General features: G+C 43.9%; 4 protein-coding genes across 16 annotated transcripts; 2 read left to right on the forward strand and 2 right to left on the reverse strand.

The window, feature by feature from the left end:
- Positions 1-244: 244 nt before the first annotated feature.
- Positions 245-68,618, reverse strand: LOC105010767 (unconventional myosin-XVIIIa). 8 transcript variants are annotated; one of them, XM_020048263.3, is made up of 47 exons: positions 51,429-51,517; positions 48,683-48,896; positions 48,407-48,430; positions 46,948-47,757; positions 46,192-46,275; positions 44,730-44,795; positions 43,607-43,694; positions 43,365-43,471; positions 43,074-43,250; positions 42,697-42,907; positions 42,334-42,577; positions 42,096-42,159; positions 41,819-41,963; positions 40,733-40,753; positions 39,986-39,997; positions 39,100-39,270; positions 38,206-38,296; positions 37,829-38,021; positions 36,295-36,381; positions 34,338-34,476; positions 30,163-30,322; positions 29,890-30,076; positions 28,953-29,160; positions 28,031-28,140; positions 26,804-26,869; positions 24,360-24,488; positions 20,714-20,857; positions 20,349-20,438; positions 19,943-20,062; positions 19,648-19,759; positions 18,414-18,541; positions 17,152-17,306; positions 15,106-15,229; positions 14,750-14,950; positions 14,547-14,657; positions 13,893-13,997; positions 13,563-13,709; positions 13,288-13,401; positions 10,455-10,571; positions 9,622-9,705; positions 8,615-8,752; positions 8,103-8,288; positions 7,871-8,013; positions 7,191-7,235; positions 3,488-3,610; positions 1,318-2,772; positions 245-333 (listed from the first exon to the last, which is right to left on the reverse strand). In XM_020048263.3, exons 2-46 carry the CDS (start codon positions 48,878-48,880, stop codon positions 1,329-1,331), a joined length of 7,623 nt encoding a protein of 2,540 aa, XP_019903822.3. In that variant the 5' UTR covers positions 48,881-48,896; positions 51,429-51,517; the 3' UTR covers positions 245-333; positions 1,318-1,328. The 8 variants fall into 8 exon arrangements, with proteins under 8 accessions (XP_019903822.3, XP_019903820.3, XP_019903826.3 ...); XM_020048260.3 differs by lacking the exons at positions 48,683-48,896; positions 51,429-51,517 and adding exons at positions 65,535-66,701; positions 68,521-68,618 and having other exon boundaries at positions 248-333; positions 1,314-2,772; XM_020048261.3 differs by lacking the exons at positions 39,986-39,997; positions 48,683-48,896; positions 51,429-51,517 and adding exons at positions 65,535-66,701; positions 68,521-68,618.
- A 1,731-nt stretch (positions 68,619-70,349) lies between these two features.
- Positions 70,350-72,322, reverse strand: LOC105010786 (gap junction gamma-2 protein). The gene is made up of 3 exons (XM_013134401.3): positions 72,281-72,322; positions 71,220-71,470; positions 70,350-70,898 (listed from the first exon to the last, which is right to left on the reverse strand). The coding sequence occupies exons 2-3, from the start codon at positions 71,460-71,462 to the stop codon at positions 70,350-70,352; spliced, it is 792 nt and encodes a 263-aa protein (XP_012989855.1). The 5' UTR covers positions 71,463-71,470; positions 72,281-72,322.
- A 1,826-nt stretch (positions 72,323-74,148) lies between these two features.
- LOC105010766 (vascular endothelial zinc finger 1-like) lies at positions 74,149-90,889 on the forward strand. 2 transcript variants are annotated; one of them, XM_010870337.5, is made up of 6 exons: positions 74,149-74,247; positions 82,312-83,063; positions 85,037-85,106; positions 85,512-85,674; positions 87,455-87,490; positions 88,263-90,889. In XM_010870337.5, exons 1-6 carry the CDS (start codon positions 74,215-74,217, stop codon positions 88,610-88,612), a joined length of 1,404 nt encoding a protein of 467 aa, XP_010868639.1. In that variant the 5' UTR covers positions 74,149-74,214; the 3' UTR covers positions 88,613-90,889. The 2 variants fall into 2 exon arrangements, with proteins under 2 accessions (XP_010868639.1, XP_010868640.1); XM_010870338.5 differs by lacking the exon at positions 87,455-87,490.
- A 1,052-nt stretch (positions 90,890-91,941) lies between these two features.
- On the forward strand, positions 91,942-119,833 carry LOC105010765 (CUE domain-containing protein 1). 5 transcript variants are annotated; one of them, XM_029120709.2, is made up of 11 exons: positions 91,943-92,499; positions 106,087-106,781; positions 108,773-108,909; positions 110,714-110,876; positions 111,130-111,394; positions 111,973-112,044; positions 112,954-113,043; positions 118,070-118,163; positions 119,129-119,190; positions 119,348-119,411; positions 119,520-119,833. In XM_029120709.2, coding segments are annotated over exons 2-11 (1,266 nt in total). In that variant the 5' UTR covers positions 91,943-92,499; positions 106,087-106,463; the 3' UTR covers positions 119,521-119,833. The 5 variants fall into 5 exon arrangements, with proteins under 5 accessions (XP_028976545.2, XP_028976542.2, XP_034148926.1 ...); XM_034293035.1 differs by having other exon boundaries at positions 106,090-106,781; XM_029120710.2 differs by having other exon boundaries at positions 91,943-92,430.
- Positions 119,834-121,073: the final 1,240 nt, after the last annotated feature.

Here is a 121,073-nt window from a genome sequence, read left to right on the forward strand (position 1 = left end):
ACAGCACATTCTGTTTAGGCAGAACCATGGTGAGTTCTAAAGTGCCCTCTGACCTTCCCCTGCCCTTGCCTCTGGTGCCAGCTACTTGCTCACTGATGTTCAGATGAGGATGGAGGAGGATGATGAGGGGTATGATTAGTGGCTAAAACATGATGTATCTGGCCCAGGGGTGCTTGTGTAGGATGGTGCTGCTGGTGAGAGATGAGCATTAGTCTTTGCTATGCTATGGATTCCGCCAGTTTGCCATCACTGTCATCTTCCTTTAGGGAGTGTCCTTTGGAACCCCTATCCTGCACGTCCTCTTCACTGAGGTGTCTCCGATACAGAGGAGGGCTGTGGGAAGAGAGGGGAGTGGATGAGAAGAAAATAATAAGAGGTTGTATATTGGAGAAATACTGATGAACTGAAAACTGTGCTTTTGAGCTCTGCAACTGACTCCTCCAGCACTCTCCACTGGTCAGGACCCAGGCTAGCGGTATGGTCTGCTTTAATAGGAGCGCAGCACAGTGAACACTATCGATCAGTACTGGACCAAAGTGCATGCAGGGTTACCAAAGGCCTAATAAACCAAAACAGTACACAATCCACAAAAAGTTTTTTTGCGGTCAGAACACGGTCTGTTTTTTATTATTATTATTTTATTAAATTTTTAGTTCAAGTTTATGTTATGTTCAATTTATTTAGTTTGGGCTTTCATAACCCTGCTTCCGGGCAAAAGTAGATTTTGGTAGATGATTTTTAACAACATGATGAAACAAAGACAAAGCCATGGTCCAGTGATTCTGTAGGAAAGCTGGATGCTACATGGAGGCTACATTCTAATGAAGCAGTCTGTTCATGTTCAAGTAGGTCTACAGTTCCTTTATGTCTAGTCAGGCCTGGAGGAAGCAGAGTGACGGATGGATAGATGTGTACCAGGGCATTTGCTAAAGCCGCAGGCTATGGCGCGCATCTAGCTCTCTGTTAGTGCGTACGCCAACATGCGGTTAGCTTCCTTAGCATCGCCACACGTCACGTTCCAAGAAGAAATCTCAATTAACAAACAGAGACAATTACATGTCGTGTTTCATATGCTCAGAGACAGGGAGCCTTACACCACAAAGCATGTGGAATCAACACTACTCTTCACAAAGAAAATGTGTTAGTTAGAGGTATTTCACATCAGCCAGGCTGCGCACCTATGGCAGGAGCTTGTTATGTCAAATTAATACATTCATAATCAAAGAAAATTAAAGTTAGAGACATTAATTCAAGCCAAGGCTCCACGTGGCTTAAAGGAACACCATGCTATGCACTCCAGTCTCAGACATCACCTACAGATGTTGGCTTTAGTCAATATCGGGCTTGTAGAGATACTTCATCACTGTGCTGTCCATCCTCTTCTTTTTCTTCTTCTCCTCCTTCTTACTGGCAGGTCTCGGTTCAGAGCCCTCTTCATCCGATCTGGGATGGGCTGGACCTCTCTTCACGCTGTTGGAACTACGGTAGGAGACGGTAGAAGCTGAGCTGGACGATGAGGAGGACTCCGAAGAGGAAGAGGAGGATTCAGACTCAATCTCCTTCTTCTTGGAGCTCTTCCGGGACTTTTTCTCCTTCTTCTTGGAGCTCTTCCGGCTCCGGTGGCTGTCTGAGCTGGAGGAGCTGTCCGAGGAGCTCTTCTTTTTGCCTCGGTGGGAACTGGAGCAGCTGGAGGACCTAGTGCTGTAGGCCACTGCTGAGCTAGACGCAGAACGACGTGCACTGGAAGTACTACGGCCCAGACCTCCATCATCCACCCTAACGCTGCGCACACTGTTCCTGTCACCCTGCTCGTCCTTCTCCTCCTCTTCCTCCTCCGACTCGTCAAGTTTGCTGCGTTTGAACTTGATGGGCTTGAAGCTGAGGACCTCATTGATGGCCTTCTCCAGATCGGGGTCCAGGTAGTTGCGGTGGGTAACAGCCTTGACTTCAGAGTTGTCCGGGTCAACGTCTTCAGAGGAGCGGGTCGGGGTGGAGAAGCTGCGGCCCAGAGAGCGGGGGCTACAGGAAGTGGTTCCCCGGCTGAAGGCCATGCTCAGGGCGTCTTCGTCGTCCACGCGCAGGCCAAACTCACTGAGCCTACTGCTGCGGGCAACAGATATCCGGGAATCAGCCTTGCTCACACCGCCCGGGCTGCGTCCCCCCGAGCGCCCGCTCGAGTTGGGGCTGACCGGGCTCCCAAATGAGTCGCCACACCCGTCGTCCTTCCAGGAGGCACTGCGTCGCAGTCCACGGGGACTGGTGCGACTCACACTCGTGATGCTGCTGATGGTGGACATGTTGTCGTCGTCCATGTTGGGCATGGCTCTCCGGGTGGATCGGCCGGGGGCCAGGGACGACACCATGGACTCCTTGTCTGGGTCCGGGCTGCGTGGGGCCCAGCGGCGCTCCAGACCTCGCCGTGCCCTGCTGGTGGCCTCAGAGTAGGCCTGCGAGATGACCGAGCCACGCTCATCGTCATCCTGGGAATTCTTCCAAGAGCTGACCGACAGGCCGTCGTCCTGCTCAGTGGACTTGGCCTTGGCCTTGCGTAGGGACGAGCGGTCTGTGGTGTCGGACTGTTCTTTCAGCGTACTGAACAGGGAGCTCTCATCCCCCTGGCCTCCGATGGAGTCCTTTAGTTTGGAGCGCTTCCTGTAGCTAAGGGAACTCATCACAGACACTGATCTGCTGTCTAGTTCTTTGCCCTCTTTGCTACCTTCTTTAATCTCCTTACCCTCTTTCCCTTCCTTGGCATCTACATTCACAGCATATCTGGGTGGTCGTGGGAGGAGAAACAATCAACAGACACATGAGGGAAACAGAAAGAAGAAGGGAGACTTGAAAATGTACAATTCAACTAGAAATGAACATTTTAAAATACATGTGTTTGAATCCCTGAAGACTATAAAGAGGAATGGCCAGGCTTTTAGAACACTAGAGGTTCGTCAAAAATTCCCCCAAACTTTCCAGCAGCAGCTATCGGACATTTCTGATGACACTTTGTCCTCTGAAGAGAGTCTAATAAGGAAAGTTAAGTTGTGAGTTCATCTTCTAAAGCTCATCAATGAGACACAGTATATTTGGGGTTAACTGTGTGATCTCTGCTAGGGGAGAGGAGACGCATTCATCTCAGGCACAGTAGAGAGCGGGCCATTTAGCCGGAATGCCAGCTGGCAACGGGCCACTTCAATAAATCTGACAGGCAGCGCAGTATTCGCTTTCCTCTATGGTGCCGCCTGCTGTCATTAGAGGGATGACAGGGAAGTAGAAAGAGATGACACCTAATCTCATGAAATACTCACCCTTCCATTCCACCCTGCCTCAGGTAATCCTGGGCCTTTTAGCTCTCAGCAGGGTAAACTCAAACAAGGATGGGACGGCCAGGGAATGAGGAGGCCCTGCTCTATCTGAGCTCAGCCAGAAGGAAGAGAGTGATATCATAATGAACAGTCTGAGGAGGCTGACAGCCAGACAGACAGAAACTGACCTGGAGCTCTTCAGACTGCCCTCATCTGACAGGGTCTTGGTGGAGCCCTTATTCTTAGACAGCCAAGACTTGACCCCGTCCACACGGTCCTCCACCTCGGAGTCTGTGTCCGCCTCGTCTCCGCTGTGAGGAAGAGACAGAAGGAGAGCAGACAGACAGTGTTGTTGTGTGGCTGCCTGACGGGAGGCATTGCATTTGATGACCAGAGTCAGCTGGGAGAATTAGTTATGATCCACCACAGACGACAACGGTTGGATTGGAAACATACACAGAAACATACCAATCAAATGTTTTGATTGTCACAAAAACTAGAGCTTTCTGATGCAGTTAGTAAGACAGCAGCTGTATTCTATTCATCCTGTGTGTAACCCTGGGTGACAGATCCATTATCCCCCAGTCGCAAACTCATCCAGTCGTACTATACTGCTACTTCCTGGATATTAATCAAAATACCAGACATGAAGCTGAAGTTGGGCCAAAATATGTTGGATGAAAACCCACATAGCTCAGTTTAAAGAAAAACAGCTATTAGATAATTGTACTTAAATATAAATGCATATGGTACCTGAGTGCTTTTCCGTCTCATATTAAGTGCATAATCACCTGCGACTAGGTTGGCCGAGGGAAACCAGCCATGGTGCCTCTAAGCGGAGCAGAATGTAAATGAATGACGCTTATAAAGGAGTAATTAACTCTGTGGGCGTAGCTATGCTGTTAACGCCTGTGTGGCACATTGCTGAGCTTGGCCTGTTGATGTAGATTGTTATTTGGGCTGAGCCGATGGGACGGCCCTCTAACCCTGGCCTTCACAATAACAAGCAGCAAACAGAGACCAGAGGGAATCCAAGGAGAAACCAGATTAGATCACGGCTCGGAAAGGTCTGCCTGCACATTTCAATTCTAATTCATGTGTTCCTCAATCCCAGAGGTGAAGCATCTCGGCCTCTACATTATGCATCTGTTTGTCTGAGAGAGGTTGATTGACATCAGTCTAAATGGCACTATTAAAGACACGTGATAAATACCCAAAAGCAAGAGGCAGATCCTTGAATGAACAGCTCATCTGGTGAGGCTGGGGGCAGAATACAAAGTGCTTCTCATGAGCCAACATAGTTATCCATTATGTCCTCAGTTGGGAGTTTTGATGGCATCTCAGTAGCAAACAATTATATTTTTGTCAATATATTTTTGTTGGTAACAGTGAGTAGTATTCACTCTGGTGTTTCTGAGACACGACTTTGCAGAATGACAGGTTAACACTCCTTTGCAAGTTTTAGTTAGGTAACTGACTAATGTTTTGCTAGAAAAATGCATGTGGAATAGCTTTTTATTTTTGCTGCCAGTTCCTAATATTTAGAGTGAGGGGAATGGGACAATAGAAGAATACAGCACTGCTGAGGAAGAGGCATCAAAGTGAGGACCGGCAGCTTCTCCAAACATTTGTTTTTCTATCCTTGAGGGAACCAGAAAAACAGAAATCTGTGTTCTCTATCCTCTTGCCCTGACCTTAACCTAACCTCAACTATAACTTTTGCCCTATACGTCACCACCTGTGCGTGGATATTTTCCCATTGCCTGACCGGTCCTGATAAATTGCTCCTTAGTTTCTTAGCTCTTGAAACACATTAAGATTCTATGAAAAGCTCTATAGAAGTTCAATGCAGTATGATTGATATTGATATCATTGTTATTCTGAACTTTGTGTTGCGAGTCTTCTGGTGCCCAGAGCTATAGATGCATTCCCTATGTGTGGGTGCCAAGTCACCCTGCAGCTGTAAGGCTCTACAAGATCATCAACAACCTCTACCATTCTCTGATCACCTCTCTCCACTGGGGCCACGATCTACATAAAAATGTATGGAGACACAGTCTTAAGAAATGGAAATGGAGAACCAACACTTGTCATTGTGCCTGTCCGTCAGCATTGCTATTAGCTAACTTATTAGACTCTGTCACTCAAGGACTTTTTCCTGTTAAATGGATCAAACAGAACAGTCTGGGAAAGACAATTCAAGGACGCACTTCCACATAGTTTACAAGGCAAAACAACCCCCCCCCACCAGGAACACAAACACCTGCACTGGAGCAGCTGTGTGACCGAGGCGCCTTGTATTCAACTGCTTTGCAAAAGGTGTCACACACAATTTACGTCCTTGGCCTCACACCACTGGCTAAGCAGCACCGAGGCGCCAGGGGGAAAACAAGCACAGGGAATTTTCAGCCAGACATTAATTGTATCTGACAATCGGTTTCCGCTTGTGATCTCCGTTACACATACAGTATAAATCATCATAAAGCTCCTATAGATATTTTCTGTGCACAGTATATCATCATAAAGCTCCTATAAAGAGTTTCTCTCTACAGTATATCATCACAAAGCTCTTACGGACAGTACCGACCTACAGTTTTCAAACTATTCATCCTCGCGGTCGCAGCATCTATGTCATGATCTCACTTCACTTCTGTCATTTGAGCAGTGTGTTGCAAAAAGCAGTGAACACACCCTTTAAGGCCAACTGTTTAGAAGATGTTTACAGAGATCCTTCTTTGACCAGGACAGAATGCAATGGGCAAAGATGACACCCTTCCCTCTTGACATTTTGAAAAGAGCTTCTTGAAAACTTGGAAAAAGGTGTCCAAAGGTTGCCGACCAATTCATTATTGTGTATTCCCTTCACAATCCGTTCATGTCACATTTTTATTGGTTCAATTTCTCCAAATCAAGGTCAAATAGCAGCATTCTTCCCTTCACAATACACTGGCAAATCAATTATTCCATTACCATTTACCTCACTGCTATTACATACAAATCGAAGAGAGAACATATGTGCTCCTAAGTAACCATGGTGACTGTCATTCCTTTCTCCTAAATAAGGAACCTACAGGCGTGATGTCGACGTACTGACAGAACGCACTGTACTGACTCACATGAGGTCCCGGCCTGTCAGATGGCAAACTAACAATGAGATTTTTTTATTATTGAATTGACTACAGTGATGTGTTCTGAAACAGGCAATTAGAGGTTAATACTGACACAAATAATACACGCTGAGGAACTTAACTGCTAAACCAACTACACTCTACACTGCAAAATAGTGACGTATGCTTGCATTCTTCTACCAAAACATGATGGGCTTCAATGAAATTGGAAAGCTCATTTAAATTAATGGGGCTTCAGAATAAATGCTTTCTTTTGTTGAACTTCAAAGCATGAAAGACATCCCATTGTGCAAATGAGGTCCCACTGAACAAGCAGACCTCTAGGTTCCTTCACGGAGAGATGTAAAGAAAGACTTGAATCTTGTGTTATCAATTGACCAACGCACTGGAAAGAAATCTGACGACGCTTTTCAACAGAATATAATTAGTGACGGGTTGGTTACGGAAGTTCTCAAATGCATGCAGCTAGAATGGCATGTCACAGACGCAGGATGCAGGATGGAGGCCAAAGCAAGCTGTTTGAAATGGGCCAATGGTTAAATGATCATTCAAGGGAGATTGATGCAGTATCTTCAGGTATTTCGTGCTTTCTAAAATCCTCCACGGTGCTGAGCATCTCTCAAACAGTAGATTAGTAATCAATGTTAATCAATGTAATTTAAAACATGTTCCTTTTGCTCTCAATGTAATCATACAGCATACAGGGATTGTAAAACCTGGAAACCAAACACCAGTGGGATAAAGACAGGATGCTTGGCCTCACGTTTTGTTCTTTCGTTTCTGATACTTTGTCACCATGTCTTGTAAACTGGACGATGAGTGGGAGAGAAAACAAACAAGATGGGGAAAAAGAGAGAAAGAGAAAATGAGAAGCACAGCCAACAAATTGTGAAAAACCAAACCGGGACGCAGCGTGCCTCGGGATGGCTACATTGTGAAAAGAGAAAAATAAGGCAAAAAAAATAAACAAGGGCTGCAGAAAATGTGATGAACATCTTCCATACTGCGCGGTTTTGGGCAGTGATTCAGAATAACAAATCGCTTGTCCTCTCTCCGACCCCCTTGTTTAAAAGGGAAGAGGGAGAGTAAACTCCCTCTCAAAGGCCATGTATGGCTGAAGTATTCGCTTCGCAGAGGCTCGGCAGTTGCTTGACCCTGAACCTGCTCATGAAGAGACACCGGGGCCAGGCAGCTAAACAAGAGCACATCATTAAATAAAAGACAGAGTTTGAAAGCACAGGGAGAGGATTCTAAAAGGACCACCATACCTGAGAGAAGAGAGAGGGAAAGGTAGACAGTAAAGGAGAAGAGAAAAGGAGGAAAGGAGGAGAAAGAGAGAAGGGAAAGAGAAACAGATGGGACAGACAAGACTGGACCACGACGAGACGGATGGGAGCATAGATTTAAAGCAGCGTTCTATTATCTATGGATAGGAGGACCCACTTGTTTATGAGGTCATCGTCGCCGTCGCTGTCGACCATCTCGTCCTCAATGGCGGCCTGCAGGTCTCCAATCCTCTTGAAGGCCAGCTTGAGGTCTGCCTGCAGACTCTGATTGGCCGCCTCCAGGCTCTCAATGTCCATTTCCTGAAGGATAATGTGTAAGTGACCGTTACTCCAAACCCGAGAGGACAGTCCAAACTATAGCACAGAGGCCCGTGGGCCCTGTCTCTTACCAGCTCATGCTTTTTGCGGCTGGCCTCTGACTCCTTCTTGGACAGCTCAGCCATCTCCTCTTTGATGTCCCTGATCTGTCTCTGCATACGCTTGTTCTGCTCCTTCTCCCTGTTCTCTCCATTCAACACATGGTCTCTCTCCTCCGTCATCTTCTCCAGGTTCTCCTTCAGACGCCCCGTCAGGCTCTGGGAACGGGGTGAAGAGAACGTGTCAGAATCCCACTGAACACACAGCTCAGATGTCCAGCAGTGAGCATGTTCCGTGTCCAGTCTGTGGTTAATGCAGTTGAACGAAGGCCCAATTCAGGCCACTAAGAATTTCTATGGAGCTCAGGTGTGCAGAAGTCACAGATGGTTCAGGAGAGATTGTAGAGTACAGTTGTCATCAAATGCATTTCCCTCACAGTATCCTATGAGCCTCCCTGCTTGCCCTTTATCTCTCACACATACAAGCCCTTCTGTCTCCCCCTCACTCCCACCCCATCACACTCCCTCTTTCACTCTCGTCTCACCTCGAGGCGTTTGATCTGGGTCCTCTCGTACTCCAGCTTGGTCTCCAATTCGCGGATCTTGGCCTCCTGCCTGCTGACCAGGGACTTCTCCACCATGGACTGCTCCTGGAACTCCAGCTGGCTCTGCAGGGACTGCAGCTGGAGGGGGGCAACACACACACACACAGGAAGCAGCAGTGATTCCATAGATCACCTCCACACTGCCTGACCCATCCTACCTCAATCTAACTCTACACTAATCAATACTACGCCTGCATGCTCTCACAACAGATACAAAGATAAACATTCACCTCCTTCCCTTCATGTCCACTGTGAACAACCTCCACCCGGGCAGACATTTTGGGAATGGAGCCAGCGCTCCTGCTGCCTTTCATGCCAGGAGTATCTGCTGTGAATAGTCAATAAGCAGTGGATGACCTGGTAGCCTCTAATGGCCAGAAGGAGAGGTTGAGAATCGGGCCTGAATAACGATCCCAGATCCCACTATACATCTGCTGGGGGAGGCCAAAAAAGATCAATGCTTTACAAACGTGTTCTGTCTTAGGAATTCTCTCCTGCCTGATAAGAGAATGATAAACACGGACAACATAAAAGTCCCCAAAATGCACCATGGCTCCTAATGAGGAGCTTAGCATCTGAGAGACAGAGGACTTGGATCTGGCCTTTTGTGTCATTAAAGAACACAATGTTCCTCTCGTAGCGGTTAATCAGTACAGGGCTCCGAGGTCAAGTGAGCCATCTATCTCTTCCTATCGATCTCTCTGTCTCAATCTCTCCCTCTCTCTCTATCTGGGGGCAGATCTTCAACCTTACGACCAACACAGAACAGCACTTCTCGGATCTCCAGGTCAAGGTCAAGGTAACGGTGTAGGACAGCATGGATGTCTTTACCGAGAGCATGCCATCCTCTGAGCGGCTGATGAATGTGGGAGAAGTTTGGAAAGGGTGAGGGCCAGGCAGGGGGATGGAGGCTCCCCGGGCAGGCAGCCATGGCAGCGTGTGGTTACCTTGTCCTGGATCTCCTGCTTCTCCTTCATGGCCTCTTCCAGCTGGGCCTGCAAGTCACTGATCTGGGCCAGGTCTCTGGCAGACTGACGGGTCACAAAAACAGGAAGAGTCAAAGTATATTATGTAGAGTGCTTCCATGAAACTTCAGTTGCTGGATCGTTATGCTTGCAGGGTTGGGAGATCAATCCCCGGTGGGGCCAACGTGAAATGCATGCACTTTGAGTTGCTCTGGATAAGAGTGTCTGCAAAATGACTTGCATTTCTTCTTAGGATGTTAATTCATACCCAAAAGCGAGATATATAGTGACAGTCTTATTCTAATTAACATAACCTCCTGTGGAACAGATTGAATCTCATAATGATTAAGTTAGAATGTAATGCCATTTCTAGTATTCATTTCAACACCATTCCGCCTACACAAAAATCAAAACAGGAACCAGGGCAGGTTGATAGAAAAGAGTCTATAGAATAGTAAGGTCCATGATTAACGGCCCCTTTCATAAAGATGAACAAAATAACTGCATGAAAGATTGAATACCAACACTGTGCTTTGGTGTGTAGTTTCACATAGGTTTACAGTTTTAATTGCATTGCAAGGCTCCGGGCGTGGTATATGGTTGATGGGCTAAGGCCTGAAAAATATGTTACACCCACCCTGAATTGTCTCGCAAGCACAAATTGAATTGAAGATGTAGTAAGTCCAATTTCATTTTTATGCTCATCTTTATCGAGGGGCCAGTCATTTTGGACCCAACTGTCTCTTATTAGATGTGAGGTGAACCAGGCTGCTGAACAGCCCCATGGGACAGAGTCCATGTAGGGGCCGGGTTACCTGGGACACGGCCGCCTTGTGTTTCTTCATCAGCTCATTCATGTCCTCCTGGTCCTCCTCCATACGAGACTGTAGGTCATTCTTCTCCCTCTGGAGACGAGACACCTGCTCCTCAAGCTGGCAGAGAGTAAGAGAGATGGAAGTGTTCGGGGGCAGGAAGAGTAAGAAAGAGAGAGATAGACACAGAGAGAGAGGCACACTTCACCACCTAATTGCAAGCCGTTTTCCAGAGCCAGCGAAATTAATCAATGGTCATCAGCTTGCCAGTCCCAAGCAGTGCTGAATGGATATCTAATGGATACAAACCAGTGGCATGGCCCTGGTGGTGGATTAGTGTGATTTGCTATAATCAGACCTGATTGGATCATTGAGGCCTCCAGACAAACCTGTGTGGCCAATGAACCGTGTATTGGCTTGGCTCTAGTGTCCTAAGACAGATGATCAGATTGAAATCTACTCCGGAGGGAAAGACACCTGGCCTTTTTTTGAGCTCTCTGAAACTGTGGATATTTGAAGTATTGTGCAGAACCACTAACACAACAATGAGCTGACTACAGGGCCGCACCCTCCCCCCGCACCCTGCCCCCCGTATTCAGACCCGTTTCTCCATCCCCTATCTCCATACATTTCTCTGTCCTCCCTCTTATCCCTGTCTCCTTTCTCTCTGTCCTCTCTTGCTTTGTCGTCTCTTTCCATCCCTGTCTCTTTATCCCATCCCCTCTTTCTTCTGACAATTTCCTTCAAAACATGGAAAGTGCTCTCCTGGGGGAGACAATTATGGAACGCTAAAATATCAACACAGCTAATTATTCCATTAGCACATAACCCAGGAATGAAAAAAACACATCATTTACATTTTGCAGGTCCGTTTATATTTATGGTTGTATTTCAATACCCACACTAAAATTATCTGCTGTGTGTGTAATGGAGAGTAAAAGATGACACCACTGTTTTTAATAACACTGTGGTGGTTCTGTTGTGTGGTATAATGCTGTAATTACACGTGGTAATTCAATGTGTGGCGAACCTGCACTTTGTGTCTCCACACAGTGAAAGGCAGTGAGAGTGCAGTAGGAGGAACACTACTGAAAGCCACCGATTGAAGTGTTTGTGCATGGTTGTGCAATAATAGTATTAATAACGGTAGTGACGGCAGTAGTAATATTAGTATTAGTAACGGTAGTGACGGCAGTAGTAATATTAGTATTAGTAACGGTAGTGACGGCAGTAGTAATATTAGTATTAGTAATGGTAGTGACGGCAGTAGTCATATTATTAGTAACGGTAGCAACGGCAGTAGTAATAGTATTAGTAACGGTAGCGACGGCAGTAGTAATAGTATTAGTAACTGTAGTGACAGCAGTAGTCATATTAGTATTAGTAACCGTAATGACAGCAGTAGTAATATTAGTATTAGTAACAGTAGTGACGGCAATAGTAAATGTTTTAGTAGTGGTAGTGACGGCAGTAGTAATACTATTAGTAACGGTAGTGACGGCAGTAGTAATAGTATTAGTAATGGTAGTGATGGCAATAGTAATCATTTTAGTAGTGGTAGTGACAGCAGTAGTAATAGTATTAGTAGTGGTAGTGACGGCAGTACTAATGGTATTAGTACACATGCTAGTAGCATGCAGTACTAGTAAATTCAGCACTAGATCCTCAAAAGCCATATACAGTAGAGTCTTTCAATTTGAACATTCAAATGTTTTGTGGCAGTGATTTCAGTGTATGAAGTTAAAATTAATGGAGATTGAACAAGCATTATCATTAATGAAGAAGGAACGGTAGCAAAAATCTGTGTTGAAGCCATTTCAATTTCAGTCAGTCAGGCTACACACGTCAACATTAGGGTGGTTTTTGTAGCTGAAACAGTTAAAGAACAAAGGCCCTATCAAAAAGCTTTCCTCTGAAGCTTATAGAGAACAGATGTTCAATTTATTGCATGGAGGGCTGTTTTTCTCCTTTCATTTGGTGTCTAACTCGACCAGGTGAGGGAAGATCCTAACTAATTAGTGACCTAATTGATCAATCAACTACAAGATGAGCAAAAACCGGCAGATGCTCAGCCCTCCAAGCAACTTGTTTGGCACCCGTGCTTTCACATACATTTAAAAGTTTATAGTTAAAAAGAATAGAAATGGTACAAATGTGTAAAAGAAAATATGCTAGCACATTATTCCAGACAAGTCTGCAAACTCTGTATGGCATTTTTAGCGGTTGAAGCCTAGTTTCTACCTTTTTCTACTGAAATCTATTGAAATGCTTTGAGATTTTTGTAAATATGTTTTTAGTGTGAAAAGCAGACTAGCAGTAAAAAAATTCAAAGCAGCCTGTTTACAATCAGCCTACACATATTCAAGTTGTTCATGTTCTGATATCGGTTATGCCGGTAGATTGTACAGGGATAAAAAGCACGAAATAAACAAAAAGCACCAGATAAACTTATTTAAATACCAACTTCTTCTGAATGCAAAAGAAATTGACATCTGCTACAAAAGAGTTGGATAGACTGTAAAATTGTTTTATTGTTCTCAGTCTAAAATTGAAGGCCGGCCTAGTGGAATGTGTTGGCAGAAGACTATTATTTACAATTTGCCTCATTATTTAATTCCAGACATTATTATAACAATCTTATATAGAATGCTGTGGTAATGAAGGACTCCTCTCATGGTGGCAGCTATAATGGAAAGGACTCCTCTCATAGTGGCAGCTATAATGGAAAGGACTCCTCTCATAGTGGCAGCTATAATGGAAAGGACTCCTCTCATAGTGGCAGCTATAATGGAAAGGAGTCATAACGGGTAAGTCATCAGAGAGAAGTCTCACTCACCGACATCTTGACTTTGACCACGTCTTCCATCTGGATGTGTAGGTCCTCTATCTCTAGCTCCATGCCCTTACGAGACTTGACTGCAGAAGCACACGTGAACTCGGACTCTTCCAACTGTAAAGGCAGAGAGGAAGAGGAGGGGAGAAGGGAGAGAGAAGTTCAATCTTCAGAAATCCCCTTGATTAGGTGATGGGTAGGATTACTGGTATTAGTAGGGCTGAATTTCCTTACTGGCATGATGATGATGAGATACAGTGTAAAGTAGGGTGGTGTACCTGGTTCTTGAGCTGGGCGATCTCTCTCTTGCTGGGGGCGTTATTCTTCAGGTGGTCCAACATGATCTGGGCATCGGCCAGCAGTACCTTGGTGCGTTTCAGATCCTTCCTCAGCCTCTTCTCCGTCTCCACATCCCTGCAGCTCACCTAGAGGGGAACACAGTGACTCCAATGCATCTTATGTCCGACCAGACACTCCCACACCGCAGCCAGCATTCTGAAGCCATTCTAAGAACTAGATGTAGCTCTCGTTATGATGGCATTGGTTGTGTATAGATCACACAGAAACAAGCTGACACACACACACACAGACACAGTGTAATTAAGTACCTGGTCCTGAGCAGACAGTAATTTGGCCTCCAACTCTCTTCTCTCACGCAAGACCTTCTGCTTGTCTTCATATTCCTCCTCTAGCTGGACCTCCATCTGCTTCAACTAGAAGACAGACAGAAAAGAGCGACAAGCCAGAGGCAGGTCAGTTGACTCAGGACACAAACTTTCCAGTCATTGGGACAGGCTGACAGATGACCAGCACTGCAGTGTCATTAACCTCTACATGTCACGCCACATCATCCTCATAGGTCTACAGTTAGAGGCCCAAAGTTGTACTGTATCTTGGACAGCCTGACTGTAATATTACAATGCATAAGAGTTTCCTTGCAAAAAAAAATATTTAGAGAAGCATGTAATCAAAACATTCCAGAGAACAACAAATCATGTCAGAAATCATTCCCCGAGCTGGTTGCCATGACGCGTTGCTATCGGAAAAATCAAGGCAGCCAAGAAAGGAATTTGGAGGGCAATATCATCTGACAAACGATTGCCTGCACTGTGATTGTGTTTTTTCCTTCAAGTGTCTGTCAGAGTTGTTGGTGCCGTATCCTCGACATGGTTTGACAAGCTGTTACTCTGAATCGGGGAGGTAATGGGTCAGAAAAGCACAAGCAGGATTGCAATGGGAAAGACATCAGCGGTGAGCGGTACCTTCTTACTGCACGACAGCCTGATCTCCTCCACCTCCTCATCCTTGCCCTCCATGTCTTTGGAGTGGGACTGCCGTAGACTCACCATCTCCATCTCCAGACGCAGTTTGGCCTGGAGCAGAAACATGCGCAGGCGTACCATTAGGCTGGGATGTCCTCTACGGTCTCCGCATTCACCTCCTCCACATCCCTCTCCTCCTTTACCTGTTCCAGCATCTGTATAGTCCCCGCCTGCTCGTCCAGCTCCTCCTCCTGGTCTTTGACCTTGGCCTCTAGGTCGCGGAGGATCTTCTTGGTCTTGGACAGTGACGCCTCGTCCTTGGACTCCTGGGAGGAGAGATCCTGTAGCTCTGCCTCCAGCTGCTCCACCTTCAGCTGGACCGCACACAGCTCCATGTCCTTGTCCTGCATGCAGACAGACAAGTGAGCAAACAGACAGGCAGGGGGCAACACGGTCCTCCCGGACTAGGCCGGATGCACAGAGGACATGGAGGACACGACCCCCCCACCTCCCAGGGGGGAAACAAAACACTGATCCATCATCTGTGTCCAGGTTTTACCTGCAGCTGCTGGCGCAGACTGAACAACTCGCCGGTCATCATGTCTCTCTCCCTGCTCAGCTTCTCTCTCAGGTTCTTCTCTCGCTGCACCTCGTCCTGGGCCTGGCTCAGCTCCAAGTCAAACCTGACACAAGCAAAACTGATGTTATACTGACAGGCCATTAAACTGTCTCAAGACCTCTCCTTCACTCTCCACTGACTTTAGTCTTACAGACAAACCCCCAAAATCATAAATGTTATAGACAATTTTTATCCAATGTTGTTGGATGTTATGAAGCCAAATGAAGCAGAAAATGTGCAACAACACTTTCATGAAATATTTAACTAGGCCCATTTGTCGAGTTATTTGTTGAGTTAAATCACTTAATTCATTGCAATAAGATAAGCCATTTTACTCCTCTCGGCTCACTGAGGACTATTACTAACTGTATATCCTCCATTTTAACTACACTCACCTTTAAATGCTAACAGTTGGCTGTTCATTTACAATAACATTCGGACTATTAGCATAATGTTATGTTCAATTGTGTGGGGTAGGCACACTTAGGAGTGTTGGGCTGAATTGTGAAGTGTTCTGAACTGTCAGTTTGCTTAATTCTCTTTTTCTTCACTAAGAGGAGCTGTCCCCGGCTTTGCACAGCTGAAAATGAATGCTCCCACAGTGCATCTTCAATTAGCCCCGGGGGAGAGATCACATTCTGCCACTGCCTCTCAAGTGCTAAAAGTCTGACTCATTTCATTGGCTAATGCAATTCCACATATTACAGCCTGTCTCCATTCTCTGCTCAAATGAAGAAACTTTTAGTTGTCTGCTAGATAGGTCAACAAGTGTATAAGTGCATCTCAGAAGACAAAAGTGAATAATCACAACCCACTCTCTGGATGGTTAAGCAAATATGGCTATAACCCAGGGGTTCCCAACTGCTTCCCAAAATATCTTATTCTGTGATATAAATGCATTTTTTGGAAATTGAAAACATTTGAAAACTTAAAATCACTCAGATATTTTTCAGAGCCTAATAACACAGAATCCTTGTAGCAGCCCTGTAAATAATCACAGAATTGCTGTTTGCTTTAAGACAACAATATTGTCTCTCTGCTGTGAAGATGAAAATGTCAAATGTTAGACAATTTAATAAATAAATAAAACTGCATTATTCCAAATAACTACATTTCTACAGCCCTTTTCGTAACCCTTAAGTTATTTTAGGGTCAAACTAACTTGTTATGACTAAGATTTGTCAGAAATACCATTTAGTTTTTTTGGAACTGACATTTTCTTGCGGGAAAGGCTTTGTTGTGTAGTTATTATTGGAACTGAACTTTTCTCGCATGAAAGGCTTGGTTGTGTAGTGTGTGTGAGGAGCCAGGAAGTTCTGTTCATAACATTCCCAAGGTGATATTACCTATAGGGCTTGCTAAGGACCCTGTCCATATTTCACTTTGCAGAAACCAAATCCAAAAATGAATCAGTGTGGGATACAAAGACAGGGATGTTCTGTGCAGCCATGTCACAAACTACTCTGGTGAACATTCTCCAGAGTAGTTTGCTTCGATTACTTTGACACAAGACCAGCAGGTCGTGTGAGGGCCTTCCCAGAAACCTAGCCTCTGAGAACACTGTCATGGCTTATTCTCCATCTGATTCCCTAACTATCAATTTGTGTGTAACATGTTTTGTCCCAAAACATAGAATTTGTCACAATGATCAGATTTTCTAGACATATTATTAAGCAGAACTTTGTCTAGGACATACAAATATATAAAATAGTGAGTACTGGGTAGTGATTTAACCCCCCCCAGGCCAATTTGATGCCCTAAAATAATGCGTAACCAAAATGTTAACAGAACACAAGGGTGAAAACTGGCCACAAGTAGCCCTATTCAAATTTACATTCAAGTTGGAAGAAGGTATAATTAATTGTTTTGGTTTTACTTACTGTTTAGTAGGTATACAATCCAGATTAAAACATGCTTGGTCATGTGTGTGTTTGTGTGTGTGTGGGGGGGGTGGGTGTGTGACTGCCAGTGTGAGTGTCCACATACTTTCTCTGTTTCTTCTCCAGGTCGTGGTTGCGGCTCTGCTGCCCCTCCAGGTGCAGCTTGGTGTCCTGCAGCTCAGCGGTCATCCTGGCACACTTCTTCTTCAACTGCTGTACTGAGCGCTGCACCTCATCACTGTCCGCCTGAAGGTCAGTCAGCTATACACACAGGCAGAAGGACAAGCCTGAGAACACCTTACTCTGTTTGCAAACAACTCCTCTCATAGACTAACAGCACAAGGTACATTTACTAATTTTAGATCCTACTTTTGAATATCCTACTAAGAAAAATCAACTTTACGATACTTAAAATGTCCTACACACGTGATATCTCCCCTGGAAGAATGAATTATGTTTCATTCAAACAGATATTGCACTAGTCCTCCCCATAATATATTGGAGACTTGCCTGCTTGACTTTTTACATTACACCTGTTTAAAAAAGCATTTATCTAAATATTTCCGGTAATTGAAAATACTTTTATTGTAAAATGATTCCCTAAGAACTTAATGCATTGAAATACCGGTCCATTATTACTGCAGAGATATTATGGATATTTCTGAAATTACAATGCACAGAAAATCCCACATGTAACACCTTTGTCATACAAAACATTTTATTTGTTTAGATGTTCTTCGAGCGGACGGCAATTTTCTGCATCCGTAAGTCACATGAACCCATGAGGGTTGTCAGTGTGTGGTGAAATGAAAAGGACATTATGAGGTACCACTACAGCACACTGGCATTCAGCATGACGGGGCTGTAACCTATGAGGTCACACTACAGTACACTGGCATTCAGCATGACGTTGCTGTAACCTATGAGGTCACAGTACACTGGCATTCAGCATGACAGTGCTGTAACCTATGAGGTCACACTACAGTACACTGGCATTCAGCATGACGGTACTGCACCCTATGAGGTCACACTACAGTACACTGGCATTCAGCATGACAGTGCTGTAACCTATGAGGTCATGGTACACTGGCATTCAGCATGATGGTGTTGTAACCTATGAGGTCACACTACAGTACACTGTCATTCAGCATGATGGTGCTGTAACCTATGAGGTCACACTACAGTACACTGGTATTCAGCATGATGGTGCTGTAACCTATGAGGTCACACTACAGTACACTGTCATTCAGCATGATGGTGCTGTAACCTATGAGGTCACACTACAGTACACTGTCATTCAGCATGATGGTGCTGTAACCTATGAGGTCACACTACAGTACACTGGCATTCAGCATGATGGTGCTGTACCCTTCTCTCCAGCTGTCTTCTGCTCTGCTGCTCCGTCTCCAGCTGGTCTTCAAACTCCTGCCGAAGTCTCTTCTTGGTAAACTCTGTCTCCCGGATAGCTCTGTCGTATTTCAGGCGCCACTCTCCTCCTATGGGACGGGCCGATGACAGAACACAGGGTCAAAAAGTGACTGAGACAGATATGAGACATCTGGAGTGACTGATCCTTTAATGCTAAATTGTCTGACTGAACCAGGCTGGAGGCTCAGAGTGACTGAGCCAGTAGATGCTGTGGGGAATCATTACGATGAAATATTCACTGTCTCACGTGTAAGTGATGCCAACAACAGACGATGAAACGGCTTTTCTACAAAACTTTTAGTCACAACTCGACAAAAGAAGGGAAAACCTTCAAGAAACTTGAGGGAACCAGAATATTCTTCACTTTATCATCTCAAATACAAGCAGATTCATTATAAAAAAAAACAGGACTTGACACTGTTGAAACACAGGGTATAGAGCTGATGAGGGTTTATAGTGGTAGGGCCGAACCTAATATGGTAAAGAGCTTTAACTGGGCTGAGAGCGGAGGCGGTCAGACAGTATCTACACCAGTGAAGACTAGAGGCGGGTCCAGGTTCATTTCACAAACGTATCATTTGAGAGCCTGTCGATTTCCCCTCCACACAGGAACTCTGAGGCTTTCCATTAAGAAGAGACATTTGCATATATATAGCATAATGACAGCTTCCAGGGGCCACTGGCTCGGATCCGCAAGATAATTTTCTCATTTATCTGAAACCTCCACACTGGCTTTATTCCTGGGGATGTGGAGGCCGGGTACTTGAGCGCCTTGACTCAGAGACTCAAGGACAATACAGTCACAGCAGGCCACCTCGGTCAGCGCAACAAGACCAGGCGAGAAAGACAGGACTGGGCCCTGACAGTAACCATATTAATTCCACACATGGATCTCCCAGCAAGACGTGCCAATTCATAATGATCCTACTGTATGTAGTCTAAAATATGGTCATATAACACATATCAGCAGATTGGAACTAAATACCAAGGTCCACTTTCTAACATGGGTCTGTTTTGCCTCTGAAAACAGATGACGATAATGCCATTTACAACTTGCCGATTAGTATGCAATGTATGTCTCTAACAGCGGTCAAATGCCTTTCTTTTTGTCAAAGAACTGTGGCCGGCGCACGGTCGGTTTGTGGGAGTGTCTGAATACAACAGCAGGACTGACCGTCATCATCCTCCTCCATGTCCCCGTTGAGCTCTGCCGTCCGGATGAGACGAGCCTCCATCACCTCCATTTCCATGGATTCCATCTGTTTCTTCATGGACTCAAACTTAGCCTGAGAAACAGATCATATTGAAGAGCAGCAGCATGTTATGCTCAGACTCCATCTTCCCCATCTCAGAGAGCCATGGATGAGTCAGCGATAGTGTCAGTTGTGACTGGTGTCTTTGTGCGCGCGGGCGTGTGTGTCTGACTGTACCAGTAGTGTGAGTTAGACGGTATATGTTTGTGTGTGTACCTGTAGGTCCTTCATGTCCTTCTCCAGTCTCAGTCTCTCAGAGGTCTCTGTCTCCAACAGCTGAGAAGCTGACTCTGCAGTGTTCCTCTCGTCTGCCAGCTCCACTGACAACTCTGAGATCTGAGGAACACACGAACACACACACACACACACACACACAATTCAGTGTGTACGGCCAAGTCACACCCCAGCACACAACATCCAACGGCTGCCTCCAGTGTGAAGTCAGAGACTGATATCCTCAGGCTCATTTTCCTATCGCAGACTAGTCAAACACCAAACACACGAGGGGACTGTTTGATAACCCGACACAGCTTCTGATGAATGAACTACTGCCTACCACTTGCATGGAAAACACTATCTCCCAGCATGCAGTTCACAGAAGATGGTGCCCTGGGTGACTCACCCTGCTCTCCAGTCGATCAGTGTTCAGTCTCAGCTCGTTCCTCTCCTTCTCCGTCTTCTCCAGCTTCCCCTTCAGATTCTGGATCTCCTCCTGGAACAGAGCATACAGGAGGAGAAAAACGATGAGACCCAGGAGGACAACAGCTAGAGCTGAGCTAGCCATGTTGGCATCCTGAGCTATGCGCCTCAGCCCTCCCACCTGGCTTCAGCTGAGCGGACCTGACTCATTTCTGTGGGTGTGCAGCCATTTCAAGCATGCAGACGCTGGCTTCAGTAATGTGGAACACAGTTGCGGCTGGGTGTGAGGTCGGATGGCTGAACAGGCTGAACAGGTCGGCACACGGATTACGAAATACACATTCTTACGTCTTTTTCTCGGATCTGCTCCTCCGTGAGCTGCACCTCGATGAGTGGCCGTACGGTGGTGAACAGCTTCCACCAGGGCCAGCCCTTCACTCCCTTGTTCTTCTGGATGTTCTTCTGTATGCAGCGGATGGCCAGGTCCTGAATCTGCACAGCACACACACGGATGGAGTGAACAGTACGCTACTGGACTCTACTGTTTGGATGGAGTGGACAGTACGCTACTGGACTCTACTGTTTGGATGGAGTGGACAGTACTGTTTGGGCTTGGACGGAGAGGATGGTTCAGTGCACGGAGACAGCTACCTCTGCTCCAGATATAGGCCCGCTCAACAGGGGAACAAATCCCGCATTCCTGTGCTGCAGCACTGACTAACCAGCCAGACGTCGGCAGACAGCTTTCTTTGAAGGGAGCATGTTCGCAGGCCGGAAGCCCTTTTGATTAATTAAATCAAACATCAACCCATCTTGGAAGCCTGTGCCAAGTGTTACAGGATTTCCACACGTCTGGAGATGCATGAGCATCTCCAGTAGCAGTAGCGGCAGATTATTGCAAAACCCAATTAGAGCAACAATATTATCAGCATCAAGTAGATTCCGCCCTGAAGGCAGCCTCTATGGCCAATTAGGATTTGTCACACCATGAAAGCCGTTACACACTGCTACATTCAGAACATTTCAAACAGGCATATTGAACGGGACTCATTCGTGAGGTTTAGCCCATTATGAATAAGGCAAACAGAAGATTAGAGCACTTGCAAGATGAGAATAAACAAAAGGCTATTCATATGTAGAGGGCCTGTCTCTACGGTACTTGTAAGTCAGTCTGTTGAGAGGATGTGAATCGTGGGCCAACATTCAGACATAATCATCTACGAGCTTGGAGTGGATGTCATTTCCTGGGTAAGAGCTTTGGTTAGGTGTCTTCCCTTGCCCGAGGGGTGTGAGCGCCTTCTCTTAAGTCTGTGTGTGTGTGTGGTTAAGACGGTGTGTGTGTGGTTAAGACGGTGTGCTACTCGACAGCCGGAGAGGCCTCCGCCCACGCCACCTGCTTCCACTCAGCACCGCGCTCCCTGACTTAAAACAAGGGCTTAATTAGGAAGCCCATTGGCTGCTCCGTTCAATCGCCTTGGGCTCCCAGAGGTACACGTCAGGGAAGACAGCACGGCGGAACACTTGGCTGTGACACAAAAGAAAACATCCTGTCTTCCACATGCCCCCTCCTCCACAGTACAAGAAGGAGGGTTGTGGAGAGGAAGGCAGGCATACACCTTCAAAGGGAAACTGGAGCTTCTCGAAAAAGAATCGCTGTGATGAAGTCATGCTGGACCAATCGACCATCATGTCTGAGGATGCGTTTCCCAGCCTGACATTTCTGGCTGAAGTGTACGGGTTCAGGCGTGACTTCATTGTACTCATCGGAGTTGTTGCTGCTCTAGAACATGTTCCTAACACCTTAGCCGTGTTTTCCTATCTGTCCAGGGCACAGCCCATTCAGAACGGATATGTTGTACAGTGATAGCGTGGAAGCCTAATCAAATTTCATGAACAGGAAGGAGATTGAGAGCCTAGTAGGTTTCATCACACAATCATTATTATAAGACAGGCCTTTGGATAGACACACTCAGTTAATCTTCTTTCTGGAGAGGGAGGGAGAGACGGAGGAAAGGAGGGAGGGACAGTGGGAGGAAGGAAAGGCTTGACTACCAGTTATATGCCACTTCACTGCATTCCTCCAATTACACTGGTCTAGGGCTAGTGCTCTTGGAATAACTACTTTTGAAACCTACTGCATATGTTTGCCTTTCAGGTGATTTTCAGGGCAGATAGACCAGGCCATGTGCATTTCTCTATCAACATTATGACACTAACAATAAACCAAGCAGACTTAAGATTTCAATACAGGTAATCTAGGTCTATGACTAAATGTTATGCTACGGAAAAACTGTACATAATCTTCTTAGCATTGTTTAGAACGTAAAACCTGATAATTCCAGAAAACTATGAATGATCAAACAAATAAAGACTCTATAGACAAACACATTACTTATTTGTCGACTGGATAAAAAATAACGGTTTACATACAATGATATGAACCAACGTCTCCCGACCAGATAAAAATCACAGAACCTTAGCCCTCATCCATAATTGAGTACTACATCTTACCATACAAAAACCTGAACTTTAGTTGAAAGGCAACAATTTTACACAAAAAAATAATACACTGAATCTTATCTCTCTCTTAAAAATAAATTTACGGAGGAGAAAGCATTCAGGGCGACCTGACTTAATGGATTTAGTACTGGTACAGCCTCCACACAGTTCCTCAGTGCTGATTTTCCTGCCCTTTCCTGTGGATTAAAAAGAGCTCCTCTCCCTCAGTCTGCCTCACTCTCTGAAGGATGCCCTTTGAACTTGGCCTTTCCCAGATTCCTATTTCCACCACATGCCCATTACTCAAAAGCTGCTTATGTTGTCATGAGGGCAAAACAAGAATCATAACACTTTAATAGAAGCTCTGATAACAAAAATGGCTAAATGCTAAAAACATCAGCTTTTAGCACACCTAGCTAAAAAACAAATCCCCTGGATCATTGTTGGAACATATTGCAGCGAATGTGACTTTCCCTTAAAGACACATGGCTGCTTCCTAGAAACATAGAGTACAGTACATATCCATGGCTGAAATACAGGTAGAGTGGAGTATATGAGGATCTAAAGGATGGCTCTAGCCAGTGACTGTCCTGTGGTTGGATGTTCAGGGCTATCCAGGACAGATGAAGTTTGCCCGCTCACTCAGACAAGGTGGGCTGGACTCCTTCCATACATCAGCTGCAGAGATGCTATCAAGGCCAGAGAGATGGCCCCATCTCATGGAGGGAGATAAATTGGGGAGAAGTGGAGATAGAACACAGTAGAAGGAGACGCCGGCACACACTGTATGGCTGCGGTTTGAAACAGCTGATTGACAACCGTATGACTGAGGGGGACGTGTCATCCCCCCGTCCCTGGTGCATCGGGCAGGTGGGATGGCTGAATGATTTAGTGCTGTGGTGAATAGTTTGGGATTTACAGCAGAGCAAACAGCTTCTGAAGTTCGACCCGCAACAGACGACCTTCACTCCACTCCTCAGAACATTCTGTTTTAAATCCCATCTAAAATATGGTGTCAAGCTTTAACTCTGGACTTCTATATAGAATTATTTGAAATAACTGAAAATAATTCCTGACTTGATAATATTTCCAAACTATGATACAGACTTAACTTATATTAAACAAAAAATGCAGTAAAACACCAATGCCTGATACTTTAGAACTTTTGGAATGGGCCTTTCTGCAGTTGACAGGGTCCTGCCCACCTTCCTCTGATTGACAGGGTCCTGCCCACCTTCCTCTGATTGACAGGGTCCTGCCCACCTTCCTCTGATTGACAGGGTCCTGCCCACCTTCCTCTGATTGACAGGGTCCTGCCTACCTTCCTCTGATTGACAGGGTCCTGCCTACCTTCCTCTGATTGACAGGGTCCTGCCTACCTTCCGCTGATTGATAGGGTCCTGCCTACCTTCCTCTGATTGACAGGGTCCCGCCTACCTTCCTCTGATTGATAGGGTCCCGCCTACCTTCCTCTGATTGACTGGGTTCTGCCTACCTTCCTCTTCTTGAAGGCCTGTCTGGCCAGGTATCCACTGCAGGCTGCTTGGAACAGGGTGATGTTGCGTCTGGTCTGCTCATCCCTTTGCTCCTCCAGTTTAGCTAAGGTCCCTGCTCTGAAGAACAACTGTGGAGGAAAGCACACACCTTTAGTTAATTATAAAACAGGAGACGTATACAGCAGTCATGTACATAAATTACATGAAAAAACAGGCTGTATTCATTTTCTCAGACTGTGTCCTATTGACTGGGTTAAATGGCCAGTCGAAGTGCTGTCACAGTAAAGTCTCCTGTATTACACGCACACACACACTTTTTCTATCCTTTTGGGCCCCAGAAACATAACCAAATACAGAAATTCATGTTACCTATTGCCCTAGCCCTAATCCTTAATCTCAATAACCTAATCCTAAATCTCAATAACCTAATCCTAAATCTCAATAACCTAATCTCATTCCCACAAACTTTCATCGAAATTCACAAAAAATCTGCTGGATCCGTAGCCTATAAGAACGCTGCCAGAATTCTGCAGCTTGACATTGGCTCAATCTGCAAATTTAAACAACTACTCCCTACACACTCACTCGTATGTGTATACAGTCTGGAAAAAATGAAGAGACCACTGCACCTTTTTCTTTCCTTTCCAAAAAAGTCAAAAAGTAAGGTTTTGAGTGAGGAACAGAAGTGTTAAAATTAAGAGACCACTGCAAATTGAACGCTTCTGTTCCTCACTCAAAACTTCCCCTTTCAACTTTTTTGGAAAGGAAAGAAAAAGGTGCAGTGGTCTCTTAATTTTTTCCGGAGCTGTATATTCCCTGTGTAAGGCTGTTGTATTTACTATAAAAATATATAATTTCAGAAAATGTTTGTGATGCAGTATATAGTGTAATATCTTTTTGAAAAAGCTTGTCTCCTGATTCTTGGATTGCACCTCTGTAACTTGGCCTCTGCACTGTCTTTAAACAGTTTAGTCTAAATTAAATTAGGGCTTGGAAATAAGATGACATTGCTAAAGTGGGTAAAACAACATTGACTTCATCATGTCATCACAATTAGTTAGACACATTTTTGTTAGCTAACGAAATGAAAGTTAGCTTCCTCAAATTTGATGGAAACCCCCGCAATCTTACTTTTCTAGCTATAACCTGTACATTATTTTCATTTAGAGATGAAATCATCTTTTCAAGCCTCGGAATTGCACTTTGCACCAAATCAGCTACAATGAATTCTAATTCGGTTTTGGACATCTCACAAAATGTTCAATATGAAACCCATGAAGAGACGTGCTTGGTCTCTTCAAGAACTTTGCAAAAAAAATCTAGTCTATTAGGCAGGCCAAAAAGTTGCCCACATTTTCTGAAAACAACAAAGAACAACTGAGAATGAAAGGTGCTCAAGACTCATGTGTGCAACATATTTGGGGACAATAACCTTACATTTATCACTAAATTTAACCAAGCCCTGAACCCCAACATCCCACTAAACCTAACCAGTAATGCCTAAACCTAACAGTAACCCCAATTCTAACATCAATTTGTAAGTTGTCTACAGTAGGCAACAAGTTTGAATGTGGCCAAAACTTAAGACAGGTGTTTTTTGTTTTGCCAGTCTGGAAACTGACAACAAAAGTTATGTTTGTGACATGCTGCAACCACATCTGAAAAGCATGTGAGGAGAGCAAGTGACAAGATCTCTGGTTGTCTACGTATTTTTATTATCAGAATGGGCAAGCCAAAGGTGACATGTGATTTCCTGTTGTGGCTGTGCCACAGTGACAGTTGTGTTATTGGACCTCATGTTATAAAAAGATTTGGTACTGCTGTTAATTAGCATTCAGCTGAGGCCACTGCTGTTGCTAGGATGCGTTTGGAATGTTCTGTGAACCACCATCTTGGTGCTAATCTACTCCCAGTTCTAACTCCAAACCCCAAAGGCAACTACATCTGTCTCCAAAATAATTATCATCTCTCCCATGTTCCAATATGGTCCAGTAAATTAGCAGCATCTGGGAGAACAGGATCCATTGTCTCTCTCTCTATCCTTTCTCCTGATTTTCTTTTTGGCGGTGAGCCAGATGGAGCTGATGGGATTAAACAGCAGTGTGCCAGGGAGTGTTTACAGTGATTAGTCTACAAGTGCCAGGGCGAAAGACAACAGTGAAGCCCATCACCTGCCAGAAGTGACTCCATAACAAAGGCCATGTGATTGTTTCACAGTGCGCCATCCATCTAAGACCAATCCTCCCCAGGACAGGCGACACCCAGCGACCAACTTAAAAAACTCAAGAAAGAACGCCCGGGAGTGGGATTTAATAGCGACAACTCTAGGTATACAAAAGGACCCCGGTTTTCATTGTCATTTTTCTTTCACTTAAGATTTTTTTTTAACCAGTCACTAATTCGTGGAGGTGTTTTACTGCGTTGTGGTATTAGTGGTTCTCACCCTGCTCAGGCCCATGTGATAGCTGCTCTTCTCCAGGTCCAGGGACTCCAGCAGCTCCTCCGCTGCCTGAAAACACACATACAGATCAGTCTCTACCCTTCTACACCAGACATTCCCTGTACAGCAGTCCGCTAGAGAAGCCGACTGTCACAAACAGATGCACACACTTCTACCTCACACCGCCAGTGCCCATCCCCACTCTTTCCTATTCTCAGGGACACATAGTGTGTGCAGGGAGAAAGACAAAATGTGGAACTGACCAGACAGCTCGTCCTCCAGAATCCACCTGCCCCAGCCTTACTTCTCCTGGCCCCGTGGTGGTCCTGTCCCCATAGAAGCCTTGAACACATAAAACCTCTGCAGAGGGGATACCCCGTCTGTAGCCTCTCCCTCCCCGTTTCTGTCTTCCTCTACGTTTCTCTCCTTTCTCCCTGTCCCCGGGCGCTGTGGACAGGTCCACTTGAGCCCCCAGCCTGAAAGGCCCCATCTAGATTACACAGAGAGGGGCTGCAGACTCGAGCACTGAGGAGCTTTTGTCTGAGACCGTTTCCACAGAAACACCGCTCAGAGACGCTGACGCAGGGGAAATGTGCTGTCGCACCCCCCCCACCACCACCACCTCACTCACACGCCTGTAAAGAGTTGCTTTTGTGTTTTCACCCCCCACCGTTTCACTTCATGTGGGCTACTCTTGCAGTCCAATACACAATTGACCCTCAGTGATAGTTAACCTCGAACTGAAGTATTCATAAGCAATCCTCCCTCCGCAGCTTGGGTTACACCAAGACACTTAAACTATTAGGCCATCTCAGTATTCACATTTGACATAAACGAATGCAGAGGGGAGCTTCCAAATCATTAGGGCAAAAGTGCCGGCCAGGCAGCCTCCAGGGTGGCCAATATATTTCACAAAGTTGACAAGTGCAGGAGCAGGTTTGGGGTATTTTGTTCCATTCCATACTTCATTGCAATTACAAGACCTTTGCTTTCTGTCTCTGTTTCTTATTGATTAGACTTGATAGTGAGTGGGAGGGAGCTGGCGCTAAGTTGATTAGGTCATCACAATGGCCGTGACGGATAGAGGTTTATTTCTCAGTTATTGGACTACAGGCAGCCAGGGAGAACATGGCTTCTTCAGCTCATTAATCTAACACCACTCACCTCCACTGTTGGCCCGAGTCATGTTATTTTCTCCAAACACACACACACACAAAGAAGAAGTCTCACCCTTTTCTCATCCTTCACGATGTAGTTGCGGCCAAGTTTCTTTGTCAGGTGTGGTGCCAGCACGTCGAAGCGGCGGCGGAACTCGGAGAAGACCATGTGATCAGGATACCCTGGAAAGACGACGACAAACAGTAGGGTGAGGCATTACTGAAATATTTCTTCAAACCACACAGTCATAGCGCACAGGTGGTTGTCTAGGGAGAGCTCTTCATTACGGTTCTCTCTCAACAGGTACGGGCCGAGTGCTTAATTAATCGCCAATTAGGTAAGACTTAATTGTGTGTTAACAATAATAAGAGCCTTCAGGATCTACCTAGTCCAGGGGAGGGCCAACTTTTTGACTCGGGGGCCACATCTGGATTTTGAAATTAAATGGAGGGCTATGTATGTTTTTCAGTTTTATAATCATAAATGATTTGCAGGCCAGAAAAGGGCAATAATAAACGTTTACACAGTAGGTCCATTCTAATGTTTAAATCATTTAAATTCTGATTCAGGTGTACAAGAGTGGGCTGGTGAGTTATGTTTTACTTCCACTCAAAACTATTTATTACCTACTGCAGGCCGGATGGAATTGCCTCACGGGCATTTTGCCCACCCCTGACCTAGTCCAACAACCTTGATGCTCTGGTCATCGGCCTTCAGGACCTAACTAGTCTAACATCCTATCTAGTCCTAACATCTGGTCATCGGCCTTCAGGACCTAACTAGTCTAACATCCTATCTAGTCCTAACATCTGGTCATCGGCCTTCAGGACCTAACTAGTCTAACATCCTATCTAGTCCTAACATCTGGTCATCGGCCTTCAGGACCTAACTAGTCTAACATCCTATCTAGTCCTAACATCTGGTCATCGGCCTTCAGGACCTAATTAGTCTAACATCCTATCTAGTCCTAACATCTGGTCATCTGCCATCTCACCTTGTCTGTAGATCCTGAGGGCGTCCAGCAACTTAGAGCCGCGGAGCTGGGCCCGGAGCAGGGCCACATCCAGCTGCATCAGGCCAGAGTCTCCACTCTCCCCCTGAGCCTCAGCCTCCCCTCTGCCTGCCCGCAGGGCATCAGCACTAGGCAGCAAGCAGTGGACAAAATGCACCCTGGATCTCCTCACCGTGTCCAGCAGAGCATCCTGCAGGAGAGAATGATCAGCTGGGACACAGAGGGCTCGAAAGCGTAGCCTGGCCTAATCAGATACCAAACCTACTTAATCATATGCATAGGATTTCCACACTGGCTCTCACTAATGCATGTAATGGCACATTTCATAAATTAAGCAATTTAATCAAATAATCAGCCTGGGTTTTAAATGGTATAGTTAAGGAAAGTACTCTTAGGAGCAGGAAATTGAGTGCCTGGGCCCTGCACAGGGACAGCTCCCAGCTCCTACCCTTTAAAGCTGTAATAACACAGTGAAAACGCAGGGAGATGGATGATCTCCCAAACGCTATGTGAACACCTCTCCCTGGGGAAGGCATACTATATTAGGCGATTCTAATTAAAAGACTCCCATTACGGAATCAGCCTGTGTGTAAGATTCAAATGAGGGACCCCGTGGCCCAACATGACTTCACTGGATATGCCCATACTGAACATGAATCGGAGTGCACCAGGGGCGCCAGTTAGCATAGCGGTTAGAGCATGTGACTTAAAGGTTGCTAGCCTGCAAGGTTAAACATTGGCCATTCTGTCCCTGAGCAAGACAGCCAATTGCTCCCCGGGTCGTTGCGAGTGAATTACAGTTGGTTGTCAGTCAACTTACCTGGCAAAATAAAGGTCCAAAATGTTTTTAAAAGAGAAATCATTGAGAAGTTCTCTCTTCATCAGATCATCCCATTGTAAACAACTTCCAGTGACTTACCACTTGAAGTTTGATTTGGATGCAGAGGGACTTCTTCTTGACAGCAGCCACACCGGTTGTGAAGGTTTTCCTCATGCTTGAGGCGCGCCTCATGGCCAGCTGGGAAACGCCCTCCAGGCCAGCGATGGAGCCTGACAGAATGGTAGCCCCGCCCCCACGGCTCATAAACAGACCACTTATATTCTTCCTAGATGAGAAAGTCCAATCAGGCATGGTCAAAAAATTTCTGTTGTAGGCTTGGTCAATCAAGCTAGAACATCATATGAGTCTTACTTTTGGGAGTCCTGAAGGAGACTCCCGGCATTGGTTGAGGCAGGGTTTTGTTTAGCATAGCTCAGCCAACCACGGGCATCATATTCTACCCAGTCTGTGCCATGACTGTGGCCCAGCAGGAAGTGATGAGGCCTCTCACTCTTTAACAGCAAGGTGTGACCTGGACCAAGATAGAGGACAAAGGAGATTAATAATATGTTTTAATGAACGCCAATGTCTGTATGTGAACTCATGCTTTAAAGTAAGTAACAACAAACTCTGGAAAGTTTTTTTTACATATTTGGACATACCGATATGTCATCTTCACAACACTATTGGAAGATAAAGGTTACCTAATTTAACAAATAACTCTGAAAGATTATACTTTGCAATCATTTATTCATCATACATTTGTGCTAAACTAAATAATACATCACTTTGCTGCAATAGCTGTTGTTACCCACATTGTTACAAGAAATATCTACATTAAGGTAATTCATTCAGTCTTTTCAGTCTCTTACATTGCCTTAGAGGAATTTTTGACCACTCTTTACAGTACTGCTTCATTACTGTATCATGTTCAATGGGTTTCTTGCATGCACTGCCCGCTTCAAGTACCACCAAAGAATTGAGAGAGGATTGAGATTTGGGCCTCGACTCTGCCATTCCATAGCCCTCCATTTCTTCTTTTTGAACCATTCTGTAGTAGCTCTACTTGTGTCTTTTGGATGATTGTCCTACTGCAGGTTCCATGTTCTGTTCAGCTTTTTGGCCTTAAGTTCTCCTCAGGAATTCTCTTGCACAATATAGAATTCATGGTTGAATGATGGCAGGTTGGCCATGTTCCGGAGGCAGCAAAGTGGCCCCAAACCATAATGCCACACCCTCTGGCTTTAAAGTTGGAGTGAAGTTCGTCAAACATGGCATCTGGTTTTGTAGCCAACTCAACCTTTGACTTATCTGTCCAGAACACATTGTTCCAGTTGTTTTGGTCTTTACCCAAATGTTGTCTGGCACTGGTCGGGTCTCAATTCTGTTATTTTTGAGAAAATAGTCTTATTCCTGCCCAACCTCCCATGTCGGCCAAGTTTGGGCATTTTCTTTCTGACAGTTGACTCATGCATTTTGACATTGACTGTGGCTAGAGAGGCCTGTAAACACCCTGATGTTACCCTGGGGTTCTCACAGTCTTCTATGAACATATTTCAGTCAGCACTTGGCCAGAAATTGGTATGACGACCTGTCCTATGTAGATTACCAGTGGTCTGGAATTCTCTCCATTTATAGATGTTCTGCCTGAAAGTGGAATGACGTACTTTGAATTGCTTGGAAAAGGCTTTGTTACCCTCCCAGTATAAAAGGCAACAATAATCTTTCTTCTGAGGGCCTTAGATAGGTCTTTAGGTTTTGGCACAATGTGTTATTGCACATCCATATGGTTAAGACCAAACCAGACCTAGTTTCTAATCTTTATTACTCCCTGATTTTTTTTTTTACTCATTAGCACTGTTTTGGTGTACCTCATAAAATGTTTTGCCATTTTATGTAATTGTAAAAGTAAGGGTGTACAAAAATGTTCTGCATGAAGAAAAAGCATTTGTTTATTATATTACATAAATGTTTTATGTGATTTGATAAGTTGGTTTATTTTTTATCATTTTTAACAATGGATGTTGGAATTTCACCCAAATATCCAAATATGTAAAAAGACAATTTCAGGGGGTGTACTTATGTGAATTCCGAGTAGGTCAGGGATCTAAGGCACTGCATTATGATGCTTAGCTATCCACCAAATTCTAGGTTCAAACCTTGGTTTTGTCACTTGCCACAATGGTTTAGCTTAACAATCACCATCAAATTCAAGGCAAAAGCACAAACATGTAGGTACCAATGATTATTTGGAAATAATTATTGTTGGCAACAAACTCAAAACTACAACCCCATTTCCAAAAAAGTTGGGATGCTGTGTAAAATGCAAATAAAAACAGAATGCAATGATGTGCATATAATTTATCACTATTGAAAATACTGTAGTAAAAAGACAACATATCAAAAGTTGAAACTGATAAATGATTGTTATTGTTTTTGGAAAAAAAACATGGCCATTTTGAATTTGATGCCAACAACATGTTGGGACAGGGGCATGTTTACCACTGTGTTGCATCACATCTTCTTTTAACAATACTCTGTAAGCATTTGTGAACTGAGGAGACCAATTGCTGAAGTTTAGAAAGTGAAATGTATTCCCATTGTTGCTTGATACAGGATTTCAGCTGCTCAACCGTTTGGGGCCAACCTTTGTTGTATTTTTCATTTCATTATGCGCCAAATGTTTTCAATGGGTGACAGGTCTAGACTGCAGGCAGGCCAGTTTAGCATGTGGTCTCTTTAACTACAGAGCCATCCTGTTGTAATGTGCAGAATATGGTTTGGCATTGTCTTGCTGAAATAATCAAGTGCTGAAAAAGACGTTGTCTGGACGGCAGACAACGTCTGCTCCAAAACCTGTACATATTGTTCAGCATTAATGGTGCCTTCACAGATGTGTAAGTCACCCATGCCACATGCACTTAATATACCCCCATATCATCACAGATGCTGGCTTTTGAACTGTGCGCTGATAAGAAGCCGGATGGTCCCTCTCCTCTTTAGTCAGAAGGACACAGCGTCCATGATTCCCAAAAATAATTTCTTATTTTTATAACTTCTAATTTGTCAGACAACAGGACAGTTTTGCACTTCACCTCAGTCTATCTTAAATGAGCTCAGACCTAGAAAAGGCGGCGGTGGTTCTGGATCTTGTTTATAAATGGTTTCTTCTTTGCATGGTAGAGTTTGAACTTGCGTTTGTGGATGCAGTGACACACTGTGTTCAACAGACAATGGTTTTCAGAAGTGTTCCTGAGCCCACGCAGTGATGTCCACTACAGAATCGTGTCTGTTTTTTATGCAGTGCTGCCTGAGGGCCCGAAGATGACGGCCATCCAATATTGGTTTTCAGCCTTTTCCCTTGCATACAGAGATTTCCCAGGATTATCTTTTAATAATATTATGTACCGTAGATGATGAGATCCCCAAACCTTGCAATTTTACACTGAGAAACATTCTTCTTAAAATGTTTCACAGAGTGGTGAACCCTCCCCATCCTCACTTCTGACAGACCCATCCTCTCTGGAATGATCTTTTAATACCCAATCATGTTACTAACCTGTTGCCAATTGACCTAATTAGATGTGTGATATTCCACCAGGTTTCGATTTTTAGCATTACACAACTTTTCTAGTCTTTTGTTGCCACTGTCATTTTTGAAATGGGTTGCTGGCATCAAATTCAAAGTACACAAATATTTTTCAAGAAAGAATGTCTCAGTTTTAACATTTGATATGTTGTCTTTGTGCTATTGCCTATTCAAGATCATTCTGTTTTCATTTACATTTTACGCAGCGTCTCAACTTTTATGGAAACAGGGTTGTAGATGTTTTATTGTTTATTCAATCCAATATGATCCATACTTCCAAAATGTGCTTCTACCCCTGGGAAATGAAACAGTCTGTACAATGGTTGGCACAGAGATATCTGTACTAACCTGTCATCATCATCATCAACATCCTTGATAACAATGACCAGTATTTAATAATAGGTTATAATTTGGGTAACATCGTCATTGTAGAATGCATTTATGCATGTGTGAATCTACGCCAAGCCCACATCTCTCAGACATCTGGTATTGTGAGTTTAACTGGAAGTACAGGAAGACATGGTTCCTTAGCATCACCAGCGTCCACTACCACACCCAGAAAGACAGGGGAAACACAGACAGTTCCACAAGCAAATGGAGGTGAAGCGAAAGGTTGAGTTCTAAAGGAAAGTAAGGAGTGAGATCTACAATCAGTGTGTTTTCTGATGGACAGAAACCCTGGGTTTTCAGAGCAGCCTGCCCATCTGGTAAGTCATTTTTCATTTAAAGATTTTTTTTTCGAGGGGGGGGGGGGTAATGGTTTATTTCATAGACAGTGGTGAAAGATGGTGAAGGGTCTTTTTCTGAATTATATGGGGCCAGATTAGATCTCATGGTACCGCAGCTCAAGACTCAAACCACTGGGCCATCTCAGGTCACATATTTAATAAGTTCAACACTTAGTATGGAGGAGTGTGTGTGTGTGTGTGTGTGTGTGTGTGTGTGTGTTTGTTCATACCTTTGCTCTGGCCTTCAGCAGGACCATAGTAGCTGAACAGACGTCCCAGTAAAGTGTCCTCAGAACCACCAGGTTGCAGAGCCTCTTCCTCCATCAGCCACAATAGACCCCGGGCCTCATCAGTCCTCAGAGTCCGTACCTACAACAAACACACACACACACACACACACACACACACACACAATCATGATGCCTTCCCACACACTGGGTACATAACACATGCTTTGCTAGATTGTCCTTCTTTCTGATAGTTATACAATCAACCGTCTCACCGAAATAGAAACTGACATAGAAAATGGTTTGCTTTAAACCCTACACGTACTGACTCACTTTAGCGAAGACACTAAGCCAGCCCCCTCCTACTCGCTCTCCAAGTCCTGAGGTAAAGCCAGCTCTAATAATCTAACCATCTACTTTGTAGAAATCATTCTGTAGCCTGAGGAAACGTTGGCAAACCTTGTTGTAGTTACACTTTCACCTGGAATAACACAGCACATTTCCCAACTTGCCTAGCTAAGAGAATTACACAACAATGGCGACAAAGTCAGTCGAGAAGATTTACAGCCAAAAAAAATTGATTTACTGGCCACATATGACAATGTAGATATACTGCTTTCACATTCATGAATATATTGAATGAAAGCTTCTCATAAAGCAATTGCAGTTTGTTTTTGTGAATTGCGGACTGCAGGGATACAGGGCTTAGCCATGACTCTCAGTAATATCAGAGTAGCAGCTCAGTTTTTGAAGCACAGGACACTTCAGCAATTAGCACTGGAAATAGCACTACAATGGTACCCACAATGAGCTTTTTGTTACAATTGAACTTTAACCCTGCTTTGTTGAAAAGTATTTTTCTGAACTAAAGCACACCTACCCACTTGGCAGGCACACACTCAGCACACGCCTCTTACTGGACCACTCCAAAAGACTTCATGGCAAAACAACAGAGCCCGTTGAACTCATGGGTACTGAGGTTTTTAATGTCAGGGGATAACATTCGAAGAGCATCTCTGCAAATGTCCCTGTCAGCTTCAATGCTTATTGTCTTGGACCAACAGTGCTCTAATAGCATGGGCTGTGCCATTCTGTTGTTTCTGTCAGCCTCCACTGGTTACAGTGGCTTTGATGGCTGCCCAGGCAGGGCCAGGACCCTTACAAAGCAGACCACTCAAAGCAACCAAACAGCATTTATTACACCGCCGGCCCTGACATTGTCAACACTATGTTCTGTTTCCATGGCACACCTCACAAACCGAAAGAGAAGCAAGCCCTGATCATTTTTATTCTACCAGAGTGGGGTTTTGTTTGCTGGATGAAATATCTTCTCCTACCCCCCTATCCCTGGCGATTCCTCCATGGAGGCATTTCATTATGCTCACTTTTCTCAGGTAAAGAAAAAAAAAAAGTGAACATTAAACAGTAAATCCCCAAACAAGCAGAATGCCTGCCGTCCTGCTCGACTGAGTCACTGTGAATCACAAAGGAATGTAATTATGTGTGCATAAACGTGCACAGTGACACTGTGTGGGCAGTGGGAGGTAGGATGCCATGACTACAGAGATCTGGCAGAACAAGTGCCAAGACTTTTGATTATGTTGCTCTGTGTCAGTAGTCAAATAAATGTAGGTATTAAAGTGAATATATTGCAGGAATTAAAGTGAATATACTGAAGTTACTACAGTGAATATTGTGAAGGTATTAAAGTGAATATAGTGTAAATATTAAAGTAAATAGTGTAGGTACTAAAGTGAATATAGCATGGGTACTAAAATATACATAATATAGTATAGGTATTAAAGTGAAAAGAGTGCATATATCAAAGTGATTATGGTGTAGGTACTACAGTGAATTTAGGTAAGGTACTAATGTGAAAATAATGTAGATATTCAAGAGAATATACTGCGGGACCTACAGTAAAGTGAATATAGTTTAGGTATTAAAGGGGTATCCTTACCAGTGCCTGACTTGAAGCTTGGTCCACAGCATCAACAGACAGAGATGTGCTGGGCTCCATGTCATCTAATGCAAGCTCTATGTTCTCCTACAGGGGTAACCAATGACAACAACATGTATCTGAATAAAGGGTGACATGTTTTTAGTGGTCAGTAAGAATTAGTTAATTATCTTATTCATTATCAGCTACAGTGCATAAATAATGGCATAAAACTTAGTAAAATTACTAAGCTGAACCTCCAAATGACGAACACTCCATAGTGTGGAAATATTCAAAACATTTTTAAATTATTAATACAAATTGAAAAATGATTTTCTAGCGCATGCAAACGGTAACCAGGCGGATTGGGCAGCTAGCACTCCGTAATAACCAGGGGACAAATAACAGACTGCTGGTGAATTATTGTTGTGTTAGCCATTTTGTGAATTTTTGTAGTGTTAGCTATTTTGCTCACCACAAGAACTAGGATTTATTTTCTAATTTGACAAAAGCCATGGACCGTGTACACAATGAAAATGTTAGTTGCCCCCCTCTCCAAACGATTTGTTTGGCTCTCCCCGAATCCATTGGGACTTGTTACATTCATAAATGTTTTGCCGTTGAGCTGACACCTCATCCAGAGCGACTTATAGTAGTGAATGTATACAATTCCAACAGGTTCCCCCATAGAAATCAAACCCAAAACCTCAGAGGTTGCAAGCACAAAGCTCTGCCAACCGAACACGATTAGACAGCACCAAAGATTCTCACACTTACATAGAGCACAGTTAGGGTGGACATCCAACTGTCTTGATACGACAAGGAGAGATCACAAATGTGTGTTTTCTAAATTGAAGCAACCTTTTTTCGACTGGCTATGTGAGTTTCGATCAGGTGCATTCTGACTTGAGAAATTAGGAATAATTGGTAAGTACAGGTTGGTGGAAAATATCCTGATTACGGCGATACAGGCTCATACCCTCTCATATGCTTCTGATGTGGCGCTGAGGTGGAGATTACTTGGCTGGCTACGAAAGTGAAAGAACTGTTCCGTATAATACGCATGATTTGAAGACATCAGGTAGAACACAGAGGTTTGGCCTTACGCTGATCGGTGAATAAACCAGCATTAGATATGAGGTTTGCCGTGACGAGAGAGAGGGCATTCACCAAAAAAAAATAAAAAGGAGGGCGTTAGTCTTCATCAGTCCACTGCTGCGCAACTCAGCCCACTTGACACAGCCGGGGACAGTGTAATCGCTTTCTGCCCAACGGGGGAGGAGAGACGGCAATCATGCAGCCATTTTAAAGTAAATGTGTGACTGACACTCCTGATGAGAGGGTGGGAACCATAAGCCATGTAAAGTGACTCTGGGTCTGTAAAAATGCCATGGATTTATTATTATTATTCTGATATGACTTTATGTAACTCCATGACTTAGAGGCATGAGTAGTGCATCATCCACCCTGAGGTGTTGGATTGTATCCATTGATATTTGAATCCCCGTTTAAAAGCATTTGTCTTAGAGTATGTGCACTGTGTATAATAATGTACCTCTTTGTATCTCTCCAGCTCCTGTACAAAGGTGCGCTGATAAAACAGTGTCTGGAGGCGCTCCTGGGTGTAGTTGTGGCAGAGCTCTTCAAAGGTGGCGCCGCGCTCCCTCTTGGCCAGCCGCGGGTTCTGGAAGCCGGGAGTGTCCACGATGAGCAGTGAGCACAACGAATGCTGGCTGGACTTCAGAGCCCTGAAGCAGCATTCACGCAAGCCCGCACGCGCACACACACACACACACCAGTCAGTCAGAGACACAAACAGGAAGAATTAAAAAACAAACCAGAAGTGCCAGGCAGCTGAGCCCAAAGCGGGGAGCCAGCTGTAGAGGTTCGTGTGTGTCATTTCCCTCAATCTCTGGTGTTGTGGTGACTAACCGGTTGATGAGTGAGATGAGGAGGGTGAAGAGCTCAGAGTACAGTCCAGATGCCATGGCTTCTAAACACTCCATCGCAGAGGCCTTGGAGCCTGGGGGGACAACAGGGGAAAAGAGGAACCGTTTGGATGGGGATCAGACCACCCGGCATACAAGGCAACCGTGCGATTGGACATGATTTCATCGCAGGGAATCAGATAAACCCAGAACTCCGACCACTGAATCTCAGGGGTGATGTGAGAGGGAGACAGGTCACCCAGAACCATGACTACAGCGTCAGTGTCAGTGGGTCCTTCTGGATCGTGGGTCTTACGTACTGGCTTGTGGGTCTTACTGGCAGAGAAATGTCAGACTCAGAACATTCACATGACATTGAGCCTCTTGCCATCGGCCCCTAGCATCCCTTTGCTTAGCATCCCACGCATTGTCTGGTTTCACCTAAGAACGTTTGAGTCCCAACACAAAGCACAGTGTAATTCAGGAAGGTTGTGAGCCAGTGCGATACAATATAATGCACCACATCCAGGAATAAAGCTGCCTAGTACGACGTGGACAAAGGGGGAAATAGCTGTTTGTTTGGAGAGGGAGTTTTACGTACTGTATACAGTACACTATGTCCTTGGAGCTGTGTGTCAACCTCAGATAAAACTCTCAGAGGTCCTGTACATGCAGAAAAATCAATGGAATGCAATTATAATTTCAAGGGCAATGCATAAAGAGGACTTCTAAAACCGTCCTGGTATATTTGTTACACCTACCTATCAACAACTCCTCTCGTTCTGTGGTTTCCATTACGCAGATAAGCGTTAACTTTCAGAGAAGCATGTCATTTACTCCGGGTGATGAGCGGAGGTTAGTGTGTGTGTGTGTGTGTGTGTTTGGGGGGGTGGTGTACCTGAGGCGTCTCCTGGCGTATCATCTGTCCCCTGGCGTATGGAGCTGCCTCTGGGCAGGGAGCCCTTTGCCTGGTGCTTAAAGATGGAGGATGAGAGCTCCTCCAGGGTGCAGCCCAGCAGGTAAGCAGCCTTCTGCGCCCACTCATGACGAGCAAACTGTTTCCTACCAGCTGAGACAGACAGAAATACCAGCATTATCTCCTCGGCCGACATCCATGTGTATGCATAGTCCATTCCCCACTGGAGATGATATTTGCTGACTCAGTGGAAGTGTGCGTGCAGGTCACTTGGACCTGGTCGGGGCTAACACTGCTGTGATAGTTAACGGTCACCTGTCTCATTAGGACAGTGAAAAGTAGCCCACAAAGGACATTATCCGTACTACGCATCCAAACAGCACAATGGAATAAAGATCACATTTGCCCACAGTCCCAGTTCTGTGACTATTTGATGTAGTTCTGAAAGATCTTATATTTTTTCTCAACTTTATTTTTCCTCAACACCACACTTTCTTCACAGTTTCAAAATACACTGTCATTCTCACTTTGCCAAATCACAAGCCTCGTTTAGCCAAACAAACTTTAATCTTGATGATGGGGTTGTAGATGAGGGCGAGAGAGTTTTTTTTTCAGTGTGGTGTGACACACAAACCCTCCTCAGACACTTCAGCGACTGACTGGGGAACATTAAACAGTCAGGCTTCTCACTGAGGCATGCTGGGATCTCCCCATGTGTGTCACGTGGGCGCTTGTGTTTTGACAAGCAAGAGGGTTGTGAGGACGATCAAAGAAGAAGACTGAGGACTTCATTAAAATGCTAATGACACGATTTCTGCTCACAGCGATAAAAGCACGGAGGCGGAGCTCAACACAAAAGGGTTTTTACCTTTATCTGTGTCTGCAGCGTGAGGGCAGCAGCATGCAACATGCAAGAACAGGTGGTTAAAACAAAACAACACAGTTAGAGCAACAGTAGCAATTGATACATTGGATGTACTGACAAAGTTTGATCTGATATGCTTTCTAATAAGTATTCTCTCTCACACACACAGACACACACACACACGGACACACACACGGACACACACACGGACACGGACACACTAGGAAGTTGAGCATGCATTAACAGGGTATGACAAGCTGCATTCAGGAGATTCATTGAAAAACATATATTAGAGTTGAGGAGTGAAAACAGTCCACACTCAGCCCCCAGCCATCCTCCATTCACTGTTAGATCCACTGATAGGTGTTGGTGGATACAGCAGTGCCTTTTAAATCAACACTTCAATTCTTTATTGAAAACAGGTCTTTGCTGCCCTCTGGTGTTGCCTGGTCTAGCTGAACCGCTTATCATTAGGGTGTTCAATCAAATCTCCAATCAAATCTCCAAATTAATTCTGCAATTTGTAAATGCTCCAAAATGCCCTGATATAAGAAGTGGCCAGTATTGTGGTAACTGATTTACACCAAATGGCAACCAAATGATTAGTTTTTGTCATTAATCTGACAGAATGTAACCATGAAATATTTTGATTGGAGTTTATAAATTAACACTCCAGAAGAAGAGGAAGGAAAAGAAGGCCAACAGAGGAGAAGACAGATGACTAGAACGGTGTTGGTTTGGGTTAATTACCGATGTCCTCTATGACCGACACTGCAAAGGAAGTAATGTTAGACAATGTGAATAACAAATTCAACTGTACACACACATTTCAACAGCATAAACACTCAGTCTTGTCCTCGGCTCTCAGGCATATTGCAGTCAAACATACTGGGTGATTCTCTGCTGAGGTATAGCAGCAGGCAGACACTGGGAGTTTCCAATGACAAGGAAAGGAATTCAGTCAGCTTAAGGCTGAATTTGGATTGGGACTTTGTCGCCTCGTGAGCTGAACACTTAAAACTCTTCAGTTGTCGAGTGACTGTCTCAAACTGACACCAGCACTCCTGGTTGTGTATTTCGCTTGGCTGAATATTAAAGAAGGCTGTTAACATCTCCCCTGCAAGATGACTGACAGTTCTTCTACACTTAAAACAACAACTTTGCTTGTGACACTCCTTGAAACAACCAAAGGCCCAGGACAGATAGATACATTTATATTTTTGTCATATAGCTGACTCTCTTATTCAGAGTTACATACATTTAATACATAACGTACTATACAACTGAATGTATAAAACAACTGTCAGGGAAAAGGAGGGGGTGAATGACAAGGGGGGGATTTTTAGCTAACCATAAGAATCTGAAGACCAGATACGCAGACAGGGGTTAATACTACTACTCCTACGATAAGCGCAATTTGACCACAAAGAGTCAGGACACCCGTTTCAAGTCCCATATGAAAGGCCACCCTCTACACAGGGCTACGTCATCTTCACGGCCCTGGGAGATTGGAATGTGTTCTTAAAACCAGAGGGAAGAGTGCTCGCTACAGACTATCCAACACCACTTCATGCCTCCCATCCAGGGACCAACCAGAGTCAACCCAGCATTGGGGTGCAGGGCGCTATATGGGACAACAGCTGAGGCACTACGTATGTTGTTCTTTTGGATCTCAGTTTGGCTTTACTCTTTCAATCCCAGTGTTTAACAGAGGGAATCTGCATCTGTCGTTGTTCTTAGTGTTGTTGTTGTTTAAATAAAGAATGCAGTTTAATTTACACTATTAAGCCTCTGACGTGATCATCTGATGAGGTGTCATTCTCCTGGTGGTCTTACCCTTGGTGGCCCCTGCAGCTCCAAGGTGATAAATGGCCCCCAAGATCAGCCAAAAGGCCCTCTGCTCCTCCCCACTGATCCCCAGGACCCTCATGGCTGCCTGCAGCTTGGTGAACAGCTGGGAGGCCCGCTGCTTATCCTCAGACTGGACAAGCATGAGTGGAGAAATGACAGGTGTTACTGTAGTGTTTTACTATAATTTAAAGCATACGTCTATGCACTTAAAACATAATTAATTTGTTCTGACACAGGTCCTTGGGGCCTTGGCCAGAGGTACCTTTTGCTGAGGAACAATTCCAAAAGCGCTGTTTTCAGCAAAGTGGTTGAAGTGTAGCTCCGTCCTGAGAAGTCAAGGAGAGACAAGTTGTCAGTTACAGGGAAAACAAAACCTGACAAAACTACTCCGTTTTCAGACCTTCAACACTCAGACACATTTAGAAGCAAATAAAAGAATGCAGGGCAAGTGATAGGAGAGAAGGAACAGGAGAATGTGAACAGGTCTGAGGACAACATACTTCAGAGAGCTGTCGGCTCCAGCCATGATGTAGTAGAAGACGTTGAAGGTGGATTCCCCTTCTGGTCGCTTGCTCACTCGGAGCTTCTCCAGCAGCAGGGTCTGGATGGAGGCCGACGCCACCTGGCCAGCCTGGTCAAAGTCCAGGGAGACGATGTGGGAGAAGTGACTGGCGTTCCCGTTCATGGAGGTGGAGCTGTTCCCGAAGGCCTCCAGGATGGTGTAGACAGCCTGCCACTTCTCCGCTGGGACACGCACGGAGACACAGACCAGATCATTAGCATGCAGACAGAAAATATCAGACCAACAGCCTACCATCAAATAAATACTGAAAGGAAATTAATATGTTCCCTAAACAACTTACCAGAGAAGGTCTTGTTGGTGCTGCCAGCGATGGTAACCAGGTACTGGATCAGGTGCTGACAGTTGGTGGTCTTTCCGCTCCCACTCTTTCCCAACAGCACAATGGACTGGTCCTGGCGGGTGGTCAGCAGGTTCCTATAGGCCGACTGGGCCAAGCCGTAGATGTGAGGGGCTGTGTCCTCCCTCCTGCACCCCTTAAACATGTGCATCACCTGAATGGGGAGGCAACAGAGAGAGGGAGTCCAAGACACAGAGAGACAGAGAATAACATCTCAAAACCTCATCACATCTAGTCTCTGCCTCTCTTTCCATTTGTTCCCCTTCTACGAGATTTCTTGTCTCCCATCCTGCCCGCCCCAGCGCCACCCAGACCATTACCTTCTCTGAGTACATGGAGGGGGTGCTGATGGGGTTAATGACCACCATGTTGGGCCCAGCGTGCGTGTGGATCAGGTTGCCCCCGTAGCGCTGGCGCAGAGAATGCATCACACTGGACTCGTTGAGGTACTGCAGCGAGGACAGGTCCTCCACGCGGTCAGATGATGGAGGGTTGGCCTACACCAAGAGGACAGGGTTCAGTGAGATCACATAACACAGACATTTCATATAATGCAGACACAAACGCCACACAAGAAACATTTCTGGTATGGCACAGCATGTCTGGCTCACCTTCTCCACATCATCCTCATCCACATCCAGTAGTGAGCCATCACTCTCCAATCGGATCTTCACTTTCCCCTCTGGCAAACTGCCTGGCTCAGTCTTCAACAGGGTCGCTGTGGTGACAGAACAAAGTCAATTTGATCTGCACCCTCTAAAAGTGAATTAACATCTTGCATTTATACTGGAAAAGTAAATAAAATGTTTCAATATGTGGTTAAAAGCGGAGTATTCTCAGAGTAAGTACTAACCCAAGGAAAATCCATCCTTGTGAACCAGCCAAACTTTCTCAGTGCCGTACCAGGCTTTCTCAGCAGCTATCTGCTCTTCAGTCTTCACCTAAGATTGAGAATGAAGGAAGAGGCGCACAGAAACAGAATTTACTAAACTCAAAAACAAGAGAAGAAGCACATACTAAGATGAACAACACCAGATAATTAACTGTAATTCTCAGGAACCTGACATTTTTTAACAGTAGGACAGAACCATTACGGGCCTGTTATTGCCCACTAGACATTTGCCCTGGGTAAAATTATTTATCATCAGTTTACGTTCTGTAAAGCCAGCTGACAGTACTGAGAGCCCACTATCACTGACAGTAACAGGATAGGAAGGGCATCCAGAATGAAGCTTGCTACATAATGTAAGATCATTAGACACCACAACCCTAACCACAACACTAACTCCACGTCAGTCCCACAACACAGCTAACACCACATCAGTACCACAACACAGCTAACTTCACATCTGTACCACAACAAAGCCAACTCCACATGAGTACCAAAACAAAACCAACTCCACATCAGTACCACAACCCAAGTTAGCTAAACATCAGTAGCAAAACACAGTGCTGTGGCAGTACACCACACTTTCCCAGTCTGACACCTGACTAGGTTTAGACCGGATTGTAATCAATTCTAAAGGGCACACACTAAGTTTGCAACAATGCAGAAAATAGACAAGGCACATTTATTATTTTACATTTCTAGCTTATTCATTAGCTTTAATAAAATAGTCCAATAATTTACCACACAACATCGATGGGTTGGAACAGAACTAGAAAATAAGCAACATAAACACACCATGCTAGTTCAGTTACAGTACTAGGTTTTCTGCAAAGAGGACCTGAAAAGTCACACTGAAATGCCAGCCACATCATTAGCAAAGATCACTGAAAACCTACTTGTTGATAGCATACTTAAGAATGCAGCATAATGTTCACTCAGTCATGCATTTTCTGAGTTTCAATATTGTACTAATCCTATTTATCAGAGGCAGATATCCCAGCTGAGGTTTTTGTTTCAGGGACAGACACACACACACAACCCACACACAAACATGGGTTATTGCAGTCAGGCACAGCAGTAGCCAGACCTTGGGATGAGAGGCGGCCGTATGGGCCGCCTGCAGGAGGGCCACTGTGTCCTGGTCCACCTGTTTCTGGATCAGGGCAGGAAGAGATAGGTTTATTCGAGGTCAGAGGTCAACTTTGAAGGGCATACTGCAGGCTCAAAGATACAAACAGGTTGGAATGCTCTGGGTAAGAGGTAGCATACTTAACAGATGCTGACGAAGAAAATACCTGACACCCACATTGTAAGAGAACAAAAAAAACTGGTAATGCGGTCTACTGAAAGATGTTTATCCCTTTAGGTTTGCCAGTCTAAGTTACAAAGTCCAGCAGAGCCTGTTTCTATAAGAGAGCAAGATTACTGGGACATCCAGCTCTGTTGCCCAGAGACAGAAATAATTTTGGTCTATAAAAAAAGTGAGGAAGAAATTAGTATGGGGTGCAAGCAGGTCTTCAGGTGTGTGAGACAGGGGGAGGGGACAACAAGGTCAGATAATGTGAGCAGGTTTACACACCAACATGAAACATGAGCACAAACTCCAGCTAGGGAGGTGGGTGAGGAGCCAGCATGGGGAGAGGGATGACATGGTACCTGAGAAGGAGGCTGGATAGACACAAACACACACACGCACACAGCAGTGAGGAGAGTAGCAAACAGAGGCTCCCCACAGAGACAGAGAAGGGTACTGTTTTTAGTTTTGATATGACACCAGATTAAAAAAAACAATACTTAATGTGGATAAAAAACAGACTTTCAGGAAAACAAACGCTCATGTCATAAAGGGAATACCAAAGGACAGAATACATGAAAAATACAATCTTGTAATATGCCATGACGCTACTTTACATTTACTCTGAGTTCGACAACCCTGCTGTGAAGCCCAAACGAAGCCCCTCCTCCCAGGAAGACGGATAGTGCCACCCAGTGCCCACCATGACCCACAGGTGACCTCCATTTCCATTCGTATGACTAAGGAAAACTCCTTGGCCGTGACAGGAAGCCCTGGACTGTAACCACGGTAGGCTCTAGCTGAAAGGAAACATGGAGGCTGCCAGTCAGTTCTAATCACACTCCACGGGACACCCCCCCAATTCCAACCCCTCCGCCAGTGGCCAAGCCCAGCCTGAGGCCACATGAGACTGCACCTGTCCCCATGCTGAAGCAGAGCAGGGTGGTAAAGCCCAAGGCTTGTTCAGACTGTCTGACAGCACATTACAGCAGGCAGACACACCAGCTAAAGGGAGGACATGTAGGAGCTCCAGGGAGGATCTTCCTGCTGTTCTGCAGACACCAGCTCAGAAACCTAGGAGGTCACAGCAACACAGGTGAGGCTATCGATGCCACAGTCCTTTTAAAGGTTTGTTACGCTATCCGCTTGTCTTTGCCCCCGGGACAGTGTTGTATCATGACATACGATCCATCACTGATCCATCTGTCTGACAAATGTCAGCCAGTCAGATAGATGCCAGCCGCAGGACACACACCTGTTCTTTAGAGCCATGGCAACCCTGAGGCTGAGCACTCCCGGAAGAAAGCTTCCCAGCAGAGGACCCAGATGCCTTCTTCACCTTGATATAACAACAAACAGATCAGTGACGTCTAATTTAAGTTGTTCCACACAACATGCTCCTGAAATGGACAGCACAATCACATAATTTGCACCCAGTTCATTGCTAGGACGAAGCTTACATCCTAACTGAAGTCACCAAATTGAAGTTAAAGTTTACAATGGTTAAGTTGAGTGTTAAAGTTAGGTGTATGTTTAGGGAACAGGTAGCAGATAGGGCTTAGGGTAGAGACAAGAGCTAACACTGTTTTCTGAGAATGTTACATTTAAAATGTAAACTCTTCCCTTTTAGGTAAACACATCACATAATTCCAGCCTCCAGAACAAGATTCATAAAGAAAACCATTCAACATGGGCAGAAGTTCGTACTACTTAAAAACAAACACTTATCTCACAGACTAGGTTTTTAATTATATTAGCCAGTTAATTTTGCTAGACTATGCTGAAACGGGACAATAAACAGTAGTTTAATTTCTGCCACAAGACAAATCCTGTGGACACACTCATGTATCATATCCACTCAGCACATTCTGTGAAGTCATGTCCATGAGTCATGTGTTAATTTCAAACCTAAAATGGGTTAATGTGTGTTCAGTGTAGTGCACGTCAGAACTGCATGCACTAAGTGATGTAACTCGTTTTCAGGCAGGCATTTTGAAGGCACACACTGTACCTCGGGTTTGTTCACCGACGATGAGCGAGGGGCAGGGATGAACCCTGGAGGGGGGGCAAGGGGGTCGGATTTCGGGGCGGGGATGAAACCTGGGGGTCGGGCAATAGGATTTTGTCTTGGTGCGGGAATGAAGCCTGGAGGAGGGGCAAAAAGGTTGTTTTTTGGGACAGGGGCCGGGATGAAACCTGGAGGGGGGGCGAGAGGGTTGGCTTTGGGTTTGGGTGCAGGGATGAAGCCTGGAGGAGGGGCAAAGGGATTGGCTTTGGGTGCGGGTATGAACCCTGCTGGAGGGGTGAGTGGGTTTGGTTTGGGAGGGGCTGGAGAGAAAGCAGAGGTGGAAAGGTTCTCTTCTACTTTAACCTCTGTTGGCTCCTTGATCTCTTCTTCCTTTTCTTCCTCCTTCTCCTCCTCCTCCTCTTTGTCTTCCTTGCGGTCTTGGGTGCGGTTGCGAGGCCGGTGCTCCTTGGTCCTCCCTCGGCCCATCAGGCTGGCCAGGCCCACGGAAATGTCATCCTTCTCATCTTTCTTGCCGGAAAGTGGAGCGGTCTTGGGTACAGATGTGGCCATGGGGGCAGCTTTTGGAGGCTCAGTGCCGCGGCCCTGAAGAGGCTCCCCCACCCCGGGCCCTTCCTTCCTCACCACCCTCCGAACCACCTTCACCCCCTTCTTCTGGGAGGGCCCCTGGTCTTCAGCAGCCTCCTGTCTGGAGGGTGAGGCTGCTGTGGGGTCACTCCTGTTTGTTTCCCTGGTCGATGTGACCCCTGGCTGTGCTTCACCACTTACTTCAGCTACAACTTCCTCGCCGTCGGACTGAACACACACACACACACACACGTACAGTAAGGACAAGGATCTAACGGCAGACATAAAAAAATAACGGATCTTTAGAGCGGTGATTGATTCACTAAGCATCATCCATTGTTCACCGGCCAAGTAACTGTCGACAATAGAGAACGGACAACTTTGTCAAAACATCTGCCAAAACGCAAAGTACAGAAAGTCATTTAAAGGCAGAAATGTTTCTCCTTTTCCATCTTGAAAATATTGCATTTGGCTACACACAAATTCCTCAAATCATAACTCAAGGAAACTGGAAGGATGGCTTACAGAGTAAACCGATTAAGTGTGGTTTATGTTGGCTTCTAGAGGTCCCCCATTATAGAGACCTCTCAGATATAATGGATGGCTGGCTCCTTGTCTGCCTATTACCACTCCAGCGTTTATGAATCTACATCAAGACCTCTGGAACAGAGGTAACAATGTGGTGTAAGCTTGCTCCACGGTTCAATTTAAACTGCAGATGGGGTCATCCAAGACATGTTATTTGCCCTCGCCGAGAGTCAAAAACACAGGTGAGGAAAAAGAGCCACATTGCTGAGAAGAAAATGGGCCCTCCTAGCTTCAATGGATCTACATCTAGATTGTTAAACGCAAAAGCACACAGTGAGGTTAAACTTACATTTGATGCTGGCTTGGTTTCAACCTACAAGAGAGAAAGGTGAAGAGGAGCAGATCAAACCCAGAACTTAAGCTTTGTCTCCATACAGGAACACCATGCATTTATCTCTACCACTAAAATCCTTCCCTTGTCCGCAGAGCACAAGCGCATGCTCTCCTTCAGCATGAAACTCACCTAACAGCAGAATTTTTCCTTTTAGACTGAACCTCAGCTGACAACAGTAAACAGTCACAAAATCTACAGTATCGGTGAACACAAAGGCAAAACAAGACTTCCCTTTTGTCGCCAGAATGAAAAACGCGAACTGTAAGCCATTGCAGTTGACCAGAGTTCATGGAATGAGCCAGGTTGGTGCAGGGGAAGGAGATAGAGAGTTACGAGGAGGACAGGGTATGAGGATGAATCAGTGACAGGGAGTGGGTTTAGGGATGTACGGGCACTGCTGTCTTCACCCCACCAGGGCAAGAGGACCATGCAGTCTGACGCAGCACTGAGACATGAAGACATGAACAACAGGATGAAATGGAGACATAGGTTAAAGGACAGTCTCACTTACAGTGGATATAAAAAGTGTACACACCCCTGTTAAAATGCCAGGTTCTTGTGATGTACAAGGATGAGACAAAGATAAATCATGCCAGAACTTTTTCCGTCTTTAATGTGACCTAATGTAACGTGAACATTTCAATTTAAAAAATAAACTGAAATCTTTTATAAAAAAATTTAAAAATAAAAGAATCACAATAACCTGGTTGCATAAGTGTGCACACCCTTAAACTAATACTTGGTTGAAGCACCTTTTGATTTTATTACAGCACTATTTTTGGGTAGGAGTCTATTAGCATGGCACATCTTGGCGTGCCAATATTTGCCCGCTCTTCTTTGCAAAAGCGCTCCAAATCTGTCAGATCGCAGGGACATCTCCTGTGCACAGCCCTCTTCAGATCACCCCACAAATGTTCAATTGGATTCAGGTCTGGGCTCTGGCTGGGCCATTCCAAAACGTTTATCTTCTTCTGGTGGAGCCATGCTTTTGTGGATTTGGATGTGGACTTTGGGTCGTTGTTGTGCTAAAATGTGAACTTCCTCATCATCTTCAGCTTTCTAACAGATGCCTGAAGGTTCTGTGCCAAAATTGCCTGGTATTTGGAACTGTTCATAATTCCCTCCACCCTGACTAAAGCCCAGCTAAAGAAAAACAGCCCCAAAGCATAATGCTGTCACCAACATGCTTCACTGTGGGTATGGTGTTCTTTGGGTGATGTGCAGTGTTGTTTTTAACATACCTTTTGGAATAGTGGCCAAAAAGTTAAACCTTGGTTTCATCAGACCATAACACATTTTCCCACATGCTTTTGGGCTTGGATGTTTTTCTTTGTAAGAAAAGGCTTCTATCTTGCCACCCTACCCCATAGCCCATTTATATGAAGAATACGGGAATTTGTTGTCACATGTAGCACATAGCCAGTACTTTTTCCTGCAGTTCCTTTAATGTTGCTGTAGACCTCTTGGAAGCTTTCCTGACCAGTTTTCTTCTCGTCTTTTCATCAATTTTGGAGGGATGTCCAGTTCTTGTTAATGTCTCTGTTGTGCCATATTTTCTCCACTTAATGATGAGTCTTCACTGTGTTCCATGGTATATCTAATGCTTTGGAAATTATTTTGTACCCTTCTTCTGACTGACATCTTTCAACAATGAGATTCCTCTGATGCTTTGGAAGCTCTCTGCGGACCATGGCAGAACAACTGAACTTTATTTGTGATTAATCAGAGTCACTTAAAAATGTTGGCAGGTGTGTAATGACTTCTATTTAACATGAGTTTGAATGAGATTGGTGAATTCTGAACACAGCCACATCCCCAGTTATAAGAGGGTGTGCCCACTTATGTAACCAGGTAAGGTTTTCATTTTTAATGTTTCCCCCTCAAAGATTTCAGTTGGTTTTTCAACTGAATTGTTCACATTATAGGTCACATTAAAAGTGGAAAAGGTTCTGACATGATATATCTTTGTTAACACTATAGAAATAGGTCACTCATTTTTGTCAAACTATTATTTCAATTCACAAAACAACAGCCGTAGTTACTATAATCTGTTAAAATATTCTCCCCTACAATGGATTCAGAATGTCATTTATTCGAGGCAAACACTTGGCAGTATTGACCTAATGTGGAGTGCGCAGCATTGGTCTGTTATAACAGTGTAAATGTCTGACATACCAGGGGTTTAATCTGCAGCATAACAGTGTCACTGACATGATCACAGCCCTCTCAGGGTCAGTGTAATGGGCTCATTGCCTTAGGTGACAGTGTGGTTACACTATGCTGTTAGGAGTGGAAGGTGGCCACAGGAGAATACCCTCATCACCAGACTTTAGGTTTCGGTGTCAGTGTAACATCCCCGAATGTAAGGAACTAATATTAAAATGTGAAGTTCCATTTTGAATAAAATAAACATGACGTTAAAGGACAAATTAGAACAGAGCAAATCAGTCATACACACATAAAGTCATGGATCAGTGTCATACTGATGACATCCCAAGAAGCAAACAGTCAGCCAATGAATGATAACGTGAGAGCGTAAACTCTAAACCTGCACAGAATGACAGCCCTGGCTGTTCTCTAGAAACACCAGAACAACCTCCAAAGGCCTTCGTTTGAGCATGACACACTCTCCAATAGTGCCTCCTATATCTCTAATATTGTTTTATTCAGATGTGCCCTTCAGTTACAGCCACGTTCACTGCCACGTCAGCTGAAACCAGCCCAAAACTAGGGTACAAGAAATTTGGTGAACCAAGCAGAAGAATTGGGCACCCTGGGCATTCTCCAAGCAGCAGAGTGAAGCAGCACAGCAACATGTTTCACCATCATGCCCTAGCTTTCAACAGACATCTTTCACTCCTATTAATAGTTCCCAGCAGCAGAGGAGGCCATTCTGAGACATTACCAGACCCCTAACGGACACAGCACAGCAGATTCTGAGAACAACACACTCCTGGGCCCATAAAAAGCCTGTTACCTTGCGTTGTCCTGAGCCCTGATCAGTGTTCACTCCCCTCACCAGATTAGAAGGTTTGGATGTGGCTTGGAGGAGAAATGTGCCTGCTAGTCCTGGCAGGAACTTAAGTCCAACTACAGGAGTTAAAAACTCTACAGTCCAAACTGTGGGCAAGGCAGGATCAGAGCTCTGCCTGTCTGTAGATCACAGGGGGGACGTAATGCGATAGGACCCTGCATGGAACTCTGGGAGGGGGACAGCTGCTGGGATACATGGGGGCTATTAATAGCAGCCCACAAGAGGCACCATGCCACTACCATGTCCCCCTGCCCCTCTCATTCTTGCCCAGCAGAAGGAAAATGACAGGTCCTCCCTGCTCCAGGAAGCCACGAGGCCTCGCCCAAGCCTCTCCTGAGCTAGTCTTAGCATTAACCTCGAGGCCTAAGGAGGTGAGCTGGAGAGCTTGAAAAGGCATGGCCAGGTCTAATCCCTCGGTCCTCTGAGCCAAATAGAAAAGAAGTAAAGACTGAGGGATAAAGACAAAGAAGTACATTCAAGATATCTGGGAACAAGATTAGTGTCAAACCAACCAAAAACATTCATTAAGGCTTATAAAAACACAAACCATTACAACTGACTGAACAAATAAACAGGTCATCTATATTCAGAATCACTGTGTTTTTTTAAACTAATATTGTATTTCGGCACATAAAAACAACATCAGAAAATAATGCCTGGAATATTTATTAAGATCAGTAGACTTCAGCACAGGCCATCATTAGACAGTCATCTTCTCTCTTCATTCAGAGATTCATTTTGCTTCCTACACCACAAGAGGGCGGTATAAGCCAAAACACATTTTGGACTGCTGCTTCAATTTGCTGAAAGTATTGTTTAATTCCTCAACAGACCTATTCATATGAAGTCTTTCTACCACAAATGTAGTTGAAAAATGCAATAAAATACAAAAACGTATGTATAAAAGTACGTATTTAGCCAGTAGCTGAAAAGAAAAACTACTCCACAAAACAATGCATTGTGGGAAAAAGGGTGTAACATAACACGAGGTCAGGGCCAGGGAGGAGAACAGAGTGTTCAGCTGCTGATTGGGTGTGGTGAGTAGGGGGAGTGGCTGCAGGAGGACAACACAGACCTGCAGACGGTGCAGCCAGGCTGGTGGAATCCAATGTGTTTGCTCTATCGAACACAGCCCACTAACCCTCCACCCTCACACCCCAGTGTGTGCGTTTCTAACTATGTAACAGGGACAACAAGGTCCACAAACACTGGTTAAATCAGGAAAAATATGACTAACGGGGCCCATTTTGAAAAAGGCAACTTTGGCCCTAAAATTGGGTAAGAATTACAATTGGGATTAGGTTTAGGCATTGGGGCTAGGTTAAGTTTATGCATTCATTTCAATCCCCATTAGGTAGCTAAGCAAACATTTGAGTGAACACGTGTGTGGGTGTGGGTCTGTGCGTGTGTGTGTGGTGGTGAGTCTGTCTACACTGTTTAACACTGATCAAAGATAAGCAGTCGGTAACTCCACACAGCTCAGATTCTGACCCAGTTCAAACTCTGGCTGGACACAGAGGATTTATGAGGCAAACATGACCCAGATCATCGAAAATCACAGGCAATCCACCAAGCACAGACCTGATTTCAACTCTGTATCCTACGAACCACCTGGCTGATAGATATAGGCTGACAAATTATTAAAGAGCAAGTGATTACCAAGCTCAGTAATCAGGGTGAAAAAAGAGCCTTTAAAAGGAAGTTACAACAATGACTAGGCAAAATGTTTAGGTACTGATCCGTTTAAATTACAACATTGTTCAACAGGAAGTGAAAAGTCCCTTGTACATATGGTCTCTGCTTCATCATTAGGGAGAGTGAAGTGTGACATCAGGTCTACGGAAGTCGACATGGACAGTCAGACAGTGGTCTCAGACAGTGGGGACCAGGAGGACACCACAATCAGTTGGTCTCAAAATACTGCTTATACTGTATATTCATTTTTGAATAGATTTTACAGAAACAAATCACCTTACGAATCAATTTTTGTGCGGATGTGATGTACTTTTCAGGAAATATTGGATGTCAGACATGTTGTAGCTAGAAGAGTGGAGAGAATGCTCCATTGCCTATATTCCAATTTGACAGTAAATTCAATCGATTAAATACACTTCTGTCTGAACATTCTCAGCCTCTGAACGCTTGAATGTGAAAGGTCAACTGACTGGTGCTGACATTAGTGAATATTATTGGACCTTTTATTATCACTGTGATTATTATCAGACCCTCCATAATGTCATTGAATATTATTGGACCTTCTATTATCACTGTGATTATTATCAGACCCTCTATAATGTCATTGAATATTATTGGACCTTCTATCATCACTGTGATTATTATCAGACCCTCTATACTGTCATTGAATATTATTGGACCTTCTATTATCACTGTGATTATTATCAGACCCTCTATAATGTCATTGAATATTATTGGACCTTCTATCATCACTGTGATTATTATCAGACCCTCTATACTGTCATTGAATATTATTGGACCTTCTATTATCACTGTGATTATTATCAGACCCTCTATAATGTCATTGAATATTATTGGACCTTTTATTATCACTGTGATTATTATCAGACCCTCTATAATGTCATTGAATATTATTGGACCTTCTATCATCACTGTGATTATTATCAGACCCTCTATAATGTCATTGAATATTATTGGACCTTCTATCATCACTGTGATTATTATCAGACCCTCTATAATGTCATTGAATATTATTGGACCTACTATCATCACTGTGATTATTATCAGACCCTCTATACTGTCATTGAATATTATTGGACCTTCTATCATCACTGTGATTATTATCAGACCCTCTATAATGTCATTGAATATTATTGGACCTTCTATTATCACTGTGATTATTATCAGACCCTCTATAATGTCATTGAATATTATTGGACCTTCTATTATCACTGTATTATCAGACTCTCTATAATGCCATTGAATATTATTGGACCTTCTATTATCACTGTATTATCAGACTCTCTATAATGCCATTGAATATTATTGGAGTCTTTATTACTATTGATTATGATCAGGCCCTGCTTGTCATCTAAGCTCAATCTGGCCTTAATGGTCACGTAGTCTCCACAGAAAACAGCCAGAAGAGGACCGGCCACCTCTCTGAGCCTGGTAACTCCCAGTATACCTTCCTGCCTTGTTAGAGTGTTTCCAAATCACTATTCTTCTACATTTGCATTGCTTGCTTGTCAGCATATTTGCTGACAAGCAAATAGGATTTATAAGCTGTAGGATTTATAAACTGAATGATTGAAAATAGCAAAAACAAACACAAACCTCTAAAATGAATAATTCACTATGATAAAGTTCCATCTATTTATTTCATGTTAAAATGAATTAGTTCAGAGTTTGTAAATTCCATGAGGAAAGACCCACACACAAGGAGACAGGAAGCAGAAGCAATCCATCCCAGTGTGGACTCTGGGTGTGGGCCAGGGTGATAAAGTCAATCACAACGCCACATCACACTCGCTCTCCACTGATGTCAATGCCATGATAGCAGGTTACAGAAGGTTTAGATCATTCCGGACAAGCAGCCATAATGAAGAGCAAAAGCAACAGGAGAGAAAGGACACATACAGCGTCCAGGACGAATACAAAACAGAAAGGTTCGCAGGATTCAGTGGGACTACTGAGTCTATACCCGCTGGCTCTAGCCTTTAAACCTACAGCCCCTGACCTATGTTAATAAAAACAACAACACTATCCATGATAATGTCCTCACTGTGAGGCAGAGTCCGGAGGAATGGAAGAAACTGGTCCCTGTAGTCCCACCCACTGTAAACCTGACAGCTCTATTATTAAGCACAGTAGCCCCGCCCCTCTAATCCCTGTGGTCTCTGCTGTGTTCACGGTGACATCATCGTCTTAAAACCTCCCTGGGACTGGAGACCACGTCACTGAACTGTGCTGCGGCTTGGCTATGTGATTAAGACCATTACCAATTTCCTAATGACAAGCGTGTCGATCTGCTACCAGACAGGAAATATGAGGTACAGGATGGAGGGTTATCAAGCTACTTATTTGATGCTACTGACAGCCACTGGCCAATTACCCTGGGATAAACAGCCGGGAAGCTGCGCCGAGAGCAATGGGGAAAAGTCAGGCAACAATGGCAGAGTAATGGACTGCCTGTTAAGGACTCCATTACTTGCTAATGAAGACCAGGTGGAACAACTGACTCTGCACAGAGAACATCAGGGGATCATTTGAGAGGAAATGGCACTTGAAAGAACGAGACAACTCTGTTTGCCCCCACAGTCATTCAGATGCAATGCTTGGTCCGTAGTACATTGTGTTGGCAGGTTAGACAAGGGTTTTACTGGACTGAGCATCTCAGCGAACCCAGATGATATACAGGAAGTGAAGACTGGTTCCCTTTTCAGTCAATTACCAGTCAAGCAAAGAAATCTTAAAGTAAACTGGAATCTGACCTTTGCACACAGAAATTCATGTCAACAACCATTCAGGATAACGCCACGTCTCTGTGCGGAGTTAGTAATCAGTGAGTCAGAAAGTTGTCCTGATCTACGTCCTGAACGTACCTACACAAGTACATGCAGAAAAAAGCCAGGTGTGTCTTTGTGTGTCCGTGGGATAGGAATGCGTGTCTGATAAGCACAGACTTGGGTCCTGGTGGTACACACTGGAGGCATGCAGGCCTCGTCTTGTCAAAGGGGGTTGTCGGTTCCATTTCATAATCACCACGCGTTCCCATAGTCTCATAAAACCACACAACACATAAGAGCAATGTTTCCCAATCCTGGTCCTCGGGACCCAAAGGGATGCACATTTTTTATTTTTTCACACACCTGATTCAAATTAAAGACTTGATGATAGGTTGATTACATTAACATTTGAATCATGTGTGTGAGTGCTAGGGCAAAATCATGCACCCCTTTGGGTCTCGAGGACCAGGATTGGGAAACACTGCATAAGAGGACTGACTGCTTGATTCTGTGAATTACATTTGACGTTTTAGTAGTTTAGCAGACATGTTCAGCCAAAGGGGTGTACTGGTAGAGCATGCATGTTAAGATGGTTGGAAGAACCACACAACCCAGTGATAATTCAGAAATACTGGTAGCATAGCTTCAGAAAAGGTAAGGGTCGATGGAGGATCAAGGCATAAAGATAAGCTTTTAAAAAAAAGACAGTGTTTCAAAGGTTTTCGGAAAATGGGCAGGGACTCCGCTGTCCTAGCTTCAAGGGGAAGCGGGTTCCACCATTGGAGGGCCAGAATCGAGTTTAGGCCAAGCCTGGCGGGACATGCCCTCCCATAGGGGTGGCACAGGTAAGACAGCAGTACCTCCATGTCAGCAGTGTATGCATAAACTGTGATACTATCAAGTGGACAAAACATTACACAGTAAACCTTTGACTACTGCCTGAGTTTAGTTTCTGTTCCACTAAGAGGAAATGAAAGGGGAAGCTTATGTAAAACAGGTCTGGACTGAAGATCTCCACCGAAATGCTACGTACCTTGGCCCAATTCTCCATGTACGTTCTACCATGGAACACTGAGTACTCTTTAGCCCTGATATTAAGACAAACATGCCGGAGTTCCTTATTTTTATACAGCCGATGATTAGTTCACATTATAGTTTTTTTTGACTATTCAGTTAAAGTTTAACAAATGTAAATCAGTTTTCGGGTCACTGTTTCTCTTTCTACAGCTGTGTGGTTGATAAGGTAACAGGTCTAGGTGAGGTAAATTCCTAAGTTGATCTGGAAAATGATGACGTGAATAAACTAGGTGTAACATACAGTAACCCCCATTAGGCAATATCCAGAGTGTACACAAATCTGTCTAATGCACGCTAGCTATGCCTGCCATTAGGAAACAAATCAGCTTTCTTTGTGCAATCCTTCCACAACTTACTCAGCAATAAGCTCCAATGCTTGCATCAGATCTTTGATAAAGAGCATTGTTCCAGTACTACAACCATATGTTCAATTTAAATCTACAAGGCTGAGATCTACCACCCAACCATCATTTGTTGGGTGGGTTTGTCTTAGTGTGAGTACCGTTAAAGAAGACTGATGACAAAAACAGACATCTTACTCAAGACACTGTAGGGGCAGAAAAATCACATTGAACAGTCTTTACTCTTACATTCCTACAAATCCAGTATAGGTGCCAAGAACCTGGTGAGGTCATAGCGGACTGTGACATTCAGTACATGTACAATAGTCTATTTAAGCACAACCCCCACTGTCCAAAAGAGCTCTTCTTGACCCATTGTCTTGACACTGACAAAGTTACAAGGAAGCCTCCTGCCAGTGTCCACAGAGCACCTTTGTAGGCCTGTAGGCTGGCTAGAGTGGCTTCCTGCTCAGCATGGAGAGAGGAGGAGATCAACATCCACAGCCAGGGATAGACAGCCTTCCAGCAGGCCAGGAAACACGCTGACAGCTCTGGGGAAGAGGAACACAGAACGTCTGTGCAGAGGAACAGAGCTCATGGCCTCCTATAGTGCAGACAGTGGCTGAAGTCCAACCAACAGACCCTTGGTTCCATGGCCTGAGCAGCTGGTCTTGGGCCATGATTATCCATTACATAATTTAGTACAAACACATATTGACTACTCTGTACAAAAACAAACAGGCTGGCCGGGTCGTGAGTGGGTTTAAATTGGCTCAGCATTACCGTATCTCAAACCAGAAGCCTTGGTGGCGACAACAGAAATGTTAACTATTTGAAAGCAACTTCCCGTCCATAAAGGAGGGTTTGGCATGCAATTTAAATGCAAACTACGCACACTGTTGTGAAACCTGTCTGGCAGGTTTGTACAAAACAGGTTACATTCCTGTGCATTTTATAACTGATGTACACTTACACTGTCACCTGTTGATGACTGAGTTCCATAACCAGGTTCTTCTGTCCACACAATAATGTAGGTGTATCACTTTGATAATATTAGATCATATATTTGATAATATATAATATCATGGTACATGTGACACAGTATGTCCATGCCATGAGAAAAAGCTGAAAATGAAGCCTAACAATCTACAAATTGTAGAAATATCCACCGGCAAATGAAAGTGCTCTACTATGGCAGCACTGACTTGATCTAGATCTTATTATAAACTCCTATTAATAGAGCTTCTGGTGGTTCTAGGTCACTCTCCCCATCACTTCCTACTGTTTCAAATGGCCCCTTCTCTGACAATCATGCTAACGACCACTGGTATCTGGGACACAGTATCAGGGACGCTGCTGAAAAGGGGGCTTAGCTGGCTATAACAAACCAATTAGTCCCAAGCATTAATAGGCTCCTGAAGATCTCTGGCTGCTTAGGTGCATGTGGGATGGGCAGTTTGAACACCGCGTTGCGTACTGTTGAGTATGCCTGTTTCATGGTACATTCCACAGTCTCTGATAGTTCCGCTTCTGGGTTCTACACTACAGCATACACATCACATACTTTGGGTTAAAATCACAGAGGGCAATTCCATGGCAACAGAATTACACATTGCCAAATATATTCCACATTCAAATGTTAAACCATTGATTACAAAGTAATAATAATACAAATAACTCTGACAACTTTTCCCAATGAAAACAATCTAATGTTAAAACTGCAACTGCTAACTATAGTGATGAAATTAGATTCAATTTCCCTCAGGTTTAATTAAACCAAGTTTTCCAAAAAAAACAAATTTTTTGGAAAAGATGTATGCAAATGGATGGGTTGTCAGTTATGACAAGATGGCTGAGTTTAAAACAGGTTTAGTTCTTAAACTAGTGTACATTATCGCAATTGACTCCCATTATTGGAATTATACTATGGGTCTCAGATTTTTACTGCACTTGTACTGAACACATTTCACAATTTTGCTCTAGTTTTCCTTACTGAACCCAGTCAGGACAAGTTTGAAAGCTCCTACATTACATCTCAGTAGAGTAGGATAGAGTTGAGTAAGGTAGAGTCCAGTACTCCAGTGTGATCTACTGCATATTGCACTTTAAGATACTGAGCTATATTTTTCTTTACTGTATTTTCCCAAGTGATACATCGTAGTGAACTACACTTTATGCTTTACTCACTACTATACTGTATAGTAGGCCAGGATGAAATAACCTAATGAAGGAGTTCTCATGTGATTCTCATGCGATTTGTTGGTTTAGACCAAAGTGTTCTATGTTGGTAATAAGAAATTTAGAATGGACACCCATGAAACAGAACTCTCTTTCGCTACCCCAGGGGACAACTCTCTGGGTTGCCTGGAAGTAGTGAAAACCTGAAAAGCAGCCAGCTGAACTCAATCCAGTTAACAACTCCACTGTCTGAGGTTAACACACATACTGTATAACATCTTCAATCCAGTTAACAACTCCACTGTCTGAGGTTAACACACATACTGTATAACATCTTCAATCCAGTTAACAACTCCACTGTCTGAGGTTAAAAGACATACTGTATAACATCTTCAATCCAGTTAACAACTCTACTGTCTGAGGTTAACAGATATACACTGTAATATCTTCACAGATCTGAGTGCAGAAATGAGTCAGTCTGTTTCTTTCTTGCCAAGTTCTTGCAAGCCAGGGATGGCTCATTGAAAAATAAGTATGAATAAGGCACCTTGCCTTGACACACGCCCAGACCGTACCTTAGGAAATACTTTACATTTCTGCCCCACAGCCTCTCCTTCCTATGATCCTTTCAATATCCAACAAAAAATAATTAATGTCTGACTGAAATCCAGAATGCACTCCTATATACACACACACCACACCATATCAAGAAATATTTCATGATAGAAAAAACAAACATTTGGTTGTTCTGTGGGCGTTAAACAATTCTAGTCATGTTTTCCATTTTCTTATTCATAAAATCTAAATGTATTCATATTTGTTTACATAAAACAATAGATAAGGGGGCCTGACTAAAAACAATTATGATGGTGGAGAGACAACTGCATCACATAATGTACAGTTCCTTTAGTATCTAGTTAGATTATACCAGTCAAATGTCCATACTGAACATGGCTATGTATGGCATAGTAATTACAAACACCATATCTTCACTGTTCACATTGTTTATGTGAAGTACAGTGTCACAAAGTACAATATTCCCAAGCCCCCCATTTATTTAACTAGAAAATACCTGGTCAGACTGACAGTACAAAAATGTGTTAACATATACTTTTGAGGAATTCTGCTATCAAATGTACAATTTCTTTGCAGTTCTATTTTAATACTGTATACTCTTTTGGTAGACTGAGCAATGTCCACATTCCTGGCAATGCATGAGGAAATTCAACATTCCACACACCTTGCCAAAAGAGAAGGAAATGGACTTTGATGCCATAATCTCAAAGGGCTAAAAACCAACTACTGTTTCGTAGGTTGGCCTATTCATTGCGAAGTCAACAACACAAAGTGGCAACAGGGCACCTCCCGGGTGGCGCAGCAAGCAGTCAAGGGTGTATTTTAGATGCACCAAGCTGACCACAACGGTCTAGGTTTGAGGCTTTACTTAGCCACTAACTAATGGCTGGCTGGGAATCCCCATGGGCAATGCAAATTGTCCTGCTTCGCCCAGGAAGATAGGAGACAGTCAGTAGAGATTTCCTAATCTCACCGTGCTGTAGCTACTCGCTCGGGCACCTGCAAAGCCAAGTGCGGTCTTCAGGTGAGTAAGCAAGCCCTCACACGTGTTGACCCACATTACTTCCTGGTTGGAAGATCAGTGTTGAAGAAGGTAAAACAGCTTTGTGTGCAAGCCTGAGGAAAAACTGCTGCAATCTTCAGTTCTCCCGTTTGGAGTGTTGTTGTGATGTCACAGGACCCTACATAACATACCCGAAGAAGCTGGGAAGGAAAGGTAGAAAAAGATCCTTTTGAGTTTAACAGAACCCTGTGTCGTCACAACAAACACGTCAAACAGAAGAACTGATGATTGCAGCTATTCTGAGCGCCGAGCCATCTAACCAAGAGGTTTCCAATCTAGGGGGCATGTAAAGGGGGTGAACACTTGTGGAATCAGAAGGTTTTTTGTTTTGTATTTGGTGTCATTTACAATTTGTAGATTTTATTTTTTACTCTAACAATATGGACAATACAATAATAGTGGCAAATAGTGGCAATAGTGGCAAAAACTCCTGATTAAATCCATTTTGATTGTGATTACTCATGTTACAACAGAATCAAATGTGGAGAAGTCCAAGGAGGCCAATACCTTTGAGGGATGCTTTAATGATACTATGGGACTGCCTACAATCTAACTCAAATGGTTAGGAACCCCTGATCTAGCCAGTCCAGCAGGGCCAGGCCAGCCCACCCCCTACACACCTGATCTAGCCAGTCAGCAGGGCCAGCCCCACCCCTACACACCTGATCTAGCCAGTCCAGCAGGGCCAGCCCACCCCCTACACACCTGATCTAGCCAGTCAGCAGGGCCAGCCCCACCCCTATACACCTGATCTAGCCAATCCAGCAGGGCCAGCCCCGCCCCTACACACCTGATCTAGCCAATCCAGCAGGGCCAGCCCCACCCCTACACACCTGATCTAGCCAATCCAGCAGGGCCAGCCCCACCCCTACACACCTGATCTAGCCAATCCAGCAGGGCCAGCCCACCCCCTACACACCTGATCTAGCCAATCCAGCAGGGCCAGCCCCACCCCTACACACCTGATCTAGCCAATCCAGCAGGGCCAGCCCCACCCCTACACACCTGATCTAGCCAATCCAGCAGGGCCAGCCCCACCCCTACACACCTGATCTAGCCAATCCAGCAGGGCCAGCCCCACCCCTACACACCTGATCTAGCCAATCCAGCAGGGCCAGCCCCACCCCTACACACCTGATCTAGCCAATCCAGCAGGGCCAGCCCACCCCCTACACACCTGATCTAGCCAATCCAGCAGGGCCAGCCCCACCCCTACACACCTGATCTAGCCAAGCCAGCAGGGCCAGCCCACCCCCTACACACCTGATCTAGCCAATCCAGCAGGGCCAGCCCACCCCCTACACACCTGATCTAGCCAAGCCAGCAGGGCCAGCCCACCCCCTACACACCTGATCTAGCCAATCCAGCAGGGCCAGGCCCTTAAGCCTGCCTCCTGTTGAGACATCGTCAGGCGAGGTATGTTTGGGCTGCCAAGGAGTAAAGAGGTGACCCAAATATGCACCAGGCAAGGCAGCAACCAGGAGGTGGAGGAAAACAAAATGACAACCGGCAACATCCATTCCTCCCAAACCAGCACCAGGAGGCTGCCCCAGCGTCAACATCCCCTCCCCAAAAAAGGGGTTTGTCCTTTAGTTTGATTTCTCCATCACAAGGGAATGTTTACATTATCTAGATATTAAAAGAAGACATGATCAAGCACAAACACGGTCAATCCAAAAACCAGCCCAGATCTGTCTGATTCTGCTGCTACAGCTAGTGACCCCCAGGCCCAGTCAGGGGTCTATCTGAAGCTTTGAACAGTGGGTCATCTATCTGTGGTGGGCAAGGGCCTTTTGGGTGGTTTGCAACTCAAAGGCAAACGCCTTCCCAAAATCATGAACCGCCTCTGTGTGTTGGCATGGTAAATCATGATGTTGCATAGTGAATGTGCCAGTGACAATGAGTTTACTTTTTTCATACTGGCAGTGTTGCCGGATGGTGAGGTTTCCCACCCAATCAGGCTAGTTTTAATAACAGTGTGTGAGGAGAAATGGACTTGGATGAGTCAATTTACAGATAGGATTGTATAAAAGGATTGTTTTCCTCACGTAAAACCTTCCTTTTTGACTTTTTTGGAAAGGAAAGAAAAAGGTGCAGTGGTCTCAGAGTTGTATATAAAAAACATAAAATATGTAACATGTTAATAAGTAAAGAATAAATATACTGCTTGTATATTTTGGTGGCTATTAGGGAGGACATTGTAGCATGCATTAGCTGCTCAAGTGGACAACAGGGCAGATTTAACACTATAATAGTGTGGGGGAGCGGAGGTTGGGGTACCACCTTTGCCTAATTTTGAGCCAAGAAACACTCTGGGTTTGTTGGTTGGTACTAAGTTAGTTACCTGACAGGCCCACTGGCCTGACCCTGCGAGGGGTGTGTGAGAGGGCACACGTTTGGATACAACCTTTGTCGAGGAACTGGTCAAGCCTTGGACAGCCTCCCTACATTCAGCCCGTCTGGGGATTTGAGTAATGACCAGGTTTCACAAGCCTTTACTCAGATTTATGCTGAAGCACAGCTGCTTTGCTGCTATGTCAGAATTGGGCACCAAAATCAAAAACACTCTGGTGACTGTTGTAGATGGTCCACCAGTCAAAATCTCAGAACAACCAAGCTTTGACCATCAATTCTTTCTACATTTACATTTTACACAGTCAATAGGCACTTTTATACCAGGCGACTTAAAGTAGTAAATGCAATGCTTCCTTTCAGATCTATTAAATCTGTCATGTCATTTTAATCTGGAGGGTCCTTGAGTCTGTTCCATTATCTCTACACATCAAATTGGCATGTACAAGCCACTTCATCTTCAATAAAAAGCCCTAATAAGGAGCAATCAAAGGCCATCATTGACATTTTGCAGCAGAATCTACAGCAACAGGAGGTGAGCACGAGTGACAGATTAGACCTACCAGAGAGATAACAAGGGTCCTTGCATTCTGCCAAATGAAACATTAATTGAAAACATTGTCCTGTATATAATCTCTGTTTGACAAATTCAGGTCAGTCCCTCACTATTTCTTGAAACAGGGTGCTACCTTCACTCCAATAGAAATTGTTTGAATAAAAACATTTTTTAATTTAACGTTTTGTTTGGAGGAATTATTACCACAAACACAGTTTGGAGGGGCTGGACAGAATTTGTATTCACGCCATACCCACAATCCAGAACATGACTGTAAAAGCATCAGGACTATAAATTGGGAAAGTATGTGGGACTGGTGTGAGGGGCTGACACATTGAGCACCCAGGAAGCAATTAGGGTTAAACTGCCATGGGATTGAATCTAACAACCTTTCAGTTAGGGGTCAGATGCTCTAACTTCAAATAATATCCAACTACTGACATGTGACGGGAAACCAAAACCTCACGTCATGAGGAAGTACAGATAACTGTAAACTGGGCCGGCCTGTTTTTCCAACACCATATGGCCAATGGGCTGTTGTAGTCTTAGTGCTATTGTCCTACAAAACTCCTGACCAGCTCGCCTTTGTTTGGTGTTAAAGGGGGCGGGGGGAGTATGGGATTACATACATCTCTCACACACACACACACACACACACACACACACACACACACACACACAGACACACACTGTCATCAAGCCTCTCACATGAGACAGTTACTTACATCCGGTCTAGATACAAGAGCATGTTACTCTCTCTGTGACATAATTGTAGAACCATTTAGCATAATGCTGGTTACCAAATAGAGATGATAGAGGCGTCTTATTTCATATTTCCAACTATGGCACAGCAGTAATCACTACACACTACTAGTTGTAATGAGGCCCATTAAAAAAGCATTTAGTCATCAATTGGATATACAAACTCTGAAGTAGTATTGTTACATTCAAACACCTCCAATAGCAACATATATGATAGTGCAATAGACCACTAAAGAATCATGTGTTTAGACACCTCAGGTCAGGGTTAGGCAACTCTGGTCCTTCAGGGCTGAAACACAGCTTTAAAATCATTGGTCTGTGCAGTTAACTTCATGCACATATACTGCTTCCTACCAGTGACCATGGTTCTGAACGCTTTACCACAGTATCTCCTGATTCCTACATTCAATAAAAGCCTTACAAATAAACTAAAAGGGTTAGTGAGCACAGTTTCCACTTTTTGCTTACCCAGGCATAGATAATAAAAGCAGCACAGCGCATGCACGCAGTGGTCCACCTTATTAGGAAAGACGACAACCACCCTCCCCAGTGGAAACCGGCCTTTTCCAACAGGCCTTTTGTAAAGTGGTACGGCTTTATAATCATCAGCATTCAGCATAGATTCTCTGGGACACTGCCGTTCCTTAAAAAGGCACTTACATCATAGGTCTCCCTGCGCAGCCCCTCACTGCTCCTCAGCCAGGAGCGGCTCAGCTCACTCAGCTCCACGATGGGCTGTACCTTCAGCCTCACCGAGTCCCCAGACTGACGGATCATCTCCACAATCTCATCCCGGCTCTTATTCTCCACGTTGTGCCCATTGATCTCCACCAACCTGTCTCCGGGCACCAGACCCAGCGCCAGGTCTTTGGTCCCGGCACCAGGCTCAGCGAAGTGGACCACCCTCCGGAAGACCCCGCCGTCAGACTTCCGGTCCAACATGGTGGTGCGTCGCAAAGAGAAGCCAAAGTCCCCCGTGTTGCGGCGCTGCAGCTCCAGGTCCCTGGGCTCAGGCATGGGTGGAGCCTTGACAGCAGGCAGCCGCAGGTCCGCAGGGAAGGTCTTCTCCACCAGCTCTGGGACGAGAACCCCCCTCCCAGCCCTGCCGTGGCCCTGCTGCGGGGAGCCCTGCCTTTGGTGGTGGTCAAACACCTTGTTCTCCACCTGGGGAGACGGCTGAGCAGAGCTTGGTGTGGAGGCCTCAGAGGCGCTCTCCTCTTTGCTCCTCTGAGAGAAGGAGAAGCGCTTCATGATCTGCCCCACCTGAGAATTCTGCCTGGCCAGGCTACCAAACTTGGCTGCCCGCTCCTTGACAGACGTGCGGTGGGAGTCTAGGCCGGGCTCTCCCTTGATGTCATCATTGGAGCTGGCTGCGCTCACTGGTCCCAGGTCCAGGACCATGCTGCCACGGTTACTGAAGCGATCAGTGTCTAGGTCAGTAAGGCTGAGCTCCGTGTTGCTAGCCACCTTGATGGGGATGGGGCTGGAGATCTCCAGTTTGGCCTTGGACTCCCTCTTGGACCCTCCTCTGTGGAGGTTAAAGAAGCCCCTTCTCTGGCTCATCTCCTCCAGGCTCTTTAGCTCTGCCTGGGACATCCTTTCTTTTTTGTCCTTACGGTCCTTTTTCTCCTTCTTCCTCTCATCTTTATCTTTGTCCTTGTCTTTCTTGATCAGCTGGAACATATTTGGTCCCCTCCCCACCAAGGTCAGTTAGCGTAGTTAACACCAGGGGGTTCCATACACAAAAGAAGTATCACGTCAGGCTTTTGACCTAGGTCATCGAGGCATCTGGGTAAAGGTTTGGAATGACATCAACAGGGGGGGGCCCTGAGGAGAAAGGAGACAGTCAAGTAAGTCATTGGCCCCGCCATAATTCAACAATCAATCAACACAATGGCAATCAGATATATTTTACAGATCATCTCTTGTGCTTAAGGCTAAACAATGACTCATCACAGATAGTGCTAACCGGGAATGTCCAGGCACATTCAACACTTAAAGATACAGTATCTTGTTTTGGAATACAGAGAAATGTTCTCTGCATTACTGCAACTACAGACCAGTACTCATGAACATTCAAAGAACATGTAAAGTACCATTTATCCTATAAATGATTATCCTGTACATAATTCATAGAGTTACCCTTTTAAACAGGGTAAACATTGTACAGCAATGCCTTTCAACGTGTCTATTAGAGGCAACCAGACCCTGTTGTTGTAGTGAGGGGATCGGATGTGTTGGAGGCTGCCTTTCATTAAATAAAAATGTTGCTTCATCATTGAAACTGTATAAAACCACTGAATTTGGGCTTACAATTGAAGTTGAAGGGACATACACATAAAGGGCAGATTAGTGTGGGGTTTCCTGAAAATACTGCTATGCTGTCTTTAGTAAGTTAATATAACCCAAAAATGTCTTTACTTACTAGGGAGTGGCACATAATGCAACAAGTGTCTCTTTGGTACCGTCAGTGAAAATATATACTGCACAAGCTAGAAGAAAATGAACCAGTATGTCTCTATGTATAGTAAAAACTTTTTGGGGTGTGTAGAGACGTTTTTAAATACTGTCTCAATGGTAAGGATATTGACCCTGGAAATAATCAAAATGTGTGTAAAGATAACAGTTTTGAAAACATATCTCAGGTGTGGGGTAAATTGAGCATTTGGACAGATTAGGTGCACTTTTAAAAAAACTGATCTTTAAAACATTTTTAACACAGGACTTTAGCATAGCAAACAACAATGAAGTGGCAATTTTCAATAAAAATGTAACTGGTTAAAAATGGCCCTTTCACATTTTTAGGACACATAGCATGATGGCATATTAATTACACACCAGGTGTTTACTTTGGTGGTTAACTGCATTTGGTTGTACTGTACTTGTAGTGTTCAATGACAATAAAGTTTCATCTAATTTGATCTAATCTATATCTCTGTGTATCTCCGTATGGATCGTCATCTTCCAATCAGTTTACTGATTGAGGACCCATTCACTTCCCGAGTACCTCACTCAACCCTAACCCACGCCCTGCTGCTGAAAGCTGTCACTGATGTGCTGACAGCATTCTCTAGGCTACCATTGCAACACATTCGGGATAAACCACGCATAAATAAATACATTGCGATCCTTAAGCGTGTGAATTGTAAGAATGTCAATAAAGTTAACCATCAACCAGGCAACTGACTTCATGCCGCATGACACTAAATCGAAAAACAAACATATGTCCACTAACATTTAAATAACTAAAGGAACAGGTAATATAGCCTCTCTGCTTTTACATTTGAGACTATTGTTGTAACGGGAGACACTTCACTTAGACATATTCCAAGAGGAAAATATAAACACATTTTTAAAAATGTAGCCTTATGACGTTCGTTACACCTGTGTACTATCTATCATATGGATGACGAAGGTCCACAAATTGACATTCCCACACCTGCAACAACATACTCGTATTCAGTGTTGTGGAGAGGTTTTGCCGCTGGTCACAGTTTAGTGATAATGCGCTCCCTTTAAGCTGCTTTGCTCTTATTCTTTCTCACGCCGGCCTTTAGATGACAGCTTAATCGAGAGGAAAGACGCACAATACTTACACGGCTTTCGTTATTTTATCATTTTATGAGTGGAAGTGTAGGTTACTTACCGCTCAGTGATATGCAGGTTAAGAGTTGGTGAGCAGCAGTCAGATGAAGGGTTGAATGAGACCGTAGGTAGCTTTCAACAGTTTTATTGGATAGTCAGTACGTGCTAAACTAAGTGCCGTTTGCTGGTTCGCAGTGACCCCTCCTGGTTGGTTTAAGGACCTTATAATGTGGGATTGAAATGGGGTGAAGGGGAGGGGTAACATCTAAAGCCCCGTTGTCTGTAAAATTCGAAAATCATTCATCAATAGTAGCTAATAGGACGAATCGAAAATGCGTATCCTTTACTTGAAGATTAGGCTACTCCCGTTGTATTCCTTTTATATACATATTTAATCCTAACTTATTTGTAGGTGAGATACTGTTGATAGAAGAGGTTTTAATAATTGCGCCCTAACTTGTGCATATTACATACAAGAACGATTGTGTTTAAAGAAAAATGTTATAGAAGCATTGAGGCTACAGGTTTCTTTTTAAACCCCCTGATTCCGTATAATCAGTCAAAACTGTCAAATAGTCGACCTTGGTGAATTTATTAGTCATTGGATAGGCTAATTTCGAATACAGAAATGTTCCAACAATGTGTTGCTTTTTGAAAATAACTGTCAAAACACCTTTTGATTACACCTTGGCACAAATTATGTCATAAAGAGCATGTTCAGGATAATAAAATATATTTTCTCCCATCGAAACGTTAAATGGGCATTATGTAGAACATTGGAATAAGAAAATGTCCATTCCAGGTGACTACCTCATGAAGCTGTTTGAGAGAATGCCAAGAGTATGAAAAGATGTGATCAATTCAAGAGGTGGCTACTTTAAAAAACCTGGGGGAAAAAATGGACACTTTTTTGGTTCACATCAAATTATAAGACTAAGATGGACAAAAGAACTGAGATACAGACCAAAGACCCTGGAAGAGTGCTAGAAGCCATCTGTCAAGGGTAGTAGAGGCAATGTAATGGTCTAGGGGTACTTTGGCGGTGGTGAAGTGGGAGATTTGCACAGGGCAAAAGGAATCTTGAAGAAGGAAGGCTATCACTACCATACCCTCTGAACAGCACCTGATTGGAGCCAATTTCCTCCTACAACAGGACAATGACCCAAAGCACAGCTCCAAAGCTATGTAAGAACTATTTAGGGACAAAGCAGTCAGCTGGTATTGAGAGACTTTGACTTTTGTTAGTTTTGCTAAAACCTTCTTGTTTATTGTCTGTTTTAGTATATTTTTACTTTCATAGATTTCATTTTATTTAAGGTTTATCCTGGAATTATTTTATTTTGTAATCTACACAGTAGTGTTAATATAGCATTGTTTTAGTCAAAAGGCCGGCTGAATTTGTGGAGAAAGTGCACCATCAGTCAGATAAACAGCCATTTGCAATAATAGTTCAGTAGCAATTTATTAGCATTGATTAATGCCAGGAAAGACACATACCTGGTTTCACAGTATTTAAAAGTCGATGACATCAATTAATTCCAAAGACAAGATTTTTATGACACCAAACAAAAATGTATGGCAAAAAAAAAATCTGCGAGATCCAGTTAATCAAAGCCAAAGTATTTGGTTCTGAGGTTAACTCACCGCTCAAGAGGTTTGCACATTAAGTGCATTATTTGTACCCATGTACACACAGAAATGTGAGTATAGTCTGTATACCTTTGTGTTCTGTGGGTACTCCTTCTATGAGATATCTAAAGATTCACTGCAAAAGATTCAAAGGACTGTTGCTTTTGCAGTCTTACAGTAAATAACTGTAAACACTCCTCAGAATATAGGACGAAGCAAAAGAAGAATGTTCAAAACAAAAATGAAAAACTGCATTACAATTCACAACCAGGACTTCTTGCCTCTGCCTGTTTTAGCCATACTGGCCAGTTTTGCCCTTGTACGTTCTTTCTCATCTGGGCTCCTCTTGGAAGTACACTCTACCATAGAGTCCGTCTCAAATGAGATTGCTGGGGTGTGGGTGGGCAACGCACCACATCTCTTCTCCTGGGACATGGGTGGAGGGGTCTGCAGGAGCACCCTGCCCCGTAGCGAGTGTCTGAGCTGCAGCAGCAGAGGGTTGGGGCCGGGATACAGGTCCGTAGGGCTCTTCTCCGGCCCGCAGCACTTGGAGCAGGCCGAACACAGCACACGGAAAATGTAGACCCAGCCCAGGTAGTGAACCTCCACAATGTTCAGGAGGAAGCAACCCAGGCTGATGCTGAACATAAAGTTGAGGAAGATGGTCTTCTCTGTGGCACGAGATACAAAACAATCAGTCCGGTTGGGGCAGGGGTAGGTCTCACAGCGGAATAGGTGAGGCACTTCAAACCCGAACAGGTATTGCTGGCCCACTAGGAAGGCTATCTCCATGATGGACCGCAGGACAACGTGGATGATGTAGATCAACAGCACCTGGCTGGACAGCTCAGTGGGGTCCTTCCCTACCTCCCTCAAGTCCTCCTCCAGTAGGTTCTGCTCCACACATTTCCCATCCCGGGCGCCCCACTCATCCTCATAGCAGGGGTTAAAGGAGGGGCTGCTGACTTCCTGGGTTTCCCCACCCTTCACCCCTCTGTTAATGAGCCTTTCACGAGCGGGAGAGCACGTGGTGACCACCTGGATCTTCTCAGTCTCGGACTTCTCATCCTTTGCAATCTTGTGCAGCACGTAGACAATGTAGAAGATGGATGGCGTGGAGACGAGCACGATCTGGAAGACCCAGAAGCGCAGGTGTGACACGGGGGCAAAGGTGTCATAGCAGACGTTGTTGCAGCCGGGCTGCAGGGTGTTGCAGGTGAACTTGGACTGCTCGTCGCTGTACACCGCGTCCCCCACCAGGGTCACCAGCAAGATGCGGAAGATGAGCAGCATGGTCAGCCAGATCTTGCCAATCACCGTGGAGTGGTTCTGGACCTCCGTTAAGAAACGGCCAAGAATGGACCAGTCTCCCATTTCTTAACCTCAGGGAAAACAAATAAGAAAAAATTGAGAATCAGGTCTATGGTGTTTATCACACACAATAGTCCAGCCGCATTCTGCCCCAGGAGTTAGTTAACAGGGTGTATTTGAAGAAGTTTGATATGGATGGAGTCTGAACATTTGAAGCCCGATTTACTTTATCCTTTACTTCCTCCATCTCAGTCTTTAAATGAGTATGCCATCAATACATTTTATTCTCACTACTAAAACAGTAGTATCTACTTCGGAAGGGGCAGATGTGAAGTCAGCAGAAACATTAAGCCATTAACAATAAAAGATTAATAACATTTCAACCAACAAGGCATTTTATGCATTACCTTTAAAGGTATACAGACTATTCTACGTTCATACAACATAGATTTACTAATGGAAAATACATTTTGCATGTTGGAATAGTCCTCAGTGCATGTAGGTGTTCCTTGTTTTTATAAATTTTTTCCAGTAGTGATAATTCTATAAATCATGAGGAAATGCTTGATTTCATATTACAAATGGTTACAAAGGGGGAAATGAAACATTGGTGTTGAAAGGTTATATCCACTCGCTATAACACAGACAGAGGCAGCTCTATATTATACCAGTCAGACACACATACTGCATCATGAACTTGTATAACCTCAGTAATTGTTTAAATGTACCCCTTGCATGTACCAAATGTAGGCTACTCCCCTACTCAAGCTATTCAAAGGTCCATGCTGAGAGGGAAAACACTGTCATTATCCAAATGCAGAAACAACTGAAAATACCAAAGATATATGTAATCCTAATGAATTATATTTGAAAGAACTTACCTTAGGAAGGTGTGTTTCTTTCTGATCCAAATCTGGAAAATTGCCAAAGCACACAATCTGCATAACTAAATTTGAAGTGGGAGCTGGTTGCTGGACGTTATGGAGCCTATTGAGCTGGATGAGGAGAGAATGGGCTGACCACACATATTCCCTAACTCCATCTGAAACACTCATTGTACTGTATGCAAACAAAGCCTTTCAATGTACAGTGGGACAAAGATTTAAATGTACAATGGTGGGCACCTTTTCTGAACAGCCATTCACAGTCAAGCACAAAGTTCACAGAAAGTACTGGAAAAAATGTCAACAATACTAAATAGTAAATGGATTTCTGACATCTTTTAATAGGTAGAGCTAAGAAAATGGGATAAAAAAAATATAATGTGAGATACATGTTATATTGGATTATTATGTTCACCAAGGTAACCAATAAAACTCTCCATTTGTAATTGCAGTAAATATGGTACTTCTCCTCCTTTGTAATAATAACATGTGTAAAGCATCTTTACATCAGCCTCTTCATTTTAAAATAACCAGCTGGGTACTGCAATGTCAACTCCAGATGGCAGTACAAGCAGACTTTTTTTAAAACTAAACTTTTATCTGGAAGTCATCCTGAGATCAAATTTTTTTTTAGATCAGCCTTGAATTGCAGAATAAAATTATTCAGCATTTCCAGTTGTTGAGTCAGTACTGCTCATAATGATTGCTTTTACCAATTAATCCTGATGTCCTGAAAACTAGATACCAGATGGTTATCAGTAATAATGGGGTGGCAGGTAGCCTAGCAGTTAAGAGTGTTGGGTTGGTATCATTTATCTTTACATAGTCTTTCCATGTGGGATTAGATTAGGTCAGAGGCTATGTCACTAGTGAACAGTTTAAGAACACTCGGGACACAAGGTCAAAACAACAGTTGTGCAGTGCGACATTAAAAATATAAAGTCCAGCACCAAAAACACATACAAATTATAAATACATAATTTCTCTGAAACACCGTAGTTTTGCATTATGTATGTTCGGTATTTGTAACTGGTTTTATTATTGGATCAAAGACTTCTGAACTTTGCCCCCTTGTGTTGACAGGACTCCATTGCACTGGGTTTAATCCTTTTACTGCTCATCATTTTCAAAATAAGAGTAGTTCTGAATCTCAAACAGACACCTTTCCCTCCACCTTCAATACTCCATTTGCACAGGGATTAAAAATTATCAAGGCTGAACAGACTAATTAGACCTGCATATGGCCCCTCCAGCAACTGAGCAACTTTGCAGCCTCCAAGACTTAAATGAAATCCTGTAAGGCATTATGTAACTTTGAATTTGTGTGACTTTATATGAAACAGTGCATAGGCATTCGTAATTAGATTGAGATTTGTATTTGTTTGTCGGATTGATAAACAAAAGACATTCAGAAATGAAATATCAAAAATAAAATTGGATTACTTTAATTTTCTTCTAAAACAATCAACCAATGGTTGCGTGCCACGTCATCGTCTATGTCATCACCAACAGGATGTAGTTTGTTGAGACTTTTACCTGTTCTTGCATTGTAAGATCTGTCCGGCGTCAGCAATGCCTGGGCAGAGGAACGTACCTCACCGTTTATTGAATGCTCCCCTTCAGAATTAGGGAAACAGAGATAGGGAAGTCCAATACACTTACTGGACTACACCATACATATTAACACAGGATTTGTACATGAACGCATATCACATATTTCTAGCATAATGTAGGTTTCGGATATATTTAAATGATGTATTTAATACACAATCTATATCAAATAGAATATGTGATAGTACAGTACTGTCCCCCTAGAAAACCTTCAAAGTGGAACAGTCCAAGGGTTGCAGGAAGTTGTAGCAGCTGCCATGTTTGGCTGCTTTGTTGTAGGTTTCTTGTAGGTTTCCTGCAGATTTTTTTTAAGTGTTGCAATGGAACCGAGCTGGAGTACGTTTCTATTTCAGGTAAGTTCATTTTGATACCTAAAAAGTACGATAATTGACTGAATCACTGTAACAACCTAAATACATTAAAGGGTTGACGTTTGTCAATGGTGTAAATCTAAGTATATCTATCCAAGCAAAACAATGGTACATCAATCCAGGCTTCCAGCTGTGTGAGGTAACTTAGGGCATGACGCTAGGAAAAATCTGTTCTCTTTTTGGTTTTTTTTGTAGAAGTCGCTGTGATGTTTAAATAAACGACATATTTATTTATTAAATAATATAAATAACTTTAAGCTTTGCATGTACCTAGTCGGCTAGCTAAATTAGCTTGTTAAGTTAGATATAACCCAGCAAACATGAGGGATCATTCGCAGACTCCAAGAACACCACCGTTACCAGCCTGAGTCGCTTCTTTTTTTTTTCTTTGCCACGAACCGTTTTTTTCTGTCAGGTAGGACAAATTGTGTAACTTTATTAACAATAACTCGCTTTATCGTCCAATGATCACTGGGTAGGAAATGAATGTTTTTCCGTTTGACGTTTTCTTCGTTTCTATTTCGCAAGTCTACGTTGAACTTTTTCTTCCCTCCTCAATTCAAAATAGCCTGCTAGCTAACGTTAGCTAGCTAGCTACTGTACGAGATACAGTAGTATCTAGCTAAGTAACTCGCTTTACACAAACTAAACATTGAAACTGCGGGTAGAAAAGGAATTCAAACTATGTACGCTTTGGAAACATTGATTTTGCCCCATCAATTTCAGTTTGGATCCACATGATTCAGTGTCTAAACATTGAATAAGTATAAATTACATCCAATGTAACTACAATATTATAACCAGCTATCAACTTAAGAAGTTTAAGCTTGAAACATGGTTAATCTATCTACAGTAACTGGTCTGTCTTGTTTATCGCTTGTTTCTTACAGTTGTCAATTTACATAGGCTGGCCACAGTATGTTACATACATACTTACTGCACCAACTCTCAGCATATTATCATAAAATAGGGCGCATTTGTACATGTGTGTGCATTTCAGTGAAATGCTGTCAAATGTTTTCTACAGGTGGAGCTTTTTTGGGAACACAGATTAACAAAGGCCTAGCCCTAATGAAATGCATATTTGTAGTTCTCCAACGGTGGGTTCTTGTATTTTGTCTAGGCTTGGGACGATTGGAATACATTAACATAATCTTGTAATTATTATGTTAATGTATCTGGAAAATAGTCAACTCATAGGCTTGAAGAGTTGGGTCTACAATTTGTTAATTCAAGTAATAGTTTTTCAACCTGCTTTGAACCTTAATATATCATTATTTTGGGTAATAAGTCTTATTTATTATAGTATCACACATTTTATTGCTACATTATAGTATGTTGGGGGCTTATTGGCCCCCATCAGTACTGGATCAGTTTTACTGTGTCTGCTGGCACTGCAGGAGGTGAAAACAGCAGTTGATAACCCTTCAAGTGGCATTTTGAAAACATAAAAAAAAATGTAAATGCTTGTTTTCAGTGCAAGCTCTTTTTAGCCCATCTTTCTGCTTTGAAGTTAATTCTGTAATAATGTCCTAGGTACAGCTATCTGGTCTATTCCCAATATATTGGACATGTGCAGCTGTTGCTGGCTAATTGGAGTGAGAACAGAAACTGTGTCCAGGTAAGCACGTTGAGGCTATTAATGGCAGTCTGTCTCCAGACATGTTGCTGATGATGGAATGGTGTTGTGACGTGATCACGCGAATGAAAACAGAGTAATTCATTGGTCAGTAGGTATTCGGAAGTGACACATGGGGTAAAAGTTAAAGTTAATGCAGCCCTTTTGCTGATTTCTCCCACGCAACTGTTAGCTGCCATGAATCATTGTAGTGTGTGACTCATGTTCAATGTTTTTTTTCTCAGTGAGATTAAAGGATTTTCTCCTCTTATCTTGCGGACAGTGCAGGAAACTAACATACTGGCTTCTTATTAAGGCATGTTATTACTACCAACCTCTAGTGTGTTGATGAATCATTGATCCTGTTCCTGCCACGCTCTTTCCCCCTATAGATGAGCACTTTTTATTGCGTTGCCTTGGTGAGGATTTATTTTATACTGCAAACCATAGTTTAATCAAATGGTAGCAGCTCAGGCCCAGAGGGATCAACCACCTGTCAAGCAGAAACTGCCTTATTATGCCCAGAGTCAGTGTAGTATCTATCCAAACAACTAAGCTGTTCTGTGTTCAGCTGTCCCACATGAACGTTGCAATTGGTGCTTAAGACATGTGGGGAAAGGTGTTGTGGGAGATTGGTCTGTAGACTTAACTGATGTCTATCACATTGAGAATTTATCACAACTTTCTTGATGGCTGAAGAACTCCAGTTTTGACATTAGTCCACTAGGTCCTTGTTCAGGACAAGATTACATTGCGCCTGAAGCAAAGGCTGTGTGACACTGGCTGCCTGTTAGTGGCATAAAGGCTGTGTGACGCTGGATGCCTGTTTGTGATGTAAAGGCTGTGTGACGCTGGATGCCTGTTCGTGATGTAAAGGCTGTGTGACGCTGGATGCCTATTAATGGCATAAAGGCTGTGTGACGCTGGATGCCTATTAATGGCATAAAGGCTGTGTAACACTGGATGCCTGTTAATGGCATAAAGGCTGTGTGTCACTGGATGCCTGTTAATGGCGTAAAGGCTGTGTGTCACTGGATGCCTGTTCATGACGTAAAGCCTGTGTGTCACTGGATGCCTGTTCATGACATAAAGGCTGTGTGTCACTGGATGCCTGTTAATGGCGTAAAGGCTGTGTGTCACTGGATGCCTGTGTGATGCTGGATGCCTGTTCATGACCTAAAGCCTGTGTGATGCTGGATGCCTGTTCATGACCTAAAGCCTGTGTGATGCTGGATGCCTGTTCATGACGTAAAGCCTGTGTGTCACTGGATGCCTGTTCATGACGTAAAGCCTGTGTGACGCTGGATGCCTGTTCATGACGTAAAGCCTGTGTGATGCTGGATGCCAGTTCATGACGTAAAGCCTGTGTGCCCTCAGTCACTCATTGATCCCAAGAATTTTGGCAGTGCGGTAACATAGCAATGAGCAAGAGAATGGTCACAATGACTTTCTACAATGACCCTATCCCTCGAGCATGAATGAATAAGCTATCCCAAGCATTTATTTCCGCTAGATTTTCCTGAAGGACCTATCCCTGTTTCACCTAGCCCTTTAAAATACCAGCCTTTATAGCCTATCACACAGCAGAATGTTGGAATTGACTGAGTTGTGCTTCTTTCACATTAAGATTACCTACTGGAAAACCCCCAGGCAGAGATGCAATGTTCTAAAAATAACAACGTTGATTTCTGTTTTAGGTACAGACTTGCTACCTAAAACAGACTTGCTACAGTTGTAGAGAAAGACATTTCCAGGCAAAGATTAATCAATGATTTTCCTTTTTTTTTTAATCTAAATTGTTTACCCAAAAGCACGGCAATGACATACTGCCACTGTTTTCAGCGCTGCCCCTGTTTTTATGTTCCCATTGTAATTATTAAAGTGAATTAACAATTATCTATTAACAAATCTATCATAAACATAAAGCATTTGTGTGTCTAGATTTGCTTTTCACCCTGCCTTCCATTTTGATGTTCTAATGTTGGAATGACCCCAGCCTTCAGAGCACATTTGTATCAAAATGGTCAGAGCGGCGTGAAGGCACAGCGGGCCCCAGGTCCCGCACCTCTGTCTTGGGGCCAGTCTGTCTGCTGTGTACAGCCGCTCCACAAAGAGGACCCCAGCTTTTTCCCCTAGTCCCCAGCCCCCACTCCCCCTCTCTGGACCAGCGGGGTTGGGTACAGGCCGACCAACAGAAGGCTAGTAAATGATAATGTTGATGATTAATCCTGGAAGGTAGCGAACACTAGCAGGTGTGCAGACAATGGTGGCGGGTGGGCGCGGTAGCGTTCTCTCTGAGTTCCCAGGTCCCCCTGGGCCTGAGAGAGCCGCGGCTTGTCTGGGCTGAGTTTTTGAGTGTAGAAATGCAGCCCCTGTCCCATGAATAGAGGAGCCAAATCGGCGAAGATGCACACACAAAGACCTCCTGTTGGGTGCTGAGTGCATCACTGGCCAGATTTGTGTCTTCCACAATAGGGCAGATGAAATAAGGAGAATGTGGGATTCATTTTTCTTTTCTCCTCCCCCCTTTGGCCTGGCCTTTTAGGATGGGTGGTTGATTGTGAAAGGGAAGGGTCAGGTATTTAACCTTGCCCTTTCGTGCTTGCGGAAGAGAACGCCGTTTTCTTAATTATAGCGTCCCCCTTTTATTTCCGTCAATCCCAGTGAGGTGTTTGTTTGTCTGGTGCTTTTAGTGGTTTGGTGGGAGGATTTCTGTTTTCTGAATATGTGCGTTCCCACACAAAACAGACTTCAAAAGGGAAGACCTTGCCTTTACAGTCTGTTAGGCCCTGGTATCGGATTGTAATAGTCGCTGTGACTTGGCCATTCTGGGTGCCTATTTTTCTCAGCCCGGGCCGCAGTTGACCAGATACAGTCTGGTTCTTCTCCGGACATTCAGGCATTTGGATAGCCCCCAAGCTGGGCTCAGACGCTCTTGAATGCTGATGGCCGTCTAGTGGAGACCAAGTCTAAATGTAACTGTCACTGTTTGTGGAGTCCTCCTCACTTAAGATGCTCCGTTGAACAGTAATAATGACCCCTAACATGCATGCTTTGCTCTCTTTGTGCATAGCAGCTGTAGCGGCATTGCTGATTATGTTCTGGAGCTGGATGCTAAGTCCAGGCAACACGGCGTCCATCCGCTCTGCAGTCGCTACCGTCTGCTGGCACGTGACTGTTTCAGCTACACTAGAAGACAGTAAATTTACCTCAGCCCTGCATCCTTTAAGCAGAGCTCACCTGAGGGTCACATTTTATCATATATATACCTAGTGGGGTATATTTACATAGATACACATGTAACTTACTGTCTCTGATTACACACATACACACACAGTGCTGCCACATTCAGAGTGTGGACAGTTACACATTGTTCCTGCCAACCTTCCCCTGTCTGTCTGGTTCTGGTGCAGTATGTCTGTGTCTGTGGTACAGCGCCGAGCCCTGGTCTGTAGAGTTGTTGAGACTGTGCTGAAGCCAAGGGGCAGACCAGCAGACAAGGTATTCCAGCACTGCGTGTGATCATTTATTAATGTCAGTCGATGTGGGTAGCTTCCTGGTTTGACGTCACTAACCTTCTCCCTCAGCGGGGTACCTCTGTTCTGCCTGCTGTGCAGCACAACTGTCTGCTCTTTTCACTGAAGCCGATTTTGCAGCTGCGCGTTTAGTGTCTTCGCCAGCTATTTAATTGAGCTGCTTTGGGTGGCGGCTGGGTGGCGTGTTTCCTCAAGGTGTTTGGTGTAATATGGCAGAGATTGGTTGCTGTGGTTTGGTGTGAAAGCTTCCCGTGGCTCTTATCTGGTTTGTCTGCTTCCTGGCATGTGGCTCGGCAGTCAAGGCTGGTGGCTTGGTGGCCCCTGAGCCCACGGCCGTCAAACCACTGAGGAAGAGACGGGTTGATCTGTCTCATCCATGTCTAACAAACTTGTGTTTCTTATTCCTTTCGCTTTTCTAAAGCTTTATTGTTTTTCAGGGACGCATTTGGAATGAAGCCCTTTGTAACGTTGAACTAGCCAACCAGGTGAACACCTTGTATGGTTTAGCTAAGCTCATGCCCTGGCTGCTGTTAGAGGCAGTGGAACAGATTCTTCCGCTTCTGTTTTGGCAGCCCTACTTTTGTGGTCACATGATGAAGAAGCCCCGTCATGGCGGAGGATCATTTTTCATCTAGCAGATTTAGATTCCTCCACAGAAGCAGCAGATTTCTGTTTGTGTGCCTCACTAATGACAGAACAAGGGCCTGTTTTTGTGGACCTGTACAAAAGGCACTGGAGCGTGCTGTTATCATGGGATTCATGAAATAAATGCCTCAGACGTCAATACCCGGGCTCGGTACCAAGATCATTGGTTATGAGATCCTTGGAGTGGATAGAGGATCAACTAGGTGGGATCCTTCCAGTCTTTGTGGCTTTAGACTAGAGGGTTGTTATGAGATCTGGTTGAACATTCTTGATTGAATGTTCTCTGCCTTCCCACTACATTTAATTGGATTGTCTTTGTTGCTTCGTTCGACCAACTGAGTTCTTTTGCATTATATTAGTCATTCAGCAGAGTGGTAGTAAGTGCTGATTAGAGCTCCCGCTGATACTTTCAGTCTGCTCCCTCTGTTCAGGCTCTGTGGTCTACTCTGAAACAACTTGTATGTCCTTAGTGACTGATGAGGTTTTTGTCAAAATAAGAAAACGTGTGTAAATTAGGAATACCAGGAAGAGATTTTGTGAGAAGCCCAACTCAAGCAAAGCTTAGGTTGTTACACTGACAATATGTGAGATGCAGAAAAGGACTATACTGGATTTGTTTCAGTTTTCTGGGTTATACTTGGCTTCTATATAATGCAAATAGTTTTTAGACATATGGAGAATGACTCTCTATAAGAGACGCTAGGTTATTACTTGTGTAAGCTTAGGGCTGTCACGATTCATTGAGTAACGTGTCAGCTTTCCAGGTAGCATGTGTCACATTTTCGATGGAGCTCCTGGAGGTTTGCAGGTGTGAAGACAATTCTGTCGGACCTGTGTCAAGTTTCTGTGCAGTGCGCATGCATAACGCTTGACTTCCCTGCAGTTGGTGGCCACTTCCCTCTGTGCTATGTCTTGAATATGCTGTTGTAAATTCAAACGCCATGGAAATGTATTATGCAAACCAAGATAAGTCTATCTAGCGTTTTATTCTTGTGATGTAAACTAGGCCAAAGTGTAAATGGGAGTCAGTTGGGCAGTAGCTGAATTAGCATGAAATACATAAACCGAAAGCACAGATGTTTGTTGATAGCCCTTAAACTTGTTTTTTATAGTTTCTGAGTCATAGCTTTGCATGCAAAAGTGTTTTAGTATGAAACAACTCCTCAAACCAAAAAATCTAACCACAGGCTACCTTAAAAAATGGAGGTAAAGGTTACCATTGGCATCTTTAATAGGTTATCATATATTGTTAATTTGTTTATTAATGTCATTGATTGTCAAAAAAGCTTAATCTCAATTGAACATTGGGAATTTCTGGAGCATTGTCTGTGCTTTCCACGAGCAATAAAACACAGGTATAACATTTCTGGTGCCTCTAAGGGAGTTCCAGACCTGTAAGAATCCATGCGAAGGCCCAGTATAGCTGTTCTGATGGCTCATGGGTGCCCAGCAGCCTATTAAGTCACTGTTGGTGGTTCCTTTATTTTTGGCAGTTACGTGTATTTTGTTGTGGCTTTCACCTCACAGTCACACCTGCAACCACCATCACTCTCACACTGTAACTCTCTGAAGCATCACATGAGCAGAGGAGCTGTGAACAAATCTATGAATCTTGGATCGTGAAATAGAAGAACCGTTCCATGTAGCCAGTGTTCAAATCTCCACGGTTTGTGCAGCTTCTAGGCCCAAGCTAAATCTTAGGTGAACAAGTTACCAAACACTCTCCAGCAGCATCAGAGCATTTTTAAGATGTGGCCTGTGAATGGCAGTAAGATTTAGCTCTTCCCAATAGTTGCATGTGAATGGCTCCCGGATTAGGCTATTCCCCTTAGGCCATGTGAGCCCACTAAGACAACACAAAGAGGGCCTAATGCTAAATTAATTTCCTCCCAAACTATTTTCTCACCGCAAGAGCGGTTATATAAAGGAGGAATGTGAAGATGTAGGCTAATCTCCAAAAAGTGCCTAGTTACATAAAGGGAAAGACTGGGACAGAGATGTGAGGTGAATGTGGCGGTGTTGTGTAACATACATAAAAGCTGACCTTCCAGTGCTCTGTCTCTGAGAACTAGCCTTTAGCAGGCAGAGACAGAATGGCTCATGGTGTTTCTGAACTGTAGTTCCACCCAGCCTGTTCCTACCGGAAGGCTCCAAAGACATTCGGGTTACTGGCGTGATATTGTGGTGAATGAGTTGACGTGTTGTTGTCCTCATTTGTGGTGTAACCTCGCTGTGATGTTTCTGCAGCAGGCCAATGAAGCGCTCCATCACCAGCACCAGGTGGCCCAGAACAGCCTGCTGCCGCTGCTCAACTCTGGGAACGAGCCGGTGGACCAGAAGCCGGTGATGCCCATCCCGCTGGACCAGAAACCCCCCGCCAGCGCCGCTGAGCTTCTCAAAGACAACGTGGCCAGCGGGACCGGAAGCAGGGGGCCCATCCCTGTGGTGAAGAAGGAACACAAGAGCAAGACACCCTTCATCTGTGGCTACTGCAACAAGGCCTTCCGCGACAGCTACCACCTCCGGCGCCATGAGTCCTGCCACACGGGCGTCAAGATGGTGTCGCGGCCCAAAAAGACGGCCCAAACGGCGCCCACCATGGTGCCCCTCATCTCCACCCTGCCCCGGGAGAACAGCGGGCAGCCCTCCTACATCTCCACCATCGCAGGCATCCTCACCACGGCCACCACCTCGGTGTCCTCGGCCTCCAGCATCATCTCGCCAGCCTCCATGATCAACGCGCCCCAGCAGAGCCAGCCCAAGAAGCCCGCCAAGCCCGTGAAGAAGAACCATGGCTGCGAGATGTGCGGCAAGGCCTTCCGAGATGTCTACCACCTGAACCGTCACAAGCTGTCCCACTCGGACGAGAAGCCCTTCGAGTGCCCCATCTGCCAGCAGCGCTTCAAGAGGAAGGACCGCATGACCTACCACGTGCGCTCTCATGATGGCGGCGTCCACAAGCCCTACGTCTGTTCGGTGTGTGGGAAAGGCTTTTCCAGGTAGGCCTCAGGCCCAGCAGTACACGTCCACTACCACTGGTTAGCTACCTTCCATTTCAAGTGAATATCCTCGTTGTTTATTAGCTGTCCTGAAGGTCTGAACGAAAACCTCAACTTCTGTGTTCCTGTGCTTCAGAATAGACAGCAGGTAGAATCTGTGGGCCTCAAAACCAGTAGATAGAATTTTGAATGAACACTTTTAATCATGCTACCTATCTGATCCATGATTAGATTCTCATAGTATTTACTGTAGTGCATTGGCCTCTCAGGTCCATTGGTATTGTTTTTACTATTTTAATTTCTGTAGTTCCTTATGACCTTTTGCTTATGCAATTGAACGCGTACTTAGGAATTGTTCTTACAAACAAATACTTTAAATAATTTTGGTCATGCTTGTACAAGGTTATTAACTTAACACTTTCTAAAGGGTGTTAGACGAGCACATATACAGATTGTATGACCATCTGTTGGTCAATGTGACATTAGCGTTGTGCACGTCCCATTGGCAGCTGCCCTCACAGATTTATGGTAGTGTTGAATGGTCTTGACACAGTGTCTTTGTGGTCCCCAGCATGTTTAAACAGTCACGCTTTAAGAGAGCAGTTCAACTCCAGTGTCCCAGTGAGATGCCCCCTGCGAGGGCGGGCAGGCAGAGGATGGGGGGGAGGGGTGAAGCTACTTTGATTTGTTCGTCACGCTGTGGTTCCCGCCAGCTCGTCACTGCTTCCCCTTCTCCTGGGATTTCCACTCAAAAACTCACTCTCACACAATGACTCTCTCACCCACCCACCCGCCCACTCTCTCTCACCCACCCGCCCACTCTCTCTCACCCACCCGCCCACTCTCTCTCACCCACCCGCCCACTCTCTCTCACCCACCCGCCCACTCTCTCTCACCCACCCGCCCACTCTCCCTCACCCACCCGCCCACTCTCCCTCACCCACCCGCCCACTCTCCCTCACCCACCCGCCCACTCTCTCTCTCACCCGCCCACTCTCTCTCTCACCCGCCCACTCTCTCTCTCACCCGCCCACTCTCTCTCTCACCCGCCCACTCAATATCAAACACTCACTCTCTGTCACGCATGCACCTCTGATCCCACTGTATTCCTATGTTGCTACTGCTTACAGGCCCCAGTTTGTTTAATTCTGACCCACCTGGAATGACTGGGCATTCTTGTCTTTCCAAGTTGAGCCACAGTGACCTTGTATGATGGCCCCTTTGAACATTTACCGTAACGTCCGCTCGCTACTTCCAGCAATGCGTCACTAGTAGTCAGCGTGATTCATTGGCATGAGTAATGACCAAATTACAAATAACCATTGAAAACCCTATCAAGAAGCAAGGAATTATTTCAACAGCTCGTTAGTTCTTTAAACAAGAGCAAGAGCTGTATTCCGGTGGCACAAACTGAAACATTATGTTGTCTGACCTGACTGTAATCTTATAGCCTGGCCGTTAAGGGAAGAGCCCGGCTTGGTTCCAACACAGTGACGCAGACACAGGGGTTTATGGCACACTGAAAAGGAGAGGCTGGCGGGCAGAATAGCGCAGCTCTGAGTCACTGCCAGACAGACGGCCAGGTCTGCAGGCGCTCACTGTCTCTCTGTCTGGGAGCTGCTGTCCTTCTCAGTTAATCGGGAAAAAAGAGAAGCTATTCTGGTTCACAGAACTCCTGAAAAGATTCCACTTGACTCCCCTCGTTCGTAACAAAACCACTAGCAGTGTGAAACGGCCTGGCTTTGACCCAGCTGCTAGTGGTACAGTTTTCCACACCGTTCCCTATGAGTGTGAATAATTTCGCTCCCAGCCTGTCTGCTGATGTCCAGTCAAACTAATGAAACAGGACCTCTAGGCACTGCTGTGACTGGTGTCTGTGGACACACTGCTGTCTCAATGAAAAAGGAGCAGCGACATTGTTGTCTCGATTAATATTCCACAGCTAGATTGTAACTCTGTTTTCTGTCTTTCAGGCCGGACCACCTGAGCTGCCACGTGAAGCACGTCCACTCCTCGGAAAGGCCGTTCAAATGCCAAGTGACGGTAAGAGAGGTAGAGCTGTGCTGTGTGACCTCATTAGTGCCACTTGTCAGCGGCTTATTATGGTGAACTTGAGCTGCATGTCTGTCAGCCATCACGAGTTCTCCCGCTTCACATGTTCCCCTCTGCCAGCTCAGACTGTACTTGTTAGTTTCCAGCATGGAAAGGAATAAAGATAACTACGTGGAACTAGTGTCTTCAAAAGGATCCTATTAGTCGTAGGGTCGTGGTGGCAGTCTCCAGCTTGCCCCGCGGCCCCACTGGAGATCTATGGAGCCTTTAAAGTTGGACGTGTTCTGCCCGGTGTGAGTGATGAAAGTGGACTGCTGGACCAAACGATTAAAGCTGCACTTGGCATGAAGCCGGAGCGCGACGCCTCACCCTGTCCCGCTGTCTTGTCCTCCCCAGGCCTGTACCTCTGCCTTTGCCACCAAAGACAGACTGCGCTCCCACATGATCCGGCATGAAGGGAAAGTCACCTGCAACATCTGCGGCAAGATGTTGAGCGCAGCCTATATCACCAGCCATCTAAAGACCCACGGCCAGGCCAACTTTAACTCCTGTAACAAAGGTACGTCCTAGCCCTCTTAACAACCACTGGCCCCCAGTTCATATGAACTCTTCAGCTTCAACATACCTAATTATATGTGTTACTGTCGGTTAAGGGGGTATTTGCTTGGTAACAAAGTAGTTCCTGGTACAAATCCTGTAAATACCTCTAGTACTTATGTGACATGTATCACAAGACGTGCTTATATCCATTTATTTGAGAAACCTTCATTCTGAAGGCTCTTCTGTGGTTGTACACACGTGGAACATGTCCACTCATCATCCCATGTTTTCCTTGTCCTGCCAAGACGGTGTGCACAAGGGCACTGCCTGGGGAAACCTCACGTAGGTGACCTCACATAACACAGAACATCCACTGATTGATTGGTGCTGACTTCATCCTTGGGCAGCGTTCATCTGTTTAGTCGAGCTACAGGGCATCAAAGGTGCCACCTCACATTGACCATGATATGCTTTACCCTGTCCTCTTGACTAGTTACATTTCCCTTGAGTCACATAGTGTTTTAAAACTTGCAGAGTGCAGAGATGTACAGTATGTTATGCTGTGGTTACAAGTGGTGTGTTTGTGTGTGGGTGTGTGTGTGTGTGTGTGTGTGTTTGCACGTGATATGTAATCTGGTGACATGTATTGTGGTTGACAGAAGTGGATGGCCTGTGGCAGAAATCTGTTCTCATGTTCTAAATATAAAGTGCTTTCAGCATTTGGCTCCTATTTGAGCACAAAGGAGCAGAGGGAAGTGGAACGCCGTGATATCGGATCCACAGCAACCCTACGTCTCACAGCTTGTGAGACATTAGAAGGATTCTTCACATTAGTGTTATTGATGTATCTGTGGTGGCATTACCTTTTCTTACTGATCCGTAAGTAGATCAGCAGAATCACTGGCATTATCCGTTTAAACATAATACAAGTGTAATCCTGTTCTGGCTAGTAAGTACAGCCCAAAACTGGTTTCTTCTTCAGGCTTTGTGCTATCTATATCTGTATTTCCTGTTTGTTTGTTCATCTGTGAATTTCCTTTTGTGAAAGTGCAGTATTTGTAATTGTGGTGATTGAGGAAGTAATGTGTCTGAGACCATCCTGTGGCTGTGGAACAGGTTGGCTTACACCCTGTTCATCTCTTCCCACCTGGTAAACACTGCACTAGGAAGCAATCTACAGATCACTCCTCCTTGGGATTGACAAGAACAGAGAAGCTATAGCCTGGCTGAGAACACCTAGTCAACATTCCTGTTTGCTACACAGAAAGTGGAAGCAGCAAGGCGTTTCCCTGGCCACTGAAGGGAGAAACATTCACTGCTATGTTGTTTATTCACTTTACAATAGCTGCCAATTGAAGCAGAACTGCCACCTTTCCAGTGCCAGGCAATATGGACAATCATTTAAATCACAATGCATTGTCTGAATTCATAATGACTGTAAACACAAGATTATCACAGATGGTTACACGACTGCTTTTTACTTTACTTTCAATTCCTACAACTAGTTTTTTGGGAGCCATCACTGGTCTCATTAACGCTTACCTAGCTTTGCAAATCCACGACCCAAGGCTGACACCATATGTACAGCAAAGAGTACTCTTAAGACACTGTTTTCCACTACAGTTAGCCTATGGCCTTTTGCCTCCACCCCCTGGGTCTGGTGGGCCGGGGCTGGTACCCACGGTTCTGGTGTGTATCAGCCTTTCCCACATGAAGTAGAGGCACAGAGAGAGGCCCAAGAGCCTGGCTGGCCAGCAGGCATTCCATCATAACCCCTGTGTGTCTGTATTTCTGAATAGGGGACTGGCAGTGGAACTCGTCAGGGGCAAGAAAAGGTAATAACACTGTAGTATTGTGTGAACAATACTACACCCCCCCCCACCCCCCCAATACACACAATCACATCACATAGACATGAGTCTAACCCCCCCCCTCCCCCACTACACACAGTCACATCACATACACATGAGTCTAATAATAATCATATATATATTATTACTTATATAGCGCTTTTCTGAGACCCAAAGTTGCTCTACAAAGTTAAGGAGACAGACAGAAGGAAAGACACTGAAGACATGTTGCAAAACAACAGGGGATGTTTTGACAAAGGATAAATGGAAGACACGCTACATAAACCCATGCCAGCGTCTCACTTCATTTTCAGACATTGCATCATCGTTGCATCCTCGGGAAATGCTGTGTTGGAGATTGATGTGCCATCATTTGAATGTTTTTACTGTACTATTTATGTTCTGTCGAACCTATACATAGTTACCTGTTCAGTTTTGAATTTTAGAAGTGTGTATTTGCCACATTTAAAGCAATGTGGTAAATGTTTCTTATTGTTTCTTACTGACTTCATCATAGCCAGTTCAAGTGCAGTGTTATGCAGGTGAGTCAAGGCATTTGCGGTACAGATAGAGAGGAAGGCTGACTGCTTATATTGCAAAAATGATCTCTGAAGTACTTTTTTTATTTGTGGGGATATTTTTTTCGCAGTGTACAGACCGCATTCCTGCTCCTGTTTAATACCTTGGGAGGGTTTGAATTGTTTAGCAGTGAAGAACAAAGCTTTTAACCCTCATTTCTCTGTCCCCTGTTCTCCAGACAGTAATGACATCCACAACTCTGCCTCAGCCACACCGGTGACACCCTCCGCTCCCATCACCACCACGATGAACCGGGGCAACTCCAACAACCCTGTCACCATAGCAGCTCAAATGAACATTTCCACAAACACCGTGAATGTCAGCCTCCAGCACCCAGTCACCATCACTGGGCCCGTCAATATCGCCCCTGTTAACATCCCCACCACGGCACACATGAATATTGCCCATCCTGTGGCCATCAGCAGCCCCATGTCCATGACAATGGCCGGGCCCCTCAACATTGCCATGAGGTCCATGGAGAGTATGCCTTTTCTGTCCCAAGTCCTGCCTTCATCACCACCCTGGTAAAAAAAACAAACACAATGGAGAGAAAAAGAAAGGGAAAAATGTCAAGAGACAATGACCCCCCTCCCCCCCAGCAGCCCGCCCCAACCTGACCGCTGACCGCTTGTCCCTCCAAAGACCTGGAGATGAACATTTAGCCTACCAGTGCCGTGCAGTGGGGGAAACCTCCCTGTTACATGGCTCTACCCCAACCAATGTGACCTGACAGAAGAGAGAAGCAGAACAGTTGTGTAGAACTTAGGTAGGGCTTGTCTCTCATCTGAAGTACTTCAGACCTAGACGTAGTGAATCGACGAAGTGTTAAACAGGGATGTCAGCATTAGTCGGGGTAGGATAGACGAGAAGGGAGGACTCCTCTCAAGCCTCGCTGAACACTTATACCTTTGCAATTGGAAGAAGAGAATTTGAAAAGGGACTAATGCAATAAGTATGAATTGCCGATTTTCTATGTTCTCTTGCAAAGTCAATGGGTGTTTCTTATAGTTGTTTTTATCTATAGCCTGCTAATCAGTATTTAATATTTTTAGGAAATGAGTTCAACAAAGGGACAAAGACTTCCATTTGGACGGAAGGTTGCTCTTTCACAGATGTATAACTGTGTTTTAAATAGGATTTATGCTCTTGAGGTACAGTGACTAACTTGTGCAGTTGTCATGTTAATGTATTCTCACCATCAACAATGTAATCTTTACTTTTTTGCTGAAGTTGATATCTGGACATTTTCCTTTTTGACTGTTAAATGTGTACAACTAGGCTAGTTTTTTCTCTTTGTTTGGGATGGCAGATGTGTTTCTTTTATTTGATCATCAGTCAATGTTAGTTTTTGCCAAGAACTAAGAGGAATGAGTCTTGCACTGAAAGCATATCCCATTTTTAACAAACTGCAGTATTATCAAAGATCCAATTGGTGTTAGGTAACCAGCCTACATAATAACAGGGCCACCTAGAGGCTAACATTTGCCATTGAGGAAATAGTCCTGAAGTTCATATTTTAATTTCTTAAATTATTATTATCTTGTTGGTGACAGAGTAGTTTTAGAAATATTTTATACCCTCCTTTTTATAATCATTTTGTTTTTGAGGACCTAGTATGGACCTTCTGCTCAGGTAACTCGCTGAGAGTAGCCCAGTAAACTGTACTTTATTTTACTTTTTAATTGAATTCTAACACATCACTTGATCTTCAACTTTCCCATGTTAATCTGTAAATATTTAACTCGCCATATCATTTCTTTAGCTCAAATAATGTAGTAGTCCTTCAAAGACTAGAGATCCAAGACATGTTAACAGTGTGAAAATAGCCGTCCATGTCGTTGTAGTCTTTAATGATGCACATGCCTAAACATCACTGTCAACCTTTGTCATGGTTCGTTACGGCTTAGATGAGGTGACTGATGTGTTCAGAACAAAACACTAATGGTTTTTGAGAGGTGGATGAAAATAATGAACTACTTAATGTTCTAGTGACAGCTCAGTCGACGGGTGCACACGATTTAGTTGGGCCAGCGTGGCCTGGGCAGCACATCTCACATGTTTTGGGCGGTTGAGAACCATACGTTACATTACATTACTAGATGAGAGGCACATTCCTCTGCTCAGATGTTGCAGCTGCCTGAGCGATCTCACCACACACCGATACTTCACTAAACAGGTAACCACATCTCATAGAAATCTGCTGGTGATGATGTAGCATGCAGCCATTGGTAGATACATGCAAAGTCTGAACAAGGGAACACATCCAAGACATTCTTTCTTTGCAAGGTTTTTGTACTGTGTGAGGTGAAGTGTACTCTGTCCTGAAAGAACACAAAGATGCATGGCAGTTTGTTCAAATTAAGTCCAGTGATACAAAGTGTTATGCAGTAAGTAGATGCACTATAATTGCCTATTATGTTTGCCAAATTTGATACAATTGAGATGAGATGCAACCTAGTGAATATTTTGAATTGAACCTTTCATTTTTGTCAAGAAAGATCAATGATTTCGAAATTCATGGACCCCTGTGAAGGCAGTTGAATGTATATCTTTGTACAAAAACAATTTTAGTTCTGAGGATGTGGTAGTTACAATAGAGATGTGAAGATTACCTTTTATAAATCTTTTGTATTTGAGAATTAACAATGGTAATTTTGTATATATGAAGACCAGGCTTTCTGATTAGCAGGAAGGTAAAACATTCCTAAAAGTTTTAAATATATGTTTGTCAAATTATGTAAACTTGCGCAATGTTTTATGTGCCTTTTATTTGGGTTGTCTAAATAAAAGAGAACTAAAACATGATTGTTAGGTTGTGGCTGTGTGCCATTTACTGCAGTGGGAGACTTAACTGTTATACTCATTAGAGAGCCTTAACACTCCTTATGTGAACATGTAAACACAGTATCAACAATGAAAGTATTTCCTCTTGTCAGATTACTTTGCCTGTGCCATTTTTGGATTAGAGGTCATTATTTGTGGCCCTTTTACAGTAATTTAGACACCAAGGGTTGGTTTTCCAGAAACCGATTAAGCCTGTTCCTAGACGGAAAATATGTATTAATGAGGATTTAACAATTGCGTCAGTGTCCAAGTCCAGGCAAGTGTTTGAGTCTAACCATCCCAAGATGGCTTATTGATTTACTGCTGCTGCCCAAATGACCTTTCCAGTCTTCATGGTCTGCTGGAGAATGAATTACAACTGATGCTTTAAAATTGTACTCTTTGAAGAATGACTAAAGGACATTCATCTTCTATATTTAACTAAAATAAATCTGTACATTGGTTAGTTTAATTCAGTAGACCAACATGAAGGCCATCATTCCCCAGTGTTGGCAGTATATTGGTTTCTATGCTAAGTTGAAATGGGTTTTATTGCTGGAAATTTCTTTATTTGGGATCTAATAATAACTTATCAAAAAACAATTGAATTCAATTGAATGTTCCTTGAGGCTCTAAGTACACCAAGGGAAAACCAAGCTTGGAAAGCTTGTAAGAAGCAGGTGTTTTTTGTTTCATGTCTTTTGTGCCCCTCTGCCAAGAGGATTAATGTCACATTAGACGTCCATGCCCACATTAGTTGCCTTATGTTAACCATCTGGTTTTCATTAATGCATACAACTAGGGTACCCGTCATATTGTAAATAATTTTTGTTCTTGTAGCTCTGCTTCAAAACTCAACCAACTAATATATTATAAATTAAAATATATATCCTCAGCTTTTACTTAAGGGTATATGTGCGCATATGGGATTCAACATTTCAAAATGTCCGTTTATATTTCTGGGCACCAAAATGTGACAGATTCATATATAATACTTGTATCCCACCACACTTACCTTTTGGTATTCTGTCACTTCATCTTTCCACAATACATTTTCCTGAACTCCGCAGGCTCTTTAGATAAAATGTTCCAAGATAAAATCTATAATTAAACCTTAATGTAAACGGGCAATTTATTTTCCTGTAAATTAATTGGGAATCAATAACACCAGTTAATTACAGGAATTGGACAACTGCAATGTTCTTGTTTTTATATAAGGTATCACAGGCTACTATCATTTATTACAAGTACCACATGAACAGACTGTTGCCTCATGGCCTTTGTGTGATTTTCATGCATATCCACTAGAAGGCTCTCTTGCGCCATGTGTTTGCGGAGCGTAATACTCGAGCCACAGCGAAGGACTGCGGTCAAGCTATTCAACTCTATGCAAGGCTTCGTAGAGAAGTGGCAAGGGGTAGACACAGAAGCATCATTGGATAAGAGCGCAGCATTTGGTGGCAACCGCAAATTGCGCCCTGAGAAAACACCCCTTTTGGTCAGCGTTTACCCTCAACTCTTGGGTAAACAAAGCATTTTTTATGGTGATAATATATTTGACTAGCTTCAGATGTTTGTCCGCTCTTCACCTGGTAAGGAGGTTTACATTTCACACCATCAAATATGCTATCAAAGCGGGTGGCTAGCTGGCTAACGCTGTACATTGAATTGGCGCAGAAACATACACACATGCAAATGTATTTTGTATATACTACATAAGCAATTCGTTGTTAGTTATTCTGTACTTACCTACACCTTTTTACAGGTTTGTATGTTACTGCTTGCTATGTCTGTCAACTATTATTAACGCTAGCAAATAACTAACCAGCTAGCTGTCACCTGAAGAGAGGGACGAGAAGTCGACGACCTTTTGATGAGAGGTGTCGCGTGTTTCACTGGCCACAGCTGGGTGTACTGGGTATGAACAGTGACAGGGTTTCTGATCTTGTTTTGCTGCTTTAGCCCACTAAGGGCTCCATGCGCTCCTGGCTCAGATGTCCATGGCTGAGGTCAATTCTATTTCAATGGCAGGTGTATGCTGTCATCACCTAGCCTTTTTACCATGTTATCTCTTAGAAGATTTGTCATTTCCTTTTCCATGTCGTTGTATGATTGAATAATTGCATTTGTGTAATGCATCTCGTTTTAGAAAAGCACAGTGTATTTTATGATGTAGACTATTGTAATATAATATTTGCATAACTTTTGGATGTAGCAGTTAGTGCAAAATCACAGCATTAAATGGTGTACTTTATAGGCGTTTGTGTATAGAACGGTAGGTCTGTAGAGTGGAGGAAGTCTCCTTCCTATGCTTGGCTGCTAGAGAGGTTGGAGGCCCAACTGAGAAGCACCCTGGGGAGTGCTTTGGGATTGTTGTTCTGGAAAGTGTGGCTGCAGGGGCAAGAATACTGTCCCAACTGTTTTCCTGAATATGGGAGATCTAAGAATGTTGTGTGTGTTTGTTTTAACGCTCTCCAGGGAGAGAAGAAACTTCTGCTCTCATTTGGCAGAAGACCCAGAATAGATGGGCCCATCATGGATATTACACAATCATGGATATTAGGCTATTTCATTGTAAGAAGTTGAGTGTTTTTATCACTCAGTGGCACTGCAGACTTCAAGATACAAGGAGTTAGTAAATAAAGACAGCTCCTACAGGAGACTAATTTGTTTTTCATATTTATTGAATCAAAAAGACAAAAACAAGGGCTATAGTTATGTCTGGAAGGTTACATTTCAAACAGGACTGAGTTCTAGCATAGCCCAGGGAAGGCTGCACATTTTATAAATGTATTATTTGTCAAAATCAAAGTGCAAGCCAGAAAAGGGCAGGTATTAAAATATGTAGAGGTCCATAACAATTTCTACATACTCTTGTTTTAAATATTGTGTTTTTAATTTTAAAACAAACCATGGCTTATGCCATTATTCCCTTGACTTTACCTTGGCTTATGCCATTATTCTCTTGACCTTACCTTAGCTTATGCCATTATTCTCTTGCTTTATGCAACTGTGACTGGGTGAAATGTAAATAAACTGAGTTACCAGATTTTGTGGAATCCATGTTTTTGTAGCTGTTGTTTCTTATATGTTAACTCCCATAAATTACACTTTAATAGAAAGAGCTACATTTCATGTTCTGATTCCAGAGCAATGCTTTAACTACACCACTTTTATTTATTTTCTAAGAAGTTTTAATAAATGTTTTTGAGTGTTTGTTTGTGTGGTTAACCTTTAATTGAAGTGCACATCATACACACTGTAGTTAGCGATGTTTCTATATCCCCATGTGTGGAGAGTTGCAAAACACTGTCCACTGAATTGATGCAGATAATCGAGATGTCTGCCAGGTAGTTGTAATTTTTTGCAGTTAACATTGTTATATGTCCTCAGAAATAATGTATGTTACATGTCCTTAACAACAGCCTAGTGCAACCTAGTACCAAACTGTTTTTAATAGTTCATTAATAACATGTCTAAATATTGAGCTGGCAAGGGAAAATACGTAGTTACATTATTATGGATTGATTATCTTCTCTGCCCAATTTAGTTAAGTAGTGTTGACGTTACTTCATTTGTTTTTTGTCCAAAATATTGAGTTACTAAAATAAACAGTCCCTACTCCCAACAGGCTTTGAAAATGCAGAGCCTAGTTGACATGAACAGGGGGGATGTAATTTGGATGGGCTACTTTTCCCAAAATAGTTTTTGTTGACTAGTTCACATGTAGCTGTGCAGTGGCCTTTACATAGGGAATTGGGGGATAAACTTGCCATTTAGTTAGCCAGCTAGCTAGAAATGTACAGTGGGGAGAACAAGTATTTGATACACTGCCGATTTTACAGGTTTTGCTACTTACAAAGCATATAGAGGTCTGTAATTTTTATCATATGTACACTTGAACTGTGAGAGACGGAATCTAAAACAAAAATCCAGAAAATCACATTGTATGATTTTTAAATAATTAATTAGCATTTTATTGCATGACATAAATATTTGATCACCTACCATATTTGATCTCATAAACCTGTTCATTTTTCTTTAAGAAGCCCTCCTGTTCTCCACTCATTACCTGTATTAACTGCATCTGTTTGAACTTGTTACCTGTATAAAAGACACCTGTCTACACACTCAATCAAACAGACTCCAACCTCTCCACAATGGCCAAGACCAGAGATCTGTGTAAGGACATCAGGGATAAAATTGTAGACCTGCACAAGGCTGGGTTGGGCTACAGGACAATAGGCAATCAGCTTGGTGAGCAGGCAACAACTGTTGGCGCAATTATTAGAAAATTGAAGAAGTTCAAGATGACAATCTCCCTCGGTCTGGGGCTCCATGCAAGATCTCACCTCGTGGGGCATCAATGATCATGAGGAAGGTGAGGGTTCTCCCATAACTATACGGCAGGACCTGGTTAATGACCTGAAGAGAGCTGGGACCACAGTCTCAAAGAAAACCATCAGTAACACACTACGCCGTCATGGATTAAAATCCTGCAGCGCACGCAAGGTCCCCCTGCTCAAGCCAGTGCATGTCCAGGCCCGTCTGAAGTTTGCCAATAACCATCTGGATGATCCAGAGGGAGAAAGGGAGAAGGTCATGTGGTCTGATGAGACAAAAATTTAGCTTGTTGGTCTAAACTCCACTTGCCGTGTTTGGAGGAACCAGAAGGATGAGTACAACCCCAAGAACACCATCCCAACCGTGAAGCATGGAGGTTTGAATATCATTCTTTGGGGATGCTTTTCTGCAAAGGGGACAGGACAACTGCACCATATTGAGGGGAGGAAGGATGAGGCCATGTATCACAAGATCTTGGCCAACAACCTCCTTCCCTCAGTAAGAGCATTGAAGATGTGTCGTGGCTGGGTCTTCCAGCATGACAACGACCCGAAACACACAGCCAGGGCAACTAAGGAGTGGCTCCGTAAGAAGCATCTCAAGGTCCTGGAGTGGCTTTGCCAGTCTCCAGGCCTGAACCCAATAGAAAATCTTTGGAGGGAGCTGAAAGTCCGTATTGCCCAGCGACAGCCCCGAAACCTGAAGGATCTGGAGAAGGTCTGTATGGAGGAGTGGGCCAAAATCCCTGCTGCAGTGTGTGCAAACCTGGTCAAGAACTACAGGAAACATATGATCTCTGTTATTGCAAACAAAGGTTTCTGTACCAAATATTAAGTTCTGGTTTTCTGATGTATCAACTACTTATGTCATGCAATAAAATGCTAATTAATTACTTAAAAATCATACGTTCTGGATTTTTGTTTTAGATTCCGTCTCTCACAGTTGAAGAGTACCTATGATAAACATTACAGACCTCTACATGCTTTGTAAGTGGGAAAACCTGCAATATCGACAGTGTATCAAATACTTGTTCTCCCCACCGTAAATCACTTCACTTGCTACCTATGCTGAACGTAATTAATGTTATCAGAAGTTAGTAGTTTATTGTCATATGGATGCTATCTATGCATTAGTATATAGCATGTTCATATTGCAGTGGGGCACAGAAAACAATGTTCCACAAAAGAAAATGCACTTAGAAAATATAGCTAGCTATATGACAGCAGAATCATTCTTGAAGGTTTGTTGAGGAAACATTTCTTTTTGGAGTCACAGTGGTGTTAGAAATCGACGGTTTCGTATAGTGGTCAAATAATGTAGAACCCGTATCAAATCGAGGGAGAAGTTCGCTCACGTTTATTGGAAAATTGCAGCACAGATGTCATTCGGTGAACGTTCCATTATCTTCTTACTGTGGTGATGGTTGAGTAACACAACGTTCTCGAATGTATCAGATAGACATTTTAAGAATAGAGTAGACATAATTCCTTTTCTACTTGTTGGAAAAGCATGTACTAAATAGCATGTTTGTTCCTGAATGTTCATAAAAACAGGTTTCCTCCTTCATTTCTGTGAGAATGTTTTTTGTAGAATTGCAGCATATTCAAAACTTACTCAAACGTCTCTGTCCCCTGGCAAAATAATATTTTTTTCTTTTTGCCCCAGGCCATCTATAGAATCTATAGAAAAGGATATTAACAAAAACGTTGTCAATCTTCTTGCTCCATTTAGTATGTTTTCATGCTAGTATGTTGTTATTTAATAATTTTTATTGAATTTAGGGATATTATGGAGAAGGAAAAGTAATCGTGCAATTTCTTAATGGCATTACATCTTGCCAGCAAGGATATCAGCAGGGTATCGGAAGGGTCATCGCCAGGAATCCTGGAACCTCGGAAAATATCAACCCACTCTCTTCCCTTTGCGTACATATAACACGGGTTCACACTTGACAATTTCGTGCTATGCATACGCCAAAGTCCTTTTTTGCGTGCAGTTCAGACGCGATCTCCTCCAGTTAAGAACAATGGTGAATAAATGCGATATTAAAGTTTTAACTTTACCCTTTTACGTTCTTCCAAGGAAAAAGTTAATCTACGGCTTTTAAACGATTAGTCACTCTTTGGGAAATCCGTGCCTCGATGATGGTGACGTCAAATAGGTTTCAGTTGGTGCGTGTCAATGAAACGATTTTATTGACCACCATTATTATTAATGGGAGGAGATCGCGTCTCAACTGCACGCAAAAAAGGACTTTGGCGTATGCATAGCACGACATTGTGTGAACCCGTGTTATATGTACGCAAAAGGAAGAGAGTGGGTTGGAAAATATATATGCCTGGGCCCCCTCATTTATAGACAACATTTATATTATTACAGTCAGTGGGCCCTGCCTTTCTCTGCCTTAGTAACCCTCCTGGATATTGGGAGGACATTCTCGTCCGACATTCAGTAAGGCTAACCTAAGCAAAACTGTTCACATACTGCAGTCCAACTATTTGAATAGATAGAGAAGGCTGGTCAATTTCAGAAATTAATTGTTAAAAAAAGTCTGTCACTTCTGCAAAAGTAACATCCCAAAGTCTAGATTATAGTTGACAGACATTACTGGATATTACGTTTTAGAAAATTAGTTATTTTCAGTGTGATCCACTCCTTTGTTAATATCTAAGTACAAAAAATACACTGAAATCCCTGTCAACCTGATTACACACGTATTTCGTGTTCCGTGAGTTTTTAGACACGGCAGGTTTCAAGTTAATTTAAGTTTTCCTACATTCGTTAAGTTACTTCTGTCTAAAAAGCAAAAACGCACAGTTAGCCTACCTGAGAAATAAATATTCAGCATGTTGTCACTGTTTGTGGGGTGCGCGTGAGTGATCATCAACTGATCTTCAGGCTTGGGTTTGCGCAAACGATAAAATACCTCAGCGTAGTAAGTGCACCTGCAAACACCGCAAACTTAAAAAGTGTTCCCTGAGAAGTAGTATGCTAGACTAGTAGTCGATCTTTGGTAGGGCTGTTAACTCCAGAGATATGGACCTAATCTTTGTCATTTTCATGAGGTGTTGATAGTTTTCTCGTGTCGTCACAGCATATGGGAACGCCCACATGGCGGGAAAAACTGACTCTGGACACAGCCCAAATGCAAATATTAATTATTACAACTTCTAATCTTAAAATTTTCACCTGGGCCTGGTTCCTCTCTAGGTATCTTCCTAAATTTCGGCCCCTCTTAGGGAGTTTTTCCTAGCCATTTTGCCTCAACACTGTTGTTGCGTCTTTGGGGTTTCAGCCTGGATGTTTTGTAAAAGCACTTTGTGACATTTAAACAGTAGGAATGGTTTACCTAACATTGGGGAAACGTGTAGGCCTGTATTACTTGTCAAAAGATTATGCGTTATAATGGCTGCATTACGCTACACTGACCACCCATAGAGCTTTCGCGGTGGGTGGTCATATCCTCTGGAATAGCCTACCACTGCATATTCGAAATGCCATTGAAATGTCATTGCTAAAGTCGCACCTTTTTACATTGGCTTTTAATCTTAGCTGAATTGGCATTAGATGTCTGTGCTGCTATTTTGTCTGTGTCTTATGTGTATTTTCGTATTTTTTTACCTGTAAATTTCATATATTACAGCACTTGGGTCAACGACAGTTGTTTATGTGCTTTATAAATAAAGTTGACATTGACATTTACACAGAACACACGGTAATTTAGGTAAATTAGCATTCAACTTTGTCAGTGAACAATTAATTTTCCTTCACCTCCCAAACATTTGCATTATTGACCATTTGATCGAAAGTATAGCTGTCTGTACTTTTGTACGCTTTCATTCTGGTAGCAGTGTGCATAAATTAATGGATTATCCACGGGACAAGGTATATAATATAGTATAAAATAGTAATATAGTACACATCCCCAAAGTTCAGCTCCGGCATGGGTGTCGCAGTTTTTAATTATGTAAATAACGCAGCGGATAATGTATTTGGGTCACAAGTGCCTAAGACTTGCAGTGTGTTTCCGTACCTTTGTTTTTCATGTTTTGTGAGGGGATCTGAACACTCGTGCTGTAAAAGTCGAAAATTTGACCCATGATAGTTGTAGCAGCTATACCAGTTCTTTCTTTCTTAAATTTTATAGTATTTTTTCAATCTCTGCTAACTACACATCTAGCTGGCACGAAGCCGTTCGAATGCGGCGCAGATTTCCTACTATTTGCTGTCTGGAATATTCGCATGTATAGGCTAATATCTTTTACGTTTTTACGTTTCATTACCAATCGTATTTATACCTTTCTCCATGCGCGTCGTTAAGCCTGGGCGTCTGGGCCTATAGCCCTGGATCTTTTATGAATAACCCAGGATTTCTAATTATGTATATTTTTGTAAAAAAAAATTAAAAAATTGCCCCTGATCTATTCATCTGTAATTCTGATCATGCATTAAAGCCCTAAAATAATATGATATAAAAAAATCCGTGATGGCTCTATAACTAACCAAAGTTATAGCCACAACCCAAAAAAGTAAAAGGCAAGTGTCAGAAAACGTTAGGCTGCTAGCTATGCAGGCACTCTGAACTCTGAACCAGTCAGAAACCTCGAAGATGCGTTTTCTTCTGTTATTTGTGAATATTTCACAAAGTAATGTAAGCCTAATATTAAGACCATGGTCAGAACAACCTTATTTCAACAACCTTATTTCAAGCTCCGAATGTATTGTGATCCAAGCAAAGCCTCTGCCTCTCTTAACATAAAATGTCAAGGAATTTGGGGATCTCAACCGCTACGTAACATCATTAAAAATCTCTGTTTGCAAGGGACAAGACCATAAAACATTATTGGATGGCCAAGACCTTCGGGCCCTCAGGTGGCACGGCATTAAAAACAGTAACGATTCTGTAGTGGAAATCACCACATGGGCTCACGAACCCTTCCGAAAACCATTGTTAGTGAACACAGAACGTCACTGCATCTATAAATACAAGTTAAAAGTCTACCATGAATAGAAGAAACCATATATTATCAACATCTAGAAACGCTGCCGCCATCAATGGAATGATGCAAGTGGAAAATTATTTTGGGGAATCATGGATGCTGCGTCCTCCGGACTGAAGAGGAGAGGGGCCATCCGGTTTGTTATAAGTGCACAGTTCAAAAGCCAGCATCCATGATAGGTCACATTGCATGGGTGAGTCGCACATCTGTGAAGGCACCATTAATGCTGAAAAATTAAGGTTTTGGAGCAACATATGCTGCCATCCAGACAGCATCTTTTCCAGGAAGGCCAGGATTATTTCAGCAAGACAATGCAAAACCACATTCTACAGGTATTACAACAGCATGGCTTCGTAGTAAAAGATTCAGTCAGTCATGTTTGTAAATATTATGGACAATACATTGTAGAGTTAAGGACTATTCACAAATATCTTTCATGTTGCTATTTAAGACTTCAGTAGATGTAAGAATATGACGAAGAGGATTGATCCAAGTGTTAGTCCACTGCCCAGTTTAGGTCCCCACCAATGCTATTTTTGTTTTGGCCATAAATAATAGTGTAGAGGAAGTGGATATGCTTTGAATAGGTGGTGACCATGCCCTATTGGCAATAGATGTTTTGTGCTAGAACAGGAATTTCTTTCCATGTAAAATGTGCCACATTTGTCATCTAGGCAGAGAACATTGAGGGTTAAACTACATCGTTCTACAGTTGTGCTAAGTTTGCATACCCTGGCAGAAATAGTGAACTTTGGCATTGATTTAAAAAAACAGTATTTTATTTAAGGATCATGATCATATGAAGCCATATATGATCACATTGTCCTTTGGCTCCTTTTTATATCATAATGATAACAGAAATCACCCAAATGGCCCTGATCAAAAGTTTACATACCCTTGAATGTTTAGCCTTGTTACAGACACACCAGATGACACACACAGGTGAAAATGGCAATTAAAGGTGAATTTCCCACACTTGTGATTTTAAATTAAAAGAGCTTGCATAGCATGTGTTTGAATAGAACTGTATGATGTCTGCATTGTAAAGTGCTCCATAAGCCACCCCTCTAATATCAAATTATTTTAAACTGTGTTAGTTCAGTCTACCTGTGCTGCCTGGGTACAGACCACTATATCTTAAAGAAATCCATGAAAGCATATGCACAGCCATTTTAGTTTCACATGAATTCAATAAACAATTATCCTGAAGTATCATTAAGCTGTTGTTATTTTAATCATACTCATCAATAAGTATGTTTAAAACATCCAGAATCTCTTGAAACACACTAATTCAAACAAAATGGGTGTGGCTATTACCTTATAAATATTCATGTTTTTGCTGGACCACGTAAGCAGAGCCAGCCGAGAAGAGCGAATGTCTCTTACTGACTGACTGACTGACTACTCTTTGTTAAATCGCGTAGTTCTTTAGAGACGCGGACTCTCACACAGGGGACTAGTGTTCAAGCCTCGCTGCAGTCAAAGCAAACTACTGTATTCGTTAGGATTTGTTCAGGATGGACAAAATCTGGCCACAACCAAGCTACATTATAGTAAGCCTAAAATAAAATAGTTTACAGTTATATTCCGACTATTTCTGGTGGATTTTCGAAGTACGCATCAGTGCATGCTTTTAAGGGTAATATAGGCTATATCACAACCACTTGGGCAGTAAATGCAGAGGGGTTTCCACGATTCGTCTTTTTACTTAAAGAAAAAGTCAGTTATCGTCACTTATATTGATAGTTATTGTATCAATGTCATTCACAAATGAAAGGAAAACTAACGTTGTTGTGCCATGCAATGAAATAGCAACAAACAAATTATGCATTATGTTCAGGATAGACAACAATTTTGCTGGATACAACCTTCAGTAGCTACATTATAGTGAATCTAAAATAAAACGGTTTACGGTTGTTGCTTAGAGTTGTGGTGCCATGAAATGAAATAGCTTTGGCAGTGTAAAGTCATTTCAGTCTCACTAGCAATTGCTCAATTCATATGCCTATTCCAAGTAGTAAGTTAGTAGATACTAAGCCTATTACAGGGTAATACGCTGTTAAAACGGCCAATCACAACAGCCATACGTTTTTTCAGTTTAACACAATGCTTGATGGTGTCTAGCAAAATTGTCAAACTTGGTGGGATGTTAATGCGTGACAAAATGATCTAATGTTGAGACGCCATACCGACACAGCATTGTGGCATAGTGGTTAAAGGCACAGCCTCTCACATGGGAGAGCCAGTTTCGAATCCAGTGAAGGCAGCAACTTTAATCCTTTCTAATGGCTGGCTGGCCGAACTAGGCTTACCTGGTTCCTTTTCTTGTTAAGTTCTGATTTGGATTCATTATGCATGTTGATAGCTAGCTAAACCAACATTTCCACACAGTTTCCCTTTAAGATCATAAAAACACCACTTATTTCAACCTTCATAGAGCTAGCTATAGCAGCTGGGCAAACTGTTATACAAGGTTAGTACAAGATAAATATAAGATGTGATTGGATTTTCAAATATGTCTCTACAGAAATAGCAATGATACTGATATGTTCATACTTTGGTGACTAGTTACAGCTGTCCTAATTCAAATGTTGATCAAATTCAGTAAAATACAGAGATTGCTGTGCATACCTTTTAAGGTTTATTTATACTATGCCTTTATACCAAATTGTCTGGACAGGCTGGTCTCAGGGGCATTCATAAATTATTTCAAATCCAATGGGAGGGCTTTTTTTTCTAACCCAAAACCTAGTTTTGAATACTTAACCTTAAATCTAACCTTAAATTAAACGATCAAACCTTTGAAACATATCAAACCCTTGTGTAAATTTGTAAGAGATGAAACATTTCAGAAAATTCATAACATATTGTACATTTTGTTCACATATTATAATGTAATTATAATAAAATGTCTTCCTGTGAGACCATTTTAGCCGGAACACGTTACTGTAGTTGTGTTGTATATCTGAAAATGGTATCACTGCCCATCTGCCTGGCTTCACTTCACAACGGGGAAGGCGTCATACACCAGGCCGTGTTCATGAAATCTAAAAAGTCTTTGGTATTGGTAGGGTACACTCGTTTGTTCAGAAGAAGTGCGAGTTTGTTTTCCTAGGGTAGGTCGGCTAATGTAATTATGTTCATAAGAGCATATCAACACCAAGAAAAATACCACAAGCCCATACACTGTGTGCGCCTCCTGCCAAAGAACTACACTCACACTACAGATAAACTGGACAAGTGTTCAGAGCAGCTAGGTGCCTGATAATCACGGGTGGTTGTCTCTGTCTCCCACCTGTCAAGCTCTGTAACACAGGGATATGGGCGTATAGGAACACTACCTTGTAAAGGAATTCTATTCAAAATCCCCTGGAAAGAAAACATCATGCAGCGCACTACACTACGTAGACTTCCATGCCCCTTAGTTCATATCTTGGCTCAGTTAAAAACATCTCGACTAGGCCTGACCGTCTAACCATTATGTGTGTTGGCCTATTACCATACTGTATGTTATCCATTGTGTCGGTGTTTCATCACAGAGCTTTATCAAACGGCTCCAATGCTACTCCTGGTATCCGTAATCAGCTCATCTGTCTAACCAGTAGGCATTAGTTATGAGTGACGTAGGCAAGCCCTATGCTACATGCAATTCACAAGGGCAAAGCGGTCCTCTTCTGGCTCCCATATCTGTAAGCGGCTCCAGCTATATAGCCTACACAACGACAAAAAGCTGTGGTGGATTGTGATGCTAAATATAGCCGATCGCTATGTGCAGATTAGTGTTGAATAATGAAAAGTGAGGGATCAGTGTGTGGGGGAATATCATTCAGCCAGCTCTGAGATGATTGATTTGACACCCTGGGCCCTCGCCCATACATCTCGATGGACTTCCTTGGATGGCTTCCCGCAGGATGTTGGGTTAGGCCTATCCTAGAGAACTATCTGAAAGAATAACATGATAAGAGGGATTCTGCTTGACACCGATAATGCAAAAGAGAAAGTATTAGTGTAAAGATTATTACTAGGAATGTATTTGTATGTTCAGACACAGTCTCTGGCCTCTGCTAAACTCTTGCACTTTCTTTTCTGTTCCTATCAGATGGTAGTATTGTGTGCTGTGATGTATAGACACATTCTTATGGGCAGAAACCGTTAGTAGCTTATATACGTAGGGCAGAACAGGGTGTCCTTGGTGCAGCGCTGTGATTTGCAGGTTCACGTCACACTGCCCTATTTCAGCCTGAGTGCTCCATTATGTTTCCAAATGGCCGCTCCCTGGCAGTGCAGTGTGATCTGATGTGGGACATTGTGCCTGCTCTCCTTGGGCTGTAATGTAGCATCACCGTACCCTCTTCAGTTCCGCCACCGTCTCCCAATCTCAGGCCACACGGACCATTTCACCAGTGCTTGATCCAATGCCTCTGGCTGTGAACCGTTATTAGCCCTAATCTGACCCTGTCTAATGCCTACTGACTGACTGCGATGAGACACTGCTGGACTAGTCACACCCACTGGGTCGAGTGTCCCTGTGAAATAAACTGTTGCATGGCAATGTTGACTGTACACTAACTGAACTGTAACCTACTTAGTCTGTCCATGTGGTGGCCCCTGTGGTCACGTCCATGTGGTGGCCCCTGTTGTCACGTCCATGTGGTGGCCCCTGTTGTCACGTCCATGTGGTGGCCCCTGTGGTCACGTCCATGTGGTGGCCCCTGTGGTCACATCCATGTGGTGGCCCCTGTGGTCACGTCCATGTGGTGGCCCCTGTGGTCACATCCATGTGGTGGCCCCTGTTGTCACGTCCATGTGGTGGCCCCTGTTGTCACATCCATGTGGTGGCACCTGTGGTCACATCAATGAGGTGGCGCCTGTGGTCACGTCCATATGGTGGCCCCTGTTGTCACGTCCATGTGGTGGCCCCTGTGGTCACGTCCATGTGGTGGCCCCTGTTGTCACGTCCATGTGGTGGCCTCTGTGGTCACGTCCATGTTGTGGCCCCTGTTGTCACATCAATGTGGTGGCCCCTGTGGTCACGTCCATGTGGTGGCCCCTGTGGTCACGTCCATGTGGTGGCCCCTGTGGTGCAGGTGCAATTACCAGCGGTAGATGCCTCCAGGCCCCTCTGCCCTTGGCTGATGCTATTCTAGTGCCAGGTACTTTCGTGCAGTTTGAATAATTGCTTATTTTTTAAACAACTCTTTTTGCAGAATGTTTTTCTGCTGACATTTTTATCGAATTGTTTTGCTGAATGGCAGGCTGCAGTTACAACAGGGTCCTTAGGCTCACTGTGCCTACCAATAATTGCTTGTTCACATGCTGACAGTAAATGCAGTCAGCATTTGAGAAGAAAACAACATTTAGAATTGATGATTGGAAGCATGGTTAAAAAATGAGTGTAATTAATTGATTGTTGAATGTTATGATATGATTGCTTTATAGAACCAAACATACACAGAGCCTCTGTTCCGAAAGAATTGAGAAGGAATTGTTGGTGTGGCTCCTGTATCTCTCAGCTATGGTTATATCACCTTCATCGAAGTCAATAACTACTCTGTATATGTATGTCTGGCATTCACACATAATGGCAATAGGATCATATGCTGAACAAGTCAGTCCTATTTTTATTTTTTTTATTGTTTGCGGGTTAAGGGTCCTGTGTGCTCTGGGCTCAGAATGCAAATGATTGAAATCAGTCACATTATCACTAGGGACACCAGTTAAGACACAACTTTCTTTTAGTAAATCTACAGCCTGCTTGTTGTGATGCTATGCCATGTTCAGATTTTCCAGAACATGGCTGGTGTTTCTGACATTCTGTTCCTGTTTCCAACACAGCAGGGGCTGAAAGGACCCATGGGCTGGAGCTCCTAAGTCACTGCTAGCCCACCTCTGCTCTGAGAGAACACAGCACAGTGACTTCATACACCGCCTGGGGAGTCCAACCATCACATCCTCACAGCATTGGATGCAGCTGGGTCAAAAACAGAGGAAGAAGAAGAAGAAGAAGAGAATGGCTGTCTGTAGTGTTGTGATGATGAGGGGATAACGGCCCAGAGCACTGAGGGCCCCGAGGCGGACGAGAACAGTTGAATCAGCAGGCCAGGGGAGGCAGGCGGTGGGCATCCACCGCCCAGGGACCAGGAGCCACAATTTCTCGGGTGGTGTTGCCGGCACGGAGGAGGGGCGCCGTGCGGAGGCTGGAGGCTCTATGGATGATGACCAGCCTGTTTCGCCGCCACGGCAGCGGTAACCATGGTGATGTGATGGCACACGGGGACAGCCCGGTCCCGGAGGAACTCAACAACAGTCGTCCTGGCGGGGGTGGGCGCACGGTGCGGCGTTTGGAGTTCAACCAGGCCATGGAGGACTTCAGAACCATGTTCCCCAGCATGGAGCAGGAGGTGATCGAGTGTGTGTTGCGGGCCAACCATGGAGCCGTGGACTCCACCATCGACCAGCTGCTCCAGTTGAGTCTGGATGGGCACGGCTCGGAGGACAGCTCCGATTCAGAGGACAGCATCCCCCCTGAGGTAGGAATGCATTGAAGCAGGGGAACCGGTACCAATACTTGTATCGAGCCCAGATTAAACCCAGTGATCACAAGCGTACATTCTCCGACACAACAGCATAAACATTGTTGGCTTTTTCGTCCCACAAGCATTCATACTTTGTATTTATCTTCTTTGCCTCTCTTCAAACCAGTGGGCTGTTATTAGGTAGAGAAATATTTGCTACTGTTAATATGCTGAAGAGGATGACATGCATTTCCCTGGCACTGTGATTATGTTACTGTTAGTGTTGACAGGAAGGTTTCAATAACCCGTCTAAAACTGTCTTCAAAAAAGTTGACTATATCAGAAGATATGCTGTAAGTTATATGATATTTGATCTAAATTCCAACCACATTCATTGATAAAGGTAACCCAACTTAACAAATCACACAACAAAATGTCTTACTTTGAAACCACATAGGCAATTAAAATAAACAGAATAGCTGGTTGTCCTACCAAATTCAGAACGCAAAATGCTTATAGAAGTCTCTTAGAACCCCAGGATAACATCAAGAGGTCTACAGCCCCCTCTTTCCCCAATCATTGTCGAAGTGCCTAAGTCAACTGTCAGAAAGAGACTGCACAAACTTGACATTCATGGGAAGTCAGGAAGGAAGAAGCAATATCAAGACACCAGTGACATTTGCCAGACACCACCTGGGTTAAGACCAAAACTACTGACAGTGGACAGATGTGTCAAATGTGGGTCAATTCCAGGCACCATATTTGGCAATAACAAAACACTGCCATTAAACAGAAGAACCTAATACCAACCTTATAGCATGGAGGCATTGCCATTAGGGTTTAGGGCTGCTTTTCTGCCTCAGGTCCTAGCCAACTTGTCATCATTGAGTCAACCAGTTGTATCAGATAATTCATGTGAGGATCTGTCAAAAAGCTGAAGCTGTACCAAACAAGGTTCTTTCATCAGAACAATGATCCCAAACACACAAGAAAAGCCATAACAGAATAACTCAAAAATAACTAATGGATGGTTATGAAATAGCAGAGTGAAAGCCCAGATCTATCAAAATATTGTAGGGGACTTGAGGCAGGCCATGCATGTATGAAAGCCCTCGAACATGACACAGTTGAAGCAGTACTGTAAACAAGATTGGATGAAAATTCCTCCCAGTCAGGACTGATAGTTACAAGAAATTGCTACATGAAGTTATTTTAGCCAAGGGGGGCAACTCCAGCTGTTGAAGCTAGGGTTGTACTTATTTTTTCTGGACTATAACATTTATTTTCTGTTGAATTTTTATTTTTGTTTAATTAGGTTACCTTTATTTGCCAATAGTGTTTAAGCGAGGATTACATATCCATGTGTCCAAATATGTTTAAAAAGACAACTTTTCAGGGGTGTACATTTTCAGATGACTCTTTCTGCTGATACTTAAACTCTTGCTGCTGAGTAGCAACATGACTGACTCAAGTGAAATATTGGACTGGCAAGTATTTTGCTTCAAATTTGATTAAATTGGCTCAGCTCTGTTAGTTCCAGCGATATTTACTGTTTTCATTAGACTCTGTCCTCTCTAGCTGTTGTCCAGCATGCTCTTCACAGGATATTAACTTCATTTTGTTTATTCCCCAAACACTCTGAAAATCCTGAGGGAGAAAGAGGAGGAAATCGAGAGCTACTTAATACTTATAGTAGAGCATAGTTTACCCCAAATGCCTTCATAGTCTACCTCACATGCTAGCTTAGTCAACTTTTTATATGGGCTTTTTATATGCTTGTTTTATATCAATATTAATTTATATTAACGATTTATCTAATGAAAAACCATAGTGTTGCTTCTTGAGGTGAATAAAACCACACAGTGCCTCTAATTTAGAGCAGAAAGGCTGTGCTGCATTGATATTATATAGATGAATTATTAATTTCATCTGCTCTTTGAAGTGTCCACGTGTCAAGTCAAACATTCTCACTTGCTCCCACGGACCTCTAACCTCTGACCTTGTAGATCCTGGAGCGGACTTTGGAGCCAGACAGCTCTGATGAGGAGCCCCCACCTATCTATTCCCCGCCTTCCTATGACATGCACATCTACGACAGGAAGTATCCAGGCGAGATCCTGTCCACAACCTCTCCACCACCCAGGCAAGAGAGGCAAGGGTGGGGGGTGGGGGTGTGGTTGGGGGATGGGGGTGGGCCTGTCTCTGACCTGATTTTAGAGGCTGGTGTGAATTTGTTCTTAAACCATCATTTTCATGATTGATGATATGCATGTGTATTTTTCTGTGTTACTTTTTTCAAAATATTGTAGCGGGGAAAAGCCCAGAGCAAGCAAGCAAAGCAAGCTTGAGGCGCCCAAAGGCATTTATTAATCAGAACAAAACACCAAAGGGGAAAACAAAAACACTAAACAGGCAGCTTCTTCAGGCTCACTTCTGTGATACACCTTCAGGCTAACCAGGCTGCCTTTTAGGTTCAGGCGGTTGTTAATGTCCCTGACCTTCCCTGGAGCCTTCTCTGCCCCTTTCATAGCACCACTGACGGGGCTTGATTGGCTTATGCTGTGTGTGTTTGTGGCTGACAAGGCAAGCTACATTCAAGAGCCACTGGGTCCAATCTCCCTGGTCCTGAACCTGTCACGGGGCTGGGGAGCGACGCAATTCACACAGCCGGATCACAATATCTAAAACATGATACGGCTGGACAGAGATTCTTACAGGGAGTGCTTTGAATGTTAAGAGGTTCATTCAGTGCTCCACCTGCTGTCTAATGAATGCTACTGCAGTAGCAGTGATATCCATATTCTGTATTACGAAATGTCCTGCATGGCTGTGTGCAGACCTTTAAAAAAGGGCACCCTCCTCTGTGGCGATAATTATGCATATTATTATACATTTTCAGAATAAGCACACACAACATATTTCAAATTGTAAACAAGCCCCCGAACACGACTGACATCAAAGCAAGAGGGTGCACGGACATCTGATCATTAAAGTTGATCATTTATGTTAATCTGCTAGTTAGCAGATTGTGATTTATGCTAGATGTTTATTAATTACTTAATATTAGTAGCCTATATGTGTAGCCTTATGAACATATTCTTGTAAACTCGTGAAACAGTTTGCTAGCTAGTGGCTTTGTGTGTATATTTTAGCTATGGTGATTACATTATCTGCACTGCTGTTCTGACACCTGTGTACCTATTGACTGGAGAGAGAATGGAGGCAGAAAAATATGCATGCGATGGAGTTGGGATGAGGGTCTTTGATGCAGTCGCTGTCACGCTGCCTTGCCTTGGCATCAGCCCGCCAGACAGAATGTTGCTGATGTGCGCTAACTCAATGTTTGATCTGATGTTATTCTGCTGGCAGTACTGTTGATGTTTATACTAGATAACCAGCCACACACAGTTGACCAATGTAACCGATGCAATCTTTAACGTCACGCCTGTGTGTGTGAATAGAGGGCACAATCTGGGAAACAGCCCCCTCATGCCTTCACCCAAAGGAGCCCTGGTCTACTGAGAGGGACAGGGACAGGTGCTCTGGAACCGGGATACACAATGCCTGGTTATAGGGAGTGCTGAACAGAAATAATTACTGATTCACATAGTTTGTCTAAAAAAGAACAAATTCCACATCCCATAAATAAGGCAAAGTAGACTGATTTCTTACACTTCTCTTCAGTTTAATTATGACACAGAAAAATACATATGCTAAATTGCACTATAGTTTCATTCTCACGCACAAGCTACATTTTTATTGATTATTGATTGACTGATATGAAATGTAATACCGAAATGTTCTTCAATATGATTGGTGAGAAAATATTTGCTATCATCTCATTGTTGCACAATGTTCAGAATCATATTTTGAAAATATGACTATGGAGGCAAACATCTTCATGGCACCAATGGGACTAAACATATCCTTTGCCATTTCACTGCCAGCTTTGATGCCAGTCAACCCCCTCCCTGCCAGGCTCTTACCGATCCACCCCCCTCCGTCAGTCAGCAGCAAGCTGGCAGATACAGGAACTGGAACCCACCGTTACTAGGCAACCTCCCTGATGACTTCCTGCGGATTCTCCCTCAGCAGCTGGATAGTCTGCCAGTAGGTAGATTTATGGGTCAGCCAATAATGGACCACTGCTTACAGACCCCTCCTTCTGATACCAGCCTCTGCAAAGGGGCACGCACACAGTCCACCTCAGGATACACAATCAATTCCCTGATCGTCTTTGATGTTATGAAGATAACATCCAGAAACGACATCATTTCCAGTTAATGGCACATTCTTATTAAAAGCTGAAATATTTCCCGTCTTGATATGTCTACCATTTTCTTTGGTCCCTTCCTTCCTGCAGCGCTCTCACAGCAGCTTGACCCAGAGTAGTCTGACCCAGCCCTCGTCCCCCTCCTCTTCCTCCGCGTCGTCCATGACGCAGCATGTCGAGCCAGGGGCTGGTGCGGTGGCCGGGGCCAGGACAGGCCAGGTTGGCATGGAGACAGACCAGGAGAAGAAACTGAAGCAGTACTTGGAGGATGAGCGCATCGCCCTCTTCCTGCAGAACGAGGAGTTTATGAGAGAACTGCAACGCAATCGCGACTTCCTCATCGCCCTTGAAAGAGGTGCATACACCTCCAGGCGCAAACACAGTAACACTAGCTCACACTTAGTGTTTTGGGCAAATTACACGGTTCTTACTAGGGTGTAACGGTACACATGATTGTAACCTTACAGTACGAGGGGCACTTTATGGTTCACATGTGAACCTGAATGAATACATTTCAACATAGAACAAGCTAGCTAGCTACTCTAGCTAGCTACGATGGTAAGTTGACAAAATCTGAGATGTGCTGACACATTTCAACAGACATCCTTTCAGGATCAATATCCCCAGAGCTGTACTGATACCGTACCAAACCGTGATCCTTAAACTGCAACATTTGATGTACTGTTGGTTAAGGGTACCGTTGCTTTCCTAGTACTTAGGGATGATATCACCATGCTTTCTTTCCCATCAATAAATGTGTGCAGAGTCATTAAAATGGCATTTCAGTCATGGCATTGCTTTTCTCCTCATTCCCTCCACCTCTTCTCTAGTAGCGGCTGAAGGAAGGCTTGTCAGGTCATGCAGTTTGTTCTGCTACGTGCCTCCATGCTCATAACTCCATTGATGCTGAGACATCGGTTCTCTCTGTTTTAGATCGGATGCAGTATGAGTCAAAGGCATCCAAGTCCAATCATTCACCAGCTTTCATGGGGATGTCCACTCCAGGTAGATATCATTAATCTGCCCTCCATAGCATTCAGCTACAGCCTTGTTCTGGTGTAGCAGTGTTAAGAACATGCAGTGAACTCACCTCACAGTTAGCTTGAACAGTAAGTTTTGCTGAAGGAGCCACCCAAGAGGTACTTTTTGGTTTGCTGAACACGTTTAAGAGTTGTCAACGAGGGGTGGTTACGTGTGCTGTGAAGCAGAGAACCACTGATTCAGGTTCGGTGAGGGGCAGTTGAAGAGGTTCTCGCTTAGCAGCAGCATGACATTTACACACTGGCCCACTCCAGAAAGGTCCAGCTGTCTTCGTATGAGGCCACATCCAAATCCAGCATTGCACCATCTTATTTTACTAGCACAGAGAGAAAATGGGATTTATGGATCTTAGTCTGTATGTGTCTATATACTGTCATCTTTGTCTTTGTTTGTGTCACTGTACTGTACTTGGCATCTTTGTGCTGTGTGTCTCTGTGCTGTCATCTCTGTCTCTATGTGTCTCTGTGCTGTCATCTCTGTTTCTGTGCTGTCATCTCTGTCTCTATGTGTATCTGTGCTGTCATCTCTGTCTCTATGTGTCTCTGTGCTGTCATCTCTGTCTCTGTGCTGTCATCTCTGTCTCTATGTGTCTCTGTGCTGTCATCTCTGTCTCTATGTGTCTCTGTGCTGTCATCTCTGTCTCTGTGCTGTCATCTCTGTCTCTATGTGTCTCTGTGCTGTCAGATCTGTCTCTGTGCTGTCATCTCTGTCTCTGTGCTGTCATCTCTGTCTCTATGTGTCTCTGTGCTGTCAGTTCTGTCTCTGTGCTGTCATCTCTGTCTCTGTGCTGTCAGCTTTGTCTTTATGTATCTCTGTGCTTGTTATCTTTGTGTCTGTGTGTGGTTGCTTTCACGCTGTTTGTTTGTTTTCTAGGAGATAATTGTGCCTCAGACTCTGGTGTGGCCTGCTCCAATGTTACTGACGATGCCTTGTTCCGTGACAAACTCAAGCACATGGGAAAATGTAAGAACACTGTCAATCTCTTGCTCTCAGGGGTGTAGCCAAGTAAGGTTCTCAATGTGTGTGTTTGTCTATTGCTCCCCAATTCCAAAGATATGTTAAAGGCGAACTTGGGAAATTAAAACAATCAATCTTTTTCAATCTAAAACCCTTCATTGATTGTACAGTTGGTGGTTCACTGATTATATTTTTGTTTATTTTTCTAAGCAATAAATAACTCAAAAATAGAGCAGTGTTTCTCAACCCTGCTCCTGGGCACCCCCCTGCCCTGAATGTTTAAGATCTCTCACTGCTCTGTCACACCTGATTCAAATGATCAGCTCATTATCAAGTACTTCATGAGCTACATCAGGTATGTTAGGGCCGGGAGAGATCTAAAACATGCAGGGAGAGATCTAAAACATGCAGGGAGAGATCTAAAACATGCAGGGAGGGATCTAAAACATGCAGGGAGAGATCTAAAACATGCAGGGAGAGATCTAAAACATGCAGGGAGAGATCTAAAACATGCAGGGAGGGATCTAAAACATGCAGGGAGGGATCTAAAACATGCAGGGAGAGATCTAAAACATGCAGGGAGAGATCTAAAACATGCAGGGAGAGATCTAAAACATGCAGGGAGAGATCTAAAACATGCAGGGAGGGATCTAAAACATACAGGGAGAGATCTAAAACATGCAGGGAGAGATCTAAAACATGCAGGGAGAGATCTAAAACATGCAGGGAGAGATCTAAAACATGCAGGGATAGATCTAAAACATGCAGGGAGGGATCTGTAATTTTTATCATAGGTACACTTCAACTGTGAGAGACGGGGGAAATGTTGTCCATCCATCCATCTTCTTCCACTTATCCGGGGCCGGGTCGCGGGGGCAGCAGTCTAAGCAGGGATGCCCAGACTTCCCTCTCCCCAGACACTTCCTCTAGCTCTTCCGGGGGGACACCGAGGCATTCCCAGGCCAGCCGAGAGACATAGTCCCTCCAGCGTGTCCTAGGCCTTCCCTGGGGTCTCCTCCCGGTGGGACGGGACCGGAACACCTTCCCAGGAAGGCGTTCCGGAGGCATCCGAAACAGATGCCCAAGCCACCTCAGCTGACCCCTCTCGATGTGGAGGAGCAGCGGCTCTACTCTAAGCTCCTCCCGGGTGACCGAGCTTCTCACCCTATCTCTAAGGGATCGCCCGGCCACCCTGCGGAAAAAGCTCATTTCGGCCGCCTGTATCCGGGATCTTGTCCTTTCGGTCATGACCCAAAGCTCATGACCATAGGTAAGAGTAGGAACGTAGATTGACTGGTAAATCGAGAGCTTCGCCTTGCGGCTCAGCTCTTTCTTCACCACGACAGACCGATACATCGACTGCATTACTGCAGAAGCTGCACCGATCCGTCTGTCAATCTCCCGTTCCATCCTTCCCTCACTCGTGAACAAGACCCCTAGATACTTAAACTCCTCCACTTGAGGCAGGCACTCTCCACCAACCTGAAGTGGGCAAGCCACCCTTTTCCGACTGAGGACCATGGCCTCGGATTTGGAGCTACTGATTTTCATCCCCACCGCTTCACACTCGGCTGCAAACCGTCCCAGTGCATGCTGAAGGTCCTGGTTAGAAGGGGCCAACACGACAACATCATCTGCAAAGAGCAGAGACGAAATTGTGTGGTCCCCAAACCTGACACCCTCCGGCCCCTGGCTGAGCCTAGAAATTCTGTCCATAAAAATTACAAACAGAACCGGTGACAAAGGGCAGCCCTGCCGGAGTCCAACATGCACTGGGAACAAGTCTGACTTACTGCCGGCAATGCGGACCAAGCTCCTGCTTCGGTTGTACAGGGACCTGACAGCCCTTAGCAAAGGACCCAGGACCCCATATTCCCCAAGCACCCTCCACAAGATGCCGCGAGGGACACAGTCGAATGCCTTCTCCAAATCCACAAAACACATGTGGATTGGTTGGGCAAACTCCCATGAACCCTCCAACACCCCGTAGAGGGTATAGAGCTGGTCCAGTGTTCCACGGCCCGGACGAAAACCACACTGTTCCTCCTGAATCCGAGGTTCTACTATCGGCCGTATTCTCCTCTCCAGAACCCTGGCATAGACTTTCCCGGGGAGGCTGAGAAGTGTGATCCCCCTATAGTTGGAACACACCCTCCGGTCCCCCTTCTTAAAAAGAGGGACCACCACACCGGTCTGCCATCCCAGAGGCACTGTCCCCGACCGCCACGCGATGTTGCACAGGCGTGTCAACCAAGACAGCCCCACAACATCCAGAGACTTGAGGTACTCAGGGCGGATCTCATCCACCCCCGGTGCCTTGCCACCGAGGAGTTTCTTGACCACCTCTGTGACTTCAGCCCGGGTGATGGACGAGTCCACATCTGAGCCCTCATCCTCTGCTTCCTCAATGGAAGACGTGACAGCGGGATTGAGGAGATCCTCGAAGTACTCCTTCCACCTCCCGACGACATCCTCAGTTGAGGTCAACAGCTGCCCACCTCTACTGTAAACAGCGTTGGTAGGGCACTGTTTCCCTCTCCTGAGGCGCCGGATGGTTTGCCAGAATCTTTTCGAGGCCAGCCGATAGTCCTTCTCCATGGCCTCACCGAACTCCTCCCAGGCCCGAGTTTTTGCCTCCACAACCACCCGGGCTGCAGCCCGCTTGGCCTGTCGGTACCTGTCAGCTGCCTCAGGAGTCCCACAAGCCAACCAGGCCTGATAGGACTCCTTCTTCAGCTTGACGGCATCCCTTTCTTTCGGTGTCCACCACCGGGTTCGGGGATTGCCGCCTCGACAGGCACCAGAGACCTTACGGCCACAGCTCCGAGCGGCCGCTTCGACAATGGCAGTGGAGAACATGGTCCACTCGGACTCAATATCTCCAGCCTCCCTCGGGATCCAGTCGAAGCTCTGCCGGAGGTGGGAGTTAAAGATCTCTCTGACAGGAGACTCGGCCAGACGTTCCCAGCAGACCCTTACAGTACAATACAACATTCCCCCCCCCCCCTCCAAGAATTGCCACCTTAACGTGGTGGAGGGGTTTGAGTACCCGAGTGACCCTAGGAGCTATGTTGTCTGGGGCTATATGCCCCTGGTAGGGTCTCCCAAGGCAAACAGGTCTTAGGCGACGGGTCAGACTAAGAGCGGTTCAAAACCCCCTTAATGATGTATACAATTTTGAGTACCGTGACGTCGCCCGGTATGGTGCAGCCGGGGCCCCACCCTGGAGCCAGGCCCGGGGTTGGGGCTCGTATGCGAGGGATAAAAAATAAAAAAAAATAAATACAACGGGGAAATGTTGTATTTTTTTAAATAATTAATTTGCATTTTATTGCATGACACGTATTGACAAGTATTTGATCACCTACCAACCAGTAAGAATTCTGGGTCTCACAGACCTGTTAGTTTTTTTTAAGAATCACTCCTGTTCTCCACTCATTACCTGTATTAACTGCACCTGTTTGAACTTGTTACCTGTATAAAAGACACCTGTCCACACACTCAATCAAACAGACTCCAACCTCTCCACAATGGCCAAGACCAGAGAGCTGTGTAAGGACATCAGGGATAAAATTGTAGACCTGCACAAGGCTGGGATGGGCTACAGGACAATAGACAAGCAGCTTGGTAATAATGCAACAACTGTTGGTGCAATTATTAGAAAATGGAAGAATTTCAAGATGACGGTCAATCTCCCTCGGTCTGGGGCTCCATGCAAGATCTCACCTCGTGGGGCATCAATGATCATGAGGAAGGTGAGGGATCAGCCCAGAACTACACGGCAGGACTTGGTCAATGACCTGAAGAGAGCTGGCACCACAGTCTCAAAGAAAACCATTAGTAACACACTGCGCCGTCATGGATTAAAATCCTGCAGCGCACACAAGGTCCCCCTGCTCAAGCCATGTCCAGGCCTGTCTGAAGTTTGCCAATGACCATCTGGATGATCCAGAGGAGGAATGGGAGAAGGTCATGTGGTCTGATGAGATAAAAATAAAGCTTTTTGGTCTAAACTCCACTCACCGTGTTTGGAGGAAGAAGAAGGATGAGTACAACCCCAAGAACACCATCCCAACCGTGAAGCATGGAGGTTTGAATATCATTCTTTGGGGATGCTTTTCTGCAAAGGGGACAGGACAACTGCACCATATTGAGGGGAGGAAGGATGAGGCCATGTATCGCAAGATCTTGGCCAACAACCTCCTTCCCTCAGTAAGAGCATTGAAGATGGGTCGTGGCTGGGTCTTCCAGCATGACAACGACCCGAAACACACAGCCAGGGCAACTAAGGAGTGGCTCTGTAAGAAGCATCTCAATGTCCTGGAGTGGCCTAGCCAGTCTCCAGACCTGAACCCAATAGAAAATCTTTGGAGGGAGCTGAAAGTCCGTATTGCCCAGCGACAGCCCCAAAACCTGAAGGATCTGGAGAAGGTCTGTATGGAGGAGTGGGCCAAAATCACTGCTGCAGTGTGTGCAAACTTGGTCAAGAACTACAGGAATGGTATAATCTCTGTAATTGCAAACAAAGGTTTCTGTACCAAATATTCTGCTTTTCTGATGTATCAAATACTTATGTCATGCAATAAAATGCTAATAAATTACTTAAAAATCATACAATGTGATTTTCTGGATTTTTTATTCCATTACTCACAATTGAAGAGTACCTATGATAAAATGTACAGATTTCTACATGCTTTGTAAGTGGGACAACCTGCACAATCGGCAGTGTATCAAATACTTGTTCTCCCCAATGTATATCAATAAACAAAATGTATGAATAAGATATTTTGCTACCAGAACACTGTACCATTGTGTGAACATGACATATTTAAATACTGAAAGATTGAGTGAGCAGCGGTCAGCTGCTGATCAACCATATTATTCTAAAAGTAGAATAAAAAATTTAATTCCAAAATTAAACTCGGATAATGTTGATGTGCTTTGTTTATATTTCATTTATTCTCTTTGCTTATTTTCATTTATTTCATTTATTCTCTTCTCTTCACATGTATTCTCTTTTAATCCTCCAAAGCTACAAGGAAGAAGCTTTTCGAAATAGCTAGAGCATTTTCTGAAAAGACCCGAAGAAGAAAAGCCAAAAGGAGAACCCTCCTTAAACATCACCTGTATCCTTCCACCTTACTGAAACATCACTCATATCACTTCCACCTTACTGAAACATCACTCATATCACTTCCACCTTACTGAAACATCACTCATATCACTTCCACCTTACTGAAACATCACTCATATCACTTCCACCTTACTGAAACATCACTCATATCACTTCCATCTTACTGAAACATCACTCATATCACTTCCATCTTACTGAAACATCACTCATATCACTTCCACCTTAGTGAAACATCACTCATATCACTTCCACCTTACTGAAACATCACTCATATCACTTCCACCTTACTGAAACATCACTCATATCACTTCCACCTTAGTGAAACATCACTCATATCTTTTCCACCTTACTGAAACATCACTCATATCACTTCCACCTTACTGAAACATCACTCATATCACTTCCATCTTACTGAAACATCACTCATCACTTCCATCTTACTGAAACATCACTCATATCACTTCCATCTTACTGAAACATCACTCATATCACTTCCACCTTATTGAAACATCACTCATATCCCTTCCATCTTACTGAAGCATCACTCATATCACTTCCACCTTAGTGAAACATCACTCATATCACTTCCATCTTAATGAAGCATCACTCATATCACTTCCACCTTAGTGAAACATCACTCATATCACTTTCACCTTACTGAAACATGAATATGATTCATATTTACTGAACTGATGACCTTGCATTGTAACAGATGTAATTAACTATCCCACAGAGATGTTTGTGAGCAGCTGTAATGTCTGTGAGCAGCTGTAATTTCTGCTATGTTTCTTTTGATATCAGTGTGTTTGATTTGTGGGGAATATCTCATTATCCAGCTGGCGATCATATGGTTCATTAGGGCTGTGCAAAATCAGGTTTTCTCATGGCTTGACTGTGACCCAGCAGATGTAGAATGATGTCTAAACCCCTGCCAATCCCCTTAACATATTCTACCAGACTGGCTAATGCTGCCTCTACTGCCAACCTTTTGGATGATGAAGAAGCTGCACATCTGACTGGTAAATTTTTCCATGTTGTTTTAATATCATGCTAGACATTCTAGTGAATGGTATGAAGCATTGTTTTGTAGATTGTCCCATTTTGCCCTAGTCCAGCTGTGAACAAGGTGGCGAATCTGGTCCACGTTCTCATTTGTGTTAACTCGTGTCTGTACAGAGGAGAAGTTCAAGAGACCAGTCCCTCAGGAAGAGGAGGTGCCCCAGCAGGAAGTGTTGTCATGGTGAGAGAGCAGTAACTCCAGACAAGAACACATGCTACCTACTGTTTCTTGATAGCCGCAACTGTTTTGGATTTCTTCTACTAACAGTCTTAACTATTCCTTTGCCAGATGTCACAAAAACTGTTTGTCTTTCACAATGGAAAACAATACGGCTCCCACCCACCTAGACCGGAACCAGCCCATCCCAAGTCACATGGAATATTGCTTTGTTCAGATGCTGAAAAATGTAAATGTGTTCTCAGTCAATTTACCCGGTGTAATATTTCTTTTTATGGGAAAATAAGTACATGCCCTAGCTCACCACAAAGATGGAAAAACAGCTTGCATGCTTGTTGTCCCCATTGACTGCCAATAACTGCTCGTTAGCAGTTGCAAAACAGTAAACTCCTTCAAACTGCATGCAGTCACACAAAATTGGTATCCACAAGTCACATCTGACATCTGAGGAATCAGATAAAGAGTATCTGCCAAAATATAAACTATCTCTTTACCAATCCCTTTAAAGTGGATGCCATCTCCATCTCTGACATTCAAACCTTGAAGGGCTTTGTTTCCTGTCGAAACCTCATGCTATCCACTAACAAGTAGCTTTTCAAGGTCAATTATTTCTCTCACAGCATGTTATTTGATGTAATATTTCAGAAATGAAACAACTATTTAATTAGGTATGTTTTGTATTATTATAAAAATTACATTTAATATAAAAATGTGCAGTTATTGATGGGGAATATTCATGTTTGTTTTTAATATCATAGTTGTTTTAATTTAAATTATTTCTAATAATTGCTAGGCAATATTTGATTCAGGAACATACTGCATTTATTTTCATATGAATGGATTTAACCATATCAAGCTCCAGACCATTCAGACTGTCCATGTCTGGCCCCACCTGACTTGTGTGGGGCCAGATATTGACATCTGAGAATGTAAACTCTTCAATTTTTTCTGCTGCAAGGTCCAGCTAAAAGGTTCACATCTGCTGACCCTCATCAGTGATCTTCTGGAGCAGGGGCGTCGTTAGGCTCGGGCGTCCGGGGCTATTGCCCCGGATCTTTTATGAATAGCCCCGGATCCCAAATTGACCAAAAATAAATAGCCCCTGATCTATTCATCTAGAATTCCAATCGCGCATTATGACATTGTAGACGTGTAGGCCGCTAGCGTGTAGGTTTTCCGCATGTACATTCAAAACCCTGTACTTTCTGTCCCGGGCGGGGCGGTGGGTGGGCTAAGCCCCGAATGTATTGTGATCCTAGCGACGCCTCTGTTATGGTGTATTCCCAGAGATCATTACTGTAGGTGAATACTGTTTCTAGTGTAACCAGAGAGCATTTGAGTCAAAATCTGGATCATCAGTGCAACAGTATCAGTAGCTATGTGGCTCCAGTTTTCTAATTGTGCTTGCATGTGTCTGTTTTGTAAGTCAGTAAATTACACAACTTTATAGTAAAGTATTAGACTCCAATGTTTATTTTTGGGTTTGTGGTCCCTATATCTATATTTGCTAGCTTAAGAGCATCTAGACCTTCAATTGTGAATTTAGAATTTATATATTTATATATATATATATGGATGTTTTTTTATTTTACTTTTTTCCAGTACTTCATAACAATACTCACATTTGTTAAGATTATGTATCTGCATCAAAATGGTTTGAAAGAT

This window comes from Esox lucius, chromosome 7, assembly GCF_011004845.1.
Source record: "Esox lucius isolate fEsoLuc1 chromosome 7, fEsoLuc1.pri, whole genome shotgun sequence".
In the NCBI taxonomy this organism is placed as follows: domain Eukaryota; kingdom Metazoa; phylum Chordata; class Actinopteri; order Esociformes; family Esocidae; genus Esox; species Esox lucius.

Bases quoted from the DNA above. Each gene is read 5' to 3' on its own strand.
- LOC105010767 (XM_020048260.3), bottom strand. From the start codon at position 66,557: ATGTTCCAGCTGATCAAGAAAGACAAGGACAAAGATAAAGATGAGAGG. The intron at 38,297-39,099 runs GTACACCACCCC...TTGTCCCCCCAG, and splicing joins TACGCCAGGAGACGCCTCAG to GCTCCAAGGCCTCTGCGATG. The intron at 8,289-8,614 runs GTGAGACGAGAG...CCCCGTTCCCAG, and splicing joins CCCAGATCAAACGCCTCGAG to AGCCTGACGGGGCGTCTGAA.
- LOC105010786 (XM_013134401.3), bottom strand. From the start codon at position 71,462: ATGGGAGACTGGTCCATTCTTGGCCGTTTCTTAACGGAGGTCCAGAAC. The intron at 70,899-71,219 runs ATCGTGCTCGTC...TACATCATCCAC, and splicing joins TGCGCTTCTGGGTCTTCCAG to GTTGTCCTGCGGTCCATCAT.
- LOC105010766 (XM_010870337.5), top strand. From the start codon at position 74,215: ATGGAACCGAGCTGGAGTACGTTTCTATTTCAG. The intron at 74,248-82,311 runs GTAAGTTCATTT...ATGTTTCTGCAG, and splicing joins GGAGTACGTTTCTATTTCAG to CAGGCCAATGAAGCGCTCCA. The intron at 85,107-85,511 runs GTAAGAGAGGTA...TGTCCTCCCCAG, and splicing joins CGTTCAAATGCCAAGTGACG to GCCTGTACCTCTGCCTTTGC.
- LOC105010765 (XM_029120709.2), top strand. From the start codon at position 106,464: ATGATGACCAGCCTGTTTCGCCGCCACGGCAGCGGTAACCATGGTGAT. The intron at 106,782-108,772 runs GTAGGAATGCAT...CTGACCTTGTAG, and splicing joins AGGACAGCATCCCCCCTGAG to ATCCTGGAGCGGACTTTGGA. The intron at 118,164-119,128 runs GTATCCTTCCAC...ATATTCTACCAG, and splicing joins ACCCTCCTTAAACATCACCT to ACTGGCTAATGCTGCCTCTA.